This window comes from Penicillium waksmanii (genome assembly GCF_028829765.1).
Source record: "Penicillium waksmanii strain IBT 27052 chromosome Unknown utg000008l:1.0-5622682.0:1.0-5626561.0, whole genome shotgun sequence".
Taxonomy (NCBI): domain Eukaryota; kingdom Fungi; phylum Ascomycota; class Eurotiomycetes; order Eurotiales; family Aspergillaceae; genus Penicillium; species Penicillium waksmanii.
Genome location: NW_026643254.1, coordinates 1 through 116,374, shown reverse-complemented (window position 1 = coordinate 116,374; position 116,374 = coordinate 1). Strand labels below are relative to the sequence as shown.

The following is a 116,374-nucleotide window of genomic DNA, read 5'->3' as shown; positions in this document are numbered from 1 at the left end:
TCCCTGTGTTCTGTTGAATTTTGAGCCATTTGCAGTTCAAGGACGAACTCTGTTGGTGAACTCATAATTTGCAATATCCGTTAAAACGACGCTAGTGGAAGGGCTGGCTACAGTGCTATAAATACCACAGTTCCTCGCCGGCAAAACAATCTTTCTCAATTACTCCTTTGTTTTCATTCCTGGTCAAAGAATATGAAAAGCCTTTCATCTCTACCGGCGATTCTTTGGTATGAAATAAACACTTGTTGCCATGCAGTTGTGATTGGACTGACTTCTTGTATCACCCCCAGCTTGTCTACATGCGATACCGACTGTTTAAAAGCAAGTGAGTGTAACCGCTGGGTCATTTGGAATAATGCTGACATGAAATATGCTCAATATCAGCCCTCCTCTACTATTCCTCTTGGAACCATTTGACGGGCCTTGAATGACCTCGAAAATGATCAAATCTGCGATCGCTGTGAGTTATAAGCTAAGTTCATAGACTACTTACTCACGATCAATGTTAGGTCAAGGTAAATCCTTATGCAGCCATTTGGCCTCCCCGGATACAGCGGATAGCAACAGCTGGTAATGTAGGTTTCTATCATCGCGGCAATTTTGAGAATAATTATTCTCTGCTGACGACTCACTGTATAGAAAGCCAGACTTTCCATCGCGAGCCGCTCCATATCTTGTAAGTCACCTTGGAACGTTGCTTCTGCCTAGTACCATGGCCGAGGCTGCATTTTGTATCCCTGTGCGGATGTTGTTTACTTGAGGTTTTATCTTGCCGTGCTCTCTATCCATCGGAAAAGATCGCTGATGCTTCTTTCTACTCATAGGTATTTTTCCAAGATGGCACTCACCACGACCGAGCCATACTTCCCCATTGTCCTCAAAACTAAGGATGCAGTGCACGTCGGGCCGGACCAATGAATCCCAGTGCGTTCCTATTTCGCTGTTCCAAGACACCTGCTTGAAACGTCCATTTCGCTCACTCACGATGACGGAAAAAATCTAGGAAAGCTCAGTGCCCTTTGATTAGCCATATGGTAGAGTTTCAACATGGTTTTATCTCTCCCGGCTTCATCCTGTCCGACCAAAGGTTAACTGTCATTATATTAGCTTCCGTATCCCGACGGCCTTGCACCTCTTGTCCCATATCCGATTCGAAGCCTCGACGACGGCATGATCCGGTCCCATTCCAGGCCAACTGAGCTATTGCAGCATCGGCGACAACAAAGAAAAGCCGAGCATCGACGGCCACCAAGTAAGACCATGGTCTCTCCAAGGATAGTATCAACCAGTAAGTAATTGAGCTTCTAGCCACAGTCTAAGGAATAGCTCTATCAGGCCCGGTTGCAGCTGAGCAACTGACGAGGCAGGCCGCAGCACTGGATCTACCCGGTCTCTCGACGCGAGAGCAGTCGTTTCAAGTCAGTTCCTGGTGAAATATAGACCAAATATCATGAATTTCTCCACAAGTGGCACTTTGTCTTGCCAACACGGGGGAAGATTTGCCTGGCGCACGAACAGCAAATATGAAACGGCTATACATTGGAAGATATGGCCCACGTCCATTCCCTGCAGCACGGAGTGATCCCGGCCCCTCGTGTACGCATGATCGAGCTGACGCCTGCTACCTCGTCTCTGGTTGGCCTATGCTGATGCCAGACTATATTGACGGCAAGCCTGTACCACCCTCATTCACCGGAAATCATGCTGACATAGGCAGTGAAACACAGCCCTGATTCGACCGTTCCCACGAGCTCGATCGGAATACTGTTCGTGGCTGTTATTGGGAATCTCATCTAGGCCGTCAGCAATGTAATTTGCGCACACCTATCTTGCGCCAGCTGCTGATAATTGGTGCTAGATCAAGTGTATCCAGCCGCAAATTACTTCGGCCGTGTCCCAATGCAGATGGTGATTTAAAGCTGCTACCATGGCCTATTTCATGAACAAAATTGGCGAGTACGATCCCATCACCAAGTAGTTTGGAGGCCAACTAGCCATGTTGTCAAATCGCTGAGGGAAGATGGCTGTTTCCTCCCAAATGCGGCCACGAGCCGGTCAATGCTCCTTTCTCGATGTTATCACCGAACGCCACAGACTCGCCAGCCGAAGCAGCCTCGCGAAGCACCCGGCTGGTCGTGTGCTTCGGCTGTCACAATTTCCCATTAATAGTTCAAGAGATACTGTATATGGCTAGTTTGTGATGCTAGGCGGAGAAGGCCTGCTTATTGATGTAGCCGCTGATGTCTCGTTCAGTGTGGGCGTGTTATATGTGTCCCACGCGACCGTCAGTGCACCCACCCTCAATTTCGAGACCGCCGGTGGCTGATTTGGCCAACATGCAATCGACTCCGGGAAAGTTGTTTGGCCATTTTCGGTGAGGTGGCCAAGAGGTCAAAATCGCCCGTAGAGCGAATGCTCGTAAATACCTCGAAAAAATCCAAGTGGATTGTGATTTCGGGCGGACCGCATGAGCGAGTTCCGTCGTTCTGACTCAAGTTCAACTGACTGTACCCTGCCGGAATCTAAACCGGGCGTTATTGAAAAAGAGGATGTGGAAGCTCCACTAGACCACGCAGGGAGGCGTGTCGCCAGCGAGAGTTTGCGTCACTATACCCACCATCTTGTCTGAATATCATACCCACGGTTCTTCCGGGCAGGTACCCAGCTAGATCAGCGTTTTCAGCTCCACAAGTGTCTTTCATCTGAGCATGCCGACACAAAATGATACTTGAAAAAGGTCAGAGGACACAGGAATTTTATCGCTGATACTCCGATGGAATATTTCCTATTTTACGCCAACAATGTACGCAACGGTGCGGGTCTGGGAATATATATATTTCACATATCGGTTGAGCATACCATAGCGACATTACCTTATGGCTGTAGACCGTGCTAACAGATATAGCATAACAACAAAGAGCATGCGACGAAACTCGAGTCTCATAGAAGAGCGACTGGAATATAAGCAAGCATACACTCTACCATCGACAATGTACACTTTAGCATAGTTTTTGAATTGGCAACCTTGATTGCATGACTCAACTCCTAGCTCATAGTCGAATTTTTTCAGAAGAGACTACATTTACAGGGTATCAGATACAATCACCAGTGGATTCATGCTGACATTCGACATCATTTCGCACCGTGCCACAGCTTTTGAAATTATTGGTGAGAAAACGAGATCTGTGTGATGACGGCGATCGGTGGTTACCGGTGGCATCCACTTCACCGCTCGGCAATCGCGCCGCACTGCACATCAACAGAGGGACCCACTGGTCCGGCCCCGTTATCACCAGCTCTCACCCTCAACCCTCACTCACCACTAGCCCTCACCATCAACACACCATCACCCTTCATCAACACACCATCACTCACTGTCGAAAATAACCCTCACCCTCAACTAGGGGTGCACACGGTACGATATCGTCGGATTTTCGGCCTCTTGGACGGTATACCGTACCGTCGAAAATCCGACGATATTTACGGAATATCGTACCGTCCATATAAGCACCTGCGGTACGGTCGACGATAAATATCGTCGAAAAAATAGGGGGACGGTACGGTCGACGGTACGATATCGACGGTATCCGACGGTATAACGATATCGTCGAGTATTACCTAATAGGCGGATGAGCCCTCGTGAGTGGCTCGAAATTTCACCGGCCACGATCGCTGTCAAAACCATCAAATTCAACAGCACCACGACGTCCTGCATCGCTCAAAAATACAATAATAACAAAATCAGCCTCTATTTCCTATCTAGGCCTAGTTTTTTTACCTTCCAGCGTCATGTGTAGACAATAGTTGCGTGTTGACTACGGTTGTGCTGCGGAGGTCAGATCTCCGCTACGTCAACCCTACCACAATACCCCGAATCGATCAAAAACACAATTAAAAACAAAATAGCCTCTATTTCCTATCTGGGTCTAGCCTTTTACCTATATTAACCCCTATACCAGATGCCCTATACCCTAGAGACCCCACATTTCCAATATAACTCTGTAATATGAAGTCTTTATCGCACTTTGAAATTTTTACTATTCTCTTGACTGTTATGGCTTCATTACCACGACCGCAGCGTACTAATACGCAGCGTGATTATCTAGCCCTGAACTATGGCTATGAGGATAATGTGCCAGACGAAGATCAATATTCTGATTTTCCTAGCCAGGCTACCCCCTTTTCAGATAGCTTTGAAGCTATTCAGAACGACCAAACTGATCTAAGTTTTGATCAAATCCTCCCATCAGAATCTGCCTCGCAGACTATTCGAACAGATCCCGATACTTCGTCATATCTGAGTGCAGTCTCTCTACCATCAATCCAAAAACGACCTCGTAAGACTATAGCTGAAAGCCAGTGGTTATGGGGTCATTTTGATATTGAATTGATTAATCGTCCCTGGATGACTCGTGCTAAGAAAGCAAAAGCCAAAGATCGTCTTATCAACTGCAAAGAATGCAATTGGGAAACGTCTGACTCTGCTCGATCAGGATCGACTAAGAATATGCAGCTTCATCTTGAAAACCAGCATGCTATTAAAGCACCCCTCTCTCTATCTTCCGATTCAACAAGGCAACCTTCGATTATTGCGGCGTTGAATAAGAAGCCAAAGCTATCAACAATAGCTCAGTTTCAGGAGAATATCCTTCGATGGATAGTCAAGGAAAAGATGGCCTTTACTACTATCGAAGCACCCTCATTTCACCAAATATTCGTCGATTTATCAATTCCGGAGCTTGATATTGCACTATTTTCACGAACTACATTGAAACGAAAGCTTGAAGCGGAATTCAGGCGTCAACGTGAGATATTGAAGATAGAGCTTGCCTCAACATGCAGATCTATTGCACTATCTCTAGATATATGGACAAGCTCAAACCATATCTCGATTATCGGTATTATCGGACACTGGCTTACACCGGACTTTATTTATAAGGAAAGGGTGCTTGAATTCAAAGAGCTACGAGGGACTCATAGTGGTGAAAATATTGCTCAGGCAGTATTTGGTATGCTACAAGAGCTTAATCTTCAGCAAAAGCTACTCACAATTACTGGTGATAATGCCAGTAATAATGAAGCTATGGTTATATTCCTTCACGATCTCCTCAAGACTCAGTGTCAAGAGCCTCAATTCCTTGGTCTTGATAGCTATATCCGTTGTCTTGCTCATATCTTGAATCTTATTGTGAAAGATATCCTTCGTGCATTGAAATCTGGCACAATTCATGAAGCTTCGGAGATCTGTAATCACTTAGATAATCAAGATCTATCTACAGAGAGTGCCCTGTCACGTATTCGAATCCTTGCAATATGGATCAGCCGAAGCAACCAACGACGAGCTTCATGGAGAAGTGTGTGTGCTTTGATGAAGCTTCCTGATCGATATATCCCATGTGATATTGATACACGATGGAATTCGACATTTTTGATGCTAGATACAGCTCTAGAATCACAGCCACAGATCAATCGGTATCTGGAATTGCAGACCGAGCTTCCTCATTTCACCAAGCAAGACTGGCGTCGTCTCTCGCAGATACACCAAGTCCTCAAACGATTTTATAATCTGACACTATTTGTGTCTCGAAAGTATCCTCAAATCAGTATGGCTATCCCAATCTACTACGAGCTTCATGATTTACTTAATCAAGGAGCTGAAAGACAAGGAGTATTTGCGGATATAGATGATGATATTGCGGGTGCAATATATCGTGGGCTTGTGAAGTATGAGAAGTATTATACCTTTATGGATGAGACTGATGCTTATTATACTGCATTAATTCTTGATCCAAGAATGAAGGGTGATCTTCTGCTTCATGAGGTGTCTGGTCATGGGGCTGGACAAATAATTATTGACACGATTCGTGACAATATACGTCAGAGGTATCATCATAAGCCGATTGAAGAAGACTCTATACCCTCTATTGATCCTATACTATTACAGGATCATGATGATCCTGAGGTTAGGATGCTGCAGCGATTGGCACCAATTGCAAAAAAGGTAGTTGGATCTGATATTGATGAGTATTTCACATCACCGCGAATTGATATTAAACCATCTGGGGATCGGGAGTGGTTGGTTAAATGGTGGGGGGGATCGTCGTGATAGTATGCCTCAGATGGCTACAGCTGCACGAGATTATCTTGCAATTCCTGCATCTGAGGTGTCTGTTGAACGTCTATTTAGTGCTGGTCGTGATCTTATAAAGATTCGACGGACGTCGTTGAATGGCGAGACGATGCGAATGTTGATGTTGATGGATGATATTATGTAGTGTTGGGGTTATTGGAAGTTGGTAGAGCCAGTCCCGGATAGGAAATAGAGGCTGTTTTGTTTTTAATTGTCTTTTTGATTGATTCAGGGTATTGTGGTAGGGTTGACGTAGCGGACCCCCAACCTCCGTGGCATAACCGTAGTCAATACGCAACTATTGTCTACACATGACGCTGGAAAGTAAAAAAACTAGGCCTAGATAGGAAATAGAGGCTGATTTTGTTATTATTGTATTTTTGAGCGATGCAGGACGTCGTGGTGCTGTTGAATTTGATGGTTTTGACAGCGATCGTGGCCGGCGTAACAGTTTAAGCGATTCAGCCGTGATCTCAGCGGGCCAGCGGCTTCGGCTGACGTTCGGGCTCGCGCCAAATTAGGCTTAGCTTGGCCGGAATATCTCGGGATAATAGTTATTCCGCTGGCGTTCGTATCATTTTCATGAATAGCTTCGGGATTAGGCTATTTTGACCGCAAATTCGCCGGAATGATCAATATTATAGTATTCAGCAGGCAAAGCAATGCTTTTTTTATTTGAATTCTCTCAATTACCATACTAATTTGTATGGTAAGTCATGGAAAGTTATTCAGCAATAGCATAATAGTAACTAATCCTGGTATGAATATAGATTGGATAAGCTATACTAACATGGTGCAGATATATATATTGAGCACGGGGGTGTGTCATGCCGCAAATAAAGGCCCCTGATTGGCTGACGACGATGACTAAGATCACATGACAAAACCGTCGAGATAATATCGTACCGTCGGGTCTATACCGTTATCGTACCGTCAAGACAACGATATTGACGGTACGGGCAGCGATAAATATCGTCAAAAAATTGAACTGACGGTACGGTGACGATATCGTACCGTCAAAATTTTTTCCCGACGGTACGATATCGGACGGTCGGCGACGGTACGATATCGTTATACCGTCATACCGTGTGCACCCCTACCCTCAACCCTACAGTAGAATTCGAAAACAGTTTCCCCTCCGGACACACATGTGTTGTTTCTCGGGTTTTACCTGTAAAGAAGCTAAACAAAAATAGGATATAACTATAAAATAATGACCAATCAGTTCTAGAATAGTTCACGGCTAGATCATTCTATTGTAAAAGTCGTTTTAATTACACTCTGTGAGAGAAAATCTGAGTCTCCGCAGGGGAAACTGTTTTCGAATTCTACTGTAACACCAACTGTAATCCTCAACACGCACAATCCTCGATGTCCACAATACTCTCGTCTCCCTACATGCGGACAAATTCCGCTGCTACGGCTAGCCAGCAGAGACAAGAATTCACACCAATGGCAACTACTTTGGATTTCAATCGCTGCCCAGATTGGCCACCACGCTATCATACACCGCGATTCCAACCGGCCCGATGACTCAATGCTCTACTTCACGCTACGTGGAAGAAAATGCCCATTGTCGAAAGACAGGGCGTGATTCAAGGCTGCATAAAACTTTACGCGAACAAGGAACATGGATAGTGAACTCTACAAACAGGCTGAATATCATAACACACAAAGTATCCCGGAGGATTCTTGATTCTATCGATTATTTGGAGCAGGTCTTGGCTTCTTCGAGTATCCTCGAATACTAGTCTCTGACACCACGAAGAGGTGCCTGCAATCGCCAGAGGATCAGGACGAGGACCGCGGCGCCACGGGTCGCCTAACAAGCACAAATTTGATAACGCAGGGCTCAAGGCTGCATGGAAGCTCAAGATTATACAATCACAGGGCTCAAGGCTGTGAGGGAGAACTTGGTATCGCAGCGGTCTCCTGCGGAGGTTCTTGGTAACGCAGGCGTCCCTGCGGAGCACATGTTTACAACGCAGGGCTCATTGCTGCGAGGGAGCGCGTTTTTACAGTCACAGGGCTCATGGGCTGTGAGGGAGCACATTTTTACAATCACAGGGCTCATGGGCTGTGAGGGAGCACGTTTTTACAATCACAGGGCTCATGGGCTGTGAGGGAGCACGTTTTTACAATCACAGGGCTCATGGGCTGTGAGGGAGCGCGTTTTTACAATCACAGGGCTCATGGGCTGTGAGGGAGCGCACTCTTACAATCGCAGGGCTCATTGCTGCGAGGGAGAACTTGTTGACGCAGCACTCTCCTGCGGAGAACTTGGTGTCGCAGCGGTCTCCTGCGGAGAACTTGGTATCGCAGCGGTCTCCTGCGGATCTCCCTTGGTTTCGCAGCGTCCCCCTGCGGAGGCTCTTGATGTCGCGAAGGTCCCCGCGGAGCACATTTATACAACACAGGGCTCATTGGCTGCGAGGGAGCGCATTTATACAACACAGGGCTCATTGGCTATGAGGGAGCACACTCTTACAATCGCAGGGCTCATCGCTGCGAGGGAGAACTTGTTGACGCAGCACTCTCCTGCGGGTCTCCCTTGGTAACGCAGCGTCCCCCTGCGAGACAGACTTGATTACGCGGGGCTTTTCCCGCGAAGCACACTTGGTAACACAGAGCTTATCCTGCGAAGAACACTTGGTAACGCAGAGCTTATCCTGCGAAGAACACTTGATATCGCAGAGCTTATCCTGCGAAGAACACTTGGTAACGCAGATCTTATCCTGCGAAGCACACTTGGTAACGCAGAGTTTATCCTGCGAAGAACACTTGGTAACGCAGAGTTTATCCTGCGAAGAACACTTGATATCGTAGAGCTTATCCTGCGAAGCACACTTGATATCGCAGAGCTTATCCTGCTAAGAAAACCCGACTGCCCGGGAGTGTGAGGAGGAAAGTCCTGCTTTTCTTTTCGACGGGAAAAGAGCGTCTTTTATGTCATTTCGGATACGTCCTTCGGCAGCGACCACTTGCGTACATTTTGCCGGACCCAGAGATTTCCACTCGACATTCGCACCGGGCGGTCGCATTTTCGCTGGCCATTGAGGCTGTTTATCAACGTTGAAATAAGAAATTTCAAGAGTTAGGGGTGGAGAGCGGGTGGAGTGGCACGCCCCACCCGGACCCTTGGCTCTCCTGGGTCTAGGCCTGACAAATAAAATGCCTCAACGTTGTTGATAAAGGTGAAACAACCTCAACTTGGCTGGTAAGTTCGAAAGAATGGGCTGGCTCTGGCAAATGGACTGACCATACCCTCGAACTTGTGTTTGTAGACTTTGCCATCGTAGCTGCCTCGATGTGTGCTCCCAATCTTGGATGCGCATCTATCCTTCCTCACTACATTTATCTGATATAGGCACTGAATGAACAGATTCTCAATTAAATCATCAGCTTAATTGACCCCTGCCAGAATGGTCCGAGCTTAGCCTGCCCAATGTGCACGCAGATGAATCTTTTCTAGCAGGACACATTGAAAGTGACAGCTTAGCTGCACCGATCGCTGGGCGCTGACTTGCAAGTCCAACCGCGAAGCCAACTTTCTGCGAGCCGCGGATTGGGACGTTCAATTCGTGCAGGTAGCTTGTTAGTCAACGTTTGTCCCGTTGAAAATCTGTTGAAGTGTTGCCAAATGCTTATTGCGCCCCGCTTCTTTGAATTTTCACAATGTGAGACCAAATATGGCTGGCCTAGGCTCAGGGCGATGGCCTCTTCCACTGCGGGAATTTGCTCGCCGGATCTATTTTCACACATGTAGAGTGTCACACCCGTCACGAATCATATAAGAGCCACTCCCGTCATAATTTTCAAACAGGTCTATTTGTCGGCAACACCCCGCTTGATTCGATACGCGACTATGGGAGCCATTCGAAAAATTCCACGCACCCGGAAGATGCCAGACTTCCGACGTTGATTGCAGCGCGCACTGTCCTTGTCATCCTCGGAGTCCGAATACAGCCGAAGCCCATCTCAATCTCTGTCTGGAGACACCACCGAGGAAGAGCCATCGATCCCCTCGAACAAGAACGACAAAGCTGTTCCGCAACAGGGCGATCCTCCCAGTACCCACGATCACGGAGTGCTACCGAGTCCTCAATACGGCGGACACTTATCTCAGCCCAGAGATAGCAACGTGCTTACCCTCACATGCCTCGCAGAGTTAGTCCGAGTCATCCCTTATCGTGAAAGCAAAGTGTTTACTAACAGATGATACTTCAAGACTAGACGTGCGAGTGAAGTGAGTTTAACATTCCCTCCAAGCAATGAACAAAGGGTTAACCTAAGGCCAGATCCCTAGATTGTAAATTGACGGACCAAAATAAGTGTATCGAGGATCTCCGCAATGACCTGGCAGACCTTCTCCACCGGCTGGAGGCTGTCGAGGCGGAAGCAGAGGAGCGGATGAAGAGCGATATGGCTGATACGCCAGATGGGCCCGAGCAGAAGACGGTGCGGACCCGGCAGTCGCAGCGGGGGTGAAATTCGACGGGCTCGGGGGCCTCTGAGGACGTCCATGGTGCGGGAATTCGCGGAGCACGCGTCCAATGGATTCTCTTACGTTGAATACACACTTGCCATTCTTACGATTACCAATTGTACAATGTTCGGACCAGGACTCCTGTTGTGATTTCAATTGGGGATAGGCAATTAATTTGTCTTCTGCGAGAGCAGCAAAGGCCTTGCAAATGGACCTTTATGAATATACCTACCCACCGAGTCAGTCGATGTTACGTATTACATAGAGGTAAATCTTTGCTCAGTGGCCGATTCTATATAATAATTCGTCCCTTCGGTAAGTCTTTCCGGTATAGCGGCAACGCGACGCAAATGACGCAATTGTTTTTAACTTTACATGAAGATGATGGAATTTGAAGAGACATTTTGACACAAATAGCATGACCCAGGCGAAAAGCACGGCGCCTTGCTCTGAAACACATCCTACGGATGAGTAATTGGTTTATGAGTAGAAGTGACGCGAACTTGAGAAACGCCCAAAACCTGAACCGAGACAACGGCTTTCATCCTGCTGGACCCCTCAAGCTTCATCGCTAGCTTTGCCTGACCCAACCACGACCTCTCTCTCATTTGTTGTAGCATGTAATCGATCGGCTCGCATGACGTATCGGTAGTGTCAAGCTCTATCTCGAAGTTGTTCGGATCTATCGACGCATGAATCCAAATGAACCCCATCGAATACTCAAAGCAGGCTGGGTCTGCATTCCCCGAGGTCACAAGCGTGTTGAAAAGAGGTCCTATCGTGGTTGATGGAAGGCCAGCGCAAAGGTACCTCGAATTGTAACTACTTGCGGCTCGTTTCCCCATACTGATCATCTCAATCTCATCGGTTGATCGTGGATCGAGAATAACCGAATCTGAGATCCAGTATTCGGTTGACCAATTATAGAAGAGTGGAAAACTTTTCCCGGCCAGCAAATTCTCAAAACGAAGCATGCCTTCCCGGACTTTGGAAGGTCTTTTCCATTCGGGTAGGCCAAGGAGAATGATCTTCATGTCTGTCAGGTTTTCTGTATGCAGAAATCCCACCTGATACTCCTCCGCCTTCAGATTCGTCAGGTACGCCGGAGGCTTCACGACGACACTTCTATTCAGCATAGAAACGAATTTGTCTGCCCTGTCAGGTCTGTTGGAAGGGTGATCTTGTGGCATGATGGTGGAATGCAAGGTAGTGTTGATGCTCTGGCCACAGAGCTTGGACTGCTCCCATTTCCAGACATGTTCCTCGGTTTTCGAATATAGGAAAGGAAACCTGTTCACAAAAGCTTCAGAGGAGCGATGTACCGGAGATGGAGGGTTGTCTTGATCAGGATTAGCTTTTATGTTTGCCATAGCCGGAATCAGATATCACATACCGACGGGCTTTTTACGGAAGCGATTGAAATCGAGCTTTGAGTGTCTGTATAATGGTTTGCCATCGAGATCCATTTTTTCGTAGTCGTGAATACAGAACGGGCCTGAAAGCAATGCGGCGAAGCTGGATTAGACAAATTGGCGATTCAAAGGCTTGTATAGTGGGGTTATGTAGTGTCAAAAAATCAACCCGGACCCTTATATGCAAGATGATATCGAGAGAAAAGCGATCACGCCGAGCTATGCAACTATGTAGTAATAGCAGCAGGTTTTCCAAAACAGATTCTGAAATTGGATGGTGATGGATCATAATTTAGATCATTCAGTGATGATTCACGTCACACTACGCCGTTCAGACTTTAACTGATTCCATCCGTGCAGCAAGTGGTGATACACAAGCAAAAGTCTCTACCTTTCTCAACCCCGGCAGGGAGGCCAAAATTCGCAACGTTGGTGACTGTGGAAGCACGTCCTCAGCCTCGCCACGGAACAGCCTTTTTGGGCACCGTCTAGGCTGCATAGCGCTGATTATAGCCATGGGGCCAGCTATGCCATCAATTGAATTTCGGTAAAGTACTTTTTACCACGGCGGGCATGCATGATGCTTTTCCTATAGCTTTACCGCGGCCTACTCTCTCGGTTATGATACATACGATCAAAAATCTTCAAAATGGTCCTTCCTATTCGAATTAAGAGACTAGATTTTTTTCTTGTATCTGATCATCAAGTCAATATACCAGCCCTTCAGGCCATCCGCTGTGCAGTGGGTCCGACAGAAACATAAAAGAGATTAATATACAATTCTTCTCGGCGGCCACCCCGACGAATTTCCTGCCATGCTTTGACATGAAACATTTCCGTGACCACGATGCGATCGGGCTTTGATTGCATAATTTCAGGGATCATTTTGATATCTTCTTCTAGATCTCGGATCAGACTTTTGCTGTAGAACAAAACTGCAGAGGCGGTGGCCAAATCAGGAATGGTGCAGTTAGCAAATGGCTTAATCCCCCCAAACCAGAGAGAGAGATTCTGGGAAGAAGGAGCGGATGTAACGATAAGAATGCATGTGTGTAATATTTTATCACCTCTGCTCTGTTGTTGACGTCAATTCTTTGGGGAAAGTACCGCCGCAACCCTGACTTCTTCGTCCTGGAACGCCCTTTGAAGGCTTGTGAGGATGGACTGCAGCTGTCCCATCGAGAGGTCAGAGGAGAATATTGGTGACATTCTCAGATGCTCCAGCATGTCAGAAAAAATAGCTCGTCACGTAACCAGATCTCTTTCGACTCGTAGCCCCGTATATGCAGAGCATCAATACCCATGAAAGCGTAGCATATCAGAGCGATACTGGCTCCCACACCAAATGGTCTGTAGGGAAAACAGGGCTGTTCGAAACACGTTTGAACAAAGCTAGACTCTTGCGATGAATATTGTCCGAGAAGGAACAGAATATATCGGATCTGCATTTCCAAGTCTTCATATGACATAGTGCGCAAGCCCTGAGATTCGCTTAAAGCGTCGCGGATATTATTGAGCCAGGACTGCAACTGACTGTACTGCAAGACGAAACTCTTCTCCCAGTCATAGTCACTCCGGTATATTATGGCCCACAAGGAGCCTTCATTTCCAGGGAGCATTGCAGTAATGAATAAGTAGTTTAGAACCAGTAAGAGCTGATGAAAGGTGTGGCGGCTCTCGGCTGAAAGAGTGCCAGGTGCTGGAATTTGGGGCTGGAGTCGAGGTGGCAAGGAAACCTGGAATAGCGTGAGCCGTGAATGCTAATGTACAACGAGACTGCAGAATTTACCGGAAGTGCCATATCAAAGTATGACTGCGTTGTACAAGGGCCGAAAGAGCTCGGGCGTTCCTCAGGATCGCCTGTACTGAGCGGAAAATGACCGACGGGACTGGGAGGTGACTTCTGCGATGTCATCACTTCGCCTTCGTTTTTCCAATCTTCTATCAGGCCGTTGCTGGCTTGGAAATATCTTGAAGAGAAGACGTCGGTAGATGGAGATTGGCAATCGTACCCCGTTTGATTGGCAACTTGCCCGGTCTCACGAGTCTCTCTTTGTGCATCGATAGTCTTCTCATTTCGCTCATTATAATTCGTCCGCTCGGCCTCGAAGACAGCCTTTCGCCGCTTCGAACTTTCTGGCTGGGTTGGCGGCATTGTCTTCTGCCCCAAGGTCTTCTACCCCAAGGCCAAAGGGACCCGTTCTTCATACAAACATAGATCCGGTTGCCCACGGTCACAGCAAGACTGACAGGCGGGCATATCTCTACTGCATCCTTTTTTGGAAATGCGACAGGGGATGCAGGGCCGCCGTAATTTTCTGGAGCATGGGGCTGCCATTCCATGAGATTTTGTCATGGCTTTGGAGATAAATAATCAAAATTGGATTGATCGCAGATGTATTCTCTTGCCTCTATCAAAATGGCGAAACAATTTGTAATAAGAGCAGTCGAGATAGTTCGTGGCTTGGGGATATCTGATTTGGATGCAACTTTGATAAAAGTGAGATGCAATCGAAGCGACACTCAGTCTACTTTAATACACCAACAACCGTGGCCATGGTATTCTTCAGACGGCGTTTTCTTTAACATTCTTCAGGGCTTTGGTGGCGAGCTGTACGGCTCCTAAAGCGGTAAGTAGTGAGCCCTTTCGGCATACTGGATCTGATGCTGCCTGAAAATACATGGTATTATCTGGAGCGTCGCGGCACTCAGCATGCCTTGACACTTTCACTCCCTATTCTCTGGACAGAAATAGCCTGTGGTCTGGAGTCACATCAATTGTGACACGCTGAGAGGATTGTAGTGACCTGGGGAATACCTTCGGCGTTCCCAGGAGTAACAAAGCGCCTTGGGTCCTCAATGCTGATTTTGCCATCAGAAAGTAGACCCCTGAATCCACCGAAGAGATCCCAGGAGCATGATGCGACCTATAGCTGGACCCTCTAGTCGGATGGACTGGTCTGAGGACTGGAGCCCTTCATAAAGCTGCGCTCGTCTCTTGGCTTTCTACAAGCTTCTCTCAATTTCACACCCTCTCACACTTCTTTTACATCATGGTTCGTTAAGTATTCTCACGACATATTGCCCATGGGAAACTAAACAGATTAGTAGTCTCGAATCGGAGACTTGCCTCACAGAAATAGTGTTGATGATTGCCACATACCTACATGGTAGCGCCAAATTCGCTCTTGCAAGATCCTGCAGATCGCTGAACCACCTTCTACGAACGGGAATTCTCCAATTCAACATCGAATATCAGAACAGCAATCTTCTTGGCCTAGCCGCCAAAGATGACAATGTTGATCTTACGCTCATGTTGCTTCATCAGGGAGCAAACGTCAATGCCTTCTTTCGTGGGAGAACCCCGGTTATGAGGACCCTCAAATATTCTTCATCCGCCGTGCTCAAGCTCCTACTGAAAAGTAGTAGGCTAGATATAAATGTCCAAAACCGAGAGCAGGAAAGCGCTTGTGGTATGCAGTGAAATATGGAACATGCTCGACGCTGCGGCCCATACTAAAACTAAGGGACTTTGCAGTCAATCTTCGGCATCAGAGAGGCCAAACCGCACTCCACCTCGTCGTCTGGTGGGGCAAAATTGGATTGGCGGAACTGTTGCTGTCCAAAGGCAGTGACCCCTACTCACCCGACGAAACTGGTAGTTCGCCTTGGGCATGGGCCGCCCGATACAACCGGCCGTCTACGAGGGCCGTTTTTCTAAAGGAGCAAGACTATTTTCACCTAGTGCAAAATAATTTCAATGCGCCAGCGCTGCATCAGGCAGTTCTTCATGGATCGGTGGATGCTTTGAATGTGCTCTTGAGACAAAACCGTCCTTGTGTGGCGACGATCGATAGTAATGGTGCCACAGCACTCCATCTTGCTGTCCGCAGTCGACGCTTGGAAGTGGTTGAAATCCTTCTCCAGCATCCTCATTCTGACGTGAATTGTGTGGATAATGTTGGAAATACCTCGCTTTGGTGGTCGACGTTTCTGTCATATGATGAGATAACGGAAAAGCTACTTGCTGTAAAGAACATTGATGCCAACTTGATCGGCGGCTCCAGTCGGCTAGACACCTCCTCGGCACCACTACACCATGCCGTGACTCGGTTGGATACCACGACTTTGAAGTGGCTGCTGGCGGCTCCAGGTATCGATCTGAAGATCTGCGCTGCAAGACAGACCCCTTTTTCTGCCGCCGCCGCTGCAGGCAGAGTGAGCGCAATGAGAATACTTTTGAGTCAGAGGGGCGTCGAACTCAATACGGGTGGAATTTTAATGGATCCTCCCCTATGCCAAGCGGCGTTAGGAGGCCACTTGGAGGCTGTTAGACTGTTGGTGCAGCAAGGACAGCGGCTCAGAATCAACCAGGGTACCTTGACGATGCATGACACGGCTCTGGGGATCGCTGCCCGTGCGGGTGACCTGGAAATAGTCCGGACTCTGTTAAGACACAGAAAGATTGACCCTAGCCTGGAGAATCGATGGCTGGAGTCTCCGTTGGTGTTGGCAGTCAAAGGCGCACATGTCCTTGTCGTCGATGCTTTGCTGGCGGATCCAAGGTTGGATACGTAAAGCTTGCGAGTCGCACGAGCAATCGCGACGCACGAGGGTATCCGAAGGGCCATTCAGTACGAGATGGATGATCGCAGAGCCCATTGTTGATGGATCAAGGCACACTGGTCCCTGGCATAGTGGACGCGGGTAGTCTGCGTGGACGGGTGCTGAGGTAGTGCTGCTTGAGGTATTGAATGTGGGCTCCAGAAAAGTGCCGGTTAGCATTGATACACTGTGCGCAACGTCCACTGGAGTGTATATAAAGCATAAGAGGAATATAATCATCGATCTCACAATACGTGGTGGTAACCAGATTCCCTTGAGAAGCTGCAGAGACGGCATTGATCTTACCACATGTTTTTCAACATCGTGCATGAAAGGTAAGAACGTGCGTGGACTGTCTGTCAACTCAAAAAGGGTGAAAGTCTGGCCCAGGATAATTTGATGGTAGGATTTTTCTCTCCCAGAGTAATATGCTGTATTTAAAAACCTATGGAGACCCGCTCTGTTGTGCACGCTCAATCTTCTCCCATTCTTCCCTAATGAATCCACTCGCGGCATCCCCTTCACCAGCCGACCGCCCGGCCAAGAGACAGCGAAGACTCTCCGAGGACACTTGCAACGACCCGAACGCAGAGGATATTTCACCAGACTCATGCTCTACCGCAGTGAGCAACCTCCCTACGACGCAACTTGAGCAAATCCTGCGCCGCAATAGCGGCCTCGCCCTACCGGCCCTAAGACTCTTAGATTTGTATTTATGTCTATGGGAAAGTTATGTTGTGAAATCTGCGGAGAGTATCCGACTTGAAGGTGAGCGGCGCCAGTTATGCGAGTCCAACGAATTGCTGGAAGAAGAGACTGATAGTCTCCTCCAGTGCTGCAACCGACAGGCAGTGGCGTTAGAGATTCGAAAAAGCACTGTGAAGGCATTCCACGGGAATGTCATGTCGGCCTTGCAAAACATCGACCTACCTTACTCTCACATTCAGAGATCTTGATTCACGCATGGAGCCATACATACTTTGTCCGTTTAAGAATATTTATTCTTTTCGATAGTCCAACTCCAGCTGGAACTTCCACGGAAATGTAATTTGCCATGTATGTGAAGCACGGCGAAGTTATAGGACCCCTCAATTGCTGTCTTGTGTTATTTTCTTAAATAGGTTCCATAACCTCAATTCTTAGCCACCTATGAGCTACCTATATCTAGTACTAATGAGATTTCTTATCAATGTATGGTTTCTTTTTTCATAAAGCTGCGTCTTCCATCGGCAAACATGAACAGCTTCATTTTCCTCTTATAGCTCAAAGATAGGCTCAAGGCGATCCTTGCAGCTCCTATCGAATCAACCGCCCATCCTATCTTTTCGGCTACCTCCAGATGTGATCAATCAATTTGTGATATACTGTGACGTGTGAGGTCGAAGGGATCCGACTTTGAACATCAAGGGGCAAAACATAAAATTGGACAAACACCACAATTTACCTGGCTATCTCGTAGGTGCAGTGGAAGATAAATTGACCAGGATTCTATCACTGACCTCGCTCGCAATTCATCAGCCCTGCCACTTGGCCTTCCGATCACTGCTCCCAATCATTGAGAATGCTGATCAATCGCCCCCGAGAAGCCTCCAATGCTTGGTTTAGATAATCAAACTGAGATAGCTGCTCATCATGATGAGCCAGAAGCAGCCCCTTTTCATTTTCCAATCGTGCGTTCTCCATTTTCAACTCATGGTTGGTTTGTACCAGCCTCTCATCGCCAATATGTTTCGACATGCAGGACTCCCAAAGTCGTCGATAGAGTCCCAAGATTCGAGCTGCCTGAATGGCGAGCTTTGGATCATCCCGTTCGAGCTCTGCGAGAAGCTGTAGTATCGGTTGAAAGGGTTCTGCTGCTGAAGTTTGCTCTTCGTCGGCCGGCGGCTGGGAGACCGGCTGCATTGATTAGCATCGTGCACGATATTAGAGATACAAATGATCCTTACCTGCGTAGGGGCTTCTTCGGCTGTCAATCCCGGGTTCAGTCGCTCATTTGGGGCTGAAGTTGCAACGAAATCGGCTTTTTCGTCCCCTTGCGTGTCGTGGCAGAAAGGCGAAGGATCCATTTTCTTCTCAAAGTAATATATTCGAGACTCTGGATATATATAGTATGGATATATATAGTATGGTCAGAGTTAGCTCTATTTCATCTAATTTATATCCACGAAGACCTATCAAGCTAGCAAATTCCGCTCTCTTCATAATGCTCAACGCTTGATGATGTTGATAAACCCAATCGTGTATTAGTAAGAGATATGTGATCAACAAACAACTCACTTTGAAAGAAGTGGAGCAACGGCAGCATGACCATTACTGACAACAGATAGAGAAATTCGTGCAAGAGAAAAATGTAAAAGTGATCCAGACTGAATGAGCTTTGGTGTGCCTCATCGTGGAATCATCACCGTCACCTCAGCCGTTGAAACAGTGATAAATGAGACATGGTTTGAACATATCTTTTGCTATACTTGGAAAATTCACCAACTGGACGCTGTCAAAAGTCTTCCGTGAAAAAATGAGGAAATTTCCCACACCTCCACCGATTTTCATATCGCCATCTTCTTTTGCATATCTGCTCGCTGTTTGTATCAGGCTACTAGCGGCCGCGGTCCATCGCGCGTACAGAATCTTGCCGCCCAAACCTCCCCCGTCGCAGATTAGCGTTTGGATTATGCGATCGCCTTGGTGGTATTTCATTTTCTTCTACTCTGTACAAAGCAGCCAACAGTCACAGTGCAATACCGCTTGCGTGCAATTCCCGAACGATCGTTTTCAAATGAATTCGCATTCCTTGGGACATCCATCTTCGGAGGTGGATTTGCAGAGCCGATCTCGTTTGATTCAAGCATCAATGATGAACGAGCCGAAAGACCAATGGCCCTCAATTCCCTACAATTGCTTCATCGTACGTCCTACCCGCATGGCCCTTCCACAACAGCCGCTTGAGATGTTTTATCCAGAAGAAGCCATGCGGCAGATTCATCGGGATAGTCTCGTCTGTTGCGGCTTTCAACGACCAGGACACTTTTCTGATCCTTGCTTCAGCCATTGCGAGCCGATCCCTGTCATTCGCTGGCTGGGAGATAGTCAAAAATCGTATGCTTCCGGCCTATTAAGTTCAGCCTCCAAGCCCCATGCCTTTGAGGCTAAAGTGGCCCCTACCTGCCATTTCAGTTCTTTGTGGCTTGACAGCAATGAAGTTCTTGCAACGAGCCCAGGTTCTCTTGGGCCTACCAACGCCGCACCTCTTCATTCCTCCCAAGCACCTCCGGGCTGGAGCACCCAGAAATCGGCACAAAAATCACCCCAGCGGCAGTTTAAATGCACGTACCCGGGATGTGATGGCCAATTCAGGCGCCGCAAGGCCCTCGAGCGACACCTGACATGCCACTCAGATGAAAGGCCGTACGTCTGCTGGGTGCCAGAATGTCATCGCCGCTTCAAACGCTCGGACAACCTGAAGGCACATTACATGACCCATGCCAAAATTGGGGGCCGTAATCGCTACGTGGCAACCTTGGACAATACGAGTTCTGTCTACAGCCCGGAGTTTCACGGCCAATTGACATTGGAGGGGTGGCCAACTCATGAATAGGCGAGAGTTGGAAAGTCCTGTTAAGTCGGAATAATTGTTGATCTATTGCCTGGTAAAGTCAGTGACCGACAGGAGAGTTACACTAGATATAAAAATACTCATCATTATACTTTCTAATTCCCTCCTGGTCTTACAGGATCTCTTAGATCCATTGTCCAAGTTTTGATAAATTATAAGGGATCATTTTCTAGGCCTTGGGAATAGAAATGGGATATTTTTTAAAACTTGCGGAACATAGGACAACTAGCTATAGATGAGGCCGAAAATCGGGACAGGGAGGTACGAGACAGGACGAATATTCTGTGCTGAGTGTATGGATTCACATCTTCGGACAATAGAAGCAGCCTAGTTCAAAAGAAACAAAGCTAGGTGAGCTACTTCGCATTCAACAATCCGTTACAGAGTTAGAAGGGCTTTCAGAGTCCGAGGAAATTTTAGGAGTCGACACTGCTGCCATAACCGATGCCGGGCTGGAGGTGGCGACCGGAGAGGTCGGCTGGGATTGATTCTCTGGAGACGAGGTCTGCGAACTGTTTCTGACGGTACATAAGCTCCCTTTAACTAGGTCTCCATTGATCTTGCAGCTCCCTTCGTCTCCTTGGTAATTGTGAAAATAAAGTAGACCACTTCGATACACTTCGACCCACGCAGGGTGTTGGCTGGAGCCACAAAGCATGGCTTTAAATGAAGGAGGATCAGACTGGGTGCTATTATTCGCTTTATTCAGACCTTAAATTTGTTAGAAGGATTCCTAATTTTCGGTGGATCAGTGTATCGCTTACTAGAACAAGAGACGCCGTCAAGGGGTGCGAACGGCTCTGAAACCCCGGTACAGCCGAAGTTATGGGTAGAATATACGAAGCACTGGCCTTGATGGTCAATGATCTGAAGGGTTCCGCCGAGAACCGTCGAGACGAGGGTAACAAATACAAGGAAACGGTGCATTTCTCTTTCGCTCCGGAGTTGGAAATTCTTGAGTCAATTGAGATATGCGTTGGTCAGTTCGATCATTTGGCGACGCACGCATAGGTATTTATATTTGCGTTTCGGATAGAATTGTAGTAAGACTTTAACATGAGCCATGTTCAATTCTGGTGAGTTCTAGTCAGTCATCATATTGTTGACTTGGCCAAAGAGTCCATATAAAGATTGTTTATGCGGACCTTCCTACATTTAAATGGTGCCGAAAATAAATAGTGTTGAGGCGACTTTCGATAGCTTGTAACAGCAAAATGATGTTCTATGGGGAGTGACCGGATTTATTGTGATATTCCTCGGGTAGGTCATGTTCCCCATCGACATATAAAACATAAAATCATTAAAATACCAATGGAAAACAACTTTTATGAAACCGAAAGCAACTGGAGAAGTTCAGCGATCTATAGAGCAAGTGTCCGAATTGAAACAGGCTTCCTCCCAAGCTCGAGGCAGCAAGACCCCGAGCGACTATGCTACTCATTCCTGCCTTATCTTGTGCGTTGCCACTACGATCATCTTTGGACAAACAGTCAGCCTCCTACTGCCCGGATTTCAAATGCGTGAATTGGAAGCAAGGGAATTATCACACGATTGTGAGCAAATATTGTGACATTGAAGCCCAAGCCTCTCAGTTAACTTACTTACTGTTTTCCGGGATGATCAGACGACCACATATCTTGTGACTTGCCCCCGAACCGTGGCTGCCTCTGAATGCGGCGTTTCTGAAGCAGGGATGACGGCTATCGTTAAGAAGGACTCCATAGAGCTGGTGGATATCAACAGAAGGAATAAATTTTACTTTTCTGCTCACTCAAATCAGTTTCAATACTGATAGATTCTCACAACACAGCGTCCGTATCGTGCCATATCACGGTAACAGCGTACGCATCCCGCTTTGCTACAAACACGTTTTCTGTTCATGCCACACTAGCCCCAAAAGGCCTCAATTGAATGGAAATGCCTGCGATGACTGCTATATCAGAGCTAAAAGACGTGAAAATCTCCTCAACCTCCACTCATAAAGTTATGGTGACGCCTGCTACGGAGCTGCCATCAAGGACCGAAACGGCTGTCGCACCGGCGGCTGCGAGCCAAGGAACATTTATAATTAAGGCTTCATGGGGCTTATGCGGCATAATGAGCTCGTTTATGGTTGGCTTTCTGGGGTACAGTTTGGTTTTCTCTTTGCTCGGCTGGCAGCTTCCCCCTTTCCATTGACCACAAGTCCGGTAGTAAGCAGCTCAAATTAGCTTGAGAATTGCGTGTGCCTCAGTTTCCTGTGTCGACGCCAGCGCCATTTCATAAAGATTAGCCTACCTGAATTGCACACAAACTTTCATCTTATAGAGAGCGATGTATTGTGTCTCACATTGACTCTCGCATGATCAAAAAAGCGAAATATATAGTGAAAGACCATTTCTCCCAAACCGAAACCGCTCCTCGCGCACACAAATCAGATATTAAAATAGCGATCTTGAACACTGAAGAGGCTAGCACCCTTTAATAAGTAATGACAATGATTTGAAGCCCTTGCTGGTTGTGTATAAGAAAGGCTAGGCGGATGTCCAAATTTATAATATAGAGACCCTCTAGAGATATCAATAAGCTCCGTTCATATGTACCCAGCCAGAAAGTCCAGTCCACTTGAATTTCTAGATAGTTTGATATCTTACAGTGGTTGCTCTGAGCCAGATTGAACAGAGAAATTGGATTGGGAAGAGAAATCCTCGCTGACATCATACTCATGCGGTATCTCTCGTTCCCACGATTGCCACAAGACCAAATATTGTATCACGGAAATCCCGTTTTCGCAGACTAAACGAGAAGCAACAGTGCTAATCGGGATCTTTTTACTGACCTAGTTGCTCTGGTTAGCTCGACAGTCAAAAGAAATCTTATGAACGCACTTACAGCTCCTGAGGAATTGTGACCATCCATGGCGTGGTGGATGCAGGGGAGACTGGATCCTAGCAACTCTTCCTCTGAGTATGTCACATAATCACTCTCTGATGCCACAAAGCTGCGATCCGCACTTGTTTCCGAAAGATCTTCCTCAGTAGTAGAATTGTGATCCGTTTCTTCAATATTGAGGTCTCCGTAACTCGATAGAACCTCGAAGAGCTCGTTGTCACTATCTTCAGTTTTTTCTGACATTTGTGAAACGATGTGGCACAAGTGATTGGAAGTGTCGAGCAGCACAGGGATCATCTCAATTTATACAAATTATGGGCGTGTGATGATATTCGGTAGCTTGGGGTTGAAACTATATGACGACCGGTGAGCCACATCTTGCAAATTTCTAAGACCCGGCCAGTATCATTTCGCGTTGCCTCGCTGTATACATGTCCATGAGGTCAAGCCAGAATTCTGCGGTGTGTTGACAGGGACCATCACTGGGCATTAAGATGGTTGGCTCATCGGGAATGGATTCAGATTCGGGGAACGAAGGGCGGGTGGAGCTCTCGCCCCACCGAAAGCCCATGGTAGGCCTAGATGATGCATGGCAAATTATTGGCCTGTCAACGTTGTTGAGGCAGGTGAAACGATTTCCACCGCGGTCAGCAATAAGAGTCGGCCAGACATAGCGCGTCGTCGACTAGTCTCAACAAGCTGATCTGATTACCTACAGCCTGGAAGTTGTACTACAGAGTTTGTTATCAGAACTGACTCGATGCACGCACCAATTCTGAAACAAAGCCAATTCTTGTTGACAACTCGGGTGTCACTGTTCTGCAACGTGGAATACTGACTGTCCATGTTGCAGAATCGTCGCAAGGCCACAACTGAAGAGATCCATGTATGATCAAAGGCTTGCACTGTCCTCGAAGCCAGGCGGCGATGGACAGGTCTGTGGCAAGGTCCAAGATGCCGTTGGTTGCTGTACCGTGATCCCGCTGGCGCCGGGCCAATCGGTTGTTCGGGTCCGTCGACGATTGAGAGCAAAACGGCTTCATCTACGCACGAGCTGAAAAGCAAAAGACAGAAGTACTGTATATTAAGTGACCAGTTAGTCGCGGCTTTTTTCTACTATCATATTACTATCGCGTTCCGCTGTCCGAATAATACTATGATGATTACTGAGAGCTACGGGGTTACCTCGACATGGAATGGATGGCCCGTGACAGATAGCAGACCCTATATTATCGACTTGGCCCCCTGTCCTGGTCAATATCCTCTCGTGACAGCCTCGCGCCAACGCGACAAACGTGACCAGACGTAGGATTTCGGTTTCACCTAGCGCCCGGGAGACACCTGTGAGGTTACTGAGCGTCGCCCACCAAGACGAGTCAAAGTAACTGATTCAATGATTGACTGAATTGTACCTTGCAAAACTACACATGCAAGGACTCTTGGCCTTCGAAATGAATAGGAAAGTCACACGGAACAAACTTCCGTCAGATAAAATAATAGGGCCTATATGGGTGAGGGTGACTCATGTTAGGGGTGCTGGAGGTGCTTCGTATAACAGACGAACGGGATGTACAGTCGTCTTAGCCCATTTGGATAGAACGTCGAGTGGTTTCTTTCGAAACGGAACAAGAATGAATCGTCACAGCCACTCAGTAAGGCTGAGACTAGAAATAAGAACCAAAACTCACGTTGAACTTTCCACTGTAGTCTCATTGCATCCAGAGTGCATTGCTTCGAGCACCAGCCGCATTGTGGCGTGGAGGTAGTGCCTGGGAATACTCGGGGGGAGCTCCCCGGAACTTGGCTCTCCTAGGAATTATGAATGCGATCCTGGGGGCATGAGCAGGCTTCTATTACAATTCGCTTCAATGAACTTCCATTCTTCACGAGGCATTCTTGTGATACAAGCTGCCTTGATGGATTCAGGTACGATGAAAGCCGTGCAGCGCCACGAATGATATAAACTCGGCCGGCCGCTCTTTTCACCAGACCATCATAGCTCCCCATGCGATTAGATTGCCCTAGCATTGCTTGCCATCTCAATATTCATTATGGTTCGTGACAGATATCCTTTACGTTGGCAGCTACATACTAAATTAGAGACAGCCCCATTTGCGAGGTCTACCGAATCCAATCTTATACAGAGCCGCAGCTTATCTCGAGAGCAGCGAGATATTTGCTCTCGCGAGAACGTGTCGAAATCTCCACGCCAGGCTACACCCGGCCATACTTGCAATCAACACCGAATGTCAAAACAGCAATTTGCTCAGCCTCGCTGCCATGAGCAACGATATTGACCTTACCGAAAGTCTCCTACAACGCAAGGCAGACGTCAATTCGTTCTTTCGAGGGAAAACCCCAGTGATGAGGGCTCTCAAGTACTCATCCTGTGACGTATTGCAGGTCCTGCTTGAAAGCCCGACATTGGATATCAATCTCCAAAACCAGGCGCGAGAAAGCGCGTTATGGTATGCCGTCACATACGGAACTTGTTCTGAGTTGCAACACTTGCTGCAGATCCCGAACTTACGAGTTGACCTGCGACACAAAAGAGGACGAACGGCACTCCATCTCGCGGTCTGGTGGGGCAAAACGGGCCTGGCGCGTCTGCTCCTCTCCAGCGGCAGCGATCCTCTCACTGCAGATGACTTTGGCAAGTCACCCCACGCATGGGCATGGCGCATCGGCCGGCCGTCCATGAAGTGGATCTTTGTAGGCGCACAGGAAGCTGGGCTCTCGCTCTCTTTCTACAGGCCATCCGCCGGCTATCAGACGAGCGCTGACCATGAGCTGCCGCTCCACCAAGCGGTAGCCCATGGATCTGTAGACGCGGTCAAGCTCCTTCTGACGCAGAAACATATAGCCCTGGATGCTCAAGATCAGAACGGGGATACTCCACTCCACCTCGCTGTTCGGTGTCGACGCCTGGAAGTGGTCGATTTGCTGCTGAGCCACCCGTGCGTCAAGATCAACTGTCGAGACAAAGACGGCAACACTCCGCTCTGGTTATCGACATTTTCCTCGCGCGACGACATGACCGAAAGACTATTGGCTGCAATAGACATTGATGTCAACTTTGTGGGTGGTCGTGGCCAAACCCAATCGCTTTCCACTTCTCTGCACCACGCGGTCGCAAGATGTGACACGGTCGCTCTGCGGTGGCTTCTTGAGATGTCTGGCATCGACCCCAATGTCTGTGTGGCAGGCATCTCTCCTTTTTCCGCGGCGGCCGCGAACGGCAACACCCATGCGATGGCGGTGCTTTTGAGCAAGAGGGGCGTAGACATCGACGCAACTGACATGGTAGATTCGCCCCTTTGTCGAGCGGCGTCAAATGGCCACTTGGAAGCGGTAAAGCTCTTGGTGCTACAGGGCGAGTCTCTGGCAATTAACCAGAGCACCATCGCCGCCCAAGACACCGCCCTGTGTACCGCCGCCCGGGCAGGGGATTCTGAGATGGTGCGGGTTTTACTGCGCCATCCCGAAGTTGATCTCAATTATCAGAATCGGTGGTTCGAGGATCCTCTGTTACTTGCAGTAAAAGGGGGCCATCTTTTGATAATTGATATGCTGCAGCAGGATCGAAGGTTACGGCCTACCAGTCTGTGGGCATCACTCCATTTTGCCGAGGAGGGTCCAATTCGGGAGGCAATCCAGAAGCGGGTCAATGATCTCAGCAGCCGTCGCGGGGCAGGTACAGCCTTATCATCAAAATGGAGGCTTGGTGACTTGCTCAAATGTCGACAGAAGAATTGTACAGCAGGGCGATACAAAATGATGCGCTGAAAGGCCAGCAAAGATGTGAATCAGTGGTGACGTGTGGAATGGGCTGGTGGAAGGCCAAGAACTTGATGGATTGGCAAGATTGCGAGCCGTTATAGAGCGCGGCGTTGATAGCTTGACAGTAACCAGGGCCAAGTATTGCAGCGGAATTGTTCTCTCAACTTCCATTTGTTAAGCCACCCTGCTTTTGATCCTCGTCCATTTGATATGGCAAACGGTCTTAGATCGAAACATGCGTCGAGATTTAGCGCCAATGCGGATAAGAAGCTGATAGTTGCGGGCGTCGAAAATATTTTGAGCTTCACATGCCTCCTTTCATGATAGTATATACGAAACCTCTGCCGATATTCCTCATTCAGTCTATACAGCTCCCTTCGTGAAGGCAATGGACGCACCAGATCGTTCTTCATCGGCCGAGGGACTAATTAAAAGATAGCGGCTGCTCTCCAAATACTCTGGGGATGAAACTACCGCCGACCTGCATGGCCTATTCCGAGAACCTTCGGAGCGTGAAAGTATCGAGTTCAAGGTTAGGATCTTCTCAGTAGGGAAATGAGAGCCTAGTTGACATGTAATAGAACACCACCGGCGCTGCCAGCCTTTTGACAACCGAGGCCAAGCGGATTCTCCGGATGTTCTCTTCCATCTCGAGGCCAGCTCTCGGCCTGCTCGACCTGTTCCTGTGTCTCTGGCAATGTTACGTCGTCAAATCTGCCGAGAAAATTCGACTCGAACGCGAGGTACTTCAACTTTGGCTATCAACTGATGAACTAAAAGCTGAAAATGGCCTTCTGTTGCAGTGATGTTATGAGCAGGCGCTGGTACAGTATTGTGGGATCGTGAGCGGGCAGGTCACACTGTTCAAGCTGGAGTCATATTAGTGTTCCGGATGTGTGATTGGAATTCTAACCAGGTGAATTGTCCTTGAAGCATCAACAAACATTGCTGAATGTGCATGAAGGCGAGGGTGCTGGATGATCTTCCCTTACGATCAACGGGGATGACCGGTGAGACGTCGATGCAGCCGAGAGTTAATCCCCGTTAAGCGTGTAACTATTCATACTGTGCTAAAATAAGATCGTTTTGAAGTATCAATCGACCTTTGATTAATACAATGTCTGTCTTTGACAAGCAAATTAAATTGGCCTATTGCCCGCTCCATTTCCAGCCGAAAAGTTCATCGATCTAACGCCAATGATCCCGTTCTGTTCTCTCCAACTCCTAGAACTAACGACGTCCGAGGAAATGAATGATTCGGCCCAGATTGGTTCGTGAACTACTTTACAGTTCACATCACCCATAAACTCATGCTTACCTTCATATAGACTGTGTCTCCGATATCGACATCCATGCAGCCTGGCAAGAGTCTTCGAATATACCCGCTATACCCCCCCTGCCTTGCTACCGACCGCAGCCATGCGAGGCAGGCTTCTATAAATTTATCAGATATCTCCAGATCTGAAATTTACGGGCTATCTTTGGTCGACTGTCTATTCTATCCGAATCACGAAAGCCAGCAAAGCTTTCTGTGGACAGGTCCGGATCCTCTGTCCCCGTCGACCCAGGCGAATGAGATTTTCTTGTACTTGTCCGCCTTCCTACTATTAGAGGAAGTCTACTGGGTGGAATTTCGTCTTTCAAGATTCGACATGCCCAGCGATGAGTTGATTGGTGAGCACCTCTTTTTCCTGCCACGAATCGAGACAGCGATGGGGAATTTGCCTCGGGTGCGTAAGCAGATGCTCAACATAATTTCCCAAGCATGCTCTGCAGCGCAGACTGCCCGTTTCCGACTGCCCATGTGGCCCCTCTTGGAACCCCTTCCCTACACTCAGCACTTCACGATGTCACCGCTGTCCACTCTGCCTACCTTGCCATGCCTCGATCCGGGGTTTTTCGTCAATAAACTCTGCGCGAATTTCAGGTAGACCCGGGAACTGGACTGACGATGCAGAATCGGAAATACGACGAGTCTGTTCAGGCAAAAGTACACTATAGATACTAGTGCTGAGCTACTCACCTTTTCGAATGAACTGTTTGAATCCTAATACTAAAGATAAAGCCAAATAGCGTCAAGGAGAACCGACACGAACAGGTTAGATCATACACCCCATTCTTTAGGACCTTGTCACTGGGACTCTATTTTCGGTTCTCTAATTGGACAAAATCCCATTTCCTTTGCCTCATAGGGTTGATTTCAGCTCCTTTTTATCAGATCCTCCATTATATTTAATTCCTTTTTTCATTCCAAGTACAGGGATGTAATTTGAAATCCGAGGACCTGTTTCTTGCGTGCCTATTCTCTACGTTCTGCCTGCGAAGGATGCGCAATATTCCCTCCTAACGGACAGAAGATAGTTATATGAAGGTAATTATGCTTCTCAGAACCACAAGGGTACTTAGAAAAACATTTCCAATAGCTCCATAGTATATAATGCTGCAAGAATGGAAGACGCTTCTGTCATCCAATGGTGCGAAAACGTCCGGAAAGCCATCAATCTGGTCATTGATATATCCAATAACAGAATACGTTGTGCCTGTCAGACTATTATGCTTTTTATCTTCCATTCCACGGAGAATAGCAGTCTGGAAAATGCCAAACAAAATATAGAGATAATTAGCGTGCTTTATCAATGGTAATTTTCAGAGTGGTTTAATTTTTGGAAAATTGTACACGCCAGACAACTCTTGTCCTCAAAGGCGATGGTATATACTCAATTGTTGGAAAATCCGTATTAAATACCTGGTCAGGAAGTGGTGCGGGTCTTTTTCCATTTATTTCTGTCAAAAGTGCAAAACAAAGTTAAAACATAGAAACAAAATCAAATATAGCCATTAGGAAACGTTAGGTTCAGATGATTCGAGCAGAAAATTCCAACATTGTGTCTGAATTTCGAGCTTCCTTACAGTAATACTCCACTTGATTATTTGCCTGTCCTTTTGATCGATATCAATGCATCGTAATGCGTGAGAAAGACGCCGCAAAAAACTAAACTGATGGTTGCCATAATCTCTGAGGAGTATATTCAACAGTTCAGATCCAGGATCTACTTGGGGTTAGCAATTTCACCTCGGGGGTACTGGTCTAACCTGCCGTAATGTCCGTGCTTTGGAGCGCTGGTGTTATCGATCTGAGTCCATTGGAGGAGAACATTGAAGGAGGTTTCAGGTTTAAGCGTGCCGAATGCGTATCCATATAGCACCATTATGTCTGGAACGGGGACATCAGGTTGCTGATATACCAGCTTCGATAGTATTTCTTTGGAGGCGCTAAGAAGTGCGTTATATTTGTTTGCGTAGCCTATTCATGTCAAAGACTGTCAGATCTGAGTTTCCAAGCGCTTTTTTGGTCCGCAAACTGAGAATAAATTGTCATACTATCCATGCTTGGCCGTTCTAGCTTCTTGGTAGTTGTGGCAGCGTTGTAGCCAGTGAGTGCCAATTTCCGTCTTGGGGAGCAAAGCTTGCTGACGGAACTTTATTTTCAGGGAATCGGCTCGTATTTGGTGCGACAGAAAGATTCAGCTAAAATTGCTTGTTAGATTCATAAAGCATCCACAGTATAGAGAGTTGAGCTTTGTAGATCGCCGAGCCTGACCATTTCCGGGGCAACTGAAGTGGATTCTCTAGCTGTAGAATAACTGAGGAACTGGGCAGACAGAAGCTCATGAAATATCAATATTAGAACCATTAAATGTAGACAACATAGCAATTTGGCTCAGGATTACAGATATGATACACGGTACTGTGGCCGGCTGGCCCAGACGAACTAGGGGGCAGTATTTATAACTGAGCCTTTGCAAGTGGAGGCAAGTCGGTCAAGTCAGCAGGACTGCCGGTCAGCAGCCGTCGCAGATGGTGTAGCGCACAGGCGACAGCCCGAAAGTTTTTACATGAATAGGAAATCATCAAGTGTATGGGTTTTGTCACAGTATGAAACCCCGTCGATTGCTGTAAGACCGCTCAGGATCCTCGATGCGCCCTTGGCAATCCCGAGTAGAACAGGGAGATGTACCCACACGGTACACTAGGTGTGTAATATCGTAATAATTTCAAATACGGTCTAAGCTACAATCCACCAAGAGCGGCATTTTGCGGGTTTGCACGGATTCTTTGAATTGTCGCGATTTAATAGGGGGTTACATTGGATTCGCTAGGCTCAGAGATGGTCTGTTTGCCTTGAACAAGCGAGTGGTAAGTTGAGAAACCCGTAGGTTCGAACAAAGAGGTCTTCAAAAATAAAGCATTCCAAAATGATAGATAAAAATACTTAGACATCATATGCAAGAGGATATGTGGTGATTGAAATTCCAATGGTTGGAGTGGCCACAGAACTGGATTCCTAGCAAAAGAGCAGACTTTACGTAAGCATTGAAGGCCTGCATGGCAAAAATTATTGGTTTGTTGTAAGATCATCACCCAGTCACCTCATGATGTTTTTGCCCTTAATCATGCAGCTCAAATGTGGGGTTTCTCTATCTTTATCTCAGGGATGGTGCATCTGTCGCGATGGATCGGCGTGTGACTTTCCGCTACATGAACGAAAGGGAGCCTATGGCCATGGATACAGTACAGTATGCCTCTGCACAAACCCATATAGGTCCATCGCCGAGACTGGGTCCAGGCATTGGGCCTTGGAGACCTTCTCAATGGCGATTCCACGTCTAATACAGCACACACGCAGCCCAAGGAAGCCCCTGCGGCAAAACGAGCCTAACTGATAGAGGAACGTACCAGATGTAGAGCACTGTTACTGTAGCGAAAATGGAAAATGGTTAATATGCCTCAGTATGAAAGCAAGTAAATGCTCTCGCATGTGCAGGTGGCACTTCTGGCACTAACTTTGATGGGAATATTGTGGAAGGAGGGGACCATCGTTTTTAGTTTGTCCTTTCACCGGTCACAATCGGAAACGAATCGTAAATTTCTGCGCCTCTCCGTGTTCCTGGGCTTCAAACCGCACTTTTCAATCAGGTTTGATTCAAAATATTACGATGTATTGAAAGCTCTCTGTAATAATTTGGTAATTCAACACCCAAGGAACCGAATTGTGAAGCTCCGATGATCCTTGCGCTAGTAACGCGTGCCGAAGAAACCCATCGAGAAGTAGTCTGCCAATGAGCACATAGGAAACCAACCCACTACACCACCCTGGCGACTACGGACATCAGCCTCGAGCCAACAGAGGTGCCCATGATATTGTAATAGCTGTACCCGAGGCAGACTGTGTCCATTCAGGGGCCCAACACCACCCATTCAGTCGACAAGGGCAAGCACATAATTAGAGCAGTGACCATGCACACTTCCAGAAACCGTGGTACGGTGCAACTTAAAACATCCTTCCCTTTCATTTCACTGCACGTCAACTTCTTAGGACTCAAGAACAGTTTGACTGCCCACCATACACCACTATGTATCATGGTTTCCTCTCCCTCTGAGCCTTCGAGAGCGGCGAGTGGCATGCACCCACCCCTCGCTTCAGCAAATGCCCCATCAATTGCCGACTCACTGCCCAGCATCAATTTTGGATTTGAGGGTTTGCGTAATCGCATGGCCCAGTTCACGACAAAGTTTGACGCAGCGATCGCGCATAGTCGTAAACAGGTCCACGAAGATCGTGACCAGTTTCATGCCAAGCTCGCTGAACTGCAAGGTATGAAGAAGAGTCATTTTGTTTTGCCTTGTATTACCTCGTTTGATTCTGACGGTTGCTAAATTGGGCTATAGAGGATGAACGAACGATCCAACGGAACATCGAAATCATCGATCTGAAATCCAAATCTCACAAACATATACTACAAAAAGAAGCCGCCGAAGCTACCGAAATGCATACTGCAATCTCATCTATCACGAGCGAGCGTGACTCTCGACTCACTAAACGCGACCGTCTCAAACAGCAAATTGCGGAAACTCGGAATTCCATTTCCCAGAGGGTTGAAGCGCAAAAAGCTTGTGCGAAACACCTAGATGCGCAATCCCGCCTGGATAATCCCGAGCTGGCTTTTTGGCAAAATTATCTTTCTCTGCGGATGGAGGGGGCTGGGAGGGAAGATCGGTTGAAATTCACTTTCACTCATATCTCCGAGAAGGATTGGGAATATGAGGCTTGGTTTGAGTTGGGGATTGCTTGTGGTGACTATGAAATCTTTCATACAAAACCGAAATTGGATCGTGACGCTTTGGAAGAAGTGGCGAATCTTGTGAATGAGAATCGGGATTTAGGGGCTTTCCTCAAGCGGATGCGCAAGCTTTTTGCAGATACGATGAATGGGGGAGTTCTTGGGGGTTTGACTGAATGATTGATCATTCAGGCTTTTTCAAGCCAACGATTGTATTAAGCACCCTAGAAAGCACAGTTTTGATTTCATGTTTCTTGATGGATCTGTCCCACTAGTGTAGAGATCATGCATCCATGACAGGAGGAGATTTCAGCAGCAGTCTGGCAATTGAGGCATGCTCACCAATTGCACAAAGTGCCTTCGCTTTAATGAGGTGTTTGTGTGATAGAATGATTCAGGCAGAACAAGTTCCTTCCGACTAAATATTAGTCGACATGCAGATCAAAAATTAATTTTCAAATAGATGATGAGGCCGCATTTGCGAAAACCGAGTATTCTGTAGATCGATGCCTGGATGGAGAGTATCGGGCAGCTAGCCTAGCCTACTTGGACTCCTTCCACAGTCTCAATGTCGCATGCGGACAAGACAGCTGAAGGGAATGTGATTTAACGTATGCTATGGTTACCAACTGGAATTATCCGGGTTATACAATGAGTTGGGCGATGAGCCTTACAAGAAACAGAATAAATGTGAGAATGAGAATTTGAAGGACCTTTCTTGAGGGAACGATACAGAAGTGAAAAGAAAAACGGAAGTGAATAAGCGAGTGAATTGAAAAAACCGGCATTAGATATGGCTGTTCCAATTTCAGCTTGCGGAAAACAAATCAAAAAGAATTGCGACGTTGACATCGAGTTATTCTTGTTTCTTCATGAGCCGCGTCTTCCGATACCTTCTGTGACGGACAAAGATGTGTTTTGCTAGCAATCTGACGGGCTTTGATCCATTTATACTTCGGCTTTTGAATCCCTGGTCGCCTGGTCCGCACTCGCATTTGGCTCCTGAAGGCCCTAGCGATCTGCGATCTAACCAAACGAAGATCATGCTTGGAGGGTTGTTCTCGCAATGACTCTCCTCCACGGGTGAATTCGCAGCCTGGATTGTCGGGAGCCACGTGGGCACAAATGTATTGACTGTGCGCTCCATCGCATCCACTGTCATTGTCTTCATCACTATCGGTCTCTTCAGTGTCGCCCTCATCTTCACTATCCTGCTCAATATGAGACCTCGCGCTTTTTTTGCAAGCTTAAATCAGCAATTCACGGATCTTTGGCACAAAGTTCCCACGCGCGAAATACTTACCCTTCCAGTAGAGCAGGTCGATTCATCATTCTGGGCGGACGGTCGGGAAGCGTTTTTCGCAGGCAGGTCATGCTGGCTCGCTCCTGCGTCGGCGATGGCCTGGGCTCTTGGTACACATTGCTCATAGCATAATTGTGGGGAAGCGTGTGCCCGGCTGGAAAACCAGGCATCGTTGCAACGCTCACGTAGTGCCCCTGGCCATTGAGGTATAGAGATATTCGAAGGTCAACCAAATCACCCATCGGGGTTCTCGGGTAGGCTTTGGGAGTCCAGGGCCTTTGCATGAGTATGACTGTCATTGCAATAGCATCATCGTTATTCTCAAGAGTATCACGGCCATTGACAAACCTTCTGTGTTCTTTCGCATAGGCACAACTCCACTCGCCAGAGGGGTCTTGATGCCGTGGATCATGAATCAGCTGATTAACATGGGCACGCCGCTCATCTGACAGAGCCTGATACTGGCTTGCCGCGGAAATCTCGAAAGCTCGATCGTAGATCATACCATAGAATTCAGGTTGGGTAAAATCCATCCGAGTGCGCTCTGCCCGAGCCCATGTCGCACTCTGTTGTGGGAGAGCATCGGCTCTGAAAAACAGATACCCGTCGTAGACGTTTCGAAGTTGGTGCTGATTCATGGCCGTGGTGGGTGAATGCAGAGTAAATTGTAAATCGCAAGGTATAAGAGGGTTAATAGGAGATTTCTCAAAGGACAGAAAAACTTTCCTCTGTCGATCTTTACTTATAATTTTCAGACCCCAAAGGATGGGGCATTTTCAGGAGTCCCACCGGATGAAATGACGCTAGCTCTAACATCAGCCAATGATTGGAAGGGATAGAATGATGAGGCTGAGCTGCTGAGACAAGCCAGATAGGCGCCAGAGATGATTGAGGGACGCAGCCCATTACCCAGGCGAGGGCCATGGAACCACAAGTATCAATGCAATGATGTAGGACACCGAAATGAGCAAAAGCCTAGTATAGCTAAAGAGACGGTACGTTGACGAATCATCGGTATACAACTTTCGTGGGTGGGGGCGTACGGGTTGGATTTTATTCATCCAAGCCTCTTCACTAAAGAAGCAGCCTTGGCAACTTCTCTAACCCGACAAGATTCGTACCATTGATATTATCAATATTGCGGGTAGTACTTTCATCGGGAAATACTCTGAGGTGTGGAATTCAGCTATATCATCAGTGGGTGGGAAGAAGAGTGTAGGTCCACGCAGTTCGTGATAGAGGGGGGTTCTCCTAGCCGAAAGATTTCTCCTCTCTCTTCCGTGTATTCTCACCCGGGCTATTCATACCGAAACTCAATCAAGTACACTACTTGCCCATTTCAGGTTGGAAGGCCGGCACAGAGTATGACTTGGTTGTTTGATTCTACATATGCTTGCAGGTCGCATCTTCTTTACACAGTGGAAGAAGTTCGAACACTGATTCTCATATGATCAAATGGTGGTAGCATTGAAAAATACTAGAATCCATCAGGACACAGTACACATTATCTTTTTATCCGGTCTAGCATTAAGGAATGCTACTTGGCTGAAATTAAGCCAACATCTTTATACCTAGGTCGTGGACATCTATCCAGAAGGATCGATCGAGATCAAGACCCAACAAGGTGGGCTGTGAATACGAGGAACTGACGGTGTGTGGATAACTGTTAGGATGCACGAACAGGGCAAGGGAAGAGTTCATCTCTGAGGTGGAAAGTTGCTCTGCATAGCCACTCATTGAGCTTCTTCGGCAGCAGAGATCAGTATCTGTATCTCAGCTTCCAGAAGTCGGGCGCAGGGTTAAGAGCTCGTGCTAGTTGGTTGCAAACAATTTCGGGAAATGTCCATGAGCCTAGAACAGAATGTAATGTGATGGCTCCACCAGGCTTGCGGGGATCGTTCAAGGCTCCGCTCTCAGAGAAATCAGCGCTGATCCTTGAGCTCCGTCGGACAAGTACCGGAGCTCAGGATTCGAAGCAAATTAGACGGACACCGATCTGTCCGCAGAAGGAATCGGCGAAAGTAGTCGAATTCGTGCCCCAAGTGGCAAATCACCTCGAGCCAAAAGTAGTCTACATACAGTGCCGATAGGAATACGCTCGCCCAGTGGCAAAGCAATGTTCTGTGACCAACCGGAAGAGTAAAAGCACCTCCACCTGGGCGAGATAAATGGGCCGATCAATCCTGTATTGAGGTGAGCTGGGTCTTCGTGCTTAACATTCAGTCCAGCGGCATTGCCATTTCAAGACTATGGATCAGCATCAGGGGGCGCCGGGATCCCAGGAATATCTCCACCTGTTCACGGACACTTGGAATATTATGAAACAGCTCTCGAGTTGGAGTCCACATCTCACTAGGTTTCCAAACACCGCGGCCCGTAGTACTGTATCCATGTTCCGGCCTTGTGATGGACTCTTGCTATGGTCAATGATCACCCCCCCCCCCCCCACTAGTGGTACACCCGGCCCAATTCTCTTGCACCGGGTTTTTAGCATGATACCTATGTCCTAGGATATCACCTGACGGAAAAGTTGGGTTATTGGTGTTCTAGTATGCATTGTATTGCACAAGGATAGTCTGGCGTGGAGTGGTGTGGAGGAGAGGCTCTGTGCTAGACTAGGCGGGCGTTCCACTCCGTTCCCGGTCAATTTTTCTTCCATAAGCATCCAATTACATCGACTTGCCGCTCCCTTTCCACTCTTCCTGGCCTCCAAGATCGTTCAATCATAATTCCAAGACGTTATTGGGCCATCAGAGCCGGAATTTCCAGAAGAGCCCACCCAGACTGACCACTGAGAAAAAACGCGGACGTTCAACAAACTCTGTAACACCATCCATCAGAAACAGCCAGCGCGTTTGAAACAGCCGTGAATATATCAAAGGTATGCCTTGTGTAAGCTTTCGATGTGATCCGGTCTATGCAACTGATAGTCCATCTGGCTCGTAGTCTATTTGATTTTTATCGAGCGACACCGAGCCTCTTAACCCTTACACCCTAAGATGAAAGAGAGCAGGAGCCTTATTATCTACCGGATGGCAGGCTTCGTGGGTGTGTCAATGAATATCCATGGACTCTGTTGGTGCATATTCAAACTTGCTCCGAGATATTGCACCACTACTTCAAGTCACACTTCCGGCTTCACTTCCCAACAATGATAATTCTCGTGGCCGGAAGGCGGAAATTGATGGAGGATCCAAAAGCCAATGAAACCACATTCGAGTATTTCTCACATAAACACACAGGACATTGATAATTGGTGTCGAGGTGATTCTTCAATTCTCCACGCATATCTGAGCAATAGAAGTGTTATCTGACAGCATGTGGTCTCGAAAGACGCGCCCAAACCATTGGCTCCTAAAGAAAACAATTAATGCTGGTATCTAGCCTTATTTATTCTCTATCAACTACCATCCTCCGAAAGCCCCGATCCCATGACCCCAGGACCCGATCTCATATCAACACCATCGTGAGGAATGGCCAGAGAAATACCATCAAAGGTTTATATGTGTTCTGAGCTAGCTATTTGTGGAGATCAATACTGCAATGGCATTACTTGGCTATGAGTGGGCTTCGGATATATATACTTGCGGAGTGAACTCGCAAGACCACCGTGAACCCCATCGACGACAGATACGCGGTGGCTCGAGATGGCCTAACGGATTCATTGAAGACGCTCCCGAATTTGGTACAGAAAGTTGAGCTCATAGGAAGAGAGTCTATCGAGGTGTCCCTGGAAATATTGCAATGCGAGCTCCGCAGTCTGGTGCGTCTCGCCTTTTGTGGGAATATTGAGCCGCGTGGAGAGTTGTGTTTTCATGCCGATGACAGCATCACTGCAACCTGCAACGCTGTTCAACTGATCAGATCGTGCTGCCACTCGGTTGGCATGATGTGGGGTCTTTCTGAGTATGTTGGTGGGCTGGCTATCATTGCTGGATAGAGAGTTATCGCTTTGGCATAGAGACTGTGACACCGGCCTAACATGGTACATCAGCAAGGGAAGGAAGGATGAAATGACAGAAGAAATACATACCACCTTCTCGAGCCGCTATATGGTACCACGTTCATGTTCATCAATGACGTCTCTGATTTCGGATAAGGAACGGCTTCCTCGAATACTGGGTGTGCAGGTGTTAATCAAGCTAAAAACGTTCTTCAAATGTTTCTCCCCAAATTATAGTCAAATCGGTGATGAATGTAGTGGTTATTACTTCGATACATTGATATGTTGATCTTTTTAACGATTTTGCGCGGGAGTACTGCTAGCTCAGGAGAATAGTTGTAATTCAGCCGTCACACCTAGAAAAGAGGTTACCAATTTCCCGCCTCTCCCGGTCCCCGGACTTTTCATTGCGGCTTTAAAGTAGGTTTGATTCAAAAAATTACGATGTATTGAAAGCCATCCGTAATCACCTGGTATCTTTACATTCCCAGAAACCGCATTGTGGAGCCCCATGTTCCTTGCGCAATTTGAATGCAGGCGAATAAACCCATCAAACCAATCCCGGCTAACCTACAGATCTAGACCTCCGACGATGAGCGCCATCCTCATACCGACAGAAGTAACTACAGTATTCCTGGGGCTGCACTGGAGGATCAGGGGCTCAGACGACTGATGATTGGCCCACCACTCCGGTCGCACAGGGCCAGCGATCATGCAAATGATGGACAGCGTCTGCACGTTGGTATATCTATGACCCCGTCGCCTGGCACTGGCTACTAGCTCATGATGGATTCCCAATTTCCTTTGATCAAGATGGACGGCATATCGCAGGCTAGCGATGGCAGCCAGAAAGGTTTATTCCATCCCCATCACCACACTCACAAGGTGTTATGCCTTTACTAACTGAGATGACACTACAGCCATGCACAAAGCACCTTCTTCGTCCTTTAGCACTGCGTCTACAGAGCACGAGGTCTCCATGGATAATACAAGCGATGAAGCCGACCGAGAGATAGAAAAATTTCAAGCCAAAAAGAGAGATTGGCGCAAGAACGAATTCCAACAACTTCTCAACCGTGAGACTGACAAACATCGATTGCACTGTTTTGATCTCGCTACTAGTGGTATCTCTTCGTCCGCAGTACAGAGCACTTCTCCTAGAGCGGAAACCCCTATTACACGTGAAAAGCTTTGGGAAATAGGGCTGGATGAAATCTTAAACAAAGGCCCTGCCAAGGTCGCTTGTGACCTCTCCCAAAGAAGCCTCGAGAAATTGCAGCAGATCCCTTACGGCAACTTCGTTCAGAAAGCTTTGGATCTACCCTCTGACCAGATCAAGACATCCCTCTGGACATATGAAGTTCTTGATGCCAAGCTTTATTTTGATTTGATCAAGTCCCCGCAGCATCTGAACCAATTGCATGATCTCAAACAGGTAACTCACGTTTACAGTCTGCGCCGCCTATCAATGAATTTTCTAACCATGGATAGAGCCTGGCAAAGCTTAAAAGCGACCCTCTAATCTATGCCACCATTGAGTACACTTGGCAAGAGGCCAGCCGAGTAGTACTCCAATGCCCGGCATATGAGGGCCTGAACGGAACCGGAGTAGGCGGATTAGCCTTCAGGTTAGAAGCAACTCTTGACAAATTTATAACCCGACCCCTCCAGGAGGTTCTTGAGAGAGCAGACTCGGCGGAAAGGTTATTGCAGGACTTTCAGGTTTTGGGCATCCGTTTGCACGATTCTTTGAGGCCACTCGAGGCAGACTGGAGCACGCCACTCAACAACAGAAACGATTTTCTGGAGCAATTGCGATGGAACGACGTTCCAGCTCTTGCGAGCCTCATATCACGCAAAGACATGGCTCTCTTCAGAGATTATGTGCCGATTGCCTTCACCAAAGATGGAGCCCAAGCGCGTTCCATCTTGAGCTCCCGGTGGAATCAGCTGATGGTGGAGGTGAAAGAGTGCATGGCTGCTGGGATTGGGCTGGAATCTAAAATTGATGGTCTTGCTCAGGTATGCTGGAACCGTCTCAACTTCAATATCAATTCTGACAGACCTTTTCAGGCCCTCCACACTACTTGCAACTACTATTCCTTGACAGCTGTAGTGCAAGGTATACAAGCGAGCGGCTTACAAACAGAATGCTCGCGCAAGTACGGCAAGCTTATCGACCCCACTGGTGGCTATCAAGCTTATCGCAGCGGCATGGGCGGGAGCCATGCGTTGCATTTTCTTTTACCTGCATTGTCCGCATTTGCGCGGAAAGATTTGACTTACGCAGAAGTGGTTACAAGGGATCTTTCACTTTACATCGAAACTCATCGCTGTCCAGAGGATTCGCCCGTTAGATTTAGTTTCTTGGCTATTTTTACTGCCTGCTTCAGATGCTAGAATAGCGCAATCACACATCCATGCATTCGCAGGCATAACTGCGTTTGTTTCACTGACACACAAATAACGACCCATCTCGATTAAATAATAGCCTGCTCCTCGGCAGCTGTAATTTCCGGCGCAACAAACCTAGGTCGCGTGTGATTAGTGTTGAGCTTGCATCTTTCTTCCTTGTGGTAATACCTTTTCTTTGTTTTGAACACATAGTCAGTCTTCAAATATCGTCTATTGGTCCAGCGTCCCGGTTTACCGCTTCCAGGGGGCAACTCTTCGATCTGGGGGAGCCCCATTGCTTTGAGGTAGGCAGAAAGGAAGTCTGCCGGGGTCTTTGATGATAGGCCCATGTGTGTTTGATCGTTCATTTCCCAACAATGGATATCGAAATCGGCCATCTTATTGAAATACCCCAAATCCTGGTCAACACATTCGGGACACACGTGCGCCATTCCGGAGGACAGAGCAATTCGCAGATATATCTGGATCTTAGATTGCAAAATGTCTTTTGTCTGTGAGGCGATTTTCTCAACGATGACGTCTCTTGTAAAAGCAGCGAATCGTTCGCGTGGCAGCTCGAGTTCTGACTCCTTATCTGTTGGTTTCCACCCAATGATTCTACCGTAGCCGCGTCGGAATTCAGATTCCTCTCTCTCCGAAAGACCTTTATGATCTTCGGTGCCCTTTAATTGTTTGAGGTGGTTGCTCAAGTCGCTCATTCGGGAGTATGACTTGAAACATGCGGGGCAGACGTAGCTTTTGTCCGCCTTTTCAACATGCCTTCCAATATGAAGGCCCTTTTTTGGTTGTTCGACATGGGGGAAAGACAAGAAAAGAATGACTAGGCAATCTTAGCATAAACATTTAGTTAATGTAGAAGGTATTTATTGGAGATCTAGGGACATATCGCCAAGTTCAAGAACACATCCTCTATCGGGCTTGTAACAATACTTGGCCTCCATTTAACCGTTTGATACAATACGTTTACATCGAGTTTTCGTGTTCCTGACAAGGGCACCGAAAAAAGGTCTCAAATTGTCACAGCCAAACTGTGCCGATTTTAGAGAATCTTGCGGCTGGTGCTGCATCATGTTTCGCGATTTAAGAGGAGAGGTGCAGCGAAATGCATGTCGGATAGAATAATCCAAAGTTCTTGTTGCTAGCAGGTTTCAGCGACTTGTCTGTCAATGTTGAGTACTAAATTCCTCTTTTATGGGAAATCTTGAGTTGTTTACTTGGCCGTCAACCGGCACTTTCTGCGTGGCTAACATACATCTTTCTCCCGCTGGCCAAGGAGTAAAAAATGGGACGCAGAAAATGAGTTTCGAAATGTGCGACACAACTGGCTCACAAGTCTCATACAGAATCTGTAATTCTAGCCATTGGAAGCGTAGCCAGACTCAGAGCTGCGATTCGGAAGCCTCCAACCACGAGTACCATTACACCATTGTCATTCTCCTCTGTGCCCGACCATTTCATCTCCATCACCCTTCACTCGGCTAAGGGTCTTCTCCGCCACGACTGCATAATACTTCCCAAAGCCTCGGAAAAACCATCCAAAAGCCTTGCAGTGCTGGCCATTAGTCCAAGAGCGACATATTCTCTGGATGGCTTTTGCACTTTCAACGCACCTGGCTGCATAACACCGAATATGTGGCGCGGTGTCTCCATGAAGATACTTCTCAAGGAATGATATATAAACACAGAGAAGGAGATAGTGGAGCGCATATCGCAGGATGTCCAGTTGCACAACCCGAACTTCAAATTGTGGATCAGAAACATTGAGCTCTTTAGAGAACTCGGCGAGAGATGATTCTATGTAAGACAGCCGACCAACAAGGCCGAGTAGGCTCCATGCTGAGAAGAGGCCGTACCGTGTATTGTACATAATGTTGTCTGACACTTCGAGTAGCTTGAAATGAAACATGGTAAATTGATCTTCCAATGGCGAAGGTTTCTATGAGTGCATTGTCAGCCTAGAAATTCCAATAGAATTATGGCAGTGGGCACCGACTAAATGCCCTCTACTTTGGAAGAATTCTTGCTCGGGGGTATTGCCATGCGCCTGCTGGTTCATGGAGAACAGCATTTTAAGCCTGACCCAGATATTCCGATGTTCCTCGCAGGTTTGGGACCGATCGCAGCACAGCTCACAGTCTATGACGTCCGCCATATTACAAGCCATCTCAAGATCCACCGATACGTCATTACCGCGATGAAGTCGACCGTAAATGATGAGTATCATTGCCTTCAGTGCCGTCTTTGATGGTTGGAAAGGAGGGTTGTCTACCAATAACGAATCCCAAGCAGCGTTTTCATATCGCTTTGATAAGACGCTAGAAGGGGAAATTCTGTCTGGGTGTTCCTCCACTTGGCATGCGAGTGCCAGGACGGCGAAAAGTAGGGATAGCCAGGAGAGAGGTGCGACATCAGGATGTTGATGGAAAATCAGATATTCCTTCTCAAAATCTGCATGAGACAAAATGCAAAATAGCTGGTTATCTGTTAGCAGAAGAAATCATCGTCGGTCAGGAATACGAAACTGGAGAAACCAATGCAAAATATCGACTCTTCAAGTTCTCGGTCATTTCCCAGCAGGGCAAAGCCTTGAGCGGCTGCGTGAATATGACATCTTCGCAATCTAGACTTGTATCGAAATCGTCATCTGAGTCGCTGAAGTCTAGACTGGGAGTCGAGCTCAGATCGGAAAGGATGCTCGTATTATCACACGGTTCCTCTTCGGCAGGCAACTGTCCAGTTCTTTCACAATTGTCTTGGGCTACTGGTGACACCACCTCCACGAAACTCTCTGCTTCTTGGCATGGATACTCACATTTGTCTCCAATCTTGCGAGACGTACATGTTCCACAAGGAGGGCCTTTACCCTGGCAACGAATTTTCCGTCGTCGACACGGCAGGCACGCAACTTTCCTCGCTCTGAAAAGCAGAGGCCTGGCTCTTTTGCCAGATTGGCGCTGTGTGCGGCCGTGCATTTCTTCCAGTCACGAGTAGCAGCGAATAAACAGTCACCCGGGAAGAATCTTTCAATTCTGGACCTGGGCCACCGGAGCTTTATAATATAGCGAACTTAGCGTACCTCTAGTCTTGTTGCCGCGATCGAATTATAGTAAAGGACCTTGTCTTCTATGAGATGAGATTCTTCCATATATTTTTATTTTCTATTTTCAGGGGCGGGGGCCTGAATATCGTTGATTGCTGGTTTAGCCTGAAAAACTCTAGCTAGCTCAGCTAAGCTTCCCTGTTTAGTCACACAACCAAGGGCAAACAGCCGCAACGCCGTGACCCTCCGGATTCCAGGAAACACTAGCTGAATGTCTAGCAGCCGCACCTCGACCCGGGACAAGACTGGCGAAGCCTCATATTTTTCATCCGCGCGTGACACCATGTGATAATTCTCTCCAAAGCCCATAGCAAGCTGAATAAAGTGTCCTTCATCGGTACCACCGACTTCGGGTCTGCTCAGCCTTGTATGCATGACATCTAAGAGGTATCTCAGGTCCTCACCACAATAAACATCATGGTTTGGCATTTTCATGATCACAAGCAAAACCTGTGCTGGTGAGAAGTCGGTCCGCTGGATACCCAACGTACGTTGACATTGGGTATGAAAGCCCAATTTAGGCCAGACAGAGAATCTACCGCAGCATTCAGTCACATCAAAGCAAAGACTTCTACATTATTAGCTGAATTGACGCGTCGACACAGAACGGGTTCGACACAGAACCGGCATACCTGCTATATGTACACCGTGCGGGTGGATAGACTTCAATTTCCGACGCGCGTTGCATGGTTTTAGGGACTGGGCAAAAATTGATATTTGTTGCAATGAGCTTTGTAGATGGGGAGTCGGTTGCTTTATACTCTAGACATCTCCGTATAGATAATTCGTCTTCGCGGCTGCTGATCAATGCCCTGCCACGACGAGAGAATATGGGCTACGAAATTGGCTAAAGAAATTATCCTTCTTGAATTCCACGTGCGTGGCTGACTAGAACTTGATCATATTCAAAGCTTTGTGGAAACTTCCTTCCCAGATTCCGCGTGATTATTTGCTATGCTAAATCTACCAGAAAATAAACGAGAGTATTGGTGGTATGTAGCTAGCCGGAAACCGAGGCCCACAGATTCAATTCTTCATGATATCTCTGCTCCTCATACTCTGCAGACCGACCTCATCAGTCGATTAATGCAATGTGGTCACGAGGCATGTGTAAAAACAGAGACCGAAATTGGCACCACAGTTCAAACAGTTACCAACTGTATCCAGCGGGTATGTCGAATCAGATGCTATCTCTGATCGCTCTGCAGTGGCAGCTCGGGCAGAGGGTACTCCATGCAAGCACCATCGTCCTTCAGCCACGAGTAAAAGTCCAGAAGAACATCTTTGTTGCTTTGGATCATGACAATTCCTGCTTTGTTCGTATCGCTCGGGTCGTAAATCATGCAGGTTTGAACTTGTTCTTCTGTAGCCCAAACGTAGTCGAGATGTTCGTCGTCCCTCAGCCGGATTGGTTTCTGATCCGAGCCATGAGGCCCGTCATGTCCATCGGACCACAAACGTTGACTCTTCATTTCTCGCTAGTCTTCGCTATGGCCAAATATTTCGCCATCCAATTTCCTTTGTGAAGGAAAGTCACACGGTAGACTCGGCTCGAAGCGGCCCAGAGTACCAATTCAGTTTCTTCAGCAGTCTCACGCACCATGGTCTCCAAAATTGTCCCGTCTTCCGGCAGTGCCCCACCACCTGGGGTCTCCCATGTCCAAGGAAAGGCATTCTTTTTCGGCTCTCCATCGTCATCTATACCATTGGGAGAGCGCTGGCAGAGTAAGATGTGGGGCGTAGACGGATCATCTGGACGAAAGCCAAGTATTATGGCACTACCCCTGACTTTCTCTCTCGATGCCATTGTTTTGGGCGAGGAGCGTGGAAAGAGGAATATCGACATCTTCGATAGATAGGGTTGTGTAAGACATAATGGGTGAAAGTCCTATGGACTACATTTCAAAACCTCCTTGGAGATAATTATATTCTCAGAACCATTAGAATAAAGTGTGATCCGATAGCGGAGGGCTTATCGGTCTGCAAATGTGATGCTTTAGGACTTCTAGGGCCTTTGGATCAAGCGAGTGGCGAACACGACGATCAAATTTCTAATGGGAGTGTGAAGTGACAACACAAAAACATTGAATTACGCCGCATTGCGGGGGCTGACTGGGGAACACCTGCTCCTGCAAACATCAGCCCCTGCATCGCTAGTCACCGACGATCGCCGTGCCTAGGCTCTGTGATTGTGGGGCTCAAAAAATTGTAACTTATCATCCGAAGCTAGTAACAGGTCATACTCCAAAGTCTTGGGTCAAATCCACTGCCCACATGGTTAGGACCAATCACTGATTCGCCTCTTGAGCTTGCTCACCTTGTTTCCATTTCAAGACGAACTCCAGTCGGAATCACTCATGGAAGGAGTACGCGCCCTTTCGACCCCTACCCAAAGGCAATTCTTTCTCCGGTACTGTTGCCTTGAGGGCAGTAAAATAATGAGGAAGGAATAATTCGCAATTTGGACCCTTGTACGCGAGGCCCGTGTGGACATCATCCTTCCGTTGGTCGCAATGGTAATAAAACGCCTTTGTAGTGCTGCAGAGAACCAAACAGAGAGGACAAACATAATCCTTTTTGGCATTCCTGACGATTTTCCACACAATTGCAAGACTCTTCTCCAAAGTGTTGAATTTGAGCTGGCCTTTTTTTTCTAGGATAAAATCGATTTCAAAGAAACTGTAGAATGGCCGGCGCCCAGGTCGTCGTCCCGTCTGGTTGAATTCGGTTGGGAAATCACCTTCCGAGATGCTTTCCCAGCCCATAGCCATCCTATAGCTATCCAAAAATAGGATGAAATCACCTTCTCTTTTGGACAATCCGTTGTGGACGCCGTTCTGATCCTCCTTAGCGTCGAAATGCTTGTATAGCACATCCTGATCGCGAAACCCCAGATCACATGCAACACATACAAGCCCCAGCCCTGAGCTCTTCGCTGCATTTTTGAGGACGCAATACTCTCTAAGGATATCGTACATCTTGGAGTCGTAGCAATGGCCAGCGAGTATGGGAACGAGAAAGGAGTGGGTATATTCCTCTTGGGCGTTAAAGAGGCCCGTTGAGCTTATTATATCGTACCCAGATCTAAGAGGGCCAGGACAAGATCCTTTCTATATACTAAATCAACCCCGTAATTTATTGTAGGCATTGTGCCAAAAGCGTATGGAATCAAGCCTCGATCGTTCGTACTGTGCAAGAACAATTAGATTGGCACTGTACACCTAGCCACTAATTACGAATATCATCCTCAAAAGCTTTTATTTAGTCTTGACTTCTACTACACAGTGGATTTTGCTCGAGTCTAGAGGCTATTTGTGAGCTTTGGTTGTCTTAAATCAGTATCCAGAATGGGAACGTGACCTAGTGAAAGGGCAAGCAGATCTGATGTAACAGACTACCAGATAATTTAATTCAATTAATTGAATTTGGAATTCTGTTAAGAAAACCCAGTAAATGTCTTAGCTGCGTGGATTCTTTCAAAGCAATGTTGTGGCCAGAAAAAGATATCTAGTATTCATCGACTTCTGCGGAGAAAGTTTCACAGGACAGATACGCAACACCTTGTTCTCCAGAGCTCTATATGTTTATCGGCTTAATCTGACGCATCTTATGCTCCATAACTGCTTGCCATTTCCCGGCCAGTGAGTCAAAACTTGTATCACAATCCACTAGTTGAACAGGTCGCTACCCTATCTAAGGACAGCCAATGGGCCGCATCTAACCTGCCACAGTAGATCGCAAATTCCCGAAGAAACTCTTGGCCATGTCCATGACATGGAAGTGGGAAATTGTTTGCCAAAAGCCAGTCCAAAGCGGAATTGGGGTCCGGATGAAAGAGAAGATAGTCTTGCGGTGGTAGGCAATTGTTCATCAAAAGCCAGTCAAAAAGAGATGTGGGTTCTAAATGATAGCGAATCATCTCAAGCCAAAGAGAAGAATCTTTCTTCACCACATCAGCAAGATCTATGCCTCTTCGATACAAACGAGAGGCTAGGCCCATGCTTGCAAATCGGCAAATGCTGCGGATTTCATCTTCCTGGAGAATCTCTCCCAAATCCAGTGGCATTTGGTCGACCTTTTCCCAACAGATACAAAACACAACCGAGTTCGTCGCCGCGAGTTGAAGAATTGACCTCCCATCCCACATTTCTGCCACCGATGCAGGAGCAAGAAGATGGATCGGACTCATCGTAGAAATCATGTAATCAATCGTTTCAATAGCGTTTTCCTGAAAGGCAAGAAGGAAGAGGCTGTGTCCAAAGCTGTTGTAGTAGCATGACCGAATAATGCCTTGTCGGATCAGAAATTGGAAAGCACCTGGAGACTCATATGCACAGCACGAGGCAACATCTGGATGTTCTTGCTCGCTTTGCAGGCATTCCTGGCTGTCCACAACTTGATCGAAGTCGGTGAAAAGTTTCCAATGGGCAATAGCAGACTTCCGAGCCCAGTCACTTTGTAGAAAGGAGTCCAAGCCAAAGCGGAGATCGGGATCGGCCTGCTCATAGTATCTCAAGATATGATGCAGCGCTTGCTTCGATTTGAATGTGTCGGAGCAAAAGAGGCAATCAATTTGTGACATAAACCACCCAAAGCTGCGAGCCACATCGTCAATTTGAAGCCTTTTCTCGTTGATGAATCGGTCGGCGATCTCCATGGGGTGATATAAATTACAGAGAAAAGAGGGTAATAGTAGATGTATAGATGACTCCCTGTCCCGGGAGGTATCATTTCATTTAAGCTAATTACCTAGCTCACATCTCCTAATTGAGGCGCTGGATTTCGTCTTGGCTGCAGCTTTGCCACCGGCAGCATGAGCGGGCAAAACTTCTCATACAATCCACCCAAGTATTTGCTTTGATATTTGAAAATATATGTAACTTGGGGCACCCTACGCCAAGCCTTTTGAACACACGGGACCATTCACAGTCACGACCGTTTTCTCGATTTGGATTTCTCCACCGAACATCTTTGCTGTCTCTGATACTTTGATTTCGTGTGTTGCATGCCCACTTCGTGTGAGAAGCCTTTGTTGGACTGTCTGGTTTATCTTGTCATTTTTGTAATAGATGACCCAGTCTGATCCATTGTTCATCTAAGTGTTTTAGTCAAAGAAGATCACCTAAAGGGGACTTCATTACATACTAGAAAAATGTTCAGCTGCCCTAGAGCAAGCCTTGCTGAAAGGAGTAATGTAGAGATACTCATTGTTCTGTTCGTAGATAGGCCTCGGGAGGTTAAAAGCAGTGACAACGGGTTGGCGGATGGAACTGTTAGCAATTGGAGAAGTTCTCTATGAGGTCTGAGGTCTTTAATAAACTGAAGACCAGATTTAAATTGGAAGTATACCAAGCCATAACTTGCTGTCTGACCAGGTGGGGAGAAGAAGGGGGGGGCAGACAGAGAGGGGTGGTCCGCCACAATAATTCCATATATGCATCCCAACCCGCGCTTCCTTGTCATTCCCGGTTCAGGCTTTTGAGTTTCTCATTAAATGAAGTCTTTCGGCCCCAGAAACCATATATGGCATTCGGTGTAACTCCCGTTCTTAAAAAAAGGTACTGGAAGGAATCTTGGTAACCTTTGGAATGTGGCTGCCATAGACCGTCAAAGGTAGCATTTTAGCCAAAATAGCGACGCTACGGCGATGTTGGTTTGCCTCTAAGATATTGGATCTTTGATCCGGAGCTCCAGAAAAATAACAGTTAAATTGAGATGAGTATCGGCATTTGAGTCAATAGAGCTTCTAACAACTTTAACTGCTTGTAACATGGTACTCTATCAATAAAATGAGAGTACTTTTGATATGAACAAAAGAAAATATGGCTCTTATCACCAGATCATATTCTCTGCCAATTCCCTCAGATTTTCCCTAAATGATTATACAGACTTCCTATGGAGCTCCAATATGTGGTTGGTCAGCTCTTTTTTCTCGTGTGCCAGAAAAGCGCCTATAACTAATAAAAGGTCGTTGTGCAGAAGGCGGTAGACTTCCTTTGACAAGCATGTTTCGCGAGGAGAGTCACACAGTTCGAGTCAGGGTTATTCGTATAGTATTCGGGACAGATTCGGAGTCATGGTGCCATAACATACCGCATCGGCATGATACAGACTCTCGAGTGTGTTCAACCGCTCTCATTAGCCTTCAATCAATTATCTGGTTCTATTGGACATCTTCAGTACCAGCCAGTATCTCAATTCCTCATCCTGTTAATATATTCTGCTCGAACAAAGGTACTGTAGCGTTTCAGTGCGCGTTGACACCGGTTCTCCTCATTCTGTGGCTGCATTAGCGTGGCGACATGAAGATTTTGATTCATAGCCTATCGATTGCGCAACAATCACAGACATCCAAACGTCAACTTGCAAGGTGCAGCGAAGTATATGTAGTTTGTGGTATTTTGATTCGTTCCTCTGCATGGACATATGACTGCTAAGCCTAATGAGGGCCCCTGCGATGAAGGGTTCCTAATACGGCTAGTTTGCACAACGCCCCTAAACCCAATGAAGAACCCTCCAATGAAGGGTTTCCTAATACGGTTCAGCTGTTGCTGTACCTGATCTTTGTTGAAAATTCATTCCCACTTGAATCAGGCGTTCATTCTGTTTTTCTTTGCCGCAGGTGTAGCTTTTGAGTCGGACAGGCTTGCTGAAGCCACGAATGACCTGGAGTGGCACGACATGAGTATCTCTGGAAAATCGATAAAGAAATGGTGGCTGAGGCTCCTTAGAGGAATTGCTGCTCCTAGGGTCGAATATGCGGGAATAATCTCGTACTTATATACCCACAAGGTAATGCAAATCGGGCTCGTCATTAGCCGACGCATATTAACTACATCTGTGCCTCACGCGCCGTGTCGCATGCGATTGCAGGAGCACAGATCCACTCTATGATGAGCTAACATCCCTTGATCTCTCATTGGATGTTTCAGAAAGGAGGCGTTTGCGCCAGCTCTCCAGGCCACCGGGCGCAGGCCGTGGCATTTGATGCTCCTCCACGCAGGTTATTTGTTTCACTTCCCAACTACCACATTCAACGATGGCGATAGCCCGTCGTATTCCGTTCAACGGCGATGACAACGCCTATATTCGCTTCCTTGAAATACGAGTATTCGAATTAGAAAATGCTTTGCGTGTACCGCCTGATAACAATCGCTGTTACGGAATGCCTCCTCAACCCAGTGCTTTGCCCCAGACAGACAAGTCGCCCCAGGTCACTCAATTATCTTGCACCGACCGGCCCATTATCACCCACCGCCCTTCCCGACCTTTGTGTCAGAGGGAAGGCTCAAACCAAATCAATACAGAAGCCGAATCCTTCCAAGTCATCGAATTTCATCCAATCGACACATTGAATCGTCCGAGAAAACGGATTTGTCGAAGGGGACCAAAACTCCGGTGGCAGACGGAAATGGACAATTTTCTTTCAAAGATACCGCTTCTAAGCAAGTGGGCTCACCATCAGCCATCGCTCAAAGACAAGGTCCCCGAATTTGTCCAAGGCCGCACCTTTTCTGTCAAACTTTCTGGAGATCCTTCACAAGTTTCATTATCCGAAGTGAGTGTTCTGCCCAATTTGGCCAAGTTTTGTGATTTTGCGGTCAGCACAAACCCCAACGGAGGTTTTTATCGAAAAGTCGCGTGCTTCCGGGAACTCGTTTTTGTGTCATTTTGCAATGTCGTATTGAAAATGGGGCATGATGAAGCGGATGTGCATAAGATCATGCGAAATTATAGCGGATCGAAGGCCGATGAAAAGCACCTGAGAAAGCTTATCGCCGGAGCAAAGTGGGCCAATCGGGCCATATTTGCACTATCGAAGACTTGCTGGGGCTCAAAATCTTGGGAAGTCTTCTTTGCCGGTACGTTGGCGCACCTCATCCTTTAGTACTGCAATCTCTCATATTGAAAGCTGGGAAATCGGTACCGTTTTATGCACGTTGTGCAGAAAGCTCGGAGAGCGAGGGATACTTTTTACAGGCTATGGAAAAGAAATCCTCGACTAGATCTGATACGGAGGAGGGTTCCCAGTCAATACCCCTAATCATACCTTTCATAATAGAAAGAATTGCGGGAGGAATGGCTTCGTGAGTTTTCCACTTTTCTTTTGCGCTCGCTGGGGGATGGAGTCGGCTTGATTCTTATCATTTGTCTAGTATGCGGAAGATATGCGAGTACCTTGGATATGATATGACGTCTTTGGACTCCCATAATAGAAACCCTGGGTCGGAAAGAAATCTGGTTTTCGAGACCGACATTCCTACAGTCTCGATAAATGGCAATATATCTACATCAGAAATTGAAGCTTTGTCGATGGAAAATGGAACACCTCCGCAAAGACCCCTGAAATCACCACAACTTCAAGCAGGCTTCCAATTGACTTACGGAACTTCAATTGTACCTGTCTCTCCATCAGTGTCAGCCTCACTATCTCAATCTCAGGTGCCCGCCAACGACCCCCCCCGAATGCCGTATACCAGACCAACCATCAAAACCTCGGCAGCCAACACCGTCAAGTTCGGATTGTTTCAACACTTTAGACTGGGAAAGGGATTTACTCTTATTGGATTGGGAGCATGATATTGATTTCACTCTATTTCGACTCCAAGACCAAAATTTCACAGAGTCTACATGAATGTCAATCTCTGAAGCACTTTCATATCGCGCGTGAAGTTGAAGAGACTGTAGATAGTGGATAAACAAGAGTAATAAACATACCACCTCCCCCTGAGGTGTGAGAATAAACGATACTTCCACTCCAGGCGACGGCATCGCCTGCCTCCAAATTTAAACATACAGGGTTCCCAAAAGGCGGTTTCCGCTTGTGAGAGCCTTCGTAAAATGTAAACCAGCCGTTTTTTTCTCCCAAATCTGTGACTGCAATAGTAACATAAACTTCTTTGTCGTTGGCGGTTTTCAGTCTAGATGGATCTGCCTGTGATTGGTGAAATACACCAAGGTTGACCGATGACGGCTCGGGCGGAATCGTGTTTGAGGGGAAAAGTGGCTGAAGAAGGTCCTTCTCTGCATTCTTGGTCATATTAGCTTGAACTTGAAGGCCTAATTTCCTCACTAAGATACCTTCACAAAATCATCCTTAACCTCAGTCCCTAAAGGTGACACTTCATATTCATTGTATTTATCGCGGCAGACTGACGGTTTTCGAGTATGTAAGCCTGACTCGAGTTCTGCGGCCAATCCTTTGACGAGCGTTTTATTGACACATTGAGGAATAACAAAATACCCCTGGGAGCTCGCCATCGCGTACGGTAGGGTCCGCTATTTCCCCAGGGAATAGGATCAGCGGAATAGGCAACGTGAATTCTCTGACAAGAATAGAGATGACCTGTAGGCTTACTTCCATATTAGCGCATGGAAAATCACGAAAAGCAATCACCTAGCCCCGCATTGAATACCTTATAGCTTATAAAGACACGACATCAAAGGCATCCGCCTGGAGTCAGCAACCGGCTTGGTTGTAGAAATATGAAGGAAGACGCGGTCAAAGGTTGTATGATGGGACCGAGTCGTTCGGGATTTTCATGACAGACCAATTTAGTGTCCGCGATTGAAGTTGCCTTTCTTGAGAGGCGGGCTGACAAGGGCGTTGGGCCGTTATGCGGCAGAACTAGTCGATCACATGATTATCGCACGTGACCCAAATCGAGCGTTGAATCATGGAGCTCCATAAGATTGTTGTCGTAGCAGGAGTAGTAGTACTAGTATTCATTGAAATTGCGCTAAAGCAATATGCAGTCTACCTCAAACCGAAAAAACCGAGATTGTGCTGCTAGAGCTAAAGAAAAGGAAGATCTTGAGAAGAGCGAAGGAACTAGCACGGTAAATGGTATGAGGGCTCCAGGATTTAATGAAGTCTAGAATTGGAGCTATTATAATGCGTGGTAGAAGGATGGCAAGAATAAGGTGCAAAGAACACAGAGGAATGGCAAGAGTCTCGCGGACAGATGCCGTGGCGATAAGACAAAGCAATGGGCGGGCGATTGCAACAGCGGTTAGGAAGGGGTACCCAGTTCAATGTATCAGCATGGTGCTTGGGTTTCCAGGTATTAGGGCAATAAGACCTGGGGAAATTGCACGCACAAGAGGGACAAGGAACAGGAAAAACCAGGCTTGACCAGGGTTGTGAACAGGCTCCCAGGAGCTCACAACCAAATTTGGACCAATCATTTCTACAGGGGCTCTGTGTCAGACGTGGATCATTCATAGCACCGATTGGCTTTCTTCCTCCGATCTATTATTAGTATCCAATGATCGCATCAATATTTACGACCCACAGGCTCCTGGGAGCCATGGCCAAATATCCACCAATCATTTCAAATATGACTTGCGCGCATGTGAGCCATTGATAGCACTAATTGGCTGATATTTCCGAATAGTGGTACCCACCCTCCCGCATCCACTTTGCTCCCAGGTGATTGATGTGGGTAATGCCTTTGCAAAGATGCGGCTGGTCACAGAGGTTTGATCTACGAAAACGTAATCGACCTAATATCTGACCCACTATACAAGGGACTCTGTTGCGAGATGGGGCTGTGTGAATCAATCCGCGCCGTAATATACCTTGTATCTACTTGATATTGTGTAGGTATGCTTCCTTTCCTCCGATACACGATAGGCACTGAAAAAATATGCCGTTTGGATGGTAGAGATCTAGGATCGCAATATGGCATGGTGTTTGCCTGTCTTTGATGAGGTGTTCATTGGGCAGGGTGTCATGGTCATCATTGGTGAGTGAAATGAAATGGCATGATCTGTTGCCGCCTCGCCTGCCGCAATAACGTACGAGCCCATGGTGGTGAATGTTGAAACGGGTCATCGATGCTTTCCTGCGGCATGCTCACCACTGTTGAAACGGTGCCATTAGTGATAAAAGGAATTACATGTATCGAGTCGCCAGGAAAAATGCGATGTCTCCGAATGTTGTGTTCAAATGTTGTGTCAGATGAATAACAAACTGTTGAACTGTCTTTGCAATTTAAGAGCAGTATATGTTTAAGCCCTCACAATTCACAATGGTGATCTCAATGAAGCAGACTGAATGCCTGGCTGGAAAATTATAAATACCCGATCCCTCGCCGGCTGAAGAGTCGTTCGCAAGCATTCCTTTGTGATTTTGGACCAAAGAATGACGATCATGATTCGACTTCGCGGCTACTCTTTAGTATGGATTGACCTCCAAATCATGCAATGAAATAAACTGACCTTTTTTATCATAATGGCCTAGCCTTTCTCAATAATAGAGTCTTCAGACAGCAAGTGAGTGTAGCTTCCAAGTCGTTTAGATTCATGCTAACTCGGAAGATGCTCCATATCGTCCCGCCTCCGCTACAGCATCCCTCGGAGGACCCATTGAGCGAACCTTTCTGGATCCCGAATGGCCCAAGCTGCGAGTACAGTGAGTTACAAGTTGTCTTCATTGACTGCCTACTGACGATTGATGATAAATAGATGTCATCGTTGATACAGTCCCTGCAGCGGATAGCAATATCTGAGAATGTAAGTTTCAAAACATTCCGCAATTTTCAAAGCAGATGTCATGTTCTGACAACCCTCGATGTAGGATGGCAATCTTTCTATCGCGAATCACTCAATATCTTGTAAGTCATGCTAGTGCTTTGCCCCTACTCCATTCCCAACACCCTATACTACATTTCAATCTCCGTACGATTGCTATCCTTTGGTGGCTCTCTGTTCTTCAGAAAATATCGCTGATTGTTCTTTTTACTTCATAGGGTGCGTGTTAATATTACTCTCGACCTGACAGAGATATGTCCCAACCCCCTCTTCGTCTTCGGAACTAAACCAGCCTGAACAACCTGGTAGACCAAGCCACTGAATATTACTACGCTTGCGCCTTTGCTTTTTCTGGACACGTGGTTAAAATTGCCAATACACCTGGCGCATTTAACGAGCCTAATACAGGAAGGCTTGATGCCATCTGCGAAGCCATACGGTAAGTCTCCAAGGTGTTTTCGTCTCTTCAGCATTACCCTTCCGATTGAAGGTTAGGTGTCAGTTTACTAAGAAATTTCCAGATTCCGACGGCTCTGAGCCTCTTGCCTACCTCCGATCCGAAGCCTCGTCGGCAGCCATGGCTATTCCCATACTAGACCGAGTGAGCCATTGCAGCATCCGCCGACATCAAAGAGAAGTCTAGCATCGACGGCCACCAAGAAAGACCATGGTTTCTTCTCTCCGGGTGTAAAATTAACCAGCAATGAATCGAGCCTGAGGCCAGCTCTGCCAAGCCCTGATTGCAGCTCAGTAAGCGACAGGCCAGGTCGCAGCACTGGATCTATCCCATATCCCTCCCCATGAGAACAGTCGCTTTCAGGTCAGCTACTACTTCGCCCCAGACCAAATACCATGAACCTCTCCTTCGGTGAAACTTTGTCCTGACACGTTTGAAGATTGACCTCTCACACGAAAAGCAGAGACGAAACGGCTATGCATTCGCAGATAGTGCCAACATTCATTTGCAGTGATAGGAAACGACATTGGGCCCTCCAGAGCTAATCGAGCTGAGCCCGCTACATCTCTGGTTGGCTTTCGCTGATCCCAAACTACATTAATGGCAAGTCTGTACCACCCTTAAACACCAGAAGTCTTGCTGATATGGAGAAGCAGTGAAATGCAGTACTGCTTCGGCTGTTCCTTCAAGTCCGATCGGGATAGCGTATTGCGGCTGGTATTGAGATTCTCATATAGGCCGCGAGAACGGTCAGTAGCGAACACCCATCTTGCGCCAGTTGCTGACTATTGGTGCTAGATCTACTATCTCCAACGGCAATCTGTTTGTCTGTGGTCAATGCAGACGGCGATTCAAATATCCCCCGTGTGGCCTATATCTAGAACTACGTTCTCACGGCTGGAGGTTTGTGACAACTGACCTTTTTTTGCCAAACCGCTGGTATGAAGATAACTTTCCCTTCCAAACGTGGCCGCAAGCCAATCGAATGCTCCACAGATGAAGTCTGGCAATCCTTATATCACGCATCATGACCGAGTTCGCTGGAAAGTTGCTGCCAGTAGAAGGTTGTTGCATGGCCGAAAACAGGAATCGACCTAGAGCTGGGCGGGAATGCATTGTAGGGCCGACGGGTGCGAGCCAAGGGAGTCACTCTGCCATACTCGAGGTTGCTTCATTCCCGGCAATAAATCGCAATTTTAGCATTCTTGTGCCCCGGGTCACCACCGAACGGCACAAATTCACCAGTGGACGCAGCATCGCAAATTACGGCCGTTCGATTGCCGCAGCGGTTGCAATTGCTCAATTATTACTCGAAGGATGCCAGGCGAGTTTGTGATAACTGGTAGAATAGCCCTACTTATTGACCTCGGACGTAGCTGACGGAGCTGTGATGTTCTGCCATTGTGGGCCTGTCACTTGTGCCCGACGCGAGACGCTGCGACGCGTCAGTGCACGGTCTTGTCGCCTGTAGTATACCGCCGTGTGCTGCCATAGGTCGGTAATTTCAAGTGACGACAGAAAACAAGAGGCCCAAGAGAAAAAAACACGCGAGACGAACCGGAAACAAGCCGGTTGTGAACACGATGTATGAGCGAAAACCGTCTGTCATGATAAATGGTCATTCAAATGCAGCCTGCGGGAATCGAACCCGGTTCGTTAAGGAAGCAAACGTGGCATATTCGACTAGACCACGGGAGCAGATGCGCTGAACGCGCGAAATCTGCCTCACTATATCCAAATTCTTTTTAGAATATCATAGCCACCGTAGTCTCGACCAGTACTCAGCTACATTACCCCTTTGAGCTCCATAAGAGTCTCTCATTTGACCATTCCAGTGGAATATGATATTCGAAAAGGGGACCAGAATACAGGGCTTGAATTGCTGACATTCTGATGGTTGTTTCTAATTCTCCTGCTACCATGAACGTGCGCGCCTGTGGATATATATTACGCACATGATGATCATTTATCGACATTACCTAAGAGCTGTGTATCACCAAAGAATATGCGACGAAGCTCAAGCCACTTAGAAGAGCGACCCGAGTGAAATGATGAATCACTCTATCGCCAATAGATGTACATGGTGTACATACCTGTTGTAATTCAGAGGTATGAATTGTCTTATGCTATTTAGAGAGAACATGATGCTATATATACAACGAGAAAGAACAAGTTGATTTCCAATCAACTTGGTTGTTCGTATAGATACCTCGGGATTAATCCCGATGGTTCGGCTTGGTTCCTGATCTGCACCAGCCTCATATCACAACAATACCCTTTAGTTAACATTTTTGAACTGGTAAGCAATGTTGATTGCATCGTCACACGCCTCCGAGCCCATAGTCGAGTTTTTTCAAAAAAGACTATCCGCAGATAATTACATTGCGTTCTGCTGTAATGACAGATTCTAGTTGACGAACTGCATCATGTTCCACCGTCTATAGTATCATCTTTTAAATCATTGGTGAGCCAACGAAGATCCCACGGTAACGGCGATGGGTAGTCACCGTTGGCAGCCACTTCACCGCTCGGCAGTTACGCCGCGCCACAAATCAACACGTTGACTCACTGGTCCATCGATCATGATTATCACCAATCCTCAACCGTCACTCATCTCCGGCCCTCATCTCCAGCCCTTACCATCAACACGCCCTCATCATCACCACGCCCTCATCATCAACACACCTTCAACAGCACGCCAACACACTTCCTACTCAGTGTCGACAACCCGCATCTCACCACGTCGAGACAGATTTTGCCACCACTGGTAGCCAGCAAAGACAAGCATTCACACAAATGGAGGCTACTTTGGATTGCACGCGTCGCCCAGATCGGCCACCAAGCTATCATACACTGAGATCCCCACTGGCCCGATGACTCAGTGCCCTACTTCGCACTACGTTGAAGAAATGCCCATTGTCGAAAGCCAGGGCGTGATTCAAGGCTACATAAAACTTTACGTGAACAAGGAACATGGATATTGAAGTCTACAAACAGCTGAATGGAATAGCCCAAAGTATACTGGATGATTCTTGATTCTATTGATTTTTTGGAGCAGGTCTTGGCTTCTTCGAGGACTCCCCCGAATACTAGTCTCTGACACCACGAAGAGGTGCCTGCAATGGCCAGAGGATCAGGACGAGGACCGCGGCGCCACGGGTCGCCTAATGAGCGCAAATTTGATAACGCAGGGCTCAGGGCTGCATGGAAGCTCAAGATTATACAATCACAGGGCTCAAGGCTGTGAGGGAGAACTTGGTGTCGCAGCGGTCTCCTGCGGAGGTTCTTGGTAACGCAGGCGTCCCTGCGGGTCTCCCTTGGTTTCGCAGCGTCCCCCTGCGGAGTCTCTTGATCTCGCAGATGTCCCTGCGGAGTCTCTTGATCTCGCAGATGTCCCTGCGGAGGCTCTTGATGTCGCAGATGTCCCTGCGGAGACTCTTGATGTCGCAGATGTCCCTGCGGAGACTCTTGATCTCGCAGATGTCCCTGCGGAGGCTCGTGATATCGCAGATGTCCCTGCGGAGGCTCGTGATATCGCAGATGTCCCTGCGGAGGCTCTTGATGTCGCGGAGGTCCCCGCGGAGCACATTTATACAACACAGGGCTCATTGGCTGTGAGGGAGAACTTGGTGTCGCAGCACCCTCCTGCGGAGTTCTATTGGTAACGCAGCGCCCGTCCTGCGAGGCAGACTTGGTAACGCGGGGCCTTTTCCGCGAAGACTTTTTGGCAACGCAGATCTCATCCTGCGAAGAACACCCGAGTGTTCGGGAGTCTGAGGAGGAAAGTCCTGCTTTTCTTTTCGACGGGAAAAGAGCGTCTTTTATGCTATTCTGAGTAGGGTTTTCGGCAACGACCACTTGCGTACATTTTGCCGGACCCAAAAATTTTCACTTCAAATTCGCACCGGGCGACCCTAATTTCGCTGGGTGTTGAGGCGGTTGATCAACGTTGAAATAAGAAATTTCAAGAGTTTAGAGTGGAGGGCGGGTGGAGTGGATGGATCCAACTGGAGCCGTGGTTGGTATGATGCGATGCGTGACAAATCATACCCCTCATCAACGCCGTCGAGACATGGCTTTTTAGATAGTGAGCGAGTGAAGGTGGTCGAAGTTTGCATTGGATATTGTGGAGGCACCAATTGCGCGCATATCGCCAGAATCAGTGTTTGACATTCGGCGTTTGTGCCGCGTGAGCACGTCTCTGCTAGGCGATGAGGCGTTCTTTTCAACATTGAAATAAGCATAGTAAAGCGTTTTGGGGTAGCAGACGAGGATGTGGCTCGTTCCACTGGATAAGACCGGGCACGCCTGGCAAATTATTTGCCTCCTCAACGTTCATTGGCCTAGGTTCAACGGCCTTCAACGCAGTTGGCGTAAGGTGTAGGTTGAACTGGTGATTTATCAATAACTCGCTTTGGCAAATCGCTTGCCTGCCCGCTAGATTCCTGTCCGCAAGATTTTACCTCAAGCCGGAATATTGCTCTCTGCCTCTATTCACCCTGTTAGCCTCACTGTTGTCTATTCCGTTGCGAGTTACAACCACTGCGAGACAATTTGTCACCCAGATCTCTATTACAGGAACAAGTGGACGATGATCGGACTGCCACATGCGCTGGCACCCAGAAACGAGTCGAGAAGGTTCCATCGATGAAGAGACTTTGAAGCCGAATCTGTTACATATCAAAATATGGTTTCGTCGAGGCCCGATCAAGGCCCCGTTGCCGCCAGAATCTGAGATCTCTGCAATCAATGAGTTCTCGGCAAACGATGGCCCTTATGATCAACGTTTTCTAGAATCCATTTGTTCCAGGGCTTTCGAACGCCGCCTGGCTCAGTGCTAGGGGAATAATGTCACGAGTAGATCCAAATCGGGGCTGGAGTGCCTTTTGATAGAATTCATGGAAACCCTGTACCCATGTTTGGATCTTCGACGACCTAAATTCCCTTTCAAGCACCGTATCGGATCCTTCGAACTACTTTATGAGACGTCCGCTCGGGTATTGCACCTTTCATTTTGTCACAGGACGGCTTCTACCGCAGCCTTTGGCCGTATGCTGAGCGTGCCCAGAGACCCTGAAACTTCTCAAAAAGTGTATTTTAATACATACTCAAAACCTGTCCAAAATTCCATCTGAGAAAGACTGGAAAAATCGCAGTCTTGCCCAGAGCCTGCATCATTCAAGTACGAGCGCCTCGCCGCATTATTCAACTATTGGCCCAAGACAGGGTAAGTCTGCTCCAGCCCTGAAGTTTAGCATGGTGAAATATGGACACAGGAGACACAGTCTACTACCCTGTCCCACGCCCTTTGCCCAATATCCCCATATGCGCATGTTAGAATGACCGATTGATTGAGTCTCCGGATGTATTAAGGAGCTTTCCATGCTTCTCACTTATGTCGGTGCAACAATTGCGATGGACTATCGTCTTATTGAACCATCTTTCTCCCCCAGCTTCTCGATGAGGAAGAATAGGCCTGAATACTGTATGCTACAGTGCCGAATTCCGGCTGCAAGCTTCTTTGATCTTGGTATCTACGGGCCGGTAGGCTGAGCCCTAGAAGACCTGCTAATTCGAATTCGAACAACAAAATGAGATATACAAACACGGATTTCGCTGCAATGGAAGACACTGAGATTCGAATCCATATTTGGACTGATGAAGCGAATCGGTGACACTTCAGGATGTTCTTATTCAAACCCAGTCAAGTGCAGGACATTGTGTCGGGCGATCTCGTACATCCTGACAGTATAATTCAAATCTGGTAGAGATTTTACAAGAATTACGATCGTGAGTTTTAAAAATCAGTAGTTACATGGAGCGTAAATCAAAAGTCGCGACCCAATACCCGCCGGCGAAGTAATTTAGTGCCGGTGGATTGCCCGATGATCGTATCACACCGAAAAACGGGAATAGATCTCCACAAGAGCTGCGGTAGCTCCAAGGGGTTTGAAAAATTGCTAGACCCGTCTAAAACTGGTCATTAAGGTCCCTCCTAGGAGGCTTTCGGCATCATGCAGGACTTGCGTGGCGTGTTGAAATTAGAACTATCACAAAGGTTTTGCCGACGGTCCTCCTTGCGCTTTCTTGACATCGATCTATGTTTTGTTTCAGCTAAAAGATCGTCCTGGTTTGTACGAGCCCAAAGTAATGGGAAAGGCTTCAAAACTCACCTCTGTCGTCTAGTGGGCCGTCTTTTTTCTTTGTGCTTCCCTGTGCTCTGTCTGCTCTTTGAATTAGAGATATGGCTTTCCGAGAACCTGGTGCTGGAGTGCAAAGCGTGAAAAGTCACTCACCTCGAGATGATAGATTGAGCCTGGTCATTCACCCCAAATTCGATTGACTCCGGGGACTGCTTTCTTTCAGGGAGCTCAAAACGGACCCTTCGTTTGCGTTTGCTCCCAGGCTTTTCAGCCGATGACCGGGCGCGACCATGTTCTGTCGAGGTCTTCGTACTAGAAAATCCCGGAGATTTCGAAGAGTCCGTATGGTCTAAAGGTCGAGTCTCTCCCTCCAGGCCATCGCTCAATTTTTTGCACTCTCTCCAAAGTTTGCTGCAGCGATATTCAGAGGCTTCCCCTTCCTGCCGTGCCATTGTTAACTTTTTACTCCCTTGCGAGTGTCAAGAAGAATAACCAAATTTCAATATAGAATCTAGCTTGTCCGGCGAAGAACACCCGAGTGGCTCGAGAGTGTGAGGAGGAAAGTCCTGCTTTTCTTCTCGGCGAGAAAAGAAAGTCTTTTATGCCATTCTGAGTAGGGTTTCCGGCAGCGACCACTTGCGTACATTATACCGGACCCAGAGATTTCCACTCGACATTCGTAACGGGCGGCTGCATTTTCGCTGGGTGTTGAGGCGGTTTATCAACGTTGAAATAAGAAATTTCAAGAGTTTGGAGTGGAGAGCGGGTGGAGTGGCTGGATCCACCTGGAGCCGTGGTCGGCATGATACGATGCGTGACAAATCATTTGCCTCATCAACGTTGGTGACAAAGATGAAACGGCCTTTAGCGCAGTTTTGTATGAGGTGTAGACCGAAGTGGCATGCTATGGGCTACTCGCCGTGGCAGCTTAATTTCTTGTGGCTCCAGAAGTCTGCCAATATTCGCTCGCACCGTGGCCAATCGATTTACGAATCATTGGTCTCAACATTGCTCAACGATGTGAAACGGTTTCACGCAGCTAAATGTAGAGCCATTCCATGGAAGACTCGCCTTGGCAACTCGCTTGCCCATCCGCAGAATTTTTCGCCTGCAACATTTTTGTTCTCGCCCCGTGAGAGAAAAATGATTTCCCTCAGCCTAGCCGACACATTTTCCGCCCCGATTCGCAATCACTGCAGCGCGTCATGCCGTCCAAATCTTTATTTCACTTGCCTGTACAGGATGACCAGGGTACTTCGTGTACCCACGCCCACAAGTCGGCCGAGGTACCATCGATGAAGAGATGTCGACGCCGAGTCCGTCGTCGGAACATGATTTCGTCGGGCGCCAATAGAGACTCCGCCGCTGCCCAACATTGGTCTCCACTGTCAATCAGCTACGGTAAATCACCTCGCAATCCTCTCAAAATTGAATAATTAGTGATTATCGAAGGCTCTGAAACGCTTTTTAAAACAAAATCAGGGACTGCACCCAGGGACTGAAAGCCAGGGTAAGCTAAAAGAAAAGACCAGAGCGCTTTCGCTACATATGTACTAAGCTGATCTGTTCTTTTCTCAACATCTGGCGTACCTGAATCTACAGTATGTATACATATTCATTCTTCCACTGCGATTGAAATCGCGTGTGCATTGATATATGCCAGGCCGTTGCATCTCTCAGAGGCTGGTAATTCTGACATCGAGGGAGCCCAGCAACGCCATCAAAATACTGTTCAAAAAGCGTTGTATACGTTTCGGAAACTTTGGTCAACGATCAAAATCTCTATGCAATGACTAAGATTACTTGGAAATAAGTGTGACCTTTGACTTCCCGCGTCAAGTTCACTGTATATTCTCCAGCACTTGCTTCATCTTCTTCATCTCCCTTTTTAGGGTTCCAATCTGTCGAGCTAGAATTCTCACATCACCAGCAAGGGTTTCCGGACAACCCATGTCGGATTTGCTATCCAAATTTTCGAGTCAACCATTAGCGTCTTTCTACTTTCACGATATATGAGGTGAGGCTGGCCACGAGTACTGACTTTGTTGCTTTGCTCACACTACTGTAGAGACACTGGTTAGATCTTATATGGGACACTAAACACACAATTTTCATAATATTCTGAGACGTAGTGACTTACCTATTAGTCGAAGAATGAAAATCATCAGACTGACAGGGTAAAGAGCCGTCGACAGATCCATTTTCCGGAACCCCTTCGAATCGGACCTTGCGGTCGCGCTTTGCGTCATGACGACGCTTCTTAATTCTCTCCATGTCGCTGTCTCGAACGCGAAAGGTGTTTTGCAGCCTTTGTCCAGAGGGAATCTCTCCATTTCCTCCCTTCTCTGCTCGGCCCTCGTTGTGATTCGTGTTCGCACGAGCGACATGTGCGTGCAATTTGTTCATTTAGTAACTACATACGTGATTGGCTTGGTCACTCATAATAGAATAGCAGTGGGAGACACTTAAGGAAGCAAAAGAACGATATTGGGAAGCAACAGCAGAGTGTTGTCAGAGATGCAGAAATGGGAAACATTGAATATATCTAAGATCATGCCATTTAGAGGGAGCTCAGATTTTATGTGTCAGCATTATCTGCCGTGTGTATTTCTTGGCCTCAGGATCCATGGAACAAAGCCCAATGGACTATGGTTAGGGAAGTAATTACGTTTTCATTCTAAGGTACATGTAACGTAACAACTCTGGAAATAGTCTAGGCTCTCAAAGAGGTCAACACATGTCCAGAAAAACAGAGCTCTATCTCTAAAACAGCCCAGAGGTTAACCCAGGGACTCAAACACAAGGCCAAAGTTTTTTTGTTGCTTGTTAAGAAACATTTTCTTCTACGTATGAAGAACTTCATCAGGGCTGGTATCCCAACACGGTTGCTATCTGGGTCAAATGGGATTCTGTTACTAAATGGACCTGGGGGAATTCTTCAGTCTTCGAATGGTAATGCCTCTTTGAATTCTGACAAGGTTACTCATTTTTAACCCCTACCTTATAGGTATTCTGGCTTGAATGAATAAAAAAATCTCGAGGAATCACGCCTTTCTTAGGGGTTAAGGGTTTCACTCAGAATTGACACGCTTTCGAGGGGCTATTCCTAGCTTCTTAAAAAGCCTCATGTGAATATTGAAGTACTAAATCACCTGGTCCGGATTCAAATCCCCCATAGGCATGGAAGAGAAACAATGAGCTCGGATAGTACTCTAATGTGTATTCGAACAACAATACATATCTACCAGAAAACTATGCAGGAGTTTCATAAACTCGCATACCAAGTAGATTCTGCAAGAACACACTAATAAATGCTGTGCCTCGAGTAACTGGCACATCAAAGCTGCTCTGATAGGCATCTTTGTGTACATATAATTCTGTCACTTCGAAATTCAGCCGCAATTGCCCCCCCCCCCCGATTGTTACTCTCGGTGAAGACGTAGCCCATTGGTTCCACAGACACGGTGTACATAGTCCCAAAGCCAAGACCTGGACTGAAATTCTTGCGGCTGAGGATCATGCGGAGCCGGTGTGGTATAAACTGAATGACAGAACAAATTAGCATGAGTAGCCGACGAAGAAATGCCTGCTTACCGGAATGTGACTTTTCTATGGCGAAACTGTTCTCCGAAGTGGTGGACTCTGGTGAAGGAATTCTCTGAAGCCAGTGGTCGATCTTTTGAGCCTTGGTGTCTGTGAACGCTGGGAATCTCTTTCTGGCGCCCCCAAGTCGTCGAATACGTTTCTGACGTTTTGGAACTGAGCGCTGCCTAGACACCTTGGCACGATTGAGACGGCGTTTTCGAAGAATGTGATATTTTTTCCCCCGTAGTGATTCGACTGTTCGGTTAGTCTCATATTGCTCATTATAAGCGGCAGCACGAGCTTCCCAAGACAGAGCTCGGTGTGCATGCAGCCAGGGGAGAAGATTATCTTCCTCCCATTCTGACCAGCCTAGCGAGTTGTGTTGAGACATCTTGGGGAAAAAGGAGCGGTGGTGAATAAAAAAAGGCTTGTGAGATTTCTGCAGGAATTTGAAACGTACGGAAAGTGGACGTGGTGAGCTTTAAACTTTTGGCTGAGAAGATTGTCGAAGCGACAGATTCTAGAGGCAAGCCTACAAAAATTAGTTGACTGATTCCTGGGAATCACTGGTTATGCCTGGAAATTGCCGGTGAAGTGATAAGCCAATGTAACCATTGAGTAACATGGTCTGACTGAGCTGATCCGTGGTACTGTCTTGCAACTTCCAGTCCTCAATTAATTACGGCGTTTCTAATGTTATCCAACGATGCTCAACTAGAAGGCAATTATTTATTTCCTGAAAAGTTCACCGAAACAGCGAATGCAACAGCTGAGAGCTTGGAAAAATGTCTTTGAATAACATAAAGCCATACCTCGCTCATAACGCCACATGGCGTCACGACTAAGCATTGAGATTCAGCTTTCATACTATGGCGATTAGCTCCTTTCTTGATCAGCGTCTGCCCCATTTCTCTACATTATTTGTTTGTCAATAGTAGTGAACTGTAGACTGGTCAAGTCTACGTGACACCATTGTTGCAGATATACTGTATTAATTTCAATTGAATAAATGGAAACGGGTTGCCAGCTAGGGGCTAAAATGGTGGAGGCTAATTCGATCAGATCTCCGGATATGAAGGCCAGTGGGGCAGGATCTCTCCGCCACCTCAGATCGTCCGTCCGCTCCGGGCTCAGTCGTGTATTTAGCGTTCCCCTAACTTTTCAGTTTTCTTCCTCTATTTAAAACTCCGATCAAACGAAAAAGATAAGAATAAGTTGGAATATCCAAACTCCAAATATGCCTTCTCGTCGAAGACTGTCACTTGTCGATGGACCGCACACCTTCCGAAGCAGACTAAAACGTGCATTATCTCTGTCGTCTTCCGAATCGAGCAACGAAGCCAGGAACCAAAGACCAAAAATGAATCATTCCGCCGGGCATGCGTTGTATTCCGAAAATAATGGAGCTATCGGACGCAGAAAAGTTGGAATTGAGGCCGACAATCGGGAAGGTTACCATTGGCGACCGTGGGAGATGAAGTCTGAGAATGAGATGAGTCGCCCCAAGACTGCGTCAGAGGGCGAGCCCGAAGAGTCCACACAACATAGCATTATTGCAATGAAATGTGTATCAGAGTGAGTACCGAGACTGAAAATAGTGGTTTTTTTACTAATTTGTTGATCAAGTCTGGATAGCCGAATGAAGTCAGTCGTACACTATACGATAAAGAGGGTGAAAACAATGCTGATTTTTACTCTACAGATCTTTAGCAGATTCTGTTAACCGACAGGTTGCTTGGAATGAGACGATCCGGCATGATCTGGAAGATGCCCTGAGCCGGTTCGCCACCATGGAGACTCGAATGAAAGATTCGATGGTCCAGAAAAAGTCTGCAGTGTCGAGAACAGGTCAGCCAATAGTGAGGTAGTACCTTTCGAGCAACCATCAAGTCCCAAGTCTTCAGAATGTGTATAATGGTTGTGGCGCTTTGATTATGGGATACTCATCTTCCGTGGCCGACCATGCCATCAAAGAGGAAGACGTCATTTTCGGCTGGCTACTAGGGGGAAGACTTCTTCATTCCCGATGACTATTAGACGAATTTGAAATGTAGCGTGATTGTTCTCTCTATTCCCAAATTACTGCTTGCCAGAGTCTAGATATGTTTTCGCAATCGATAAAGTGTAATTGCTCCGATCTCGGACGTGATATCATTCCTTATCCCTCCGATTATTGGACCGCCCCCTGTAGCATCTTGATCGGTTATGGGGCTTTGGTTAAATAAAAATCCTATAGGTCTCACCGTGGAATGTTCTAGAATTGAAAACACGCACAAGCCCATTCATTTGTATCCTTGACAATGCGACCCGTTCTAGAACAATATTTATTTTCGGAATGGGACGCGAAATTCGGAGAGAAAAAGATATTGGTTCCACGATTAGATCGTTCCAACCAGACTGAAGTGGGAACTTAAATCGCGGTCTACTAGCTTTGCGTGGTTTAATTGAATGCTTCATAGTGTCATGCAAAAAGAATTTAAGACAGGGAAGCTGAGAGATGGACGGAGAGGGTTTCCCGGGAAACGAAAGGTCATGCCCGAACCGTATGAAGCTACGGAGCCATGGAATTGAAGTAGGACAAAAGTACTACTTAGAATGCCCTCCAATCGGCACTATTCGGTAGTGAAAAAAGACGCACTTTGAGTTTATTGACAAAATCAACCTGAATATCGTTCATACTATGGTAGAAATGAGGCCGCAGCAAATGAATGGATAATCTGAAAGGACATGCGAAGACTTCCTTGTATGGTTACGATATCCTCCCCCGGGAGATCGTCGATCGATCTTAAACCAATGACCCATACTCATTGGTCGAGGTTAGGGCTTGTGGGTCAAACAGCGGCGGGTTGCTTGATCCGGAAAACCCGGGAAGCGCGCTGGGGTCGGTGGGTTCCGAAGGACCAGCGGTGGTGGCCCAATTGCCATGGAACACCTCGGTGCTAGGCAAGAAGGATGCCAGTCGTTTGTTCTGAAGACTATCGATCAAATTCGCGAAACGAGACGCAGCGGAGATCATTTCTCCGTGTGTCTGGTGTAAGATTGGCTGTATATCGTCCCATGCCACCTGGTCCTGCAACGTGGTGTTTGTAGACTCCAGCTGCTGCCGCAGCTGCGAAGTCTCCTTCTTAAGCCGCTCAACTTCAGCGACTGCAGAGTCCTTTTCGGCATTGGCTTTGTGTACGTTGGACATCTCTCGAGCCTTCTCAGTGTGGAGCTCTTGAATGAGCCGGGAGCTAGCTGTTCTGCCATCTTCTCTCTCGGCGAGAATTCTTTCAACCTGCTCTTCATAATCGGCTAGAACTTTGAAACACTCCCGATGGGAAGACTTCCGATGTCGCCTCACAGAAAGTTTCATGGATCGTTTCTAATTGGTATTAGTATCAGGCCAATCATGGACGCAAATAGCACATGGTGATAGGAATTGGTGTGGCATATGACAGGAACGGGAATTGAGGCGACAGAGTTTAACTTACGCTGGACATCTTGCTCGTGGCTGGGCTTAACGAGCCAGAGTCAATGTCAGATCCCGAGGATTCCGACCGGATCGAGCGGTTCGACGAGTTTCTGGATTTACCAGCACGCGATTTCGGCGTACCGGCATGTTGCTTGGTACGTCTTCGGGTAAGTCTAGGATCGTTTGCCATCGCTAGTATATCTTTTTTCGTTGAAAATTTATTGAGAGTAGAAAGGAGGAAAATGTCAATAACTGCTGGCTTTGTGGGACGCCATGTTATAAAGGTCTGGGTGGGGCCTAGGAAAGCAGGCGCGAAATAGCGCGAAACGCAGAATATTGACCCTTGCGATGCTTTTTATGGCACTAACATCAGTATCATGAGTATTCAATACGCACCAGGATCTGCGGGCTGTAAGTGGAGACGTAGGAAAGGGAAGTGATTGCCTTGGCTGTGGGGGAGTTACATGATCGACAGACCCGCACAAATGTTAGATCTATGAGTTACTATCCAGTCCCCACTCCATATCTGCCTTCATTGTTCTCAATAAAGGAACCGCACTCAGAGATTGATTTTATTTTCTACAACTAACTAGCAGTCTTTACCAATGCAGAGCCTGTTTCGAGACAGCCCTTGAACTGCATACAAAAATCCAACATAGCATGACTAAATCCCTCAAACTACCATGGAAGCGTCGCCAACATTTTGACAGGCCAAGGAAGTTGAAATGAGGGCAAAAAGAGGGCTAGTTCCCTCAGCAACCATACAGGGATCCTCCGCCAATGGATGATCAGTCCATAGGGGCCCAGAACCTCACGATGACTTTCCCACTAAGCACAATGGAACGACAGGGGCAGTCACCCATTGAATTTTAGCTTACTGCGGTGTCAATTCTAGGACAAGTTTGCTCAGAACGACCAATAGGCTATTGCACATACTTCAAGGTGGACTAAATAGGATGCAGGATGGCCGTGGCACGATCCATTCATTGAGGGTGATACACAGGGTAACATCCCGATTAATGGATACAACATGAAATCTTTGGAATTTCGTGGAAAAAGAGCCTGAAGTCTAAACAATCAGCCATAAAAACGCTACCACCAAACAGTGCGTAGATCTGTCTGACAAGACTCACGGACTACTAAGTTCCCGGGGAAAGTGGACATACGCCGATCGTTATTCCAGGGTAGATTATGCTGTAGGCATGCTTCGTAAAATTGTGCCGTACATTCAATAGTATTAATCACTGGTAGCCCTCGCCGAATCTAGTCTAATGTCAGTGGCTCACTAGAAGGCTGATTCAGTGACTGGATGGAAATCGACACGCAACTGAGTCACGACTCTAGGCCACTGGAGAGCTCTCTTTGCGTAATAAGTTAATTATAGTATTGCCAGAAGAATTATCCACATTTGCAAAAATACCTCTCCGCTCGCTGTTTTCAGCATACATCGAGGAGCCTGACGAAAGCCAAGATTTGATATCCGAGCTCTGCCTTCAGCTGGAACCATGGTTCCCGGACCCCTGGCCACACAAGCTTTATTGTTCAGTACTTCGACTGCGTAGATCTTAGCACATGGGTGGTGGTTGAAAAAGTGTAAAGCAAAGAGATTTTCTTCGGAATAGTATGAGCGATACTGGAAGTTATAAAATACTGTATTTGATACCTTGAGAACCTTCGAGAATATTCGCTAATATGAACCAAGTCTGAGAACTGACAGAAAAAGGCCCTCGCTAGGCCCTCGCTTGTGGAGGATGAAGAAATATATGAAACGTGTAAATAAGACCTATGGAGATCATTATGGGCTGTAAGTATTAGATAGCAATAAAAATCTTGCGCTTGCTCTCATTCTATCCCCATAATGCTTACTTCGACCAATTGACTCAATATGAGACATGCTTCAGTTGAGTATCTGAAACTCTTTTCATAGGCTCCTGGATACTTATCATAGGGTAGAAAGCGCGAATTTACAGTAGCTGTTGACTTACATATTGAACAAAAGTCGGTCGACCCATTGTCTCCCAGGAAACCAAACCATTGTTCGGGACTAGTAGAGTCTATGTCGTTCTAGAGCTGTCTTGACGCTGGAACGTCCGGCATTATGATATCACGATATAACCCCCTGCTCCTATCTTGGTTTTCTGGATATCCATTCACTTAAAGCCAGAACCCTGCCACGCCTCAGAACGACCATCTTCTTCCCACAGAATCACAACCCTATTACAATATGGATGCAAAAGTTGCTAGCCTACCTCCCGCAGTGAGAGCTCTGCTCATGGAGAACATTGGAATCATTCAAATAGTGTCAATGTATTCCATCGGAGCCTACGGTGCACTGGAAACCGGCTTGTTCACATTCCACTTCTTCAGAAAATATGGTGGTTTATATTTTTGGAGTATGCAAGCCGCCTCCTGGGGAATCCTTGTGCATGCTCTTCCGGCCATGGCTCGATTCATTTCCCAGTCTTCCAACCTGCCGACATCAATCCCATTTGTACTTGGATGGTATGCCATGGTGACTGGCCAAGCTGTTGTTCTCTATTCACGGCTACATTTGCTCGCCCCCATCGAATGCAAAACACGATGGATCTTGTGGATGATTGTTGTAAACGCTTTCATTCTTCATGTCCCAATGACAGTGTTGTTCTTCGGCCTCAACAGTGGAGTGGCAGGGTTTGCTCGTCCTGCTGCAATTTTTGATCGAATCCAGTTGATTGGTTTCTGCATTCAAGATCTCGTCATCTGCAGTATCTACATCTACCACACAGTTTTGTTGTTGAAAAGCAGCCGTAATCTGCACAGAACTGGGAGCCGCAAAGTGCTCGTCAATATAATCTGTGTCAACATCATGGTTGTTCTCATGAATATTTTGCTCCTCGTCACGGAATTCAAACTCCACTACATCCAAGTCAGTTTCAAGACGGTGGCTTACAGTATCAAGCTGAAACTGGAGTTCTCTGTATTGAATGAATTCCGTTCCTTTTTTTCCAAGTCAATCTACCTTGACACTTCAGAGATAAAAATTCAGTCTCACCAAGATGATACGAGTTCATCCAACGTGAGATTGAATCATTCAAATGCTACGTCGGGTGAGGTACGACACATGCCTCAAAGATCGAGTGGGGCTCAGGCACAGCTACAGTATAATGATTCGCTGCATGAGACACGAGATAATAGCCACCAGTCAGTGGATGTCATTTCACCCCCGTCCAGTCTCTCAGACGATAACTCGGAGCAAAAATTCGATGACTGGCCGGGTTTTTCGGGCGACCTCGAGCTGTCATTATCCCAAATTTCGTCAAAGTCTGATATATGAGTTTCTCAGCCGCCATCTTAAGTTTGCGGTTATGTAGAACAACATAACAACATTAGAAAAAGGGCGAAAAGTCAGAATAAAGAGAGCCACAATTGTGAAAGAAAATAGATTATGCGGAGAGTGCGAATATATCTGCAAGCAATATCACCGAAGATCAAATTACACCGGGACCCTCCATGTGATGTTGAAAGCGAAGAACTGAAGTAGCAACGAATTTTACACCTTTCTCATATTTTACTGAAATGGATTTAGTAGCACTTCCAAATTCCAGCGGCTACAACCGCCAACCTAGGACTTAAGTCAAGAAAGCGACGCAAGCTTCTCATCATATTCAGGTCTTTATTGGTGACCTCACATAGTCAATAGAGGCAAGAAGAGCGTGATTTGGTCATAACGGGTCACCTGTTATTGCGATGCACATCGTGACATCAGATAGAGCCCGTCCGTGCTCCCTTGTAGGGAGTTAGTGTGTCTGCATTTGTGCTGTAGTAGTTTCTATATATAGATGGAAGGTGAGAGGGGCAAAAATGAGACTTGTCTGCGAGATAGGTGATGAGCTTACTCACAGAGGCAAGCAACTTACTCTCGTAGGAAGAAGACGTGTTGTAGTTCAGAGGTATGAATTATATTGTTATTCACAAGGAAACATTAGGTTATATATATACAACGAGAAGAAGAGTTGATTGGAAATCAACTTGGTTCTTCGTATAGATACATCGGGATTAATTCCGATGGTTCGGCTTGGTTCCTGATCTGCACCAGCCTCATATCACAACAAGACACCCTCAGCAATGCCATTCTTGACATCACGTGAGGCCACGGGCATTGTGAGGCAACCCCAGTAAAGCCGCCCCCCTGAAACAAGCAATTTGCCAACACGATTGATGAAGATTCCCGGTTGCATTTTTGCTGAAGTTCTTGAGGAATGAACTGGGAGTCACTCGTGAACAAAAGCTACTAAGAAGGTATGACGTTGGAAAGAGCCGCCATCAGAAATAATACATCCGGAAATCTACGGTCAATTCAGGCCAAGCAAGAACTGACTCATTTATATTAAGATCAATAGAATTCAAGATTTCTGAGGTTAGGTGCCAGTATTACATGAAGCAAAGAAGAAGCGTGATAATGAGAAAATCTCTACCTCATGTTTCAGCTGTTTGAAAGTTCCTGTAGGATAAGATTTAGTATTCTCTTCATCTTATCCCACCCCCTTCTTCCTAATGACATTGCCAAAGGGGTATAAGTACGTTTTGAAATCCCTGGGGCTTACTTGACTCATCACGCATCCATTATTTTCATTATTTCACCAAAATGGCTCCTTACACTCGCCAGTCTCGCCGTACTGGAGGCAGAATCAAGTCAGACACAGCTCTTTCAAGACGTGCTCATTTGATATCTCCGCGGACATTCAATTCAAAGGAGAAATCACCTTTTACTGCCAGCAAAAGTGATGGGAGTGTCGTCAGCTTCAAATTCGTCGAGCAGCCGAAGACAATTCTACAGATCAGGCTCCGGAGGAGTGCGCATGAACCAAGCGTGTCGCTAACGACCAGCTCAGTCAATCCCAACAGCTCAAGCTGCCCGGGTAAAAAGACTAAAAGCAAAAGAGGCTCCGTAGAGAGCCGCACCGATCGGCTCATTTGGTTGCAACGACTTCGCTCTACGCCCCACCGAAAAGCTGAACTTGTGAAGTCTCATAATTAGTGCCGGAAGTAGAAGGTGGCATCAGAGGACAGGATTGGTTATCGCAGTTGTTTTTTGAGATGCTATATTAATTGTGGGTCAGAATGAGAAAAAAAATAAAGCCACTGAAGTGTAATCATACAATACAGTAGAAGCTTCGCGCACGGCTCGATGGCTCCTTCGTCAGTACAGAATCTGCAGGATGATAGAGCCCACAGGCAAATAATTCAATGATTCAAAATTTGGCTATTGTATCAAAAACTTGCTGGCCACTTGGGCTTTCTTGAATTCTCATATCACATAATCGCAATGCAGAAGTACGTAGATAATCAGTTCAAAACGTTGAGGATTCTCTTAAATTATGTCTCACTCCATTAATTTCCAAAGTGTCGCCTTTCAGTCTAATTGGGTTGGAGCACGTGTAGTAAAGAAATGCAAGGAGATCGCGCACGCAGAACTCAGTATCAGCTGGATCTGCAATCTATCAGTTTAGTTTCAAAAGGCTCATTTTCGAAGTTATTACCTCAATGGCTATGCTCCATAGCTCTGACACTGTGCCTAGGATAGCAACAGCGAGCAGTAGAACAGATAAACAGGAAAAACAAGCAATAATCCCGCGCAGAAGTGTCTTTGTTTGCGTCGCAAGCCTTCCTAGCCACAAATACCAAGCTGTGATGCCCAAGTAGTCAAGGAAAATTAAGAAAAGGATCAAATAGTGAGTACTGTCTAGAAGAAATGCTCCGAAAAATGTACTCATTATCTTCAGAGTTGTAGAGATGAAGAAATAGACAAGAAATAACCGTTCTGCAACTTGCGGTACAAGTGGGTTATTCTGCTGCTGACAGTTGACACGGAGGAACTTGGCGGAGATTAGCTCAATAGTAAGCTCTATCCTGAGGGTTCAGACCTACTTCATGTGACGACGGGAGAGTCGAAGCAACCCCGAGAAAAATTTGACGCCATAGTGGCAGCCTATGGCTCCAGAAAAGGCATACTAGAGTGGCAGATAAAGTCACATTAGAGAAACCCAAAGCCAAGTGAATCTTTTGATTAGAAAAATTGGTGTTGAAATTCCACAGAAATAATATCCTTAAGATCGATATGAACAAGAGCAGAATTATGAGGAGTGACTGAAAAATATATTCGGAAATCATGCTTGAGACACAATTGTTACCAGTACAAAAGGAAAATGATAATTTATATATGAGAATGGTGCCTGGCAACTTCCTAGGAGAGCTTTCCAGAGTCCCTGGGAAAGATTGAATGCCTTGAATACTGAATTAGTATCCTTAATTTCTTCCGTGCGCCGGTCAGAAACTACATACACATATTAATTCACTCTCACGACAATGTGCTCAAGGGGACCATCTCCAAACACAGCTCTAACCATTTCTGTGTGGGAGGTATAGCATTGCTTCATGCTCCGTTTGGAAGCTGGGTATTGCTAGTAAGAATGACCTGATGCCGTCGGAATTTCCATGTCGTAGTTGAGCCACAGTGCTTTGAAGGACTCGATTAAGCTGAGACAACTCAAGAAGATGGCTTCGGCGTCGGCCATCGGAACAAGGGTCGAAAACACAGCCGCAACCTTTTTCTGTTCATTGTGTGCAGGCTTTCTCTCCAGAACACTGAAAATCCTTAGCTACATGCTTGGGAGAGTTGGCGTCGCGTTCAAACCTTGACTCGCTTCTTTCGACACTCCCCACACGTTAGAGAGACCTTTCTCTTTTTCTCTTGATCCAGGCTGACTTTTATTCGCATAGGAATATTTCCTGGGACAGATAATAGTGTGCGAGAGCTCTTGAATTCTGGCATTTTCGGTTGTTATCAATAGATGAAAGTATGAACGAAAAGGAGAGTGATTAGGAACGGCTAGGAGGGGAGGCTTGCTGAATTTTATGGTGCTTGACTTTTGATAATAGAGTCGGTTTCTTTCCTGATCCTGATGAAATGTTTGTCAAACAAAGAAACCCGCCTGGTGGCGGAATTGCTATTGAGCGGCTCATAGGTTCCATGTCGCAGGTGTGCAACGATAGCAAACAAAGAAGTCGGCCCCACTTGGTTTTTGAAGACCTCCGATTCGCAAGAGGCTCACCTCGAGCACCCAGCTGATCATTTTTGCTTCTTCTTACCATGTGGCACAGGGGATCGTCGCCGTCCTAGCCCAGAGCGGGCTAAGCAAGGTACGATAAAGTTGAAGTCAGTCCGAGACCTGTCAGAAAGTATATCTTGGTCCTAATTGCAAAGTGCGGGTCGGTCGGTCGATTTCAAATAGTATCCACAACAGTATCATAGTAATGTCAGTAGTGCAGCTCTCATAGCTGGGTGTTCTACACTGAGACTCGAAATTGGCTTCCATGTTTTACACAAAGAATTGATCTCGAACCCTAATGCTAAGGCAATGGTAAGACTACTTAGTCCCGATATGGCTTGATAAGGTCACCCGTACACGTTAGTAGAGAACAGTAAAATATCTGACAGGATCAATACGTCAATTTTACTGTAATTACCAGCCACTGATATTCATCTAGGATCATTAACGTTAATATCCTTAGATTACCAACCTAGACAGCCGCCCGAACAATGACGGACATTTAGTTTTATCTCATCCCTGGGAACGTAGGTCCCACTCCCACTATTTCGAATTGTCTTGGCCATACCATGGATTATGCCGCGGACCAAGCAGATGCAGTTATTTATTTGATTCCTATAGCTCAGCGATATGACTGGAAGAACGGCTGACCCTTGCAAACAAATCAAACAGTAGTGGAACTAAGGACGTCATCACGTGATGAGATGTGTCATCTATATATCTAAGCTTCCCCTGCAAGGCGTCTTTCACTTTTGCTCAGTCCCGACACGTCAACGGCAACCCACGACACTCAATCGTGATAGATCCCGTCAGTATTTCTCAATCACTGGTATTCCATAGACACCATCGGTCATACCAGGTCTATAATGGCCATCTTTCACTCTCTTCCACCAGAGACCTTGGACTTAATCGCGATGAACCTTGACTTGCGTGATTTCTTACAGTTCCGCAAGACTTGTAGTCGAACGTGGTCGTTATTCGGCTGTGGTACTCTGATACCCATCTTGGAGAATCTCAAGGCTCTTAAATGTGAGAGGCTGGAAGAATGGTATGAGAAATGCCAACTAAGAAAATGCCATTACATATCGCGAGGCCACATTTTATCATACGCCTATCGCAAAAATGGTGTGACTCAGGGCCTGGATATTCTGGTCCAACGTGGAGCTTCACTGAAGTTTGTTCCGTGCGGCGACCTTGTTCAGCGTGCGGCTCGTTCAAACGATTACCAAAGGCAATTAAGCTGGTTGACTCATCATGGTGCATCTTACACAGAAGTTCCAGGTGGTATTAACAGGCTCTGTCAAGAATCTTACGACAGAAATGATGTCGAAAGATTCAGGTGGCTGTTCCCGAATGGAGCCTCTCTGGATATCCTCGCTGAAACAGTCTCTAGAGTTCCTAGCCGACCTGGTCCAAGAACGGTTAACGCTTTACGTTCTCATCGCGGGAGTTTGGATAAAGTCCTCGGGGCAGGAGAGATTTCGCGCGCTCCAAAAAGGATTTCCCGCGTTCCAAAAAAGATTTCTTCAGCGCGGCATGCCCGGGTACAACAATAGTGGATGTGGCACGTCTAGCTTTCTATTTTCATCAGACGAATACAAGAGGAATCGATATCATCATGTGTATATGTTGGCAGTATCTGAGGGCGTTTTCCACGATATATGTTTGACATCAGACGTGATCAGCTAGTCTGCCTTGCTCCAATGCACCTTGTCATCAACGAAGAAGAGACGGCACGATCAAACTATGGATAGCTCATGTTGGTTCTGATTAGATTAGATAATACATAATCCTGTTCTTTCTCAATCATGAAGGCCGACGCGCACGAGACTGTTCAATTTTCAGCATGGCGAACTTGCTTTTGTAATGCACTTTCACCTATCAACTGTCACGTAATTCGCGATTATATGCTTTGCGTACCTGCAACTTACAGCTGGTACAATAATGTCTTGAAGCAACCTTGCGTTGTAAAGTTGGCGATCGAGCTCCTGCCTCTACGCTAATTGTACTCGGCATAGAGTGTCTCGATTTTGGGCCCCTGAAACAATTCGTTTGTGTGAAACATGGAAGCCAATTTCGAATGTGAGTGTAACGCGTTTGCGCTTATGCCTCCCGGGGAACAATGAAACCGTCAGAGAAGAGGAGTGACAAGGAAGAGAAGGGGAAGTAGGGGCATCTCGCCAGTTCGGCTGTTGCTTTGTTTGCAACGTTTGAGACGCTACGTGCAAGTTTCTACGGCTCCCTGCTTCTAATTTTAGGCTCCTATATATATGCTACAATGCACTCAACTGACTGGCATTATTATCGGTAGGGACCAGCCATATTTTTCCACCGTACCATTTGAGTAGAGATTGCTGAATCTTTGATGAGGGAATTACTTGTTTGTCCGGAGAAGAAAATAGGTGCCGGATGTATTGAATTTACATGCTAAAGCACATCTGGAAATATTATGTATTTTACTAACGAATAAATACAAGCGGTCACTACAGAAGACTCCGGAAGAATTCCCAATATAGACTAGTATCTCTTGTGCCAAGACACAGAAAAGTAAACTGAAGAGTGTAGCTGGTTGCGCCAGTTTCGGGACGCATTGTAACACAAGCACATTCACAAAAGAGTTTTATCTCTTGATTGCCATATTAGGGTTTGTCTGACTATCATAGACGATTCTCAGTAGGCTGCATATTGAAACCGTTCTTTGGAAGGCATAATACAGGATGAAAACTTGACTTTGTTTCTTCGCAAACAAATTAATGGAGATATACTTTCCAATTTGTACACATAGATGGAGACAAAGTCGAGATTCTGTAATAATAATGAGCTTTCAAAGAGAGATCCTGGGAGCTCGTTTGAGCGTATCAATTAGGACTTAATTTGCTCAACGCCATGGTAATATAAGAAGCTCTCCGTGAAGGGATAGAAAGCTGCTTACTATACATGCGCGGCCATAGCGGCCCGGCAAGGAGAACTTGACCGAGCCTATTTTCAGTCAAGTTGGAATTCATAGACACCCTCTGCTTAATCCTTCATTCTTCTTAGATCAAGGGAGAGAAAATGGTTAAGTATGCGTAAATTATGTTAGATTGCACATGATCACCGGACGGGATCCGCCAGTCAAAACAAGGTCCAAGTCTTTCTATCGCACTTTGGTTTATAAGTCTTCATGCCACCAACAAGGCTTTCATCTAATATTATGCTTGAGTCTGTGACACCTAAGTGGTACAGAAATTCACTTTGTAGAATATATTATTAGGCCTCGATCTATCAATTTATTTCATTGCTCTTTGGCAGTATGTCTTCGGTAATTGCTGACAATGAAATGTATGGAATCACTCAGAACAAAGATGAAAAGCCATGTTGGGTGTCTGTTTAATTTAATATTTGAATTTGAAAAAGGTCTTGCTCTCTTGGAAAGGAAGTTTAAGAAAGACTACCTAACCTGAATATCGAACGGATTGCATTGCACTCCCCTCTGGCAGGGCGAGGGCAGTGTCACAGAATGTTGCTCCAGTGTTCGAGTGAGCTCGGACCAGAAAATAGCCAGATATCCACGGTAAACAAGCATCAGTGTCAATGGCGGATCGCTGCTTGCAGCAGCGCGTTGGAGAATGACACGAGAGTATAAGTCCAAATCAGATGCATTCCATGCAGGCTCGGGTGCCAGTTCTGGGCAACTCCCATTCTTTCCAGAGGCCCAAGAAGATACAAAATTCTTCCAAGAAGACCCCCAATCATCAATTCGCCAAAAGAATTCGCCAGTTGCAATTGGTATTGTGTGAAGATAGGTTTCGCGAGTGCATGGATAGTCGGCATTAATGCAACCAGGCTGACAGATGCCAAATGGAGCGAGCAATGAGTCAAAGGGGCGTCATCGTCATCAGTCTGCCCTTGAAACAGGTAGCGAGGTAAGTTTCCCACTGTGATACCCGTCAAAGACGAGATATACCAAATTTGTAGCAATGGCTGGCCTGAGAATAAGAATGGAATCGTTGGAAGTGTGACAACCCAGAGAAGAAAAGACGACCGAGTTGGGGTGAATCATGCTCATCTTTGGTATCCTCATACTCGAACACACTAAACACGTGGTGATAGATGAGACTCAAATACCAAAGGGCAGTCCCAATCCCAAATCCCGTCACGGACAAGGCGACAATGATTTCCCCGGGAGTCGAAGGGAAGTGGAAAATGAAAAATTGCAACGCATAAATTAGAAAATATGAGAAGCCAAAGATTCCTATCGAAGCCCCCATGGCACAGTCGCGGACATTCTGGCGATTGGAAAACATATTTTCGTGGAGAAAATGTTTTCAGTGTACTGTAATGAATGAACAAAGCGTGCGGAAGCTGGCAGGTTTATATTCTAGTGAGGTACTGACGCTAGCATCCCGCTTTTTCTCAGAGAAAACTAAAAATGGTGGCAGCCGTAGACTGCGGAACGGTGGTCACCGCAACTTTTTACGAAAATCGAAGATCAACGGTCTGATCATTTTGAAGGTTTTCTGATCAGTTTTCACCTCACCGTCAACGCTAGAAGAGAGTTTTGCGAGATAAGTAGATAGGACCAATGGACTGAAACACAAACCCTTCGTATGTCACGTCATGGCGACAATTGATGAAATTGCGCAACTTGAGCGCGAGTTGGGCCAGCAGCGTGTCGAGAATGCCTATTACCGCGACTGCTACGCACTTTTCAAGCTGTTGCAAGATCTCGCAGAAAACGCATCTCATGATCTGCAACGTCTTTACAACTCCGACTCACCGAATGATCTGCACTGTTCCGGCCACGAAATCCTGTGGTCCCTGCAAAATACGATATCTAGTGTGATTGAAAAGGCATGTGAGTCCGAAAAGAGATGGAATGATCTCTGTCACGTCGACCGATCCTACTCAGCCCAGGTTACTTTGGACCCAATCAGGACCAGGTATGCTGATGCGGAGGCATCTTATGGGGTACACCAACCAACAAAGGATATCGGCCTCAAGCCTTGGCGATCCCGGGGATAATGGAAATATGTCAAGTGGTCGTGAGATAATTGTCACGGTTTCTGAAATCTAGACTCAATTAAATCTCCTTCGAGAAACTACATAATGTGGAAGACTCTTAAGGACACACACGGGCCTGACGAGACAGAAAAAAGTCGACTCAGTCCGAAAAATTGGGAGATACCTAATCTAGTATACTTGAAATCAAACAATATTTATAATCTTGTGGTGTGCATAGTACATTCAGATAGGCTATGGCACCCATGTCCATTCAACTAAAAAGCCGATTTTTCTCGAATCTTCCACTTCAAACGCAAATGACCTAGTCATCTTCGCATGGGTGTGGCATCAAATACAGCAACAAAAGAGCTGTATCAACCAAATGATCGATGATCCGATAGATAGGAAAACTGCCAGCCATGCGGCCCCAAAAGGTCGTGAGCCAAGGATTGCCTTGACACCTATATCACTTAATTTAGCTTTTACTTCGGTGACAAATAATCCGTACATCACTGTCACCCCAACCGTCGCGGTCGTGATAAAAAGCGCAGACAGCTAGCATGGTCAGCCACATCTATTCGTCAGATTCACTTGGAGTCCCACATACCGGGCTGAGGATGGACAAAAGCCTGTCCCCTCTGTCAAAGAAAGTCTTTTGAATGCCAAGGGCGGCTACTAGCGTATTTCCAACGAGGCTAGATATGTATAGATAGATAATGGCGTGAGACATCTGGCGATAACCCGATATTGTCGACTCGCCTACTGGCTGGAGCACCTTTTCCATTTTTGCTACAGTGGAACTAAGCGTGGAAGACAGATTAAAAGCAAATGTCAAGCTAGGGTCCGAACAGGTGGACTCAGAGTTATGTCCAGATGTGCAATAGCTCCAAAGACCCACTGAATAGTGTTGTGGAATGTGGGATTTCAGCTTATCAGCTTCCGATTGAATGGTATGATGAATCGCCGACGATGTTTTTGAAGATGCTTCATCTGCACCCTCACGGGCAGTCGAGGGTACATTGTTGACCGCATTTGCTCCGTCATGAACAATAGCCGAGGAACCCACATCCTCAATCCCAATAGACCCGCGGGACAATAAATGGTCGATCTTAGGAAAGTCCGTTAGATCTACCTATACTATAAATTAACCTTTGGTCGGAAGAATGCTTGAAAACCGTCCTACCTTAAGAAAATAAAGCTCGCGGGATGTGGAGGGTGAGGAGCAGCTGACAAATATCAAGATCAGACAGGGGAAGACTGCGATCGAAAGCGACAAGGCAGCAGCTGAGACAAGCCGATCTAGCCTTGTTATCGTTCGGAGCTTCATTGCTCTAGAATATTTTTCATATACCAGAGACGGTCGAGAGAATGTGTATCTGACGATTTGGAGGAGAATGTATATATATATTCAGAAGATCTCAAAGCCTCTCAAATTTCCTATCATGGGCGGATTTAATGTGAGGTAAATTTCTGAATGTCTCTTTGTCGACATTTTATGAGTCTAGTGTCGCAGTATTGGCTGTCTACAGCACAATATTGTACTTCAAGCGATAAGGAGGTGGTCGGCATCAGAAAATCATAATGTCAGTTTTATATTTGAAGGTATGTGCCAACTTTGTGCCAAATCTATGAGGTCGAAAGTTTCACTACATGCCCAATATATCACACGATATAAAACATCAAGAGAACTCCAGCCAAGTAGCAAGAAGTAGGTCTACAACTTCGGCCTTCCCGAACCGTCTCTCTTCCAGTTCTGTTCTCTGAAAGTACTCTACATGGCGTCTCCTGGTCAGTCAGAAACGGATGACCTGGAGTGTAGACTCTATGCTTATGCTAAGAGTCGCTTCAAGCTATCGGCCAGGGTGCATATGTCCCATCTCGTCTTTGAAACGGGATTTAAGCGACGTATGGATCAGCGTCGGAATGTTCGCCGTCTCGAACGAATCTTGAAAATACAAGGTTGCAATCGTTTGATGAAGGAAAATCATGTGTCCGTCATAGTATCCCAGGCAGACTGGCAACATCGGGTGCATCCGCGGTCGGACAACGGGATTCTTCCTAGCTTGCATGTGGATTGGGATTACGGATTACGAGCGCTAGACCACGAGAATCTAATTGTTGCCGCTAGAAATACACTCGCATTCAACAACCAGTGGTGGATAGTGGATGTCTATGTGACTGATGAAGAATCGGGTATGAAGCCTTTTGCTTGTCTCAAAGCTTGATCTCCTCAGACTAATGACTACTTTTTCTCAGATAACCTCAATGCAACTGCCCACGAGCTCCAGGGAAGACTCCTCCAATCATTACGAGAACGATTTTCAAACGAGCATCGGCCATCAGATGGGTTGATATATGAGCGTATCAATTACTATGAGGGCCGTCTTGACGGGCCCGAGAATCAACGGGCAGCGGAAAGCTGGTGGGCGGCCCTAGAGTCAGTTGCAGGAAGCAAGAAAGGACAGTATCTGAGATTATTCTTCAAGAACCAGTTCCTGACCCGTCAATTGAACTCGCTACTTGCCATTCCAGGGCTTTGGGATGGAATGCGGATTGGAAACCTGCACAAAGTTACCGCTATGCACTGTGACGAGGTACGTTAGACTTCCGGTGCCAGATTTCGGTGGACCAGAGGCTGATACAACTGGCATACCAGGCAATTTCGTGCTATTGGAGAAGTATTTTGACCACATTCCTAGCCATTGTTGGAGGCCACATCCAGAGCTTACAATTAATTGACGGTGTTACTGTCAACCTCATCGAGTCCCGAGTCCCGAAAGTCTCCAAAAAGGACAAAGAATTCTTGCAGAAGAAGTTTGACGAAGGCGTGCTTTTCCCCAGTTTTTCGGAAAATGATCGACGGGAGATCTGGAACCGATTGAAAGAGATTGACTCTCCAATTCCGTCGTTAAAGACATTTTTCAGAGACCGTCTCTATCTGGAAGTACCACAGAGTGTCATGAAGCAGCTATTTCTCCAACCAAATAGTACCGATGATAAAGTGACAATCGACAATGGCGTTCATGGATTATGGGAAATCGGATCAACGCTCGACCCGGCAGCCCGAAAGGCCAGGTTTCGAATTTACATTCTGGAGCTCTGGCGCTTCAGCTTCCAGTACGGATTCGAAATGACCGATTGGAGGCGGCTCAAATCATCAAGTAGTTTGGCATTCGGAACAGCGTCTAGCCAGCAGCACTTGAATCTGCCCAACCGTACAGATATCTGGAACCATTTTCACATGAAAATGATGACCATGGGTCTCCGAACACCCAACGCTGTCGACCTTTCTGCCTCGCCAGTCGTATTACCAACCGAGATACCTTGCGACTACCCTGAAGATGCATCAGAAGAAGTGGATGTCAAGAAAAGGAGTGGTAAACCCTCGGTGGATACTGTGGAAGCTGACCGATACGCTCTATCAGTGGTGTCACTGAAGGAAAGAAGAAGAGAGACCCGTGTCACATCGAGATTCCTCCGTATATCGGTGTTCAAGAAGTTCTTCGGTTATTTAATGGTCCATGATACCATTAGTGGCCAGCTGCTGTGGCCCGAGCTTCTGGAAGACAGCACTCCGCATATTAGCGAGAATAACGATGAGGACACACCGACTCTCTATACACCGGGATTGGATAGTTCGAACTGGACCAATGCCAGTTCTGGAGTCCATGGGTCGGAATTTCATGTGTATCATAGCATACCCTACATGAATTTACCGGATGATCCTGGAAGCAGCTTCGAGTCCGCCCCGTTTCCGAGCAGCTTTGAGTCCACTCCATTTCCTCCTCCAATTTCGATGAGCACCGCTCCATTCCCATATCCCGACCCCTCCATTTGATAGTATACGGCATTATGTTATGAGTATGTGCAGATTGCTTTCTGGGTGGCTGGAACTTTAACCCTGGGTCACTTCACTAAATGGTCATGGCATATCCACTATATCAGGCCGTGTGCACCAGCGAAGTGAAATTGAATGTGAAGCATATTGGAATGACAAAAGTTTTTGAGCAGAGGAATCAATTCCTAGTGCTTTCGAGCAGCCTGGCAAAAGTATCTGTTTTTAGGAATGACTGCATCGAATTCAGTTGATTACACTATCTTCTAGTTGCCATATCCAAGTCTAAGTTTGAAATATAGCTATTGGTCTGCGGTCCAATTCTCGCCTTGAAAATCTGGCAGCTAGAGTAGCACATGGAGACACCAGGTAAATCTGAGATGACAAAATATATGAAATGTTATTTTGGAGCGTATTTTTGACAGCTAGAGCAAGTAAATCTAAGAAATTTGTCTCTCCATCCACCGTGTCCTTCGCAGAACCCCCGGCAAGGTATCTCAGTATGAAAGATCCAAAGAAGTAGACCTGGCTTGGTAGCGGTTGCGATAATAAAACGTCTTGCCTACAATTTACTGCGCTGGCTAAGATTTTTAGGGCACGGTACCAGCTATCTGACCCGCGCCGTGATCTCCGGGGGTATGAAAGGCGAAGTGACCGGGAGATGCGTTGTGAGCGACGGGTAATCGCCTGGCCCAGTCGCTGCATTTTGGGCCCACCCCTTATTCCAAGGCCGCGGCACGCGATCAGGATTGAGTGGATATCTATACAGAGCGGAACATTTGGCCCAGGCGGATCTGTAGGTCTTGAAGTACTCTTCGATATAGTATGATGCGAGAGCGCCGGGTCGGCCGCTCGTGAAGATTCCTGGCGGGGCGAAGGCAGGCGGTGTAAAATTATGGGCCGTTCTCTTCGCTTCAGGGGTTGGAGTTGTGGCGTAGATACGTGCGACAGCATCCACAAAAACATTACAATAAACCTGACATATGATTCACTCAAATCGGGGTTGAGGCTTTGAGTAGCATTGAATGAATTATCACTGGAAGGCTTTTGAATCACATTATTTTCCTTGGAAACTGCGCTGGTTGTAGCTGATGAGTATGCCATGAGAATTGGTAGCCTGAATTTCAATTTGACGTATTTTCTCTCACGGGTCGGGCTTAGACATTATAAATAATATTGGCTTGTGTCTTCTAGGAAGGGAGTCACGTTTGAAACGGCCATGATAGTTTATTGAGGTGAGAATCGAGATGAGTCATCAGTCACATGACTAAGATGGCAGATTCTAGGAATTGGGGGGCGAGCTGGCAAAATGAGGGTGTTGACTCACCACTCTCACCACTTTCGATGCCCTTCCCGCGTTCACCACCGGATTTTCAGGTCGGTGATCACCTTCGGTAAAACCAGCCACAGGAATTACTCTAAAAATATACTTATTTTCTGTATCAACGTATTCTCAATCCAACCTTTGATCTATTTGATCACCTCTCTCACCATTTATCCTCCATCGGTTTAATCTTTGGCGGTTCACATCTCACCGGTTTACTTTTCAACAGTCGACTTCACTCGCCTACATTTGAACATCTTAGCTTCATCAGTTCCAATTCACCGTTTAATCTTCCCCGGTTACTCCTCACCAATTTCTGTTCACCAGTTCAAACCTCACCAGTTGATCCTCGGTCTCAACAGTTAAAGTTTCAACGGTTCACCAGTTTACTTGTCACCGGCCTATAGTTCACCAGTCACTCTTCACCAGTCACTCTTCACCAGTCACTCTTCACCCGTCACTCTTCACCCGTCACTCTTTACCAGTCCGAATTTCACTAGTGCTTCTCAATAATTCAGATTTCGATGACCACCTTTCACTGTTCACATCTCACCGGTTCATATCTCACCACTTCAATTCGCCGGAATAGGCAACTTCCCGACGTTGTCGGTATCTTTCCCAGTAACGGTACATACATTACCGGTATTTCAATTGCATTACGATTTACTTCCCGGGGACGCTGTTTTTAATTGTGACACTGTATATCCGTTTTCCCGGTGCCATCAACTCGTGTTTCCAAAAAGCTGTATCGACATATTCTATAGGGCCCTTGTTGCGAGATACCCATCATGCCCATATATGTATGTTACATGACCTTTTACATAAAATCAATCAATATGCGTTTAAGATTCAATTGAGAAATGCGAAAATTCCGCTAAATCTGAAATATGTGTGCTAGACTCCTCTCTAGAAAAGCTATTCGCCAGCGAGACGGGAGAAAGGTGTGTGGATCGCTCATTTTTCCTTTGGAAATTGCGAGAGACGAGACGGTGTAGAAGCACCAGACCTACAAATGCAAGGCCTCCTCCAACTACGCTCATGACAATCAGTTCCACACCCTGTTTGGAGACTCGCATTGACCAATTTATACGACTGGATGTTGGGTCGTACATCCATCGGGTTGACGTCATGATGGCAGATGTAGAGGTGCCGTCTTTAGTGCTCGTTTGTCCTAGCGTGGCTGTATCTATCGATGTTGAAGACTGAGCGGAGTGGCCTCAATGCTGTTTGGATATAAATACGCTTCCCCAGACCCCGTCATCCAACCCAACTGTATGAGGTAGCCCCGTATCTGATAAGCTGCCTTGCGAGCCTTCTTTGCCCCAAAACACTACAGTTCCAGGACCCCCAGTCATCTTACTGTACAGTATGGGCATTGGCAAAGAAAGCGAAGCCGGTTCAGGGTCCGACCAAGATTCCAAAGTAGATGGTTCAAGGGTATTCAAAGCTTGTTGCTCCTGGTTGCCGTAAGAAGTCAACGAGAATACATGTTTCCCATCGGTCTCAGGTATGTAATGCTTGAGATCATCAGTTGAATGCGTGAAACCGTGTAGATCTGCAGTGGTGGGTACTTGACTCTCATACGATGAAGTGGCGGTCGTAGAGTATCTCGGTTGCGTCAAATTGGACACCAAGTCAACTTGAGAAGTATGCTCAGAGTCAGATAAAGAAACATCGGAAATAGCTGGACTAGGAACAGTTGCCACATAAAGATGTTCCGACGGGGGCGTTCTTTCCTTGCTGGGTGTGTTTGGAAGCAAGGCTGCGCGAGTTGTAGAGATAGCATGGGGAACGGACAGAGATTTATAGGACATAGAGGCTGAAAACTTGGGATTTCTACTTCAAAAGTCAGTGGGTGTTCTGTCATGTTTTACTTTCATCGATCACCGACCCCCTGGAAGTTTTGGAAACGACATTTGTCGGCATGCTGACCTAAAGCACAGCAGTGATATGAATTGTTGAGCTTTCAAAGAAAATGCGCTATATATTCTCGCAAGCTTCTCAGGTCTTAATTCATTATTTAAGTTAAGACTCGACCGAATTTCCAGAACTCCGCCACTGGAGGCCACTTTGCTATAGTGAGTTGTAAGTGTTTTTAATTTTGCGGCTGCGGAAAACATTTTGAGCCCACAACATTAACCTCAATTTCTGGCGAAAACTAGGAACACTGTATGCGCGTAATGGAGCGTTCATAACGGTTGATTGCTTGTATAAACTATTTCATAATCAGAGCTCAACACTGCGCTGGGATAGGCATCAATAGAAATCAAAGTAGTGCAGAAAACATGTATATAATTGCTAGCCTAGCTTCTGATTAATTCCTTCTTCATATTTTGCAGACATGGCTCCTGTTTTGACTCGAGTCAAGAAAGAGCAGCTACGCAAACGCCGTAACAATCTGCTTCGTCGGCACAATGAATTTTGGCTTTTGTATGGAATCAAAAGCTGGCTGGTTATGGAACTCGCCGATGGGCAGGTCGTTATGTATCACTCTCATCCTGACCACTCTCCACCATCAGCAGAAGATATGGTAAGGGCAAAACGAAGATTTGACCTTAAGGAGTAATTTGTGCATCCAGAGCTAATGCGTAGAAGAGAAACCGCACCAAGCCTCCAATCGTCAGAACCCCTCGCGATTACGATGCAACAACCCTCGTGAGCCGACGGATAGGAGTATCCCGCATGTCAATACTCCAATTCGAGAAAATGGTATATGGGAGGATCTGGCGTACTACCTGGACGAATGTCGTCGGCCAATTGCATGATTAAGCGGAATTAATCCTATTCAATTGATCTACAAGACATAACAAGTTTATCAAGGATACAATATATCTGGAGCTGGTATTGGTCATTCTTATTTGATATAACCTAGCATAAAAGGTGGTCGAACGGAGTGTCTTTTAGCTACTTCTATACTTTGCAGCGTGTGCGACATATGAGATTCTCAAGCCGTGTAGGGGCCCTTCTCATAGCCAAACCAGACATTGGGGTAAAAAAATCGTCTTATACTTCTGGTTTATTCAACAAATCGTGATATGTAGTATCCCACAAAAGTAAAATACTTGTGCTTCAAGAATGGAGAATTAGATACCATCAGCAAGTATATACTGTCATGTGGAGTGATATTCCTTGATCGAAGAGCGATGTGGCGAATGGATTGGGGACCCTTTGATGCGATGGCGCTTTTGAAGGTTCTTGTTACAGAGTTAGAGAACAATATCCAGGAAAATTGCTAGGTTACTATGCTATCCAACTCTGCGGAGATACTCAGTGCGCAGATTTCCCGCTAAAGAAAGGCAGTAAGTGAAATTAATTTTCCCCTTAGCAATTTTTACTTTCGCCATTAAGATGATCCCAAACGACCATGGAAACTCCTGCGAGGGGATTCGGCCATCGAGCAATTTCATGATTCAATTTCATCAATCAATTTGTCCTGTTCAAAGTAAAATCAAACATTCATATATATCTTATATCAAATTAAGCGAAAATCAGTTTCATAGTATGATTAAGTGGCCATTATTTAAATCGCAAGTTTGCTTCAATAAAGTTTCTCCATCTGACGTGACCGGATGTTCGTTTGGTAATTGAGGGCCTCTTCGTTTCCAGAATTAAGAACTATATCAGCGTTTCACTTGCTCAGGAACTACTGAAGTTGAAAGTCAGTTTCCTATCTCAAAGAAGATATTGATTATGCATGTTCGAGATCTGGAGAAAATCTAGATCTTGATGATCATTATTTTCGTCGAAAACCCGAATCACATATGCACCTTAGTTTTCTGAACTAGGTAAACATTTTGCTGCCAGTGCGCGCTTCTAATTTATCATTCTTGATTACCTGATTCTTCAAACAGGATTTGGATGGAAATGTCTGTGTTGCAAATGTTTCTTGTACCTAAAATAAAATTGATGATTCTTGAATTGTCTTTCCAAATAATACACTAGGGTCATACTGTGCTCAACAGCCAGCTATTCATAGCAGTTGATTCTCGTAATATGTGCGAGTATTTGATGGAATGAAGTCAAATTATGAGTCTTGTTCTGTTATTTAAAAGCAAACTGCAGCTTCAAAATTTATGTGAGGGGCTATTATGCCCCCAAGTTGGAATAAATAGATTCTGCGAACAAGATAAATAGTCTGACTTGTAGCCCTGATTTTTCCTTTTCATTTCATCTTCGTTTTTAAATTCACCATTGTTCAATTCAATCAGCTAGAATGGCGCCGCAAAAGGAGAAAAAGCCCAAGGATGCAGAGAAAAATAACGGTATAAATAAATATTTTTCTGCAAAAGATGGGAAAAAGGACAAAGGCGAAAGTTTAGAAAGATTGGAGCAAGGAATGAACGATGGAACTATCTCTCGTGAAAAAATAAACGCCGGCCTCCAACAATCCGTGATAAAAGATCACACGGGCCAGGCACCAATCAGCAATGAACAGTCTTCCCGATCCAACCACAATGCTCCAGAAGAAGTCGCACCCCATCAGCCACCCTATTTTGTTATATCAGAACCAAATGACACAGAAGATGTCGAAATGCAGTACTTGGAACCTAAGACTGCAGATCAAAATCATCCCCGCTCGATCGAAGATAGGGTTTCTTCTAAGGCAGAGAAGCAACGCCAAAAAACCCCCGCTCATCAGGATTCATCTGTCGAAAGCGAAGCTCTCCAGAACAAGGTCTCTACTCCTGACCAATTGGAAGATGGCTGCTTGGCAGTTCTGACCACAAAAGAAAAGAAAGAGAAGGGAAGCAAGAGCACCGGAGACGAAGGGTATGACAAAGATGTCGTTATAGATGGATGGGGAACCCTGAATGGCTCGTCTTTTGTCATCATCCAAGATGGACCTTTCAAATACGCTTCTTACCGTTTCGAACGGAGAAAAGACTACTCCGATCCCGACAAAGTCTACATTTCAAATGAAGCAACGCGAATTTCTCGGCTGAAAGACAAAGACCCCTCAGGCAAAATGGTCTTCCGATACACAAAGGAGAATTTCGTCGGAATTTATGGCATTGTTTGTAGCAATGGAAAAAGAAAGTCCACCTGGATGAAAGTGAAATGGAAGAATATCAGGCTTAGCGACGATGAAATCTTGGTGAGGGCGTGCTCTTGGGAGCCGAAATCCAAGCTTGTCCGCTTCTGTGGTGGTAAGAAAGCAACCGAAGAAAAGACAGACGAAGTCTGGAGAAACCAAAAGAAACGATATGCAGAATACCAGGAGGGGGTTGCCCCGAAGTTTGATTCTCAAGGACGCAGCGTCTATGGACGTTCGCCGACTCCCTGCCCACCTGAGATGACGATAGAGCAATACCGACAAGATCGAGAAGAAAAGCAAGGCCGAGATGCTGCCAAAATCAAAACCGAAACTCCCAACGGCTTCCGGCAGCAGTCAGACAATCTGCAGTCTGATAAAAGTGCGATCAAAACCAAAGAGGAATTCATGGAGCAGAAAATGAAGGGGGAAGAATGGGAAAAGCTCAGCGATCTAGAGAAAGAGAAGCGAAAAGTAGAGCTTGAAGCGCTTTATGATGTCTATCTGGAGACCGTGAGAAACTCTGGAGAAGGCCCCAGCCATGCGCCAGAGGAGACTTCCATTTCTGTCAGTTAACCGCCAAACCCATCCAGCTTTACACTTTGATATACCGCGTCGTTTCGTTAAGTCATTTGAACAACAAAGAATGAGAGCAGCAACAGTAGTTATTGAGTTAGATAGATATATAGCAGTCTTTCTTGAAATTAGAAGTCGTATAATTTGATCTCCCATAGCCACCTATTCATGTATTGATTTCACTTTCCTGGTTGTAATCACATCACCCACTGCCTTTGACCTTTGTCGCGCTGGTGTAGTTAATAGACTTTGTGTTTTCTTTCCAGGAATCATTAATACCTGTTTTTTTTAAATTCTTTTTCTTAATTTTTTGGAAGAATGGAAATCATTGATTCCACCCAACAACATATCCTCCCGGGATTCTCAAACTATGTCAAGCCCTCTAAGGTGGCCCTGCACTTTTTTCAGAGGCCAAACACAGCGTCTTGACAGTTACGGCCAACAGCATCCCGTTTCAGATCATAATTTGTGTGTCACCAGAGATAAATCTCACTTAAATGAGACTGCAGGTGCCATATCACGCACGGTATGATTTTTTCAACATATTCACCAAGAGGAGATTGTTGATGAAAGTTATGGGAAAGGTTCCCGCACCTTTATGAGCTCGTCACAATCAATATCGAACGATGAATATGGTGAAATCCCTTCTTTTGAGAGAAACTCTATTTCAAATTCAATTGACTGAGTTATACAAATATTTAGTTCTTGTATCATCAGGATCCTCCGTCCTCCTCTTCGTGGACATAACTTTCCTAATCTGATAGATTCACACAAACTTATTCCCCGCCTGAGTTCCCATTTGTGCTACAATATTGCTTCACCATGTCAGGCTTCAAGACGCACGAATCAACGCAAAGCCAGTAAGTTGCATGCGGAAATAAATGTGAAACATCACTGATAGACGACAATTAGATATATGATAAGTTTGGTACGAAAAGATGCCCAGAGTGAACAACTTCCGAAACCCTATCATGCGCGAACAGATTCTTCTCACGAAGGATCTCAAGCTGAACAAGCCGAATACCCGGAGAATACAAACCTTCCTTTGACATTGATACTTCCAACATTCCCGCTCCAGACCGGGCCGCTGACAGTCACCACCACACCTAGCTTACGGACATTCATACCGCTTGGTCCGGCTTTGCCTACAAACTTATCCAATGGTTCTGCTCCCCCTTTCACTGCCTCTATGTGGATAATAGTTTGTGCCTTTTTTCTGGCCGGAGCTATTTATCGAAGAAGGTGATCTGGTGATTGCCGGCGCTGAAGAGGCTTCTGTTTCCTTGACCTAGTCTACAAGAATCAGTATTGAGCTAATTCTTGAATCACAATCGCCACGTATTTAGATAAGCATGAATGTTTTCTGGTAGGAATGGCAGCATGGAGTAAACAAGACTAGATTTCATTAGTGGGGTCCAAAAAATGATAGCTTACTAGCAGCGTATACTACATTTCAACGCCACCTAACTCGGATCTTTCATATAAATTTCCCAGAATTGCAGCCCTGGTTCCTAGGAGCTACCCCTGCTCCCAGGAGTAACGGAAGTCCAGATGCTTCTGCTGCATTGCAATCTCTATCGCCATGATTTCAAATGACATGAGATAAATACTACACGTACTGCCCTATATATTCATAGACGCAATTGTTAGGCCTAGTTACTACATTCTGATAAATCTTCCACCTTATGTTCATTCTTGAACCGCCTCTATCGGACGAAGTGAAATATTCCGCAGATCCAACAAGTTTTCTTATTCACCACACCAGATGAATTTTCTTTTCCTTCCCCCGGAATTAATTTTCTGCCTGGTAGGCTTTTTGGATGCGTCACAGGATTTGCTGTCAATGGCAAAATTGAATAAGCGATCAAGTGTTCTATTCCTACCACTTCTCTACACTTTCAATGTCCGCTCCCAAAATAGTTCTGCTTTGATTTGGGCCATCCAGCACGACCGGTGGGAACTAGCGAAAATACTACTCGAAGAATACCAAGCGAACCCAAATACGGTGGATGACAGATTTAGGACACCGCTTTTTTATGTTTCTGCTATTCGAACAGAAAGACATTACATGATTGGTGTCTTGATCAGGAACGGCGCAGATCTCAATTGGAAAGATAACCATCAGCAAACACCATTACTGTACTCCCTGGAAAGGAAATTTCTACCCATGGCCAGAGATCTCTTGGGGTATTTTGGTACAGAAGTGACCACTCTGGATAACAAGGGCCGCAATGCGATCTGGTATGCTACCGCCCATCAGGATAAGGAATTGATTCGGGTCTTCCTGGACAAGGGGGGGTGATACTTTTCTAGCCGACTGCAAAGGTATCAACCCTATCAACCTAGCTATCCTCAAGCAGAACAGTACCATTCTTACCACGCTGCTTGACCATGTCAAAACGAAACCTTCAGCGGCAAACTTAGATGATACAAACAACATTGAGCATCCACTATTTGTTGCCACGCGCAAAGGATCAAAAGAAATGGTCCAAATATTGATTTCCTACGGAGCAAGCCTCAATATCAGAAATCGAAAGGGTCAGAGTTTGCTTCATCAAGCAGCCATGAAAGGACACGGTGATGTTTTGCAAATGCTTTCTCGGATATAATATGATTTTTCTTAGTGCTACAGATGCAAGGGGGGGCAACAGCGCTACATTCGGCAGCAAAGCGGGGACACAAATCTGTTGTGAAGATTCTGCTAGCCTTTCCCGGTATCGAAATCAATTCTCGCGATGTAGATGAAGCCACACCTCTATGCATTGCTATTAGTGAAAACCAACAGTCTGTGGCCTTGCAAATTCTATCCGAGGAGTCGGTTGACATCAACGCGTTCTGTCGACAGGGGCAAACGGCCCTTCATTATGCCGTACGAAAATGGCAACATTCTTCTCGTATGTGTTCTCCTTGATTTTGAGATGCTGGATCCAAACATTCGCGATAGGTGTGGTTGGACTCCTATCACCTATGCTGCATCAAGTGGCCGTCTACGATTACTGGAGGTACTTCTCACCAGGCCAGATATTGTGCTGAATGTTCGAAATGCCTCACCCATCTTCTATGCCTGCGAGAGAGGGCATTTAGAGATCGTTCGTCGGCTTCTAGACCAGAATGATATTGATGTCAACAAACCAGTCTGGAACAAGTCTCCTCTTTACATCGCAATCGAGAATGGCCATACCGAGATTGTGAGGCTGTTGATTGACCAGGGTAGTGGAATCGATGTCAACTCAGCTACATTGCTTGGAAGCACTGCATTGTCAGTGGCAGCACTGAATGGGCACCTGGAAATTGTGGAACTCTTGCTCCAAGATGAAAGGCTGAACTGCAAGGCTGAAAATTCTTTTGGAGAAACAGCCCTTCAACTAGCAGCGCGAGAAGGACACGAAGCCATCGTGCGATCTCTTTGTCGTGATGTCCGTGCCAGAGATCTTCCGAGCTTAAGAAATGCAATAAAGTACTCATCAAACATCAGGTTGACATACTTTCTTCAAGGACAGGAAGAGATATGGGCCAGAGAAAACGATGCATGAAGATAACTGCTGTGTCACCGGCCGCCATTATGAAAAAGCAAGAAGTGTCAAGGATTTGACTACGGCATCCCAAAGAGGCTCGGATCCAATAAACAGAAAACTGCTGCATCAATACTTGTGGCCATAGGAAGAATCAAGTTTCAGCTATTCTCTAATTTGCATGCCCATGGGCGCGTCTCCGTGATTCGCACTAGGTTTTGGTAGTTTTGTCAGCATGTAATTCGATGAGATCGGCTCTCTACTTTCGCGCAATTCAAGTGAAGGGAGCTGTTCAGCTTCATTAATGTATTGTGATATTTTCCCCAAACAAAGCTTGACTGGAACACACTCCGCCGGATAGGTAATTCCAGAATCAATGCCGGGCCGCCCAAGCTGAAATTGAGATGGGCTAACCGCAGCGGAGGAGAAAACATAGTTTCATAACAAGGATCAAAATCCAAGTGAGAGAGATTTGTGGTTTCAAAATTTGGGGATCCGAACGACGATCTGAGCATACCCTGAGCACACCCTGAGCACACCCTGAGCCCGCCTGGGATACTCACTGTTGATAAATGGTGCTTCTGTATTAAAGAGATATTACAGTCGTTGGTTGATGCCGTTGTTATAATTCATGCTATGTGTAAGGTAGAAGTGAGCTTACAATCATACAGGTATAAACATGCAAGTGATCCCAGTTTCTGTGATCTTGTCTCTTACTGAGATATACAGAACCAAATAAATCCACCCGAATTGTAGTGACCTACCGGACTTTAGTATTTAATCGACCTTCTCCGCCAGAATCCACATTCAAAAAGGGTTTAGATTAATCAATGGCTTTACTATTTTCTATCATATGAATTTGATCGCGAAGGGAAGGTTAACATTGATCATCCCAGGGCAAATTTGACAACTTCCCAACATGTGTAGGTTCGCCTAGCTAGTATACTACTACAGATACAGCTTCATCAAAAGCATGGCGCCAAGCGAGACATCCTCAACTCTTCTCTAGCTCCCTGGGAAACTAGCTCAGCTTGAGATGCATTGGACGTGGATTAAAATTCATGCCAGAGGCCCTCAATCACAAGTCACACTCTAGACGACCTTTTCTTGGATAGCTTTGCACTCCAATGCACCTGGATAGACTGTGGACTCCTCCTCCCCGGGAAATTATCATCAAAGCGCCTGATTACTTCTCGCCATGGGAGGCCTTCCACTTCTTTGAGTTGTATCAATAGGCGATTTTCCTCCGCGGAATATCGTAGACGTTTCCTCGAAGAGCATGAGCCAGGCGATGCATTTTGAGTCCTGGTTGAAGACACATCATCACTTGGCATGGTTCGTGATTTCGTGTTTACTTCGCCAGGGCGAGGCAGACAGCGCGATAAAGCACCCTCAAACAGCCAGGACAAGAACTGCAGTCGGTCCTCCACTGGGAGTGCAGAAAATTGCGCAATAATTGTGGACAACGAAGCTTTCTGATGACCAGGTCTTCGATTCGATTTTTCCTGGTTCTTCTGTTGACGATTGTCGATGACGACCGAGACTTTTTGGATTTTGGATGACCGCCGACTGGGATCGCTTGCTGTCGGCGAGTGGCACCGTCTGCCATAGGGACTGCTGTCATCTTTAGTCGAGGGACAATTGTCCACGGGCAAGCCTGCTTGGCGGGAGGTGCAAGGAGGTGCAATTTCCGTGGTGTCCTGCTGTTCTCCAACTCGGCAATAGTCTTCCTCTAACATCGCCGGGTCTATTGTCAAATCACTTGCAAAATTTTCCATGCCTGGTGGGGTTGAGATTTGGAAAGCCATAGACTGAGAAACCTGATCGGGCGTGAAGGAAGGCTCGAGGTCAGATGATCCAATGTGGGTTCGCTGTTCGAAATGCTCATCGACGGAATTGAAAATTAGATCATCGATGTGTCCGGAGCTTGGTAGATTCTGCAAATGCATAATTTCCTTCAAATCGAGATTATCCGAATCTTGATTGGCGGGCGACATTTGGCCCTCCAAATCTGGCTGTCGAATATTCTGAACGACCGATTGTGGGGCCCCATCAACACAAACCTCCATCGGCGGGCGCACTGGAAGAGGATGCCGCTCAGGCTCAGGGGCATGGGGGATCTGGGAATGGAGCATCGAGTCCTTTGAATTCTTTGGAGATGGCGTGGCATTGAGAGAGACAGGACTTGGGTAGCGACGGAGATCCAGAGGTCCTTGCTGAGAGCGTGGTTTCTCATGAGGATTCCAAGGCCGGAAAGATTCCAAACGGAACGATTCGTTTGACATAGTCAGATCATGCACAAATGAGCATTTAAAGTAGATAGTTCCACAGGGTGTATGAAACAGGGAAGAGTGAGGGCAAAGAGAGTGATCTGCACTGAGAATTGGGGGTTTGGGGGAAAGAAGGTACTTTGGCATAGGGTGAGAGGGGAATGGGGATTTGGGCAGAAGGGTTTGGGGTTCCTGGAGTGCCAAAGTGGTGGCGCTGCGCTCCTTTTATACACCAGGTCAAGAGGTCATTGTCTTGCCTTTGAATTTGATCCGCCAAATGTCGTAAGCCAGCTCACATACCACTCGGAAGCACGAGCATTTCGGCCAGATGTCCGCGATGTCCGCCCCCGTTTCCCAACGCATGCTTTTGTCGTAGCCTTGCCTGAATCAAGGCAACCGCCCCGCCCTCTAACCCTGAAATTCGCCGCTGAATGCAGATGCGGCATTTTTTGCCATCATTTCATGTGAATACGGCCAGCGAAATGAAATGATTGGCGGCGGAATTTAGCCGGACGAAGGGCCGCGGAAATTGTAGGCCCACCGGGTCTCACAGCATTCACGATAGACAGTGGGGAGAGGCAGTACAATGCAACCTCGAGGTGGCGAGAGCGGTGCAATATCTGGCGGCATGTCCGACAAGATTCAGAATCCATTGTACACCGAGGGGACGAAGACATCGCGAAATCGATGCTTCCAGCCTGAAAAACGAGACAACAGTCCGGAGATGCAGCTCTGTTCGAAGCCAGGGTTTCATAGTAGTCTCAAGGAAGAATGAAGCAGAAAGCTACCGATTGGAAAATTCTTATCCATACACAGAGATCGCGAAGCGCGGATTTGAGCCACGGCGAAAGCTGGCCGAAACGAGCTGGATTCCCGGTTAGGCGACATCTTCGATCAAATGAAAAGATCAGGCAACCAGACCCAACACGTTTGAGACTAGTGGGGGGCGAAGGAAGGGGGTTCAGTCGAGTTGGGAGGGCAGGAAGAGATGAAGGTGCGTGGGAGAAGTGCAGATGAGGACGAGCGGCCTTTTATAGAAGACGGGTGGAGGGTTGGGTCGGTAAAAGCGGCCACTGCGGCGCTATGCCGAATAGGGCGGCCGCAATGGACGCGATACCGGAAAGGGCAGGGCCCCTGCGGGTTAGGGCAGGCGGTCACGAGCGGCAGGCTCGGGTAGCGAATGGCGGCCGTTTTTGGCCCCCCCGCTTGCCGTCGTGTGGAATACTAATATATCTTATATTCTAGAGTAAAATTATAAAAGAAACCCCCCTTTATATAATTATACTGGGAAGAGAAGTTACTTTAGTTTATTACTCTTAATCAACTACCTCTATAACTACTTAAAAATCCTATATTTTATAAGATTATCTATATCGGCTGCTCTATACTATCAGACCTCTTTATATCCTCTGCTAAAACGATACATTACTGTCTATACTTAATTATCTAAATATATTAGAATTCTATCCTCTGAAACCTTTCTCCGGATATAAAGCTTTTACTTATACTTAATTACTAAATATTACCTTATAATTAGTTATTTATAGCAGTGACTGCTTATTTTATAGATATAAATTAGATATACTAAGAGGTACTACTTAGATTTAAGCCAGTATATAGTATATATAGTAGTTTAAATCTAAATAATATACTTCTTAAGATCCTAGAGGAATATCAGATCCAAGATCAGATCTATAGTATTACTACTAATAATGCTATAAATAACAGGACAATAATAGAAGCCATCTAGAAAAATCTACTAAGTAATATAACTATTATCCAGATTCTCTGTCTCGTATATATAATATAGCTTAGTTTAAATAATCTTCTAGAGAAGCTAAAAGCTAATCCTTAAAATAAGGATACTAATATACGATAGACTGAGCAGCAGTCTACTGTAGTAAAACAGAATGCCTGGGAATACAAGATTTTATCAATACTAAACAAAATATATTTCCTGGCGATATATATTAATACTAGTCCTTAACGCCGAAAGACCTTTCTATAACTCTAATCCAAAGAGCCTAAGCTTGTGCTAGTTTAAGACGTAAAGACTAGGTAGAACTCTACGTTCTTAATGCTCTGTTATACTAAAAGAATTTACTCTTTCTTTAAGCCATTCTATAAGGAATATTACTATAACGAGATACTTTTAACTAATAAGGAATAGCGACAGATTAACTATCTGCTTTATATTACCTAACTGTTCTTTAACTATATAACAGAGCTATCTAAAACTAAGGATATAACTACCTATCTAATCTTTAAGCTTTATAATATACTTTTTAGTTATCTTAAACAGGCAAAAGAACAGCTAAAATATAAGTATATTCTATAGAAACAGCAGATATTAACAGCCTTAGATACTGGTTGTAAAAAACTAAGTATCTACTATTTACAAACAGATTATATACAAAAATATACTTTTACTGTCAGTATAATACTAGCTTCTGATAGCCGATTTTAGTTCTTTCTCTCAGATAACTAGGATACTAATTAGCGTAAAAAGTATTGGAGGTTATTTTAATCAGCATTGATTCTATATCAGCGCCGTTTCTTAAATAATCAGTCTACCCTAGATCCTTAAGCCCAGACTAAGTCTACTTCTAGACTTAACAAGATGCTGAGTAGGACAAAGCAAACTACAAAGCTAATAGGGGACGAAATCAGTCAGTATCTAGATGGTAGTATATTCTAACTTTTTGATCATCTTTTATTATATTGTATTCTAATATTTATCAGACCTAATTGAAATAGAGCCACTACAGTACTGGTAAGAGAATCAGATCTGCTTCTCTGCTATTACCCAGCTTACCTAAGATATTCTATCTATTCTGGCTACTGGTGCTGGTATTAAACAGCTTTTTAATACTATACGTGATATTTGTTACTATCGACGTGGTCGTATAAATTCTGATATTATTAAGGAGTATATGTTATTTCTTTGTTTAATATAATTTAACCTTCAGGAGACAGAGACAAAGGAGCTAGAGCAGTATTTTACTCTATATAAAATTAAGGCAGCCAGAGAACAGGATACGGAGTATACAGAGGAGGTTAAGATTAATAGTATTAGTGATGATAAGGAGGAAGAGCCAGCTGTAGCTGAGGAGGAAGAGCTAGCTATAACTAAGGAGAGGGAGGAGATAGCTAGATCAAGTAGTCACAATCTTGATAAGCTACAGCTATTATAGCCTCTATTGCTATCTCAGCTATCCTAGATTTGTATATCAGGACGAAAGCGTAAAGCTAGGACTGACGATATTTTTGAGATTTATTAGATTTTGAATTTATTTACTTGCTAGTTATTAATCACTGTCTCCTATACCTATACAATTTAATTGATGAATTCACAAATATGACAAATATCTAGTATTAAGAGCTATATTACTGGAAATTAAATACCTGATATTACAGCCATAGGAATACAGAATTATACAGTTATGTGAGTAGTGGCCTTAGTAGCCTGTTTGCCTTGTTTATACTAAAATAGGAACCCACTGGGTTCCCAAATGGGTTTTGGGTTATAGGTGATAACCCAAAACCTATTAATGGGTTATGGTATTCAACCCAAAACCCATTTTGGGTTGGGTTGGGTTGGGTTGGGTCCGGGTTATAGTGGGTTCTGGCGATGCCTATATATGATTATATGAACAATAATCCTAGTAAATATCGGCCTATCGTGCCCGATAAATTTGAGTTTTCCCCGTAGGTGATCAATCTCATATTTTCTAGAAGATACGGCCAATCGCTTATGTTTGATACATTAGACGATACTAAACCCCGTTCGCTCCCGGAGGCACTTTGAATTATCGGTTTCTAACATATATTTTAGGTACGGTAACAGAACATAACCCAATGTAGGTATATATAAGCCAGATTACGCTGAAGACAATCTGTAATATTAGCGTGTTAAATATAAAGAAGATACCAAGCTACTGGTTAAGCACTTGAACTATTTTTAGCAGAGGTTTCAGAATCTTAATTAGATCCTATATATCCAGAAAGTCAGATCGTGGCTAAGAGTCTACGAATAGTATAAGGAGCCAAGTCGCTTATACAGCGACGATAATGGCAAGGTAGGCCATTTGCCGTATATTTTGTCTGTAAGCTCTGGCTTTTACATTAGTCTAACACAATCAGTAGGCAATTTACGAAATTTATCTCGAGCACAGGTGGCCGGATTCATTTAACTGAGAGGCATAGTAGAAAGCATTGGAAAGTTTTTATTATAATAAGGACTGACGAAAGGAATAGATTACAGGGAGTTAAATCGAATTTAGGTGAAATATGCCAAATATTCAGCAAAGTACAAGATTAACTATAAGTATCACAGACAGGCTATAACGCCAAGGTTTGATTTTTAAGCCTAGGGTAGCTTTCTATAGGCTAGCGTCTGCCGAGGAAAATATATACTATCGAAGTTGCTGATTCGCTTACTCGTTGTTATATTGTCTATTGTAGAGGCTGATACAGACGTTGTTGAGGCTATAACGGGTATAGGCATCAAGCTGGAAGGGTACAGAACCCTCAGATTAGGCTCAATCTATTTAAGCTCGGCAACCTCTTATCTACAGTTACCTTTGTATTAAATCAATCCAAAATCATTGCGGAGCTCCTCGTCTGTAGGTATCCGACTCAAATTAGATCTGACCACCACGATATCGTTAGGATCAAGCAAAACATAGCTAATAAAGTACTTAAGAGTGTATAAATAATTTGCTTTTATAATGATCTGTTCTATATTAATCCTAATTATATAGCTTTAGTTTTTCTATATCATCCTACTAAGAATACCTAAAAATAAACAAAATCCAGAGCTAGGCGACGTCTACTATAACTTTACTTGATTTAGCGTTTAGAGGTTCGGTATGGCATCAGCTTTACAAAAGGAGATAAGCCTTCAGTTTATAGTTTTCCGGATTCAGTTGATAATAAGTTTTCTGGGTGATCTAGGTAAGAATACTCGCCCTATTCTTACCCGCTCTCAACCCGTCCTTACCTCTATCACCCCAGTCTCCTAAATTCTCGCCTATATCACCTATACTTACCCTAAGGTCAAATCCAACGCTATTTTAGAGCGCAGGGCACATTGAGAATTAGCCGTAAACTATAATAGGCTTATATACAGTCAATAGTCGGGTGGCTGTCGCCCGGGTAAGAAATGGGTAAGCACCGCTTTACGGTTGTACGACCGGGGGTAACAAGGGTAAGTATGCTATAGACAGGGTAAGAATCTGGGTAAGAATCACTTAAGTCGTACGACCACTGTATAGACCCCTTTAGCTAAACAACTGTAGAACATTATTAGATCGTACTCTTTCCCCTGAAACGCTTGGTATCTTAGTATCTGTACGTAACTATAACTAGAAGTATTATACCACTTTGTTTCTCTAGTGCCTTTAACTTATGGTCTGCCTTGTATTATCGTCAGATTTGGCCCTTAAAGGTTACACTAAAACCAGAGTCTTCTTATTGAGAATAAGTCTAATGTTTAGGTAGCAGAAATATATATGTATATAGGTACACCGACAGGCTATATAGCGCAGGAAGATAATACCCTAGTTAGCTATAGGTTTGGCGCTTACATAAGTTAACTATGCTGCAGGTAACACTATAGAACTTATATTTTCTTATCGCTCGCTACTACGCTTTATATCCGCTACTAGCAGCTACAAGCCCCACAAAGCGCTTTCCCGAAATTAGTTAGTAAATTAACCCTACGATAAGTTCTGATTATCATCTGACGGTCTTATTCTGTATCAGTTTACCCTCCTACCTATAAGTCTGGGAAGAAACACCTCTTCACTATTTACCTAGGTAGCCTTCTGACCGCCTGCTTGTCAACATATTGACTCTTATACTATATCAGGCAAGATCTAGATACAGTATAGATTCAGATTACTCTGGTCTTTCTTCTAAGCAAAGTATCTCAAAATACAAGAGATGCACATAGATGTTGAGAGCCACAACCACAGCTGGGAAGGACTACAACAGATAATCATTGAGTCCTTTGTTGCTGCTGAGGTATTCCTTTATTCCTTACTCACCTTCAGTATATAACAATAACCTGTCTTACTTGAAAAGGAGACAGTCCGATAGCCTACGGTATTTACAGTTTTTAACTAAAGCAACGTCTTAGTACAGGAGTTTGGTTAATTATATGGTGGTTAACCATCTGCCAAGCAGCTGGAGAACGCTCTACTCCACCTGACATCTTTCGTTCCCTTCCTAGATCGGTCCGATTATCATATTTAGGTTAACGACTGGCCCTACGTATTGCTACCCGATGTTATACATCTCGTTGTCTGGTCACAAATTACTATTCCTCGGGACCCGGAGACTAGGGACATATCGCCAGAGGGCAGAGTTGTTGTTGACGGTTTTGTTAAGAGGTATTTTATAGATGCTACGGGGTTCGGGGAATTATGGTGCGTCCTGTGGTTCAAGAAACTATCGGGTTTACAGAGCATACCAATCTAGAACACATACATGTCTTAGTCAAGGGGGCAGATGACGAAACCATAAATAAATAGATCACCGACGCCTGTATGTGCAATCGGTATTAGGGTAAGTTGGTCCTATACCAAGTATTCCCTGTTGTATACTCGACGAGTTATAACTCCTTAATGACCCTGTAGATACGATTCGCCGGGTATAGGGTTATTAATCCGTAGGATAAATTATACTAAGTTGGATATATTATCCAGCTTAAAACACTTATTCTTCCCCCTCTAGCGAGTCTATTCTTTTCCCCATCTTTCCTTTACACAAAAATTACCTCCGCTCTGATACTGCAACATACCTTACCTCGTGATGAAATCAGAGGATATATATCGGTCCGTGTAACAACGATATACAAGTATTGCGAACCAGGCCAACTCTATATAAGAAAAAGCTGCGATGGTATTTGGATATAATCCAGAGGATTTACTCTCCATCCCCGACAATATAAATATAAGTGTTAGTTGTAGGAACCCATTGGCAACGATTAATATCAGCCCAGTGAGTTACAGAGAACTATTAGCTGCCAGTGTTGACTTTATCTTAAGAATCTTAAATAGTACGAGACAGTTATTGATCTTAGAAGTGGTGGAGGTATTAATGTTTTACTAGCCATAAAACAGGTTGGGCGGGAAAGAAGGGCTATAGGTATTGGAATAATAAAGGTAGGTAGTGGCACTCCTCTATATAAACACAATTATATCTTCCTTCTTAACTTTTAGTCTAGGATATGCTGGAATTAGCCTCGTAACGCAAGAAATACCAGAGCATCTAATACATCTATTATCGAGGCATTTATTATATCTAGCCCCTTACCACCCTCTACAGTTGACTATATCATCAGTAACTGTATAATAAATCTGGTGCCAGAAGCGGAGCAACTACTTATCTTTTAAGAGACATTTCGGTGAGAGTTATAATCAGCGATATCCTAGCAAAGCAAGAGCTTCCGTTGGAGATAAGACAAGATCTTCCTCTGTATATTGGCTAGTAGGTCTCCTAGCTAGATTCTTTGTTTGCTATAGGTAATTTTTAGTCTAGCAAACAAACTGAGAGCAAGGATATGAAAGGAGAACAAAGGAGCTTAAGTGTTTTCCCTGAATCTTAAGAATTCTTCTGAATTTCTTATTTTCGGAGCCAAGTCTTATATCTAAATCTTATTATCCGCAAAGCGCCTGTCACTTATCTAATCCTGTAATGTCAAAAAATAATCTTCTGTGCGAGCTCCTGCCTAGTGATAAGGAATTTATACAGTATCTGAAAATAGACTTAAAGACAAAACAGCGACGTAATACTTCTCTGGCCTGTACTGAGTGTCGGAAAAAAAGGTTTAAGGTCAGAAATATAGTTCTTCCATTCAACGGAGCTAACCTAGTGTAGTGCTCTGGTGCGACCCTATATACGATATATATGACCGAAGGTCGCCAGTGCTTGTATGATATAGCCGGTGATCAGAGACGTAAGGCTTATACCGCCGAGCTGTTATACTTCCGTATCGCCCTATGCCTAATTGCTAAGTTACGCTCTGGAACACTGGAGGAGATATTATAGTTGATCAGAGAGATCCAAAACCTACTAACAGATCAAGATACAGTCAATCATCTTGTTGACGGATGCTCATTGTATAAAAACTTAGAAATTCATTATAACACCCACTGGTTGCAGATCAAGCCGCATCCAAGAACGAGGGAAAGGACAAATTACAGTTCAAAACTGGGTCAATGATCTTTAGTTGTATCATTTGCGTAGATACTCGACTCGAACATTATCAGCAAAGCTTCTTTTATTATTATTGCTTTATATACTGCACTTAGTCTTTTCCTACAGTTGTTACGGAATCGAACTATGCGGCGATTAGAAGATATAGGTTACTTGATCACGGCAAGCTTTGGCTTATTAGGTGGAGTTGTCACGAGCCAACGAACTTGCGTAGCCGTTCGACTAACGGCGATCCCGAGCGATCATCGCATGACCCGAGGTGAATCTTGTTCAGGTTCTCACCCCGTCTATTGCTCACTCACCCTTCTCACCCGGTGTCGCGCGACCGAAAAGCGGCGATCGTTAGTTTCTCCACTAGGCTAAACCAAATGATTGGCCCGCATGGCCATTCGGCGTTAGGCTTATGTACGGTTAATAGTTAGGTGGGTGTCGCCTGGGTGAGATTAGGGTGAGAATAGAGTGAAAGGTAATTGAGGATCCTGCAGGTCAGTGCGAAACTGCTTAGCTAGGCTACAGTAATAGATTATTGGATATGACTGTTCGCTCTAATACACTAGTCTCTTGGCATCTACACATAGCCACTCTTGAGCTTTGTTGATTCGGACGTATAGTTATCTAAGTTTTAGGTCTTTCAAGAATAGACTTTATAGCTCCGGGGTCCTTTTAATGATTCCCTAAGCTTCTTAACCCACTTACTTGGCGGTGGGGGGTGCGTGCTTAATCGGCCTTCTTGCTCAGAGGCATTTTCTAGTTTAGGGTCCGTTGCGTCATTCGTTTCGAAGTCGTCGTCTACTTCGCCTGGGGCAAAGTCGTCTTTATGAAAGGGATCTCCAGCAAACCTCGTCTATTTATCTTCTGGTTGTTTTGGGGACCCACGAGGACTTAGGCCGGATTCGGCGGACCTGCCTTCTAGATGTGCAGGCAATCGATCTGGACTTCTGCCAAACTTTAACCCCAGTGCAGTTAACAATAGAGTACACAGCGTGTCGGGAATAAGATATAGGGAACTACCCGTCGCGTGGCCGATCTCTACAATACTTCAAAGCCATCATACTCTAACATTGGGCCTTGGCACTGTTTCCTTTTTATACTTCGACTGGATATTTAATGCTCCTGATGCCGTGATGATACGGATCACATATATGTACTAAGGAAAGGAGAATACTTGCGGTTCAACCGCTTCTCACGCCGCGACCACTCTATTACGCCTGCACATTCGGCTCCCTTCTCCACAGTTTCACCCACATATCCGCTGGGTTGGCATTAAATCGTTCGATCGTACTCAGCTCAAAGTCGTCGCTCTCAAAGCACCAATCGTAACGATGGACCAGCGTTGCGATCATGATTTGCTGCTCCAGGTACGCCAAGTTGCGTCCAATGCAGGCCCTCGGCCCGGTGCTGAATGGCAGCACATGTGTCCGGCATCTGGGACCTTCCACTTCATCTAACCACCGTTCTGGTCTGTATGTCTCTGGGTCGGAGAAGAGCTCTGGATTACGGTGTAGTGTGTACGTCGGCACCGAGATCGTGACGTCACCGGCGATGTGATACCCTGCGATGCTCGCACCTTCAGGTGGCGTGATTCGTGGTAGCCCTAGAGATGTCGGCGGTCGCAGACGCATGGCCTCATCCAGACACGCACGTAGATATTTCAAATCCTTGACTTGCTCGTATCGGGCAGCTGTGGCCTGACCGCCAAGGACCGCATCCAGCTCCTCGCGCAATTTCTTCAAAACGGGAGGATTGCGGATAAGGTAGTAAAGACAGTGGGTCATCGCAGTGGTTGTGGTGTCCGAACCCGCATTGATCATGACGCCGGCCTCTTTCTCCAGCTCGAACATGGACAGTCCGACGTCCTTCCCGTTCCGGTCTTGCAAGAGATGATGGAAGAAGTCGGTGTATCCTGCCGGCTTTCCGCTTTCTTTCCTTTCCCGAACCTTGCGAATCGTGAGAGCGGTAAAGTCTGCTCCGCCTTTGTTGCCAGGGTGCCATTGTGTCCAACGTTTCGTAAGCCAGAGAAGCTTCGGCCAATGGGCCAGAATCACATCATATCGACTGTTCGTATGAAAGGAGCGGATGGCGTGCATGTGATATCGTTTGCCGTCCCAGGTCTCCGCAGGCGCTAGGTCGTCTCCCTGTTCGAGGAAGCCCATCGGCTTTCCAAATGCAGCAGCGCCGATCACGTCGAAGGTGAACAGATTGAGCCACCTCCGAACGTTGTGAAACGTCCCACCAACCGGAACACCTTTATTATCTGAGGGTGATGAGCTGCAGAAAGAGTCCATCTTGGCCAGAAATGTCACCACTTGCTGTTGAATGATTGGCTCCATGTCTACGATATTTCTCTGCGCAAACCTATGAGATCTCCATTAGCATGCCATCCGGATCTCTAAAAGTGGGATTGGCACCCTACGCGTTCGAGACATATTTTCGCTTTCGAGCATGTTCTTCTCTGGACCGTGTGCCGACGATCGAAGTATACTCATTGCCTGTGAATGTGTCGTAGAAGGGATCCTTTTGGACCTTTGTTGTAAACCCATAGATGTCTGTAACTGCTGCAGGAAGGTTGAATGAGATATGCTCCGGCTGGATCCGGATCACAGGGCCGAGCCTCTCATGGGCCTTGTGTACCTCAAGAGACCGCCGACCTTTTCGAAAATTATTTGCAGACCAGAGGTTTGTGAATCCGGCTATGGATGGTGCGGGAAAGCGACGTAAGTTTTTATCGTCTTTAAAGTATATGAAAATCGGACGAAAGATGGAATAGCACAGCCCGAGGCTGGCAATGATGAGTAAGTTAATCATGTTGACTCTTCTTCCTTAGATTCCTTGGATCAGTTCCACGGAGATCAGGTCTTCCGGGCCACTCTATATAATCTATCCCACCATGATGACTTCTGTCGACACATCGCAGATAAACATATCCACGAATCTCGTCAAGACATGGAAGCATTTTCGGAGAAACCAGAAGCGACAGGACAGCTCTCCTAAATATATTCCGACCCGTCCCCCCCCCCCGGGGACGCGCTTAGAGAAAGTCTTGGCGAGGGGGGGGGGACGAGTAAATACGTCCCCCCCCCCTAACTAGGTCACCCCTCTATATTTTTCGATCGGGCTTTTTAGAAGTTTGATTAGAATTATCTATACTATCCTCCTGTCAGGTTTAACAGGATGATTTCTAGTCAGAAGGGTAAAACCCTAAGGGGTCTGATTTTGGTAGGTGATTTTTTGATGGGGTATGCCAAGACCAGGACCGACGGGTAGTCTATACCCTTTTTGGCCAGCCTTCTAAGCCTAGGGTTTCTGCCTTAGCTATGAGGTATTCTAGGGCTTTTGGGTTAAGACTAGGGTTGCTGCTTATTGGCTAACTAGTGAAGCTAACTAAATCTGGTTTGTACTACTATATAGGTAAGCTTAGTGAGTAGGGGTCTAGAAGGCTATGATTATATAAGCAGGGCCTATAGAGGTTGAAAACAGTATAAAAGAGGTCTGGAAATTTTTAGACTGCTGACTAATATTAATTTATATAGGGTAATAGAGGGGATTTTAGTGATCAGAATGATATTAGTATAAGCTAGGTAAGCCTAGTGGTTATTGAGATATTGATAAATAAATATTTCTATTACAGATATTACTACGGGTACTGTGGCCAGTTGTTGAATAATACCTTATAGTATATATGTCTATACCTAGGAATATTAAAGTATAAGCTTGAATATTATAATCTTCTTAAAGTATTAGAAATAGTATATAATCCTACTATAGTAAGGTACTAGGGGTAAGGTACTAGAGATAAGGTGCCGGGGGTAAGGTGCTAAGGGAGAGGTACTAGGGCTAAGGTGCTCAGGGTAAGGTACTAGTGCTAAGGTGCCGGGGCTAAGGTGCCGGGGGAGAGGTACCAGAGGTAAGGTACCCAGGGAGAGGTGCTAGGCGAGAGATGCTAGGGCTAAGGTGCCGGGGCTGAGGTGCCAGAGGTAAGCTGTCCGGGGAGAGATACTAGTGCTAAGGTACCCAAGGAAAGATGCCGGGGCTGAGCTGCCAGAGGTCAGCTGCCCGCGGAGAGCTGCCGGGGCTAAGGTGCCAGGGCTCAGCTGCCAGAGGTGACCTGCCAGAGGTGACCTGCCCGGGGTGAGCTGCGGGGGGTGAGGTGCTAGGGTTAAGGTGCCAGAGCTGAGCTGCCCGGGGTAAGCTGCCCGGGGTGAGGTGCTAGGGCTAAGGTGCCAGAGCTGAGCTGCCCGGGGTGAGCTGCCCGGGGAGAGGTGCCAGGGCTAAGCTGCCACAGGTGAGCTGCCCGGGGAGAGGTGCTGGGGGTGAGGTACTGGGGGTGAGGTGCTAGGGCTAAGGTACTGGGGAAGAGGTGCTGGGGGAGAGAGGTGCCAGGGCTAAGCTGCCACAGGTGAGCTGCCCGGGGAGAGGTGCTGGGGGTGAGGTACTGGGGGTGAGGTGCTAGGGCTAAGGTACTGGGGAAGAGGTGCTGGGGGAGAGGTGCCGGGGCTGAGCTGCCACAGGTGAGCTGCCCGGGGAGAGGTGCCAGGGCTGAGCTACCACAGGTGAGCTGCCCGGGGAGAGGTGCTGGGGGTGAGGTGCTGAGGGTAAGGTGCTAGGGCTGAGCTGCCACAGGTGAGCTGCCCGGGGAGAGGTGCTGGGGGAGAGATGCTAGGGGAGAGGTGCTAGGGCTGAAGAGCCGAGGCTGAGCTGCCACTGTTGAGCTGCCACTGTTGAGCTGCCACAGGTGAGCTGCTACAGGTAAGCTGCCCGGGGAGAGGTGTCAGGGGTGAGGTACTAGGGCTGAGGTGCCAGAGGTAAGGTACTGGCGGAGAGGTACTAGTGCTAAGGTGCTGGGGATGAGGTGCTAGAGATGGGGTGCTAGGGCTAAGGTGCCAGAGCTGAGCTGCCCGGGGAGAGGTACTGGCGGAGAGGTACTAGTGCTAAGGTGCTGGGGGTGAGGTGCTAGAGATGAGGTACTAGGGGTAAGGTACCCGGGCTAAGGTGCCAGAGGTAAGGTACTGGGGCTAAGGTACTGGGGCTACGGTGCCAGGGGTGAGGTGCCGGGGGTAAGAAGCCTGAGATAATTTGCTAAGACTATGTAGTGCTGGATAGTGCTAGGGGGTACTATATCAAAATTTAGTTAAAGAAATAATTATTACTTTATTTTAAAAATGATTATAATAGATTAACCAATTATAAGGGATCTTTATCCTATCACTAAGATAGTTAATAGACTAACTAATAGACTAGTAAATTAACTAATACAGATCAGGCTAGCTATCTAATCCTAAGATCGCTAGTACAATTTGATTCACTAGGAAACCACCAAAACCCTAAAACCCTAGTCCCAGCCATGTATACTAAAATATAACAAAGCAAAGTAATAGAAAAATACTGCCCCCTCTATAACCTCTGTATCCCACCGCCATCCTTCTGTCTGAAAGTGATTCGGACGAAACCCTTTAGGCCACCAATCCTTATCAAAATAGGGCGTTTGTAGTAGATCAGCTTCACTCTGCCAAGTAGCCCTTGCACACGATAACCAAAGTACTATCAATAGCTTGCTAGAAAAGCATATATCGCTATTAGTCCCTAAGGGGCCTTTACAGACCCTAGTAGGTAGATAGCATGTGAAACAGCATGTATTAGGCTTCGGGTCTATAGCTTCTCTCAATCTACTAATATTTGTAGTATATTGAGTCTCAGCTAAGACCTTACAGCTAGCTAGTGTGTGGCCTATAGCCTGCTGCCTAGTTTGGCTATCTTCTTCTGAAACTATATAGATATAGTTAGTATAGTGGTAGGGTAGTAGTAGGCTAGTAGGATAGAGCACTTACCTAACCATCTTATAAAACAGATAGGGCACCGCTGTTCTGTCCAAAATTTCACTGTACTAGCAAGGAAGTCGATAGTTCCTAGATTCTGCCGCTGTTGGCTACTAACCCTGGTAACTACTACTGATTGCCTAATTAGGCGGTCAGAGCAGCGGTCATACTGTGCCCAGAGAGGATCACATACCTCTAGGGCTTCTCCATTAAAAACCCTAGAGATTACCCGGCGGCGGCAGATCTGATCAGTAAGATAGTGCTGGAAGAAGACCTTCTCTGCTGATGCCTGAGGCACTAGATCTGCCTGAGGCAGCTGATTCAACTGGTAAGGTTGCACTAGGCAATAAGACCAAGCAGGCGAGCTAGGTGATCTACCAGCCCTACCTGACTCCTGCATAAAATTAGTTATCTTATATACACCAGGCATAAAGTGGATAACTAGGTTTACATCAGGGAAATTATAGCCAGCACCAATACCACTAATGGCTAGTAGGATAGAGGCCTCTTACCGAAATTAGTCTAGCTGACTAAGCTTCTCGTCATCAGATAGTCTAGCATAGAATCTAGCTGCCTGAGGCTGTAAGGCATCAAATAGCCTATCAACTAGCGCCTTAGTTCGGCAGAAGATAATAACCTTTACATCTGCCCTTAGACCAAAGGGGCCATGCTGGAGATTAAACTGTTTAATAAACTGGCTAATATAGCCAGGATATTCTGCCGCTGCTAGTGAGTCTGGAAGGGCCCTAACCCTATAGGTTATATACTTCAGGGTAAGCTTAGCCCTAAGGATTTGGGGTTGTGTACCTAGTTGAAGCATTTGACAGAGCTCTTCCTCTAGGTGCCTAGGTAGGGTTGCTGAAGCAAATACCATAGGAGCCCTTAGGGCTAGGGTATGCCAGGCACGACATATAATTGGCCGATAGCTCTTTGATAGAGGAATCAGATGACATTCATCCCAAATCACCCTAGCTAGCCGCCGCTGATTAATTAGAATATTGGCCATCTCTTGGAAACTCGGATAGACCATATACTCGATTTGTACTAAGATAACCCTAGAATCAGCAGGAAGGGTTACTTGTGAAGGATCCCATACTGTAGGGTTTAGCCCTAGGGTCTTAGCTTTACCTAATAGGTCAAGCTTTAGTGATATCAATGGGACAATAATAATTGTCACCTGATTATCAAAGAGACTAGCCCCAAATAGGAATAATGTGGTTTTCCCGGCAGCAGTAGGCAGGATCAGGATCAGATAGGGCACATACTTCATCATATGATAGAAGGCCTCTTCCTGTTAGGAACTGTGAAAGATAGCCTTATCGTCATTAAGGAACTCCCTAAGTAGCTGGGTCAGTAGCCCCGGCTTGATTAGGCTAGTGCCTACTAAGGGCGAATTAGCCAGTTGGCGAATCTCCTGGCTAGCATCAAGATCAGATAGATTAGCTAGCTCTATGGCTGCTGTCTGAGGGGCTGCTGCCTGAGGCACTTTATATAGGCTCATAAATTCGTTGAATTGGCCTATTGAGACCTGGTAGGTAGGACCTAGAACCCTAGGGTTACTAGGGTAGCAGAACCGGACAACTGGCTGATCTAGTGGAAGTACTAGGGTTGATGGCTTAGGCTGTAGACGCTGGCTAGGCTCTTGTTCTGCCGTAGGCACTAATATAGTAGGTACTGATATAGCCCTATTATAGAAGAGAGAGCCAAGCACTAACTGGTCAGGTGATACGCCAAGATAGGTATGCCATCGCTGGCTAAAGCTAATTAGGGCAGTTTGAATATCAGCCCTAACCCCCTGGAAGCTAGCCACACTTCTGCCATAGGTCGCTAGGCCTGTTGCCCTTGAGTGATTCATCTGATCTGCCCCTAGGCCCTCATCGTCAATCTCATCAGTAGTAGGATCCTCTAGGGTATCAGATAGGCCTAGGCCATGCCTAATAAACCCTTGCATCACGTGACGCCAGATATGAATATTAATCCGCTGACTAAGTATATCGTTGGTAAGGCTCTTTAGCGTACGTGATAGAATCTTCGACGAAAAGGGCCGAGATGTGCGATAGTCCCAGAATAGTAGGAAGTGGGCTTCAGGTAGCTGCTGATTCAGCGAGATCAGAAGGGCTTCCTCAAAAGGTCTTATATAAGCCAGATAGGCTAGTAAGAGATAAGAGACTGATTGTGGTAGAGCCCTAATAGCATCCTTCTCTTGGCCGCTTCGGCTAAAGGTCTTTGAATAGGCTAGCCGAATTAAGAATGTATGGCTCACAGGGTCTAGGAAGAGATTCCTTGTGTTTGTAGACGTATTATACCAGATTATCTGATTAATCTCTGTGCCCCTAGCAGGTGCACCGCTAGTCAGATGACAGATGGCAAGTAGCCTAGTTAACCATCTACTACTAGTCTCTAGGTAGGATTGGGCCCTAGACCTCGAGATTTCGAATAGCAGGACCCCCCTCGCCTGAGATCTGTGATAACCAGCTAGGGCTAGCTAGGGCCTTCTGAAGAAGGAAATCACGGGTATCCTGGCTAAGATAGGTAGATAGGAAGGACCAGTGATTTGTATTGTTGGTGATATCTTCAAAGGAAGCAGCCTTAGAGAGGTCAAGGGAAGGCAGGATCTATATATATATATTAGCAGGTATGTTTGTAGATCAAATAATATATATATCGATATATATATATATATATATAACTAACCTCTTGGAAATTGGTGAACTGTAGGAATAGGTCATTTGATAGGCCTAGGGCTAGCTGGCCTAGTCCCTTGGCTACTAAAACCCTAAGATCCTGCTGAGAGAGGGTTATATGCCCATAGCGTAGGGTGTTAGGCCCTATTACATGAATCCTGCCGAGAGCTGTAGAGGATTTCATAACAGAGAAAGCTAGGCCCCTAAGGACTAGCACGTGACCTAGTGGCGATTCTGATTGGGCAGTAAAATACTGATGCATCCAATCTCTCACGAAACTAGCCATTGATTCACCCTGTGTAGGCGTGGCAAACTTGACTGTATGTAGCCAATAGAGAAAGACAAATTGGTGACCTTTGATAATAGCGGAATAAGCGTGACTAATCTGCTCTAGTGGCTTAAAGCAGTCACGTATGTAGTTTCTGCTATAGCAAGCAAGGAAGGCAAATAGTGGAATCTCTTGTTGGTGAGTTATTTGACACTCTGCTAGGGCAAGGACTAGCTGCATGAGCAGGCTAATACCTCTATTAACCCTAGGGTCATCAAGGATAGCCTGAGGCAGGGAGGGCGGGGTCTCATCGTCTGAATCAGTATCAGGTTCTGATTTATCAGAATCACTAATCAAAGAACTAGCCCTAGGGCTAGGGCTATAGGTAGTGTCAGGGGGAGGTAGGCTAGACAGAAAGCTCTCTAGGGTATCTAGTATAGCCGATTGGCTAGGGCTTAGGCTATAGAGCCCTCGATAGCTAGTCGGGCCTTTACCACTACTATCTAGTAGATGGTAAGACTGAAGAAGGAAGCTAATAAATGCCTGAAAAACGAGGCAGTATCGCTTCATTGATGCCTCACTCTGTAGGGGGCGGAGAGGACGAAGGGTAGCCTGATAGATAGGATCTTGGCTAAAGGAGTTCAATGCACCTAGTGATTGGGTACTAGTGCTTCTAATGAATAAGGAACCCTGGTGAAGAAGGCGGTAGACGATAGCAGAAAGCCAAGTCATTTGATCCGGGTTCTCTAGAGTAAAGAGCACCTCTAGATCCTTTGCATCTCGGCCATCGAGGAATATCGGGTACTGGCTATCGGTGAAGAACCCCCCTAGCTTCATAGGTCTCGCCAGTCGACTTGATCACCCTTGAAGCCCTTAGGATTTGACGTAGGGTAGTGAAGCTGGCCAGGAACTGAGCAGGATCAGACAGCTGAGGTAGAGAGTCTTTCACCCTAGTCCGTTGAGTAGTAGGTTCCTGGCTAGCACTAGCTACCGAGAGCTCCCTAGATCGTTTTCTAGTAGGCTGGATAGGTAGTAAGAGTGATTGCTGGGTAATACTGAATAGATAGGCAGATCCCTCTAGGGCCTGAATAGGGCATGTGATTATCTCTTGGTCCTGGGCCTGGTAGCCATGAATCAGATGGGCCTGGTAGAGATGGTTACGTAAATGGCGATGGCTAAGCCTAATTAGGCCACATTGCTTGCACTGAAAGCCTGGCTGTGGGTCTTTTAGGCTGAGGATCGGAAGAATAGGTTGATTTGAAATAATCATATGATGCGCTGTCTCTAGTGAAACTAGACAAAGACTATCAAGATAAGACAAATCAAGAGGGTTATCATGGTGGATCTTGGTCACATGATCTTGGATCTTCGTCTCATGCAAGGCCAGCTGGTGGGTAGAACAGATGATCAGACCATACTGATCGTAGTAGGTCAGGTAGGTAGGAAGAACAGAAGACATTGATCAAAGGTGATATCGTTTGAATCGGCAGTCGGAAGATTGGTAGAGAGATAGTGGATTAGAGAAGAATTCTGAGTGATACTGAAGATATATATATTGACGAGAGTCGTTGTGGTATCCGTATAGGTCAATTATAAATTCTGGTGGTTAGGCGTTGAAGGTGGGGGTTGGGCGAATCATAGCAGGGTAATGTAGGCAGCAAGGATATAAATCCGGTGGTTGGGCCAATCAGGTGTCAAGTTTGACAGATACGGTACGGGGCTGGGTGAGATCGTGGTAGGGTTATCTAGGCAGCAAGATTGTAAATAAGGGGGCTGGCAGATGAGGGACAGGGCGTGGCTGATATATGTTCA

General features: G+C 46.1%; 35 protein-coding genes across 35 annotated transcripts; 17 read left to right on the top strand and 18 right to left on the bottom strand.

Annotated features, from left to right (window-relative positions):
- Window positions 1-4,054: 4,054 nt before the first annotated feature.
- On the top strand, window positions 4,055-6,106 carry N7481_008478 (uncharacterized protein; the record flags this gene model as incomplete). The annotated part of the gene is made up of 1 exon (XM_057267697.1): window positions 4,055-6,106. One exon carries the CDS (start codon window positions 4,055-4,057, stop codon window positions 6,104-6,106), a length of 2,052 nt encoding a protein of 683 aa, XP_057118374.1.
- A 12,066-nt stretch (window positions 6,107-18,172) lies between these two features.
- Window positions 18,173-18,699, bottom strand: N7481_008477 (uncharacterized protein; the record flags this gene model as incomplete). Its single annotated transcript, XM_057267696.1, has 2 exons — window positions 18,173-18,529; window positions 18,580-18,699. 2 exons carry the CDS (start codon window positions 18,697-18,699, stop codon window positions 18,173-18,175), a joined length of 477 nt encoding a protein of 158 aa, XP_057118373.1.
- Window positions 18,700-19,487: 788 nt separating this feature from the next.
- N7481_008476 (uncharacterized protein) lies at window positions 19,488-20,228 on the top strand (the record flags this gene model as incomplete). Its single annotated transcript, XM_057267695.1, has 1 exon — window positions 19,488-20,228. The coding sequence occupies one exon, from the start codon at window positions 19,488-19,490 to the stop codon at window positions 20,226-20,228; it is 741 nt and encodes a 246-aa protein (XP_057118372.1).
- A 385-nt stretch (window positions 20,229-20,613) lies between these two features.
- Window positions 20,614-21,173, bottom strand: N7481_008475 (uncharacterized protein; the record flags this gene model as incomplete). Its single annotated transcript, XM_057267694.1, has 2 exons — window positions 20,614-20,957; window positions 21,011-21,173. 2 exons carry the CDS (start codon window positions 21,171-21,173, stop codon window positions 20,614-20,616), a joined length of 507 nt encoding a protein of 168 aa, XP_057118371.1.
- Window positions 21,174-22,875: 1,702 nt separating this feature from the next.
- Window positions 22,876-23,360, bottom strand: N7481_008474 (uncharacterized protein; the record flags this gene model as incomplete). The annotated part of the gene is made up of 2 exons (XM_057267693.1): window positions 22,876-23,064; window positions 23,118-23,360. 2 exons carry the CDS (start codon window positions 23,358-23,360, stop codon window positions 22,876-22,878), a joined length of 432 nt encoding a protein of 143 aa, XP_057118370.1.
- An 8,958-nt stretch (window positions 23,361-32,318) lies between these two features.
- N7481_008473 (kinetochore Spc25 family protein) lies at window positions 32,319-33,199 on the top strand (the record flags this gene model as incomplete). The annotated part of the gene is made up of 2 exons (XM_057267692.1): window positions 32,319-32,553; window positions 32,628-33,199. 2 exons carry the CDS (start codon window positions 32,319-32,321, stop codon window positions 33,197-33,199), a joined length of 807 nt encoding a protein of 268 aa, XP_057118369.1.
- A 1,119-nt stretch (window positions 33,200-34,318) lies between these two features.
- On the bottom strand, window positions 34,319-34,960 carry N7481_008472 (uncharacterized protein; the record flags this gene model as incomplete). The annotated part of the gene is made up of 1 exon (XM_057267691.1): window positions 34,319-34,960. The coding sequence occupies one exon, from the start codon at window positions 34,958-34,960 to the stop codon at window positions 34,319-34,321; it is 642 nt and encodes a 213-aa protein (XP_057118368.1).
- A 3,023-nt stretch (window positions 34,961-37,983) lies between these two features.
- Window positions 37,984-38,390, bottom strand: N7481_008471 (uncharacterized protein; the record flags this gene model as incomplete). Its single annotated transcript, XM_057267690.1, has 2 exons — window positions 37,984-38,254; window positions 38,356-38,390. 2 exons carry the CDS (start codon window positions 38,388-38,390, stop codon window positions 37,984-37,986), a joined length of 306 nt encoding a protein of 101 aa, XP_057118367.1.
- A 797-nt stretch (window positions 38,391-39,187) lies between these two features.
- Window positions 39,188-40,665, top strand: N7481_008470 (uncharacterized protein; the record flags this gene model as incomplete). The annotated part of the gene is made up of 3 exons (XM_057267689.1): window positions 39,188-39,700; window positions 39,757-40,287; window positions 40,339-40,665. The coding sequence occupies 3 exons, from the start codon at window positions 39,188-39,190 to the stop codon at window positions 40,663-40,665; spliced, it is 1,371 nt and encodes a 456-aa protein (XP_057118366.1).
- An 80-nt stretch (window positions 40,666-40,745) lies between these two features.
- N7481_008469 (uncharacterized protein) lies at window positions 40,746-41,378 on the bottom strand (the record flags this gene model as incomplete). Its single annotated transcript, XM_057267688.1, has 2 exons — window positions 40,746-40,794; window positions 40,849-41,378. The coding sequence occupies 2 exons, from the start codon at window positions 41,376-41,378 to the stop codon at window positions 40,746-40,748; spliced, it is 579 nt and encodes a 192-aa protein (XP_057118365.1).
- Window positions 41,379-42,676: 1,298 nt separating this feature from the next.
- On the top strand, window positions 42,677-42,925 carry N7481_008468 (uncharacterized protein; the record flags this gene model as incomplete). Its single annotated transcript, XM_057267687.1, has 1 exon — window positions 42,677-42,925. One exon carries the CDS (start codon window positions 42,677-42,679, stop codon window positions 42,923-42,925), a length of 249 nt encoding a protein of 82 aa, XP_057118364.1.
- A 2,042-nt stretch (window positions 42,926-44,967) lies between these two features.
- On the bottom strand, window positions 44,968-45,587 carry N7481_008467 (NUDIX hydrolase; the record flags this gene model as incomplete). Its single annotated transcript, XM_057267686.1, has 2 exons — window positions 44,968-45,258; window positions 45,318-45,587. 2 exons carry the CDS (start codon window positions 45,585-45,587, stop codon window positions 44,968-44,970), a joined length of 561 nt encoding a protein of 186 aa, XP_057118363.1.
- A 544-nt stretch (window positions 45,588-46,131) lies between these two features.
- N7481_008466 (uncharacterized protein) lies at window positions 46,132-46,758 on the bottom strand (the record flags this gene model as incomplete). Its single annotated transcript, XM_057267685.1, has 1 exon — window positions 46,132-46,758. One exon carries the CDS (start codon window positions 46,756-46,758, stop codon window positions 46,132-46,134), a length of 627 nt encoding a protein of 208 aa, XP_057118362.1.
- Window positions 46,759-47,438: 680 nt separating this feature from the next.
- Window positions 47,439-48,437, bottom strand: N7481_008465 (uncharacterized protein; the record flags this gene model as incomplete). Its single annotated transcript, XM_057267684.1, has 1 exon — window positions 47,439-48,437. The coding sequence occupies one exon, from the start codon at window positions 48,435-48,437 to the stop codon at window positions 47,439-47,441; it is 999 nt and encodes a 332-aa protein (XP_057118361.1).
- A 2,382-nt stretch (window positions 48,438-50,819) lies between these two features.
- N7481_008464 (uncharacterized protein) lies at window positions 50,820-51,668 on the top strand (the record flags this gene model as incomplete). Its single annotated transcript, XM_057267683.1, has 1 exon — window positions 50,820-51,668. One exon carries the CDS (start codon window positions 50,820-50,822, stop codon window positions 51,666-51,668), a length of 849 nt encoding a protein of 282 aa, XP_057118360.1.
- Window positions 51,669-52,436: 768 nt separating this feature from the next.
- On the bottom strand, window positions 52,437-52,820 carry N7481_008463 (uncharacterized protein; the record flags this gene model as incomplete). Its single annotated transcript, XM_057267682.1, has 2 exons — window positions 52,437-52,462; window positions 52,499-52,820. The coding sequence occupies 2 exons, from the start codon at window positions 52,818-52,820 to the stop codon at window positions 52,437-52,439; spliced, it is 348 nt and encodes a 115-aa protein (XP_057118359.1).
- Window positions 52,821-61,934: 9,114 nt separating this feature from the next.
- Window positions 61,935-62,367, bottom strand: N7481_008462 (uncharacterized protein; the record flags this gene model as incomplete). Its single annotated transcript, XM_057267681.1, has 2 exons — window positions 61,935-61,992; window positions 62,069-62,367. 2 exons carry the CDS (start codon window positions 62,365-62,367, stop codon window positions 61,935-61,937), a joined length of 357 nt encoding a protein of 118 aa, XP_057118358.1.
- A 1,602-nt stretch (window positions 62,368-63,969) lies between these two features.
- On the bottom strand, window positions 63,970-64,321 carry N7481_008461 (uncharacterized protein; the record flags this gene model as incomplete). The annotated part of the gene is made up of 2 exons (XM_057267680.1): window positions 63,970-63,977; window positions 64,090-64,321. 2 exons carry the CDS (start codon window positions 64,319-64,321, stop codon window positions 63,970-63,972), a joined length of 240 nt encoding a protein of 79 aa, XP_057118357.1.
- A 1,016-nt stretch (window positions 64,322-65,337) lies between these two features.
- On the bottom strand, window positions 65,338-65,891 carry N7481_008460 (uncharacterized protein; the record flags this gene model as incomplete). Its single annotated transcript, XM_057267679.1, has 2 exons — window positions 65,338-65,456; window positions 65,510-65,891. The coding sequence occupies 2 exons, from the start codon at window positions 65,889-65,891 to the stop codon at window positions 65,338-65,340; spliced, it is 501 nt and encodes a 166-aa protein (XP_057118356.1).
- Window positions 65,892-66,860: 969 nt separating this feature from the next.
- On the top strand, window positions 66,861-67,368 carry N7481_008459 (uncharacterized protein; the record flags this gene model as incomplete). The annotated part of the gene is made up of 2 exons (XM_057267678.1): window positions 66,861-67,075; window positions 67,203-67,368. 2 exons carry the CDS (start codon window positions 66,861-66,863, stop codon window positions 67,366-67,368), a joined length of 381 nt encoding a protein of 126 aa, XP_057118355.1.
- Window positions 67,369-68,285: 917 nt separating this feature from the next.
- Window positions 68,286-69,144, bottom strand: N7481_008458 (uncharacterized protein; the record flags this gene model as incomplete). The annotated part of the gene is made up of 2 exons (XM_057267677.1): window positions 68,286-68,864; window positions 68,974-69,144. The coding sequence occupies 2 exons, from the start codon at window positions 69,142-69,144 to the stop codon at window positions 68,286-68,288; spliced, it is 750 nt and encodes a 249-aa protein (XP_057118354.1).
- A 2,034-nt stretch (window positions 69,145-71,178) lies between these two features.
- On the top strand, window positions 71,179-72,267 carry N7481_008457 (uncharacterized protein; the record flags this gene model as incomplete). The annotated part of the gene is made up of 1 exon (XM_057267676.1): window positions 71,179-72,267. The coding sequence occupies one exon, from the start codon at window positions 71,179-71,181 to the stop codon at window positions 72,265-72,267; it is 1,089 nt and encodes a 362-aa protein (XP_057118353.1).
- A 1,311-nt stretch (window positions 72,268-73,578) lies between these two features.
- Window positions 73,579-73,971, top strand: N7481_008456 (uncharacterized protein; the record flags this gene model as incomplete). The annotated part of the gene is made up of 1 exon (XM_057267675.1): window positions 73,579-73,971. One exon carries the CDS (start codon window positions 73,579-73,581, stop codon window positions 73,969-73,971), a length of 393 nt encoding a protein of 130 aa, XP_057118352.1.
- Window positions 73,972-80,641: 6,670 nt separating this feature from the next.
- Window positions 80,642-81,046, top strand: N7481_008455 (uncharacterized protein; the record flags this gene model as incomplete). The annotated part of the gene is made up of 1 exon (XM_057267674.1): window positions 80,642-81,046. The coding sequence occupies one exon, from the start codon at window positions 80,642-80,644 to the stop codon at window positions 81,044-81,046; it is 405 nt and encodes a 134-aa protein (XP_057118351.1).
- A 327-nt stretch (window positions 81,047-81,373) lies between these two features.
- N7481_008454 (SUR7/PalI family protein) lies at window positions 81,374-82,094 on the bottom strand (the record flags this gene model as incomplete). The annotated part of the gene is made up of 2 exons (XM_057267673.1): window positions 81,374-81,580; window positions 81,633-82,094. Coding segments are annotated over 2 exons (669 nt in total), but the record flags the coding sequence as incomplete, so codon positions are not given.
- Window positions 82,095-82,800: 706 nt separating this feature from the next.
- On the top strand, window positions 82,801-84,863 carry N7481_008453 (uncharacterized protein; the record flags this gene model as incomplete). The annotated part of the gene is made up of 3 exons (XM_057267672.1): window positions 82,801-83,218; window positions 83,282-83,619; window positions 83,682-84,863. 3 exons carry the CDS (start codon window positions 82,801-82,803, stop codon window positions 84,861-84,863), a joined length of 1,938 nt encoding a protein of 645 aa, XP_057118349.1.
- A 2,538-nt stretch (window positions 84,864-87,401) lies between these two features.
- N7481_008452 (uncharacterized protein) lies at window positions 87,402-87,998 on the bottom strand (the record flags this gene model as incomplete). Its single annotated transcript, XM_057267671.1, has 1 exon — window positions 87,402-87,998. One exon carries the CDS (start codon window positions 87,996-87,998, stop codon window positions 87,402-87,404), a length of 597 nt encoding a protein of 198 aa, XP_057118348.1.
- Window positions 87,999-88,525: 527 nt separating this feature from the next.
- On the top strand, window positions 88,526-88,750 carry N7481_008451 (uncharacterized protein; the record flags this gene model as incomplete). The annotated part of the gene is made up of 1 exon (XM_057267670.1): window positions 88,526-88,750. The coding sequence occupies one exon, from the start codon at window positions 88,526-88,528 to the stop codon at window positions 88,748-88,750; it is 225 nt and encodes a 74-aa protein (XP_057118347.1).
- A 1,647-nt stretch (window positions 88,751-90,397) lies between these two features.
- On the top strand, window positions 90,398-91,792 carry N7481_008450 (uncharacterized protein; the record flags this gene model as incomplete). Its single annotated transcript, XM_057267669.1, has 1 exon — window positions 90,398-91,792. The coding sequence occupies one exon, from the start codon at window positions 90,398-90,400 to the stop codon at window positions 91,790-91,792; it is 1,395 nt and encodes a 464-aa protein (XP_057118346.1).
- Window positions 91,793-93,860: 2,068 nt separating this feature from the next.
- On the top strand, window positions 93,861-95,325 carry N7481_008449 (ankyrin repeat domain-containing protein; the record flags this gene model as incomplete). The annotated part of the gene is made up of 4 exons (XM_057267668.1): window positions 93,861-94,033; window positions 94,086-94,330; window positions 94,417-94,576; window positions 94,638-95,325. 4 exons carry the CDS (start codon window positions 93,861-93,863, stop codon window positions 95,323-95,325), a joined length of 1,266 nt encoding a protein of 421 aa, XP_057118345.1.
- A 1,064-nt stretch (window positions 95,326-96,389) lies between these two features.
- On the bottom strand, window positions 96,390-97,589 carry N7481_008448 (uncharacterized protein; the record flags this gene model as incomplete). Its single annotated transcript, XM_057267667.1, has 1 exon — window positions 96,390-97,589. One exon carries the CDS (start codon window positions 97,587-97,589, stop codon window positions 96,390-96,392), a length of 1,200 nt encoding a protein of 399 aa, XP_057118344.1.
- Window positions 97,590-100,194: 2,605 nt separating this feature from the next.
- N7481_008447 (uncharacterized protein) lies at window positions 100,195-100,768 on the top strand (the record flags this gene model as incomplete). The annotated part of the gene is made up of 3 exons (XM_057267666.1): window positions 100,195-100,247; window positions 100,343-100,478; window positions 100,544-100,768. The coding sequence occupies 3 exons, from the start codon at window positions 100,195-100,197 to the stop codon at window positions 100,766-100,768; spliced, it is 414 nt and encodes a 137-aa protein (XP_057118343.1).
- A 2,752-nt stretch (window positions 100,769-103,520) lies between these two features.
- On the top strand, window positions 103,521-104,057 carry N7481_008446 (uncharacterized protein; the record flags this gene model as incomplete). The annotated part of the gene is made up of 2 exons (XM_057267665.1): window positions 103,521-103,601; window positions 103,833-104,057. 2 exons carry the CDS (start codon window positions 103,521-103,523, stop codon window positions 104,055-104,057), a joined length of 306 nt encoding a protein of 101 aa, XP_057118342.1.
- Window positions 104,058-105,275: 1,218 nt separating this feature from the next.
- Window positions 105,276-105,629, top strand: N7481_008445 (uncharacterized protein; the record flags this gene model as incomplete). Its single annotated transcript, XM_057267664.1, has 2 exons — window positions 105,276-105,413; window positions 105,459-105,629. 2 exons carry the CDS (start codon window positions 105,276-105,278, stop codon window positions 105,627-105,629), a joined length of 309 nt encoding a protein of 102 aa, XP_057118341.1.
- A 1,370-nt stretch (window positions 105,630-106,999) lies between these two features.
- N7481_008444 (cytochrome P450) lies at window positions 107,000-108,602 on the bottom strand (the record flags this gene model as incomplete). The annotated part of the gene is made up of 2 exons (XM_057267663.1): window positions 107,000-108,152; window positions 108,211-108,602. The coding sequence occupies 2 exons, from the start codon at window positions 108,600-108,602 to the stop codon at window positions 107,000-107,002; spliced, it is 1,545 nt and encodes a 514-aa protein (XP_057118340.1).
- Window positions 108,603-116,374: the final 7,772 nt, after the last annotated feature.